The sequence below is a fragment of the Rattus rattus genome, chromosome 6, assembly GCF_011064425.1.
Source record: "Rattus rattus isolate New Zealand chromosome 6, Rrattus_CSIRO_v1, whole genome shotgun sequence".
NCBI classification, from domain to species: domain Eukaryota; kingdom Metazoa; phylum Chordata; class Mammalia; order Rodentia; family Muridae; genus Rattus; species Rattus rattus.
In genome coordinates, this window is record NC_046159.1 from 22,986,253 (window position 1) to 23,093,939 (window position 107,687).

The 107,687-nt window shown below is 50.1% G+C and overlaps 8 protein-coding genes and 1 long non-coding RNA gene across 15 annotated transcripts; 6 read left to right on the forward strand and 3 right to left on the reverse strand.

Moving 5' to 3' along the window:
• The first annotated feature begins 23,242 nt into the window (after nt 1-23,242).
• On the forward strand, nt 23,243-41,620 carry Cd4 (CD4 molecule). The gene is made up of 9 exons (XM_032905682.1): nt 23,243-23,325; nt 23,454-23,618; nt 32,189-32,347; nt 33,450-33,686; nt 35,561-35,896; nt 38,419-38,622; nt 39,160-39,278; nt 39,573-39,640; nt 40,057-41,620. Exons 1-9 carry the CDS (start codon nt 23,271-23,273, stop codon nt 40,085-40,087), a joined length of 1,374 nt encoding a protein of 457 aa, XP_032761573.1. The 5' UTR covers nt 23,243-23,270; the 3' UTR covers nt 40,088-41,620.
• Nucleotides 41,621-42,122: 502 nt separating this feature from the next.
• Nucleotides 42,123-48,266, forward strand: Gpr162 (G protein-coupled receptor 162). 3 transcript variants are annotated; one of them, XM_032905687.1, is made up of 6 exons: nt 42,161-42,585; nt 44,156-45,449; nt 46,013-46,202; nt 46,820-46,977; nt 47,252-47,806; nt 47,843-48,266. In XM_032905687.1, exons 2-5 carry the CDS (start codon nt 44,583-44,585, stop codon nt 47,801-47,803), a joined length of 1,767 nt encoding a protein of 588 aa, XP_032761578.1. In that variant the 5' UTR covers nt 42,161-42,585; nt 44,156-44,582; the 3' UTR covers nt 47,804-47,806; nt 47,843-48,266. The 3 variants fall into 3 exon arrangements, with proteins under 3 accessions (XP_032761577.1, XP_032761578.1, XP_032761576.1); XM_032905686.1 differs by lacking the exon at nt 47,843-48,266 and having other exon boundaries at nt 42,123-42,585; nt 46,013-46,193; nt 46,820-47,279; XM_032905685.1 differs by lacking the exons at nt 42,161-42,585; nt 47,843-48,266 and adding an exon at nt 43,658-43,759 and having other exon boundaries at nt 46,820-47,279.
• A 98-nt stretch (nt 48,267-48,364) lies between these two features.
• P3h3 (prolyl 3-hydroxylase 3) lies at nt 48,365-64,592 on the forward strand. Of its 2 annotated transcripts, none has more exons than XR_004388264.1 (15): nt 48,365-49,261; nt 50,624-50,776; nt 51,424-51,622; nt 51,814-51,945; nt 52,320-52,456; nt 53,767-53,856; nt 54,385-54,437; nt 54,532-54,599; nt 54,790-54,914; nt 59,845-59,946; nt 60,224-60,374; nt 60,575-60,692; nt 60,808-60,883; nt 62,536-62,686; nt 63,759-63,841. XR_004388264.1 is itself a non-coding variant. In XM_032905684.1 (15 exons), exons 1-15 carry the CDS (start codon nt 48,770-48,772, stop codon nt 64,228-64,230), a joined length of 2,208 nt encoding a protein of 735 aa, XP_032761575.1. In that variant the 5' UTR covers nt 48,365-48,769; the 3' UTR covers nt 64,231-64,592. The 2 variants fall into 2 exon arrangements, 1 of the variants encoding a protein (XP_032761575.1); XM_032905684.1 differs by lacking the exon at nt 62,536-62,686 and adding an exon at nt 64,060-64,592 and having other exon boundaries at nt 63,759-63,899.
• Nucleotides 64,593-64,690: 98 nt separating this feature from the next.
• Nucleotides 64,691-71,451, forward strand: Gnb3 (G protein subunit beta 3). The gene is made up of 10 exons (XM_032905688.1): nt 64,691-65,741; nt 65,912-65,998; nt 66,256-66,294; nt 67,742-67,848; nt 67,925-67,988; nt 68,103-68,265; nt 68,371-68,437; nt 68,530-68,731; nt 69,829-70,045; nt 70,920-71,451. Exons 2-10 carry the CDS (start codon nt 65,942-65,944, stop codon nt 71,024-71,026), a joined length of 1,023 nt encoding a protein of 340 aa, XP_032761579.1. The 5' UTR covers nt 64,691-65,741; nt 65,912-65,941; the 3' UTR covers nt 71,027-71,451.
• A 464-nt stretch (nt 71,452-71,915) lies between these two features.
• On the reverse strand, nt 71,916-93,958 carry LOC116903277. The gene is made up of 3 exons (XR_004388265.1): nt 93,895-93,958; nt 79,691-79,695; nt 71,916-71,942 (listed from the first exon to the last, which is right to left on the reverse strand). It is a non-coding gene; the product is annotated as an uncharacterized LOC116903277 (long non-coding RNA).
• On the reverse strand, nt 72,125-75,301 carry Cdca3 (cell division cycle associated 3). Its single transcript, XM_032905696.1, has 6 exons — nt 75,264-75,301; nt 74,880-75,027; nt 74,226-74,352; nt 73,265-73,579; nt 73,039-73,139; nt 72,125-72,711 (listed from the first exon to the last, which is right to left on the reverse strand). Exons 2-6 carry the CDS (start codon nt 74,997-74,999, stop codon nt 72,556-72,558), a joined length of 819 nt encoding a protein of 272 aa, XP_032761587.1. The 5' UTR covers nt 75,000-75,027; nt 75,264-75,301; the 3' UTR covers nt 72,125-72,555.
• Nucleotides 76,075-91,013, forward strand: Usp5 (ubiquitin specific peptidase 5). Of its 2 annotated transcripts, none has more exons than XM_032905694.1 (20): nt 76,075-76,258; nt 78,903-79,028; nt 80,434-80,500; nt 80,626-80,759; nt 80,910-81,055; nt 81,311-81,495; nt 82,065-82,159; nt 83,089-83,282; nt 83,814-83,885; nt 84,178-84,265; nt 84,374-84,499; nt 85,201-85,354; nt 85,623-85,797; nt 86,336-86,424; nt 87,288-87,479; nt 87,942-88,085; nt 88,164-88,309; nt 88,486-88,639; nt 88,894-88,978; nt 90,368-91,013. In XM_032905694.1, exons 1-20 carry the CDS (start codon nt 76,148-76,150, stop codon nt 90,459-90,461), a joined length of 2,577 nt encoding a protein of 858 aa, XP_032761585.1. In that variant the 5' UTR covers nt 76,075-76,147; the 3' UTR covers nt 90,462-91,013. The 2 variants fall into 2 exon arrangements, with proteins under 2 accessions (XP_032761585.1, XP_032761586.1); XM_032905695.1 differs by having other exon boundaries at nt 87,288-87,410.
• Nucleotides 91,730-95,240, forward strand: Tpi1 (triosephosphate isomerase 1). Its single transcript, XM_032905689.1, has 7 exons — nt 91,730-91,970; nt 93,059-93,182; nt 93,286-93,370; nt 93,447-93,579; nt 93,991-94,076; nt 94,338-94,425; nt 94,550-95,240. Exons 1-7 carry the CDS (start codon nt 91,745-91,747, stop codon nt 94,666-94,668), a joined length of 861 nt encoding a protein of 286 aa, XP_032761580.1. The 5' UTR covers nt 91,730-91,744; the 3' UTR covers nt 94,669-95,240.
• A 92-nt stretch (nt 95,241-95,332) lies between these two features.
• Spsb2 (splA/ryanodine receptor domain and SOCS box containing 2) lies at nt 95,333-97,749 on the reverse strand. 3 transcript variants are annotated; one of them, XM_032905692.1, is made up of 3 exons: nt 97,144-97,749; nt 95,952-96,694; nt 95,333-95,683 (listed from the first exon to the last, which is right to left on the reverse strand). In XM_032905692.1, exons 2-3 carry the CDS (start codon nt 96,613-96,615, stop codon nt 95,553-95,555), a joined length of 795 nt encoding a protein of 264 aa, XP_032761583.1. In that variant the 5' UTR covers nt 96,616-96,694; nt 97,144-97,749; the 3' UTR covers nt 95,333-95,552. The 3 variants fall into 3 exon arrangements, with proteins under 3 accessions (XP_032761583.1, XP_032761581.1, XP_032761584.1); XM_032905690.1 differs by lacking the exon at nt 97,144-97,749 and adding an exon at nt 96,889-97,051; XM_032905693.1 differs by lacking the exon at nt 97,144-97,749 and adding an exon at nt 96,967-97,039.
• Nucleotides 97,750-107,687: the final 9,938 nt, after the last annotated feature.

Sequence of the window (107,687 nt, forward strand, 5' to 3'; positions counted from 1 at the left end):
AGAAGAGGGCACCAGATCTCATTACAGATGGTCTCGAACCACCATGTGGTTGCTGGGGATAGAACTCAGGACCTCTGGAAGAGCAGTCAGTGCTCTTAACCGCCGAGCCATCTCTCCAGCCCTCCTTTATCTTTTGACGAACACAAAATTGTTGCCGAAACCTGGGATTGAACCAGAAACCCAGGACATATCCTCTCCTTATCTTTTTATAAGTACATCACCTGGAACGCATGCAGAGATGAGAGAACAAAACCACCAGTTCCACATGCATGCCAGGTACCCATTCATATATACAACACACACACACACACACACACACACAAATAGTATTAAAATAAATAAGTAGAGAGAGATAGGGGCTGAGGACATGGCTCAGCACATGCTTGGTAAGCATGAGGACCTGAGTTCAGATCCCCAGCACCCGTAGACTTCAGAAGACCCTTTAGGACATTATTCTACAGTGTGCTCGTCTCTAATCCTCCTTCCAGTGCTACTGGGTTTCCACCTGTGACAACCCAAGAGCTCCAACCATGACCCTGGACCTCAGAACACCAGAGTGTCTTAAATGGCCGGGTATTCAGGCTTCAGTGACTTCCTCGTCCCTATGGCTCAACACAAAATAGTGGCGTCATTCTCTGTCTGTCCCTAAGTCTCTGTCTCCATGGAGACAAAGACCTTCAACCTCCTGCTTGGCTCAGGCACTGTGTAGGGTGTTTCTTACAGCTATGTGTACTGCCACGAGACCCGCAGGCTCCCTTCCTCTTGGGGTCACTAATCTGCTCTCCTGTGCAGAGCTAAAGCTCCCTGATGAGTAGCAAAGGTTCTGGCTCCACGTTCTTCACAGTGCGAGGTCTCAGGTCCTGGCCCAGACTTGAAGGTGCTTTTGGCTGAGGCCCAGTGTGTCCTGCAGTGACGTCTGCTGAGGCAGCTCCTCAGCAGCCCTGCCTCAGGCCTTCTTTCCACGGCCTCAGTGGAAGCCACCATGTTTTCACAGGGCAGGGGTTTCCTGGAAAGTTCTGTGGGTGGCATTTTTTCCTTTACACTAGATAATAACCCATGCCCTTTGGGTCTGTTAAGAGGAGATATCACAGGCTCACCAGGGCTCCTGCAGGGACTTCCCCATGCTCTTTCATGAAGGGAACAGAGGCAGAGTGGAAGACCACCTCGTTCTTCTGTCTCACATAGAAGGGACGCGAGAGAGGGGCTGGCGGCTTGTGTAGAACAGCGCTGCACAGTTCACACAGAGCCCCGCCCTCTTGCCAGCAGGGTAACTTCTAGCCCTTTCTGTGTCCTTGTAAGGTCTCAGGGAGTTGGATTAATTCACTAGGTGTGCCCCCGAGTGGCTGTTTGTTTCGTTTGTTATGTTATTTTTTTTATTTTTATTTTTTAAAAAAATTTTTTTTTTATGGCATTGGAGTTTGAACCTAGGCTCTCATGGGTGTAGCAAATGTTCTACCACTGGGCTCCTCAGCCTGTCAGCCAGTTTATCTGTATGTAAACCAGTGCTCTGGGCTGGGAGCTTGAAGGGGAAGGGAGCCTGTGAGAAGGTGAGTTGCTCAGGAAACTTTAGGGGTCGGGCGGAGGAAACAAAGAATGTATATTATAGATCTCTGTTACTGCACTTAAAAAAATCACCCCAGAACTGAGTAATCCTCTCCCAGCCAGGAATCAGGCTAGCTGAATAGTTCTGGCGCAGGGTTTGTCATGAGAGGTTGCTCTAAGGTGTGGCCAAAGCTGTGATCAAGGGAAGGCTAGGCCTGGGCTGAGGGATCTGCCTCCAAGCAGGCTCACTCATGTGGCTGAGGGCCAGAGGCCTCCATTCTTCCCCTTTAGTGCCATGGCAGCTGGCTCCTCTGTGGACAGGATGGACCAGACAAAAGCAATCCGGTCTCATCACCTGATCATGAAAGCGATAGGCCACCATTTCTGCCCCGGTCTGATCACACAGGCCACTTGTGACACAGCACAGGAAATGCAAGATAAGGATGTGAACCAAGGAAGCGGGATTGCTGGGACCTCTTATAGCCTGGCTGTCACAAGTTAATGGTGCTTGAATGACAGACAGCCCAAGAGAGAGAGGAGGGGCATCTCTGATCATCTGACATCCTCGGATATCTCACGAAATTGGCAGTTTCCTCCACCATCAACCTTGCGGAAGTGCTGGAGGCTAATCAAGGCCAAGCTTGTCAGGTGGACGGCTATCATGTGAGCCTTCAGACCCTTGGCTACTGCTCCTTCCACATCCGAACTTGTTTACTGGGCTCCCTGGGTTGGAACCTACCTAGAGAATTTTCTGTTCTACATTCCCAACCCAGTCAAGGTGTTGGGGTTCAAATTTGAGCCCCAGCTGTTAGCCCTCTGCAAAGAGAAAAGAACAAAGGGCCTAGATTTCCCTTCCGAGCTCCGCCCTGAGATGGAGTCTTCTTTAAAGGGAGTGGGGTTGGGTTGGGGGCGGGTCCTATCTGTTTCTCTCTGTGGCTGGCAGTTTCTCCAAAGGGTAACAGGTGTCAGATGGCTGAGCCTAGGCTGAACCCTGAAACGTGCTACCTCCATCTTCTCACGGCTGGAGGCAGCCTCTGTAAGTCACAGAAAGAGGTCGAGGGGCTCAGGAAAAGGCGGCCAGGGTGAAGTAGATTGGTCCTCCCAGTTGCAGCTTCCAAGGTGCCGCCAGGATCTGGGCATTTCGCCCCACACCAAGGAGAAGCCTTTGTAACCCGGCCCAGCTACTGACCCAAGCCCACCCCTCAGCTCTCTTGCTGGAGTGTCTGTGCTACAGCAGATGGTTCCAGTAACGAGGTCACCACAGGGCTGCACCTGGTGCTCCACTTCTCTCGTCCTCATCTCTAATACACTGGTCTCTAGTGCTCTTTTGGGAGCTTTTCATAGTGTTGGGGCCCCTGCTTCCTTTCTCCCATTCTCTGCATTTGGTTTCTTCCCTTTCTTCTAGCTAGGAAGCATAGAGTAACTCCAGCCAAGAACTAGGAATCTGCATAAACCAGGCTCTAAGCTCACCGTCAGGGACTGGGGCAGACAGTCTGACTCCAGCTTCCATTGTAAAATGAGGATTGTGAGCTGGCCTTGGTGACTCCTGCCTGCATCCTTCCATCTCGGAGGCTGAGGCCAGAGGAGCTCTACTTCCAGGCCAGGCAAAGCTACTTAGACCCTCTCAATAAAGCCAACAAAAGTGTTACTTCTGTGGTACTAAGGATTGGACCCAGGAGATCTCGCACAGATCCTGAGTTGGATAAATGCTCTTCCACTGTGCTACCCCAGCCATATTTATTTACTCATTTATTTTGAGGCAGAGTCTAACTGTGTAGCACAGGCTGGCCTACAACTCCCATTCCTATAGCCTGAGCCTCCCAAAGACTGGGATTACTGGTGTGAGCACAACATCCAGTTTCTAGTTCTTAGCTGATATGCCAAAACATTAAATGCACTTATTAAACTGGGCGTGGTGGCATAGGCCCTTGATCCCAGAACTTGGGAGGTAGCGTCAGTGGATCTCTGTGAGGGCAAGGCCAGCCCACTTTACAGAGCAAGTTCCAGCGTAGCCAGGGATACACAAAGAAACACTTTCTCAATGAATCAGAAACATACACACACACACACACACACACACACACACACACACACACACACACACACCAACCCCAAATTCAATTATTTGTGAGAGTGTCTCGTCTGTAACGTGTTGGCACATATACACTATGTAATGTTTAAATCAGGGCAAAGGGGGCTCTAGAGTTGGCTAAGGGGTTAAGAGCGCTGGCGCTTTTCCCAGCAGGCCTGGGTTTGATTCCCAGCACTCACAACCGTCTGTGCCTCCAGTGCCAAGGTCCTCTTCTGACCTCTGAGGGTACCGGCATGCACACGTTACACACACATCCGTGCAGGAAAAACCCACACATAAAGCAATAAAAATAATAAATAAATCAAGGCAAACCATTTCTTCGTAGGAGACATCGTGTTTGTTTGTGCCTTTGCTGACGTGAGGTTTTCTATACAGACCAGGCTGGTCTCAGAGTCACAGAGGGATATCCACCTGCCTTGGCTTTCCAGGTTGAGTCTCAGGGTGTCTTACTGAGTCCTAGGCTTGCATCTTGGATTAGGCTAGCCGGCCAGCATCTGAGGGGACCCCCATTTCTGTCTGCCTAGCGCGGGATTAAAAGTGTGTGCTATGACACTAACTTTCATTACATGGGCAAGGGGCCCAAACTCTAATCCCTGTGCTTGTTTGCAAGCTTTTTATTGACTGCACCATCTTTCTAGGCCCCTTCAGCCCTAATTTTTAAAAGAACATTGTTCTGCCCCAGTTTCCTTATCGCTATGCCTGGGGAATGGTGCCCGAGCCCCCCTCTTCTTGCGAGGATTAAATAAAACCATCAATCACACAGCACCCATAGCGAAGCCATCTGCTCACCACAAACCCTCTCTCTCTTCCTTTTTTCTTTTCCTCTCTGGAAATCCCCTCAGGAGGAGCTAGGCGCGTGATGCCCTTGATTTTCAGGTGCCAGTCCGAACAGGCAATCACAGCCACACACACACTCTGGGCCCATAGTCTGCAAACTGGTGAATTGGAAGCTAGAGCCAGATCGCTTTGTTTGAGCTACCCAGTGGCATTGCCAAAACAAACAACAAACAAACAAACAAAAAACAAAAAAACGAAAGACAAACCCCCCCCAAAACAAAAACCGTTTCATTGCCGTCATTAAAACAAAGAGGTATTATATAATCTCTGGTTTTCTATTCTCTCCCAACATTTTGGCAGAGCTGGCAACCCTGGGCTCACATCCCATCATTCTGATACAAGTTCTAGGACTGAGCAGGTCATGGTGCTACAAACCTCTAATCCCAGCTCTTGGAAGACAGAAGGCAGGACGGTGGGAGTGGAAGGCCATCCCTGTCTGTGGAGAGAGAGTTCCGTGCCAGCCCAAGCTGCATGAGACCGTGTCTGAAATAAACAAACTTCTATTACTGGCTCAGCTGGACTTCTAAGGGTGGCCTCTGCTCGTCCTAGGTGATGCGGGTACCCTCTGGCTTTCCTCAATTCCCACCCCTCCCTACGAGGTCACAGCCAGCGAGCTTTCTCACTTCGCTGGGCACACTCCTAAAGGCATTTAGGTCAGAAACCTGCTGCGGTAGGCCAGGCCTTTTCATTCATTCATTCTCAAATAGCTAGGACTAACAATGCCTGCCCCCAACTAACCCCAGGCTGCCTCTGTGTGTGTGTGTGTGTGTGTGTGTGTGTGTGTGTGTGTGTGTGTGTGTGCATAGGAAGTTATGGTGTTTAATGAGACCAGAGAGTTTAGATGGAGAACATGAAAACATACTGGTATTGATGACACAACCACATCAGAGACATTTTCTAAGCTTTCCTAAGTTTAATAACAAGGGTCGGAAGATGGAGAAGACCAACAGGGGAAGCCATTTCAGTAGCGGCTACGTTGCCAAACCAACACCAGCAGCACAAAACCACGCCACAATTCGGAATGTATCTATCAAAAGTTTGACTCAGACAGCAGGTGGCTGAGTTGACAGGAGTTCCTGCATTTTGCTCCCAACTTAATCCAGAAACAAGTCTGTTCTCCTCACCGACTTTTCCATTCCAGAACCTCCTCTGCTTTGAGTCTCTTACCTCTCTTTTCAATGAGAAGCTGATAGTTTCCTTCTTCAACTTTTGTTATAAAATTGTTCTCAAGGCCCAGCACGGTGGTGCACACCTTTTATTCCAGTCCTTTGGAGGCCGGGGCAGGCTGACCTCTGTGAATGTGAGGACAGCAGTTAAAGGTCAGCCACGGAAACAGAGAGACCCTGTCTAAAAACCAAAACAACGGGGTTGGGGATTTAGCTAGGTGGTAGAGCGCTTGCCTGGGAAGAAAAAAAAAAAAAAAAAAAAAACCAAAAAAAAAAAAAACCCAAAACAACAACAGAAAAACAAACAAACGAAGAAACCCACCTGTTCTTGGACATGAAAGAGTAAAGAAGGTGTGTGTGTGTGTGTGTGTGTGTGTGTGTGTGTGTGTGTGTGTGCAGCGTACAGTGACAGACATACATAAATATGTCACAACGAAGCCCCATTATTTTGTATATTAAAACTGGGGTGTTGAGAGGTAGAGGGAGGAAGATAAATATAAAAAGGCTATCCTTGGCTATATAACAAATACATGTGTGTGCATGAGCACAGGTGTGCATGCACACCAAATAGAGAACACCAGGTGTCTACCTCTGTGACATTCTACCTTACTTTTTGAGACAGGTCTCTCAGTGAACCTAAAATGCCATTTTTTAGGTTTCCAGTGAGCTTTAGGGGTCTATCTCTGTCCCCAACACTAGGATTATAGGCACACAGGGTCATGTCCAGCTCTGCAAGTGCTGGTGATTTGCACTCACTCTGAGTCATCATTCTTCTACAGCAAGTGCTGTGAACCATCTCCCAGGTAAAGGTTTTCTTTCTCTTTCTCTTTCCTTTCCTTTCCTTTCTTTCCCTTACCCCCCTTCTCCTCTTCCTCCTCCTCCTCCTCCTCCTCTTCCTCCTTCTCCCTCTCCTCTTCTTCCTCCTCCTCTTCCTTCTCTTCCTCCTCCTCCTTCTCCTCTTCCTTCTCCTCCTCCTCCTTCTTCCTCCTCCTCCTCTTTCTCCTCCTCCTCCTCCTTCTCCTCTTGTTCTCCTCTTCTCCTCTTCTTCCTCCTCCTCCTCTTTCTCCTCAGTATGGTCTTGCCTGTACTCCTAACACTTGGCAGAGACAGGAGGAATTCTATAAACTTGAAGTTATCCTGGTCTGCATAATGGATTACAGGCGGGCAGCACACTGGCTTCTTCTAGAGGGCCCTGGGTTTGATTCCCAGCACTCAAAAGGCAGTCCCAGTTCCAAGGGATCTGATGCCCTTATCTGGCCTCCCAGGGGACTGCATGGACACATACACAAGCAAAAAAACGCCCACACAGATAAATCTTAAGAAAAGTAGACGACAGCAGTTCTAGGTCAGCCACGGAGACAGAGAGAAAAAAACAAACAAAACAAAACAAAAAGCAGAAGTGTGATTGCCACATCTGTAGCTTAGCACTTGGGTGGGGGTGGGGAGGAGAAGGATCAGGAGTCTAAAGCCAGCCTTGATTACAGGAGAGTTTGAGGTCAGTCTGAATTACAGGAGACCGTGTTAAACAAAACAACAAGAAAATGAAAACAATGATTTTTTTTAAGTTTTTGGTTTGTAAGCTCAGTGGCTATATTTTCAAGCACTGTTTGGCTTTCAGCTGAAGGTCTTGGGACTGTCCTGCTCCTTAGCGGAAGTTGGTAATGATTCAATAAATCCTTTTCTTTCTGAACCTCTTGGTCTCAAGAGTTTTGCTTTAAGGTTAAATCAACACATCCTGCCTGCCTGTAATCGCAGCACTTGGGAGGCTGGAGTGAAAGTGTTTAATCGTTTGTCTTGCTTTGCTCTGCAGTAGGGTCTCCTGTTCAGGATGATCTAGAATTTGCTATGTGCGCATAGGGTGACCTTGAACTTGTCACCTTCCTGCTTTTCTTTCTAACTGCTTGGAGACAGGCCAAGCACTGTGCTCCCGAGCCTAGGCTGGTAGAAGGAACTTTGCGGTGAGAAGCCAGTATAGACCATGCTGTGAGACTGTTTAAAAGGTCAAAGGTTTCAGTTCCACATGGCGACAGAACTTAACCCCACGGAGATGTAGATTTTCAAATGTTTTCAGTGTGGGCTGGGATACAGCTCAGTGGTAGAGCTCATCCTTTTCTTCTTTTTTTTTTCTTTTTTTTCGGAGCTAGGGACCGAACCCAGGGCCTTGCGGTTGCTAGGCAAGCGCTCTACCACTGAGCTAAATCTCCAACCCCGGTAGAGCTCATTCTTGGCAAGTGTTAGTTGTTGTGTTCAATCCTCAGGGCCAATAATTAATGTATAACTTTTAAATGGTTTAGGGTTGGGTATGGCCGTGCGTGCCTGTAATCCCAAGCACTTGAGAGGTAGAGGGAGGAAGATAAATATAAAAAGGCTATCCTTGGCTATATAACAAATTCAAGACCAGCCTGGGCTACCTGAGACCCTTTTATTTACAAAAAAGTCATTACCACCACGAGCAAAAAATGTAAATGGCTAAAATGGTAAACTTCATGGTGTGTATATTTTACCACAAGAAGTTTAATATCAATTAATTTTAACATGTAAAAATGTTTTAACATATGGCTGTGTAGGTATAGGCCAGGGGTTAGGAAGCAGGAATTGATAAAACAAACAGCTGGGCAGTGGTGGCGAACACCTTTAGTCGCAGCCCTCCGAAGGCAGAGGCAGGCAGAGCTCTGCATTCCAGCTAGCCTGGTCTACAGAGCAAGAAATTGGTAAAATAAAACAAAACGCTATCCTGGTCAGAGTCTGCAACAACCCTTGTTCCTGTGACCCAGGGTCAACATTCATCTACCCAACACTTGGACACTTGGACTTGATTCTAAGAAAATAGCTCCTAATCCTGGAAAAGGCCTGTTGCTGCAAGGACGAGACCCTGATAAAGGTTTAGACTCCAGCATCAGGGTGACAGCTTAGGCCGGGAAGAGCTTACCTTACAAGTACGCGGACCTGTGGTCAGTTACCAGACCTGAGAGCCTGACTGCTCAGTGTCTTGGATATATATGCTGTTCTTCTTTTGTTTGCTCCAAAAAGCCTGCCTGTTCTTGCTGAATCTCTTTATATATATTTATATATATATATATATATATATATATATATATATATATGTGTGTGTGTGTGTGTGTGTGTGTGTGTGTGTGTGTGTGTGTGCATATATGTGTACTCATCTCTCTCTCTCTCTCTCTATATATATATATATATGTGTGTGTGTGTATATATGTATGTATGTGTGTGTATATATATACATACATGTATGTGTGTATATGTGTATTCATCTCTCTCTCTCTCTCTCTCTCTCTATATATATATATATATATATATATATATATATCCTTGTTATGTAGCTCAGGTTGCCCTAAGCTTGTAGCACAGACATGCGCCACCCTTGAATTTCTCCAAGGACACTGAGAGAGAGAGAGAGAGAGAGAGAGAGAGAGAGAGAGAGAGAGAGAGAGAGAGAGAGACTGTAGTGCATAGTACTACACATATATGTATATATGTAGTACATAGGTACTGGGCGTCTTTGCTGGGATCCTGGGGGCAGAATGTTAAGTAAGGCACTAGCCGGCCACCATTGTGTTTAGGAAGATGGACACCAGGCAATAAATATTTTATTTTGGCTGAAAGATGGCTACAGAGAAGAGGCACAAGGCGTCCCTCATTCCTTACATTAGGGAAGTGTATTTCATCTGGAGTGGTTATAGCCTATGGACAGAGGTCATGAAATAAAAGAGCAAGTTTACCAAGAGTCTAGACCCTGGCACTGGAGTAGCTGGTGCTCCCTCCCACAGAACCACCACTCTCGACCTCTTATGAGGAATAAACTCATCTCGGTCAAGCCAAGCAACTGTTGAATTTTCTTCCATTTACTGCAGCACAGAAGCTCACGATACTGAACACTACACTTGCAGTTGGCATAAGGCTACTTTGTGGTGAGCTCTCCCTCAGCTCTCACGCTTTTCCTCTGTACTGCATGCCATTTGCAGTAAGGTCCTTCTTTATGGATGTGTCACAAGCCAAAGCTTGTGTGGCCTGATCTGCTTTGACATTCACTATCACATATTCACACTCACTGTTACACCCCAGCATTCACACTCACTGTTACACCCCAGCATTCACACTCACTGTTACACCCCAGCATTCACACTCACTGTTACACCCCAGCATTCACACTCACTGTTACACCCCAGCACAGACTGAAGTGGCTTGGGCTGGTGGATGCTTAACACTCTTTGAATATGTGGATAGGTGGATGGATGGATGGATAGATGATTGGATGGATGGATGGATGGATGATGGATGGATGGATAATGGATGGATGATTGGATGGATGGATGGATGGATGGATGGATGATGGGTAGATGGGTGGGTAGGTGGCTGGATGAGTGGGTAGGTGGGTGGATGGATGAATGGATGAATAGATGTACGAATGGGTGGGTGGATGGATGGGTAGGTGGGTGGATGGGTGGATGGGTGTTTAAGTGGATGGTGTTTGGGTGGATGGATGAGTGGGTGGGTGGGTGGGTAGATGAATGGATGGGTGATGGTTTGTATATGCTCAACCCAGGGAGTGGCAGATTAGGTGTAGCCCTGTTGGAGTAGGTGTGGTCTTATTAGAGTAGGTTTGTCACTGTGGATGTGAGCTTTAAGATCCTCATCCTAGCTGCCTAGAAACCAGTATTCTGCTAATAACCTTCAGATGAAGATGTAGAACTCTCAGCTCCTCCTGCACCATGCCTGCCAGGTTGCTGCCATGTTCCCGCCTTGATGGTAATAGACTGAACCTCTGAACCTTTAAGCCGGTCCTAATTAATTGTTGTCCTTATAAGAGTGACCTTGGTTATGATGTCTGATCACAGCAGTAAAACCCTAAGACAGGTAGGTAGATGGGTGGGTGGATGGATGGGTGGGTGGATGGATGGGTGAGTGGATGGGTGAGTGGATGGATGGGGGTGGATGGATGGGTGGGTGGATGAATGGGTGGGTGGATGGATGGGTGGGTGGATGGTGGGTGAGTGGATGAATGGGTGGGTGGATGGATGGATGGGTGGGTGGATGGATGGGTGAGTGGATGGATGGGTGAGTGGATGGATGGATGGGTCTATAGCACAGTCACAAATTCAACAGCCTACCAAAGCCTGTTAGGTAATGCAAATGAAAAAGGAGGGTTGGGTATGTGTTATATTGAAGGGTTTGCATAGCAGTCTGAAGGAAAAGAAAGCCCCAGGCAGGGGAATCAACACCTAGCTGCTTTGAAAGAGCAACTCAGAGGTTTTGTCTGACACGTTCACTTCAATTCATTCACAAAACTGAGTCACTTGGCCAGAGCGACTGCAAAGAAAGCTTGGATATGTGTGTTATATCTGGTTGCTAAAGGCAGGCCTGTAATTCCAGCTACTTGAGAGGAGACAGGAGGACTGTCTGAGCCAGCAGCTGGAGATCAGACTGAGCAATGTTGATAGATCCCATCTCAAAATACATAATCAATACAAATTGAGCTCAGCTAACAATTGTGAGTTCTGGGGCTAGGGAGATGGTGTGCCTTGCATTTGCCTTGCAGGTGTGAGGACTGGAATCTGGATCCCAGAACCCGCGTAAAGCCAGCTAGATGCAGTAGTGAACGTCTATAGCCCCAACGCTCCTGTAGTGAGACGAGAGGGAGAGGCAGAGGCACCTCAGCTAGCTCACGGGCCCAAGATATGTAGGAGAAGACAAAAGACTTTCGTTCACATGAGGAGGAAGGTGGAGACCAACATCACTGTCCTTTGACCTCTACATGCAGTCGTTGGCACACTTGTACCTTTACCTAAACAGAATAACACCTCTCTCTCTCTCTCTCTCTCTCTCTCTCTCTCTCTCTCTCTCTCTCTCTCTCTCTCACACACACACACACACTCTCTCTCTCTCTCTCTCTCACAAATGATAAAAAAAAAAAAGGTGGGGGGTGTCTATTAGTAAGAAGAAAGAGAAACCCAGTTTGAGACATAGCTAAATAAAAAAGACAGCTAGGATGTAAAAAATGAATAAAGTTCCCTAGATTTATGGTTCCCAACGTATAAGTGTGGCCCGTGGACCCCTAGGAGACCCTGAAACCCTAAAGGGCAAGCCAGCTTCATTAAAGCAACAGGACGCCATCTGCCCGCTGCTGCACGGCATCCCAGTGGGGCTGCAAACGCTTCCCGGCTGAAGCCGCTGCCTCAGCACAACGCAAGGGAGCCTCAGGAAAATGCACCTCCGTCCTTCACTGCCAGGCACTTGCGATTTTAAAAACATGCCCATATTTTACTGAACAATGTCTTTGGTGAAACAATAAAATTTAATTTTATTAAAATGCCACCTTTGGGAACACCGTGTTATGAAACAAGAAACTGCAGAGAGCACTTTCAGGGCAGACGAGGTTGCGAAGGTTGCCATGAGTAGAAACACTTATATCTGTCATGGGGGCCACAAGTCGAGCTACGCTTTTAATATCTCTTTTTTTCTTCCTATCAGTTTTATTAATTTATTTATCCTAGCAGCCAGTGCTCTTAACGGCTGAGCTATCTCCCCGGTCCATTATTGTTTAAGGTTAATGTGCACAGTAATGGGTTTCATACATATACGTCATCACAGCGATGGCATTTTCATACCTATAGATTATTAAACTCTGTTCTTATCTTATTCTTCCCGTGTCCTCTATGCCCATCTTGCTGAAGCAGCCACTTTATTCTAGTTGCGTGAGTGCATGCGTGTGTGTGTGTGTGTGTGTGTGTGTGTTTTGTTTTTCGTTTGTTTGTTGTGTATGAGTATTTAGACTCTATATCTGTACATCATGTGATGTGCCTGGTGCCAGAGGAGGCCAGATGATGGGGAGGACCCCCGGCACTGGAGTTACACATGGTTGTGAGCCACCAGGTGGGTATTGGGAATCGAACCTGGATCCTCTGGAAGAGCAGCCAGTGTTCTTTTTTTTTTTGGTTCTTTTTTTCGGAGCTGGGGACCGAACCCAGGGCCTTGCGCTTCCTAGGCAAGCGCTCTACCACTGAGCTAAATCCCCAACCCCGCAGCCAGTGTTCTTAACCACTGAGCCATCTCTTTAGGCCCAGGACCAGCCACTTTTTTAGAGTAGGGGAATGGCCAGAATACCTGTGTACCTTTCAGTGATCACTCTGGCTGCTGTGTGGAACAAGACCTGGAGGAAGGCAGAACACAGAGTGGGTACCATGGGTATCAAGTGGACCCGGCAGGGAGTGACGGTAGACGGAGATCCAAGACTCTGGGTTCACACCAAGACTAAACAATTTTGTCAGATGGGGTGGTGCATGACTTTAATCCCAGCACTCAAGAGACAGAGGCAAGAGGATCTCTCTGACTTTGAGGCCAACCTGGTCTATAAATGGAGTTCCAGAATAGTCTGGGCTTTTGTATAGAGAAACCTTCTCTCAAAACCAAACAGACATAGATTTTATTTTTCCTACCACTGTTCATATATCATTTCTCTAACTTTATAAGAGTTCTCCCTTCCAAGCTCCCTGCCTTTGAGGCTTTGATTTGTCCCAGAGGACATTCCTCCTAGGTTTTATCTATGCTTGAAGTTTTCCAAAGTCAGGTGGTCATGGGGCCACATCTGGGTCAGGATTTGTGTCCAAGAAAGGAACAGCAAACCATCTGGACTCCAACAGGAGAGGGACGTGGGGGTGAGGGACAGGAGCTACCAAACCAGCACAGGATGGCAGCGTCACCCCAGACTGGAATGGTGGTATTGGTGCAGAGTGACCTGAGAGATTTTAAAGACATTTAGAAGAATTTATAAATAGATACATGAGAGGGCCTGGGAGTTGAGGAAGTAAAAGATTGCACTCGATGTATTTGGCTTGGGTAGCTTGCCCTCCTCACTCAGCAGAAAACTTGAGACAAAGGCACGCAGGTGCTAAGTCAGTCCAGATTTGTAAAAATTGTTATGCCTGTGTCTTAGTCACTGTTCTATTACTGTGAAGAAACACATGACCAAGGCGACTCTCATGGAAGAAACCATTTCACTGGGGACTTGCTTACAGTTTCAGATGGGGTCCATTATGGGAAGCATGGTGCTAGCCCAGTAGCAGAGAGAGAGAGAGAGAGAGAGAGAGAGAGAGAGAGAGAGAGAGAGAGAGAGAGAGAGAGAGACTGGGGCTTGTCATGGGCTTTTTTTTTTTTAAAGATTTATTTACTTATTTATTATACAGAAGTACACTGTAGCTGTCTTCAGACACACCAGAAGAGGGTATCAGATCCCATTACAGATGGTTGTGAGCCACCATGTGGTTGCTGGGATTTGAACTCAGGACCTCTGGAAGAGCAGTTAGTGCTCTTAACTACTGAGCCATCTCTCCAGTCCCCCTGACATGGGTTTTTAAAACCTTAAAGCCCTCCCCCAGTGAAATACTTCCTCCAATAAGGCCACACTTCTTAATCCTTCCAATCCTTTCAAATGGTGTTGCTTTCTAGTGACTAAGCATTCAAATAGATGAACCTATTAGGGTTATTCTTAGTCAAATCACCACAGTCTGTTAAACACCCGAGTGGAGATGTCCCGCAGGAAGGTGGGCGTGTACCTGCAGAGTTTAGGTGAGATCTGGGCTAGAGGAGAATATGGGGAATGTTAGCAACAGTATGCTCCCCATTCATTCCCGTCTTCTCAGATGTCCATATTTCGATCCAGGCCTCTCTGCCGCAGCGGGCCAGATACACGGTCTGCTGATCACAGCCCTGCACAGATGTGCTCAGGGGTATGTAATGAGAATCCCTCGGAGGGATCACCACAGCTGCTCTCAAATTGTCACTAAAGGAAGTGTAGCATGTTTGCTTACCTGTCCAAAAATAGTGACCCTACTCTTCCTGTAAGGGGGGGTATGCAGTCTAAATGGCTTCTTCATGCCTTTTCCATAGAGGAGATACACAAGATTCTCAACATGCATGCTTTTAGCATCTTGGCCATATGCTACCCACTTGGTCTTCAGCAATGGCAGAAGGGAAAACCACTATGCCTTTAGCTGTCACAGAGCCATGTTGACCCTTGCTGTTTCCCTCTAGACTCTTTGACATCTCTAAACTGCTGACTTAGTGGATTGGTTGGGCAATGCAATCTAAGTTTTCCATTGATGAAATTTTTTGACAACTTTTTTTTTTTTTCTTTTTTTTTTTTTTTTTTTCCGAGCTGGGGACCCGAACCCAGGGCCTTGCGCCTTCTAGGCAAGCGCTCTACCACTGAGCTAAATCCCCAACCCTTTATTTTCTTTTTGATGTGGCATTACTACATAAACAGCCCAGTCTGGCCTTGAGCTTGTGATTCTTCGGCCTAAATCACCTACGTGCTGGGGTCACAGTTATGTGCCCCTAAGCCTTTCCTCAGGCCAGCCCGACCAGGCTGTGCCAGCCTTTTTACTGCCCCAAACAGCAGTGACATTCCAGACTGCAGCCTGATTCTGCTCACTTATTTCCAATGACTTTGGCATTTTTAATTTGTCAACTTCCCCAACAACTGGGGGTGGAAGGGAGGGACTCCGGAGGGCTGGCTCACGTCCGCCGCCGTGTAGAGGAGCCTCGCCACCAGGCTTCCTGTCTTTTCATTTACGAACATCTGTGAAGACATAGCAAGACTGTCTTCTTCACTAGGCACCTGTCTGCAAGGCCTCGAGCCCTCCTATAGACACACCTGTGCAAGAAGCAGAGCGAAAAAGGAAGGACTGGCCAGAGGTAAGAGGGACGTGTTCAACTTCGTTCTTCCGAGGAGCTGGAAGGGGCAGCCGATGTGCTGGAATGTTCTGGATGCGGTTCTCTGTTCCCAGTTGTGGCCTGGAGTTCTCCCATACTCCTCTTAGAACAGGTCATGGACAGTGACCTCCCACTGGAATCAGGAGGTTCGAAAGGCTTGGCAGTAAGTCATGCTCATCTTTGCCGGCCACTGCCCCCCAAGCATAGTTTAGTGCTCAGAGCAGTAGGTGTCCCCTCGATGCACCCCAGCTAGAATGCAAAGTCAGAGATGTGATGGCTGGGAGCTAGAAAAGGCAGCTGGGACACGGTGGGAAGGGTGAAGCCGGGGAGAGAGAAAATGCAGAAGTATTTAAGCAAAGGACAGAAAGTCAGAAAGAAGGAACAGATATTGAGAATGGAGGAGACACTAAGAAATGAAAAAAGAAACTGTGAACACAAGAAAAACAAATAAAAAGCAGAGTAAAAAGGTGGACTACATGCCATTTAAAAAAAAACAAAAACAAAAACTACTTCACTAAACACCTTCGCCAAGGATCATACACTTAAGAGCAATGCAAGCCACATGGTCCGTTTTTTGGCCTCGCTCAGTTTCTTCTGTGTTCACGTGAGCTGTGAACCTCTTGTTTTCTTCTGTGGACTTTTAGGGTCTTGGTTTGTTGTGTTTTGTTTCTGAGGTCTCACTGTGTTGCCTGGGCTGGTCTCAATATCATGGGCTCAGGTGATCCTTTTACCTCAGCTTCCCTGGTAGCTGGGACGGAGGCACATGCCACTACATCTGGACTGATACTTAGGGTTTTTGAAATGTTCTAATGACCCTGTTTTAGTTACCCTGAGTTAGGAGATGGGGAAGGTAATTTATCAGAAAATGTTAAAACTGACCTCTTATCTATGAATTGCTGTAAAGGAATACTCTCCTCTCTCTCTCTCTCTCTCTCTCTCTCTCTCTCTCTCTCTCTCTTCTCTCTCTCTCTCTTCTCTCTCTCTCTCTCTCTCTCTCTCTCTCTCACACACACACACACACACACACATGTTGTTAGAATAATTAATTCTAAGAGAATTCGTCTTGGCTACAGACCCCAGTGGTCTTGGTACGAAGTGGGCATAAGATAGAATTCTATTTCTCAAGACAGGGTGAGCTGTTCAACTCTGGCCCCCTGACTCCAGACCCTCAGACCTTTCTCCTCTCCCACGGCCACATGGTCTTGAAGTCCTGTTGTGCCCATGGATGATGTCCCTCAGTTCATAGACTTGTTCCCGGAGAGTGGTTTCCTGAGGTTGAGTCTGATTCTTCATAATAGAAAGGTTCCGTCTTGATAATTCAAAAACTCTATTGAGTGGGATAGAGGAATGTCCTGGTCTTGTAGGGAACTTTATTTATTTATTTTATTTATTTAATGTCGTAAGCAAGGCCGGGAGAACCTGATGACAGAGACCAGTGCTGTTTCATGTTCTGACCATTTCTGGTGCTATCTGAGATTCTGAAGGTTGATACAAAATGGCCGCCCCGCTAATGAAAGATCCCCTGAGGAGCCAGATACTCAGAACCAGTTTTCCCTTTCAACCGGAGGCCCTCATAGACGAGGCCTGCCTCTAAGTGCAAAATCTTCCCCCACAATCAACCATACTAGGCAGAGGCTCGAAGTGGCCTTGGGTCTTGCTCTTGACCACAGTGGTGAAGAGGCAGTGGTTGGGAGTTGGGTGGCCATGTCTGGCATGTCTTAGACACGTAGTAAACATTTGTTGGGTTAAATACCTTGGATGGAGATGGGAAATGTTATGATGGAGGGGAGGATGTGTATACGAGCATCTGTAGGGCGTGCATGTTCAGTGCTTTCAGAGACAAGAGCAGCAGGGGGTACAGATCCCCCACCCACTGCCACCCACCCTTTGCGCGTGGGCATCTGAGGCAGAGGAGAGGGTGGCAGAGGTTGCAGCCACTGAACCACAAGGGTCGCTTAGAGGGTCACATCTCTAGGAAGTTTATACAAAGCTAGTCAGCAGAGGAAGGGTGTGTGGTGAGGGGGCACAGCCCACAACTGGGCTAGAGTGGGCTGACTGGGGACCATGAGGAGAAGATAAAAACGCCTTCAGGACCACAGGCTCTCGTTGTGGTGGGGCTGTGCTGGAGCTGTGCCCTCCTCTCCCATCTCTGGGGGCCCTGTGAGGGTGGCAGGAACCCCAAGCATCTTGAAAGGTGTGTGGTATGTATTGTCACTCGGTAACATCCCTTGTGTGGTCTCTCTCTGTGTTCCTTTGGTGTCGTGTTCTCTGCATGCATCTTGCCTTCCACAATCCCTTCATTTCTAGGCCTCTCCCCTGTCATTTCTGACAGGCCCTGTGCTTTTCGTGTGGTAATGGATCCTGTGAAAGGTGGCTATGGCTTTACTGACCTTTTTCTGAGTCTCTTTCTCCTTTGCTCCTGTCTTCCCTCGAGGCCTCTGTGGTTGGTTTTTGCTGTTGTTGTTATTTGTTTTTTGTTGTTGTCTTGTTTTGTTTTGTTTGTCTAGAAAACATGTCCACCTTCTTTGTCCACTGTGTCCCCCGCACCCTCTCTGCAGCCAATCCCTCTCACATCCTCCCCTCGGGTCCAGCCTATATTCTGCAGCTTCCTGTCAGATCAAAGCTCCTGGAAGACTTGCTGCTGGCCTGCCGGAAGCTAGGCAGCTTGTTTACAGGGTAGAAGGAACCAGAGATTTTTATGGTGTCTGAGGAGGGGAAAGAAGAGGAAGAAGAGATAGGGGACACTCCAAGGGGAAGAGAGCAATAAAGGCTGCAGCTCAGAGAAAGGCACCCGAGGAGCTGAAGCATAAGCATGGAGAAACAGATTGAGAAATGCAGACCTGAGACGGGGGAGGGGAACCCTGCTGCCAGTCAGCTTTTGCATCCTTTCCCAGGGGTGCGTACAGGATGCTGCTCTTATGTTCTGTGAGGTACAGCGCCTCTGGGGAGGCTGAGGATGTGGGAATCAAAGGCCAGGTCTCTGGGGTAGCGGCGGAAACCTGAAGCACCAAAGCAGGCTGTGGCTGGAAACCCACAGCCTCCTCCACGGAGCCAGTTCCCAGGGTGCATTGGTGCGGTGCCAGGAGCTGGAGACAGACGCCAGGGTTGTGGAGTGAGGGAGAGAAAGTGTCTACCAACTGGGGAAGAGCCAGGAATGGCCTCATTCCTCCAGCATCTGTACCAGAGCAACCAGAACTTAGACCCCAAGGAGGAAGGGCCCAAAAGAGATTTGGTTTCTTTGTAACTTGTACTCACCGGGACCAGGACTGACACGCCTGTTCACCAAAGTTCTCCATCTAGGGTAGGGACAGTAGGAAGCCTTTTTGGGGCTAGGCTTCAGCTCTTGCCACCCCAAACCCTCTCCTTAAATGCTCTGCAAATCCTAACTCAAGCCAACTGTACCCTAACCTGTGCCGATTTGTAACCCCTCCATGACTACAATGACTAGATTCATCTCCCAAAACCTCTCTTTTGGCCATTTCTCTTTCTAGTTCCTTGTTTTAAACAAAATTTATTCTGTCTGTCTGTCTGTCTGTCTATCTATCTATCTATCTATCTATCTATCTATCTATCTATCTTCTATCATCTATCTGTCTAGACATTTGAAACATCTTTGTGTCTTAGGCTCTGGAAGATTCCTCTTTGAGCCAGTGGAGGAACTGGACAGAGCTATTTCTTAGCTTCCCCCAAGCCATATTGTCAGAACAAATGCCCCACACCTCCTCTGGGTGCTATGTCCCCATCAAGAATTATGTGTTTGGGATCCAAATGGCCCAGTGGATAAAACCGCAGGTGTCATGACCATGACCTGACTTCAAGGGATTGTGTAGAAAGGAAGTAATTACAGTGTAAGGGACAGGGCTAAGGAGACCAACCCGTACGTTGAGGGCCACAGACACTAGCAACAACGGTGAAGTGTTTAAAAAGGCAAAAAAAAAAAAATGTTTCTAGAAGCCAGGCAGAGCCTAAGTTGTGGACAAGGACCAACAGGCAACAGTTATAATGGGGCAGGGCAGAGGGAGGGTGGACATACAGCTCTCGGCATCAAACGCACCCAGAGGGTGGACAGAGAGTAGAGAGACGCTCCAGTCTCTGGCTCAGACACCAGACATTTCTCATTGGCAGCACCAAGTGGTCACTAGAGGACCAGGAAGCCTAAAGGACACAGCCAGTAGCAGCCAACTCCCTTGGTGGAATTTGGTCCTAGAGTAAGTTGCATGGTGGGGGTGTCTTGGCTCCATCCAGGCCAGGCTGGGTGTGAGTATACACTTAGTGCTGGCTTTCCTTCTCAGGGTGCCTCTCTCCCCCTCTCCCTTCTTTCCTTGAAGCTACATTTTTGTAGTACTGAAGATGGAACCCAGGGCATGCAAAGCAAACTCTATACCCCGAGTTACGTCCTCGGTGTTCACTGACCCATTTAGGGAACAGAATTAATGCCCTGCGTATAGAAGGACACCCCAATGAGTTACTTGCCTTTGGCTTAAGTTAAACAGGCACTTTATCCACTTCCACTGGTGCCAGCCTGACACTGTCCTCCCTCTCCTTGTGGAGTTCAGGCTAGGGGAAAGGGAGTCTGTGAATCATCCTCTCTTAAGGTGACAGAGGGGACATGGCCAAGAGAGCGCCAACAGGGAGCTGACTGAGTTCAGAAAGGGCAGATTGCTACAGAGCAACACAGCAAGGGTTAGCCAAGGGGACAGAAAAATCAGGCTTGGGAGAAAGAACAACAAAAAACTCTTCATGAATATCTCGCCTCACCAGCTCTGGACCAGATCCCTGCTGAGACTCACCCATAACAGTCACTTCCCTGAGGCCTGCTTATAGCGTGGCTGCTGGGTTGCAGTATGTGTGTGTGTGTGTGTGTGTGTGTGTGTGCACATGTGTGCCTGCGTGTGCATGTGCAAGTGTGTGTGCATGTGCGTGTGTAAACAACAGGGACTCTACTTATCACCAGAACCAATCTCAACTCTCCTAGCTTGCCTGTTAGAATTTATTGTCAGGCCCCAAATACCTTCCTCTATCAGTTCCCTGTGCTGTGTTTGTTCTTAGCACTTCTGCACATCCCCACACCTCAGCCGGCAGGGGACTGAGGATGGTCCTTCCCCCTCTCCTGTCCACTTGCTAAGGATGGCCTTGAACTCCTGACTTCCTGCCTCTTTCTACCTTCTGTGCAGGGATTATCTATATGCCCCACCACAACTCAAACCGCTACACACCCGGTGCTCCCGAACCCACTTTTAATAATTTTGAAAAAAATGTATATTAAAACATTGCTGGGGTTGGGGATTAAGCTCAGTGGTAGAGCGCTTGCCTAGGAAGCGCAAGGCCCAGGGTTTGGTCCCCAGCTCCGAAAAAAAGAACCAAAAAAAACCCCCCAAAAAACAAAAAACATTGCCACCGTCGCCACAGACACTTAGTGGTAGAGCACTTGTCTAGAGTGTGGGGTCCCGAGTTCCGTCTCAACAAGAAATTTTATCAGAAGTAAATATACCCAGCTGGTGAGATGGCTTAGCTGGTAAAGGTGCGTGCTGCCGAGCCAAACCATCTGACTAGATCCGTGAGCCCCAAAATGGTGGAAGGAGAGGACGGACTCCCACAAGTTGTCTTCTGACCTCCACACAAATGTAACATTTGATAAATGGATAGACAAACAGATGTATAGATACGTAAATGAATACGTAAACAAGGCAGAAAAGTTGAACGAGTAACAAGTCCCCCCCCCACTTCAGTAAGAGACATGTTTTGCTTTCAGTTTGATGATTTTCTCTTTCCTTCTTAAAAACGTTATTTTTAGACAATTTTGTAAACCTGTATAAAGCATTCTGATTACTCCCACCATCTTCTCTTTCTCCCAATTTGTCAACTACCCTCCCCTTCCCAGCAAGCCCTGCTTCCACTTTTACGTCTTGTTTGGTTTTGTTCTTTTGTGACCCATCCAGTTTAACTAGGGCATCATGAGTATGGAGCGATTCACTGCACGGAAAAGACACCAGTGGCTATGCCACTGAAAACCATGACTGTCCCTCTTCCAGCAGATGTCCACTCAGGGAGAGGTGGGGCTGTGGCCTTACGAGCTCCTCACAGTTGTGCCCACTCACAACTGGGTCCAGTGTTGTGCAGGTTCAGAGGTTTAAGGTTGACAGGAACCACAGCTTTCAATTGTGCTCCGTCTCGGTGCTGGCCTGCTTTTGGCAAGCAAGTAAGAGATGTATCAAAACCTGAATAAAGGGCTAGGGGTCCAGGTAGAATGCTTGTCTAGAAGGTGCAAGGGAGTTGCATCTATGCCAGCATGAAATGAATAAACAAGGCAACTGTGCAGCCTTGGTGCAAGGTCCATCTGTAAACCTAACATTAAATATTTGAAAATTACAGTTATCAGGGCCAGGAGTGTGGCTCAGTAATAGAACATGTATCTGGTGTGTGGGACTCTCTAGGTTATAGGTCCATGGCTGGGGAAAAGCAAAGAAACAAAAAAAATTACAATATCAGTAAAGGTGATATGGTTTAGAGGTGAAATAAAGCTATCTGAAAATGGTCTATCAAAGTTTCTGAACCTGGACCTAAACATGTGTGTCTCTGTGTTTGTATGTGTGTATGTGTATGTGTGTTTATGTGTGTGTATGTATGTGTGTATATATGTGCGTGTTTGTGTATGTGTATATCTATGTGTATATGTATGCGTGTCAGTTTGTGTGTGTGTATGTATGTGTGTGTGTTTGTGTGTGTATGTATATGTGTGTATTTGTGTGTATGTATGTTTGTGAGTTTGTGTATGTATGTATATGTGTGTTTGTGTGTGTATGTATGCTTGTGAGTTTGTGTTATATGTGTGTGTTTGTATTTGTATATATATGTATATATGTGTGTATGCATATATATAATTTTTGTTTACATGAAATGTTGTTAGACTATGCTTATACTTTAATTTTTTGTTTATTTATTTTATGTGTAAGGATGTTTTTTCTCCATGTGGGTCTGCACACTATATGCATACCTAGTGCCCTGGGACTTAGTTCCAGACAAGCCGCCATTAAGTGCTAGGAACTGAACCCAGATCCTCTGGAAGAGCAGCCAGTCCTCTTAAGGGCTGAGCCATTGTTCCTGTTCGTGATTATACTTTTAAATCTAAGTCTAACGATAGCTGAAATCTAAACTAAAAAGAGCTGTTTCTCTATACAGAGTCTAATAGTTTCTCTAATGAACCACTTGTCCAAAGCTTCAAATAATTAACAAAGCACCAAACCCATTCATAATATTGACTCTTAAAACTAGATCTGAATGCATGTGCGTATGTATGTTTGAATTAGCATATTTGTGTGTGTGTGTGTGTGTGTGTGTGTGTGTGTGTGTGTGTGTGTGTATCCATGCCAGCTTGCTCCAGGGGTTCCATATTTCTGCCTCCCAAAATGCTGGGATTACAAGTATCTGGCTGGCTTTTCAGTGAAATCTGGAGGACCACACATTTGCATGGTAAACATTTTATCTACTGACCATCTCTCCGGTTCAAAATTAGATATTTCTTTTTATTTATTCTATGTACTTGAGTACACTGTCGCTGTCTTCAGACACACCAGTAGAGGGCATCGGATCCCATTACAGACGGTGGTGACCACCATGCAGTTGCTGGGAATTATGCTGCTGCTACCGCTCAGAATGTTAAAACTGTCTTCGGCTACCAACATCCCAGCCTCAATTTGGCATGGAACTTTCTGGTGCATCGCTGTAGGGCGTCCACTTAAGTGTGTGCAAATGAGGTCCTCTGGGTTGGTTATCAAGGTCCCGAGAAGAGAGAGAGCTCTTGTGTGCCCCAGGTTCAAGAAATACCTGAAGACTAACGATTTCTATCTTCCTCCGCCCTTGCTATTTTTGCAGACTCAGGTCCCCATCCGCTCAAGCAGGCCACCATGTGCCGAGGCTTCTCTTTCAGGCACTTGCTGCCGCTGCTGCTCCTGCAGCTGTGTGAGTTCTCTGACTTGGGGACCAGTGGCAGATGGTGCGGGAGGAGGGGCGAATGGGAAACCGCAAAGGGTGGGCCGCAGAAGGAGACAGCTGTTCACATCTGAAACATGACCTTCTTTTCTGTGCAGCAAAACTCCTAGTTGTCACCCAAGGAAAGACCGTGGTGCTGGGGAAAGAAGGGGGTTCAGCAGAACTGCCCTGTGAAAGTACCTCGAGGAGGAGTGCATCCTTCGCGTGGAAGTCCTCTGACCAAAAGACAATTCTGGGCTATAAGAACAAGTTATTGATTAAAGGTAAGATTCCCTGTCCCCCCAACCCAGGGAGGAAAACAGTGAGTTGAATGAACTTGCAGTCGGAAAACCTGTTCCTAGAAATCCATGATGGCGAGGCTCCTCACAATCTCAGTGGCCCTCTCCCCCGGGATCCCCCCTTTCTAACTGGTGATGACACACGGCTTCCAGAATCTTCATTTTAGTCTTTTAATATTTATGACTTTAATGGACATTGCAAAAATTATCACACAAAGTATATGATTTCAAGAGTGTTATTACTACAGACCGTAAAGATGATATGATACTGTGTTTACTCCTGTTAAAAGCAACAGTTCGTGATATAGAGTGCTTGCCTGGAACATGTAAGGGCTCTGGTTTGATTCCCCAGCAAAAAATCAAACAAATAAACAAAAACAAAACAAAGTCAGGTGGTGGTGGAGCACATCTTTAATCCCAGCACTCAGGAGGCAGAGGCAGGAGGATCTCTGTGAGTTTGAGACCAGCCTATTCTATAGAGTGAGTTCTGTGACAGCCAGAGCTATGCAGAGAAACCTGTCTTAAAAAACAAACAAACAAACAAACAAACAAAAAGCCTACACACACAGACACACACAGACACACAGACACACAGACACACACACACACACACACACACACACACACACCTCACACCACACATGTCCTCTAGTCGTCGCATTAGGAGGCTAAGGCAAAAAGGTGATAAGTTCTAAGGTGGTACATCAAGACTGTCTCACAAATAAATTTACTCTTGAAAACGAACACATTCTAAGATGCTGTGTAAAGTAGAGAGATTTGGTTAAACTATGTGCCATGTCTTTGAATGGTTGAAGTTTGAGAAGCACAGCTCCAGTCCAGCCTCTAGTCTTCCCAGAGGAGCATCTGAGGCCCAACCCCAAGATGTCATGCCTCTTTGGAGGGCCTGGGGTGCTGGCCTCCACTAGAACGCTTTGTTCTAGACAATCAGATCCTGCTTGATATCTAGATATATGTTTTAAATTTTTTAAAGATTTACTTATGAGTATACTGGAGCTGTCTTCAGACACACCAGAAGAGGGCATCGGATTCCTATTACAGATGGTTGTGAGTCACCATGTGGTTGCTGGGATTTGAACTCAGGACCTCTGGAAGAACAATCAATCAAGTGCTCTTAACCACTGAGCCATCTCTCCAGCCAATATATATATATATATATATGAAAGATGAGTCTGTATTCCTATGTGTGTTAATACATATGCTTGGGCTGGTGAGATGGTGAAGCAGATTAAAGGCACCTGCCACCAAGTCCAACAACCTGACTCCTGTTCTAGGACCCATGTGGTCAGGCCCAGCTTGTCCTCTGACCCCCATGTGTGCTCTATGGCATGTGCAAGTGAGAATGCTCACACACTCTCTAAATAAACCAACAAATGTAGTAAAAAAATTTTTTAAGTATATTTATTTACCCAAAATTGGCATGTAGTCCTAGTTCATTTCTTTTCAGTAACTACTTAATTCCTTATTCACCTATACTATGATTTACTTGACTGATCCCATCTTGTTGGGTATTTAGGCTCTTTGCAGTTTTGTAGGAACACCAGAGGATAATTTTGTGTCCTTGAACACATTTTGCAAATACCCTTAAAGTTAAAATGTATTTTATTATTTTACATTATGGGTGTTTTGCCGGCATGCATGTCTGTGCACCATGCTGTGCCTGCTGATTGAGGAGGATGGAAGAGAATGTTGCATCTACTGGAACCAGACCCCCAGAGAGTCTACAGTGAGCCACTGTGCATGCTGGGACTGAGCCTGGGTCTTCAGATACAGAAGTCAAGGCTCCTGTTATGAAATAGAGTAGTGTGAGGGGGTACCATGCCAAGGTATGCCCCTGAGTAACACCATACAACAGGTCTGGTATAAAGGGGGTTTACCGGGGAAGGAGTAGAAGCAGACAAATAGACATGCTGAGAGGCAGACAGACAGGCAGACAGACAGACAGATGGACAGACAGATGGGAACAGAGCCATAGAGCACAGAAGGGTAGACAGAGAAGGGCCAAAAGGGGGACAGAGACTGGTGGAGAACATGAGAAGGAGGTGGGGGCAGGGAGAGAGAGGTGGCTTTTTATAGGCGTTGCCACACCTGGTGGGGGTGGCAGGTGATGACACAAGCCTTTGCTAGGGCAGGGCAGGGAGGGCAGGCCAGCAGAATGCCTGCTTGCTGACACTAACTGAGGCTTCATCTCCCCAGCCCCGAGTAATGTCCTCTAACATGGTGGTTCGAATGAGACCAGGTCTCACTGGGTAGCCCAAGCTACCTTTGAACCTACAGTAATCCATCTGCCTCAGTCTCTCACATGGTGGCATTACAGGCATGAGCCACCATTCCTCATGCTGCTGGGAATAAAAATTACTGTTTTACCTGACATAGCATAATATTTAACAATATTTTAATTATGATTTTTATTTCAAGATAAGGTCTCACCATAAAGCCCAAACAGCCTCCACCTCTTTATGTAGGTTAGGCTGGCCTTGAACTTGTGATGTTCCTGCACAGCCTTCCAAATGCTGAGATTGCAGAAATGTACCACCACACCCAGATAAATATGATTTCTGTAGCTTTGGTTTGCATTTAAAAATCATTCTTTTTAAAATGTTTTTGTCATCATCATCATCATCATATTTAGTATGCGTGTGAATGTATGTGTGTGTGTTTGTGTGTGTTTCTATATGCAGATGTGTGAGAGTCAGTGTGCACGTGTTCATGGTCAGAGGACAGCTTTTGGGATTGAACTCAGGTAGACAGGCTTCTGTGGAAGCACTTTTATTTGCTGAGCCATCACACCAGCCTTGAGGTCATTTCATTATTGTCGCTGTTGTTTTTAAGACAGGGTCTCTCTTCATGGCCCTGGTTATCCTAGTGTTTGCTACTTAGAGCAGGCTATCCTTGAACTCATAAATATCTGCCTGCCTCTGCCCCCAAAACGATCGAAGCCACACCCAGCTAAGACAATGATTTCAAACATAAAGTTTTATAAAGGAAAGGCTGATAAACTATATTTACTTATTCAGACACGGGATCTCCCGTAGCAGGCTGGCCTCAAGTTCAACCGTGTAGCTGAAGATGAACTTGAACTTCTGACCCTTCTGTTTCTCATACCTTCCAAGCACAGGTATTGCAGACATGTATGAACACACTGTCGTCTGTGTGGCCATGCATGTAGTTGAAGATCAAACTCAGGTCCTTGTACAGCATGCTGTGAAAGCACTCTACCAGCTGAGGTACATCTGAAACAGGCTATAGCCTAGGCTGGCCTTGAACTCAGTATGCAGCAGAAAGGAACTAGAACTCCCGATTCTCTTTTGTCTGAGAATTATAAGCATGGTGCGGGGGTGGGGGGTGTCAAAGTTAAGATTTCATGCATTCTAAGCAGACATCCTGTCAACTGAGTGGGCACATTCCTAGTGGGCACACGCTGGATTCTAGAAGACAGTTTACACTAACTCTCGTCGACGTGACTGTGTGCTTCTGCCCCCAGCGTCATGGCCACCATTGAATGTTTTATTTAAACCTGTGTGTGCGTTTGTTTGTGAGTGCAGGAGCAAGCCACATGCCACACAAACATAGAGGTCAGAGGTCATCTCGTGTGTTGGTCCTCACCTTCCACTTTATTTGAGGCAGGGTCTCATGATGTTTGTCACTGTGTATGCCAGGAAAGCTGGCCCATGGCTTTCTACACGTTGTCGTCTCTGCCTCTCTCATGAGTTTGTGGCAAGCAGTTTACCCACTGATCCACCTTCTTAACTTTGCCTCCTCCTCCTCCTCCTCTCCTCCTCCTCTTCCTCCTCCTTCTCCTCCCCTCCTCCTTCTCCTCCCCTCCTCCTCCTCCTCCTCCTCCTTCCCTCCTCCTTCTCTTCCTCTTCCTCTCCTCCTCCTCCTCCTCCTCCTCCTCCACCTCCTCCTCCTCCTCCTCCTCTTCCTCCTTCTCCTCCTCCACCTCCTCCTCCCTCCTCCTCCTTCCTTCTCTTCCTCTTCCTTCTCTTCTTCATTTATGTTAATGTTTTTTAATTTGTATTTATTTCTCTTACCTGTGAGATTAAAGAACTTTCTAAAAATTTCTAATCTTTTTTGTTAATGCTTTTGTTCCATAGAAACAGTTCCCTTTTTTTTAAGATTTATTTTATTATATACATGTGAGTACACTGTCACTGTCTTCAGCCACACCAGAAGAGGGCATCAGATCCCATTACAGATGGTTGTGAGCCACCATGTGGTTGCTGGGAATTGAACTCAGGACCTCTGGAAGAGCAGTCAGTGCTCTTAACCACTGAGCCATCTCTCCAGCCCAACAGTTCCCTTTTTAACTTCCTGATTTTGTGTGTGTGTGTGTTTTTTTTGGGGGGGGGTTTCTTTTTTTTTTTTTTGGAGCTGGCGACCGAACCCAGGGCCTTGCGCTTCCTAGGCAAGCGCTCTACCACTGAGCTAAATCCCCAGCTCTACCACTGAGCTAAATCCCCAACCCCCAGCCAGTGCTCTTAATCCCTAAGCCATCCCTCCAGCCCCATCTCTGCTTTACCTTCGAGGCAGGGTTTCTCACTGAACCTGACGTTCAATGCTTCCGTTAGATGCTCTGCTGAATAGCTCCAGGATCTACCTGTTCCACCGCTTCTGGTGCAGGACACGCGCGTGGGCTTGCGTCTTCACAGTTGGCTTTACATGGCCGTAGGGGATCTGAACTCAGGTCCTCCTGGTTTGGCAGCAGGCTCTTCACCTATTGAGCTGCCATCCCCTCTCACTTCTTGATCTTTAACAATGGCAGCATCACCCTCTTCTTGCCTGGGTGTGTGGAAGTCAGCCCCTTCCCTCTGCTCCAGGCTGCCACCTCTCACCACTCCCCAGCTACAGCCGCCCCTCTCCTTCACTGATTTTTGGTTTCATCCTCTCTGAGGTGCGCCTGTCCCACGGAAGGGCAGCCTGGCTATTCTCTTCCTTGTCTTTCTTCTTGTCTCTCTCTTTCTGTTGCTGAGGTACTGGCTTCCCAAGCGAGGATTGGCACGCGTCATCCTCTGCGTAGGACCAAGCCTAGGAGCTTCCACTGCTCCTTCTGCTGTCTTTGCACCGTGGCCCAGCACCCCAGCTGGAAACCTTCACGCCCTCATGTCTCGCGACAGCTGGCCTTGGGCTGCTTTCTTATGTCATCCCCCTTCCTGAACGACCTTCCCCCGCATCCATTTTTCTGTACTTAAACCTTTTTATTTCTTGAGGCCGGGGAGCCGGCCAGTGTGTGAGAGCTCTTCCAGCATGAAGTCTTCAATTGGAAACTCCATCACCCATGTGAAAATCTGGAATAGTGTGACTTGTGACCCACCTGCTACCCCTGTGTTGTACAGGGCAGATGGGACGATCATGGGGGTTGCTTACCACCATACTAAGTCCAGGGTTAGTGAGAAACCTTGTCTCAGAGAAATAAGGAGAGTGGCATAGCAGAAATATCTGATAATGCTCTCCTTCAGGCACCTACACACTCATGTGCGCGCGCGCGCGCACACACACACACACACACACACACACACACACACACACAAACTTTTTTTTCTTGCCAAGTTAGAAACTGACAGGCAAGTGCTCTACCATAAGGCTCACTTTTTTTTTTTCTTTCTTTTTTCTTTTTTTCGGAGCTGGGGACCGAACCCAGGGCCTTGCCCTTGCTAGGCAAGCGCTCTACCACTGAGCTAAACCCCCAACCCCTATATCTTCCTTCTTAAAGATAGTTTTATTTGTTATTTGGCTGGAGGCACAGCTGAGTGGCTAAGAGCACTTTCTCCTCCTGCAGAGAACCTGGGTTTGGTTCCCAGCACTCGTATAGAGAGGCTCACAACCATCTGTGACACCTGTGCTGGGGGAAATGACACCCTCTTTTGGTTCCCATGGGTATCGGGCACACACATTGTGTATATACATACATGCTGTCAAAACACTCATACATATAAAAGAAAAAAAAATCTTTTTTTTTTTTTAATACAGAATAGTTTATTCAGGGCATGGGGAGGGGAGGGGAACAAATCTTTTAAAAATTGTTATTTATGCTAGGTGGTGGTGGTGCATGCCTTTAACCCAAGCAGTCAGGAAGAGGCCAGCCTCAAACTACAGAGCGAGTTCTAGGACAGTCGAGGATATGCAGTGAAACCCTGTTCAAAAACCATAAAAGAAAAAAAATTACTAATTGTTATCACGACAGTGAGGGTGTGTCAACTTTTTGACTCAGTTCTCTCCTTCCACCTTTGTGTGGGTTGCACTTAGGTTTGCATGGTCAGGTGACAAGCAACTTTACTAAGACATCCTAGCACCCTACCCCCACCCCATCACACTCACTTTTGGTGATGATGGGGGTGGAGACTGAACCCAGGACCGCATGTGTACTAGTCAAGTTCTCTACCACTGAGCTGCATTCTCCATTCAGTCTTCTTTTTTTTTTTTTTTTTTGGTTCTTTTTTTTCGGAGCTGGGGACCGAACCCAGGGCCTTGCGCTTCCTAGGTAAGCGCTCTACCGCTGAGCTAAATCCCCAGCCCCCATTCAGTCTTTTAAGATTTAGCTCAACACCGCTCTCCTCAACCAATTTGTCTCAGGTTTGCCCACTCTCTTAGATACACTACAACCTTTTGAATTTCCTTTTCGAATCACAAGGCATCTTGAACATTTGCGTCATGATTTTCTTCATCAGAAGCCAAGAAAGGCAAGCATGAAGGCTTATTTTAGGAGCGAGGTGATACACTTTGAACAGTTGACTTTGGGACGTTGTGTTATTGGAACACAACGAATTCTTCCTTGGGCTACTGGATATACGAACCTAGAGTCAAACAGAAGGCTGGGCTGTGGACACCCATCTGCAGTGATAATAGAGCTGTTTAGTGGGATTCAGAGTGGATGTAGAACTAGGGAAGGAGAGCAGGAGATAACTTAGGCCAACACTAAACAGTTGTCTGAGATCAGGAAAGAATAGGCAAGGGACCAAAGGCGTAAAACAGGAGAGAAAGAAAGGGTGAGAGTGGGGGAGACCTCACTGGGTAAGGGCATTTGCCACCAAGTTTTGGATTTGATCCCTGGGCCTCACACAGAAGAAGAACACACACACACACACACACACACACACACACACACACACACACAGAGAGAGAGAGAGAGAGAGAGAGAGAGAGAGAGAGAGAGAGAGAGACTCTGAGGAAGTCTGATCAGTTGTGAGAAGAATGTAGAAATGAGTTACGGAGCTGCTACCGAGAGCTAAAGGAGAAATTTCCTCTTGGAATCAATTGACAGGATCCTGAGAACCATCTAGGAGATAGGCCACATGGGACTCCTGGGAGACTTTATAGCCTCTGGACATGACTGTGAGGACTTTTCTTGATTAAATTCTGGTGGAAGAATCTGCCCACTGTGGGAACAAACAGGAAAAACCAAAACCAAAACAAACAAACAAAAACCCAGCTGAGCACAAGGATCAGTCCATCATCCTCTGCCTCCTGCTGGTTCATGGAGCTTTCAACTCTCATTGCCTTGGGTTTGAATCTCGATGGACTGGACCCTTGAACCATGAAGCGCCCTCTCTTAGGTTGCTATGGTCAGGGTGTTTTATCATAGCAATAGGGAAAGAATGTAAGACAGAGCGAGGAGACATGGACAGGGTGTCGTTCAGGCATACATCCTCCTTAATATGTGTGAGGCCTTGAGATCCATCCCCAGCATGAACGAGGTGAGGAAGGGAGGAGGGAGGACTGAAGGATAGAATAGATCCTGCGCCCACACTGCAGGAGACAGCATTGCAGAGTGTACGTCTCAGGCCCGAACTTTAAGCTCCACCTCTTACAGGTGTCAAAATTTAAAGGTAGAAAGGGGGTGTGGCAGGGGCAGGTGAAGCCCCGAGTTTAAGGCCAGCCTGGTCTACAAAGCCAGTTCCAGGACAGCCAGGACAACATAGAGAAACCTGTCCTCCTCCTCCTCCTCCTCCTCCTTCTTCTTCTTTAACGATTTATTTATTTTATGTATATGAGTACACCGTAGCTGTCTACACCAAAAAAGGGCATTGGGTCCCATTACAGATGGTTGTGAGCCACCATGTGGTTGCTGGGAATTGAACTCAGGACCTCTGGAAGAGCAGTCAGTGCTCTTAACCCCTAAGCCATCTCTCCAGCCCAGGTATTTGGTTCTGAAGGCACATTAATAACTCTAATTCATAGGACAAAATACTAAGATGTATGAATTTGAGCAATTGTTTCAACCCTGAGCGGCAGTGTTCATATCTGCACAGTTGGCAAAACAGTCTGTGCGCTGTGGGATTATTGTGAAGATCGCTGGAGATGGGGTGTGCAGTGTTCGGTAGTAAGAGCGGGTGCTCTCCAAGTCAGCATAGTGTCTTATGATATCTTTGGGCCTCTGTTCCCACCATGTGAATAGATATGGTGGGGCTTCTCATCAGTCTGGAGCTCCTGATAGGGAATGACGTAAAGAAGGCAATTCAGACCAGCAGGGTTGTGGGCCCTCATCTTGGCAGGGGTGCCGGGCACCTCAACTTCTTTCGTACGGCTTCTATTCACAGGTTCGCTTGAGCTGTATAGTCGTTTTGATTCCAGAAAAAATGCATGGGAGAGAGGATCATTTCCCCTCATCATCAATAAACTTAGGATGGAGGACTCTCAGACTTATGTCTGCGAGCTGGAGAACAAGAAAGAGGAGGTGGAGTTGTGGGTCTTCAGAGGTGAGTCAGGCGGCCCTGGGATATAGACGCCTCCCCCTCTTCCCTTCCATTCTCACACCAAAACCAGGACCTGAACCGGTGACATTTCAGACCACAGGTGGGTCAGAATGTTCCTCTTGGTTAATGGGTGAGGGACAAAGAAAGAGAAAGAGAGAAGGAAAGAAAAGGGGGAGGAACTGAAGGAAGGAAGGAGACAAAGAGCAAGGGAAGGAGAAAGAAGGGAACCCTCCCTGCCTTGTGCTGGGAGTGGGCAGATGGGAGTTGGGAGGGGAGGGAGGCACTGTTGAAAGATGGGATGATGGAAAGACACTGTTGTTCTTTCTTCCTTAGTCCTTGGGGATGGTGGGTGTGGTGCAGGTGTGTGCGGTGCAGGTGTGTGTGGTGCAGGTGTGTGTGGTGCAGGTGTGTGTGATGCAGGTGTGTGTGGTGCAGGTGTGTGCGGTGCAGGTGTGTGCGGTGCAGGTATGTGTGGTACAGGTGTGTGTGTGTGTGTGTGTGTGTGTGATGCAGGTGTGTGCAGTGCAGGTGTGTGTGGTGCAGGTGTGTGTGTGCGGTGTGTGGTGTGTGTGCTGCAGGTGTGTGTGGTGCAGGTGTGTGTGATGCAGGTGTGTGTGGTGCAGGTGTGTGTGATGCAGGTGTGTGTGGTGCAGGTGTGTGCGGTGCAGGTGTGGTGCAGGTGTGTGTGGTGCAGGTGTGTGTGTGTGTGTGGTGTGTGTGGTGCAGGTGGGTGTGATGCAGGTGTGTGTGGTACAGGTGTGTGTTATGCATGTGTGTGTGATGCAGGTGTGTGTGATGCAGGTGTGTGTGATGCAGGTGTGTGTGATGCAGGTGTGTGCAGTGCAGGTGTGTGTGGTGCAGGTGTGTGTGGTGCAGGTGTGTGTGGTGCAGGTGTGTGTGTGCAGGTGTGTGTGGTGCAGGTGTGTGTGGTGCAGGTGTGTGTGGTGCAGGTGTGTGTGATGCAGGTGTGTGTGGTGCAGGTGTGTGTGTAGGTGTGTGTGGTGCAGGTGTGTGTGGCAGGTGTGCGTGTGTGTGTGTGTGTGTGTGTGTGTGTGTGTGTGTGTGTGTGTGTGTGTGTGATGCAGGTACTCTGCTTTCTCTACAGTGACCTTCAATCCGGGTACCAGACTGTTGCAGGGGCAGAGGCTGACCCTGATCTTGGATAGCAACCCTAAGGTCTCTGACCCCCCGATAGAGTGCAAACACAGAGGCAGTAACATTGTCAAGGACTCCAAAGCTTTCTCCACGCACAGCCTAAGGATTCAGGACAGTGGCATCTGGAACTGCACCGTGACCCTGAACCAGAAGAAGCACTCATTTGACATGAAACTCTCAGTGCTGGGTAAGAGGCTACACTCTCTGCAGCTTCCTCGCTGCTCAGGAATTCCTCAGTCTGCTCTTCTGTTGCTTCCTGGATCTCTTGGAGTGAGTGATGGGATGGCTGCAGACCCTCCTCTAGCTGAGGTCTATCCTGAGGGCCCTCCCCCCTTAGGGAGTGCCAGTACAGCAACCAAAAAGTACATAAGAGGGAAGTGTGGCAAAGTAGGAGGTGAGAGCACAGGAGTCCTAGTGTCCTTGTCCCAGATTTCACTTCTAGTAGTGGACAAGTCCATACGCTCAGGAGTACTGACTTCAGCAAACCAGTCGCTGCATCTCTACATCCTGAGCTAAGCCCTGTGGGAGACTGAAGACCCTGAACACAGACCTTGTGTGTAGTACTGATTCAAGTCCCAACTCTGCCACAGCCACTCACTCCTGCTTTATTATTTTTAATTTTGGAGAGATCATAATATAATTACATCATCTCCTTTTCTTCTCTCTAAACCCTCCCATGTACCCCAGCCAACTCCCTTTCAAATTCATGGCATCTTTTTATTTGTTTCACACACACACACACACACACACACACACACACACACACACACACACACACCACTTGTTCGGTCTGTATAATGTTGCTTGTATGTACATGTTTTTACAGACCTGATCCTTTCTTATTGGATAACCAATTAGTGTGCTTTTCCTGGGAAGATTGTTGTTGTTGTTGTTGTTGTTGTTGTTGTCGTCATTGTTGCCTTGGTCTAAGCTTGAGACCTCCGGAGTTCTGCCCCTCTCCCATTAGCATGTCCATTAGCCGTGTTGGTAATGAGAGTTTATGAGTATAGTTTCTGACATTCGTAGGAGACACAATCTCACAGCAAACTCTTGTTTCTCTGGTCCTTACAATCTTCCCATCTTCCCAGCCATCTTCTGAAACAATTCCTGAGCCTTGGGTGCATGAATTATGTTCCAGATGTATCAGGAGGGATTGGAAATTAAACAGTTCCATCTGTCCCAAAGAGAAGCTTCCTCAATGAGGGGTGAGGACTACGCCTATCTGTGGTATAAGGACAAACGTTTAGAATGTTGTTAGGGTTTATGCTGGTTTAGTGAAGCGATGGTTGTAGGTTGTGATGGTTTGAATAAAAACGGCCCTCATTAGCTCATATATTTGAGTGCCTAGTCACCAGGGAGAGGCACAATTTGAGAAGGATTGGGAGGATTAGGAGGTGTGGCCTTTTAAATGCATGTGTCATTAGGAGTGAGCTTTGGGGTTTCAAAAGCCCACAGCAGGCCCGGTCTGTCTGCCTCTGTGCCTTTGCGACTGGATGTGTCCCTCAGCTGTCGCTCCAGCACTGCCTGTAGGCCACCATGCTTCCCTCCATGATGAGAATGGATGAAACCCCTGAAACTAGAAGACGGGCCCAGTTCATTGCTTTCTTCGATAAGAGTTGCCAAGGACATGGTCTCTTCACAGCAATAGAACAGTGACTGAGACACAGGTTCTCCTCCAATACCCATGACTTCAGCAGCCCTGGGGAGCTGGTTAGCTCCCCACTACCAGGATTCCTCTTCCTGTCAAGTGACAACTATATCTCTTATCCTGTGCTCTCGTACACCTAAGATGGGGATGATGCTGTGACGGCAACTTTCCAGTACCATCGAGAGAATGACAGTGTAGACCAGTGCCTTATTTTAGTGTTGGTTCTTATTTTGTGAAAGATAAGCAAACGTCTAATAGCTTCTGGCCTCCAGGGGTCCTAGGAGGGAGAAATGACCACCTTGGTGGATAGATGGTCCCTGTGTCCCTGTACCAAACGCTTGCCCTGCCATATGCTCCCTCATCTGCCTCTCCCTCTGCACCCAGAGTTATTTCTGCTTATTTCACACCTCCAGGCTTTGCGAGCACATCCATCACGGCCTATAAGAGTGAGGGGGAGTCAGCGGAGTTCTCCTTCCCACTCAGCCTTGGAGAGGAAAGCCTGCAGGGAGAGTTGAGATGGAAGGCAGAGAAGGCTCCTTCCTCCCAGTCCTGGATCACCTTCTCCCTAAAGAACCAAAAGGTGTCTGTGCAGAAGTCTACCAGCAACCCCAAGTTCCAGCTGTCCGAAACGCTCCCACTCACCCTCCAGATACCCCAGGTCTCCCTTCAGTTTGCTGGTTCTGGCAACCTGACCCTGACTCTGGACAGAGGGATACTGTATCAGGAAGTGAACCTGGTGGTGATGAAAGGTAAGGGGGGGCTGAGAAGGGGCCTGTAAAGAAAGGGCAAGCCTGGGTAAAAGGTGAAAGGGCAAGCCTGGGTAAAAGGTGAAAGGGCAAGCCTGGGTAAAAGGTAAAGGGGCAAGCCAGGGTAAAATGTGAAAGGGGTGGTCTAGGGCTCTCCATGACTGGTCAAGTCTGCAAAGGGGACGCTTTGACTCTGATTGTCTCACTAAATAATGAAGGACTCTTTGGATCTTGAGACAGTTTTGTTTTGTTTTTATTTTTATTTTATTTATTTGTTTGTTTGTTTATTTATTTATTTTGTGCTGGGGACAGAAACCAGGGCCTCATTCATGCTGTGCACAAACTCTATTACTGGGCAACACCCAGTCCTGAGCTGGATTTGAATTGAGGCTGGAATCCACAATTCTTCCCCAACATCTATAATCCACCCTGGGACTGGCTCCACAGAGACTAACACACAGGATTTAGTTCTCCCTCTGCCTGACCCTCTGCAACCCTGGCTAAGCCCGTTCGGCACTGTGGACCTTTTTGCTCATTTAAAAAAATTATTAATTCACTTTACATTCTAATATCATCCCCCTCTCTCCTCCCCTCTGAGAAGGGGGAGCCCCTGGGGCTACCCCCACCCACCCATCAGTCACTGCAGGACTGGGCACATCCTCTCCCACTGAGGCCAGACAAGGTGGTCCAGTTAGGGGAACAGGATCCACAGGCAGGCAACAGATTCAGGGGCAGCCCCCACTCCAGTTGTTGGGGGACCCCCATGAAAACCAAGCTGCACATCTGCTATGTATGTGCGGGGGAGAGGGGCCTAGGTCTAGTCCATGCCTTGTCTTTGGTTGGTGGTTCAGTATCTGGGAGCCACCAAGGGTCCGGGTTAGTTGACTCTGTTAGCCTTTCCGTGGACTCTCTGTCTTTTTCAGGTCTCTCAACCCTTCCCCCAACTCTTCCATAAGACTCCGTCTAACGTTTGACCATGGGTCTCTGCATCTGTTTCCATTGGCTGCTGGGCGGAGCCTCTCAGAGGACAGTCATACTAGGCTCCTGTCTGTAAGCACAGCAGAATATTGTTAATTCTGTCAGGGATTGGTTCTTGCCCGTGGGATGGGTCTCGATTTGGCCCAGTCATTAGTTGGCCATTCTCTCTGTTCTTCATCCCTGCATATCTTGTAGACAGGACACATTTCGGGTCAAAAGTTTTGTGGGTGGGCTGCTGCTCTTAGCCCTCCACTAGGAGTCCTGCCTGGCCACAGGAAGTGACTGCTTCAGGGGCCATATCCACCACAGCTAGAAGTTTTAGCTAGAGTTTAGTCTAGCTAGCTTTACCCCCAGAGATACCCTGGACCTCCCCCTGTGCCGGGTCTTAGGCATGCTCTGGAGATAACCCCACCTCCACCTCGCCAACGCCAATTTCTGTTCTCTCTCCCCTGTCACTTTTTAAAAAATATTTATTGGGCTGGACAGATGGCTCAGTGGTTAAGAACACCCGACTGCTCTTCCAGAGGTCCTGAGTTCAATTCCCAGCAACCACATGGTGGCTCACAACCATCTGTAATGAGATCCGATGCCCTCTTCTGGTGTGTCTGAAGACAGCTACAGTGTACTTACATATAATAAATGAATAAATCTTTTTTTTTTTTTTTTTTGGTTCTTTTTTTCGGAGCTGGGGACCAAACCCAGGGCCTTGCGCTTCCTAGGCAAGCGCTCTACCACTGTGCTAAATCCCCAACCCCAAATGAATAAATCTTTAAAAAAATATTGATTTATCTTACATAAGTTATCCTTATTTTCTGTCTGCGTGTGGGTGTCCGAAGCCCTGGAAGTGGAGTTATAGACAGGTGCGAGCTGTCGAGATGGTTGCTGGGAATTGAACCTGGATTCACGGGAAGAGCAGTCAATGCTCTTAAACACTGAGCCATGTCTCTAGCCCCTTAAGATTTTTGTATTTGTGTGTGCGTGCGTGTGTGCATGCATGTGTGTGTGTGTGTGTGTGTGTGCATGCATGTGTGTGTGTGTGTGTGTGTGTGTGTGAATGTATGCCACTCATGCCTATGACTGAGGAGGCCAGAAAAGAGCATCTCACACCTTGCAGCTAGAGTCACAGTTAGAGTTGCTGCTGTGTGGACCTCCGGAACAGCAGCAAACACCGCAAGCTCTGAGCCATCTCTCCGGCCCCATCATCTTTTTAATATGGAACGACATCTTTGCACGTGGTAGTGGTTGTAATATCAACCTCGACGAGTTATTTGTATCTTTAATACAGCATCCTTTCAACTGCATGAATCACAGTGACTAACCCTTCCTACTTAGCACGTGCCTGGCCCCATGCAAACACTTCAGGCTTCCATTCACACATTCGGTACCGTCGGTCTATCCAGGGACACCCTGTGTCTCTGCTATCGCCATGGCTGGCAGAGTAGCCATGGTACCAGGCAAGAAGTAAATCTGGTTCGCTCCTTACAGCTTGTACAGGCTGGGAACCCCGAACAACAGGACCCAGGTCTCTGCCCCTCTTTCCTCTGCAGTGACTCAGCCCGACAGCAACACTTTGACCTGTGGGGTGATGGGACCTACCTCACCCAAGATGAGACTGACCCTGAAGCAGGAGAATCAGGAGGCCAGGGTCTCCAAGCAGGAGAAAGTGATTCAAGTGCAGGACCCTGAAGCAGGGGTGTGGCAATGTCTACTGAGTGAAGGTGAAGAGGTCAAGATGGACTCCAAGATCCAGGGTAAGGATCCAGTTTCTAAGGCCTCACGCTAAGCCTTGGCCTCTTCAACTGTGGAACTTCCCGGGACAAGCTATGCTGACCTAGACTCTCAGCCCCCTAGTTCCTCTGATGTGGAGGCATTTTGTATAGAGGCCTGAAGATAGAAGTGAGGAGGGAGAGAGGCCCTGGGCTCTAGGTTCCCACGTGCATCCTCCAGAGTCCTACTTCCATACAGCTTAGGGATGAGGCCTTCCTGGCTAAGAGCTACCCATCTCCTTGTCTTCCCCTTAAACTTAAACAAACACATAGGGCCTGGTATCAGGCACCTGCTTCTAGTTCTCTAGAGCTCTCTGAGAAAAACAATCCCTTCCTTGGTCTGTACCCCCCAAAACCCTTGGCACTCAGCTCTTTTCTCTGGCCTGGGACCACAGGTAAGTCTGTCCCTAGCCGGAGGCACCGAGTTTCTCTCTTTCTTCACAGTGTCTGGGATGGACACGGGGCTTCCCTCCACCGGACCTAGATCCCCAACCGAAATATCTACCTTCCCTCTTCTCCCAGTTTTATCCAAAGGGTTGAACCAGACAATGTTCCTGGCTGTCGTGCTGGGGAGCGCCTTCAGCTTTCTGGTTTTCACGGGGCTCTGCATCCTATTCTGTGTCAGGTGCCGGCACCAACAGGTGAGTGAACCTTCCATAGTTGCCCACTGAATTCTCAAGCACTGTGAAACCTTGTCCTTGAGGCTGAGCACCCTGAGACCGGCTTCTGGTTTAGCTTTCTCTGCCCACCAAAGCCCGCCTCTGATCCCATCTGAAGGGAGACACCAGAAGGAATAGCTGTCACCTGACAGGACAGGTGGCTTAAGCCATAGTAAATGCTTCTTCTCTGCCAGCTTCCCCCCCTCCCCCCTCCAAGGGGCACCTCCCTCCTGGAGGACTAGGACCCTCACCACTGCTCTTCTTGTCCCTGGGCAGCGCCAGGCAGCACGGATGTCTCAGATCAAGAGGCTTCTCAGTGAGAAGAAGACTTGCCAGTGCTCCCAGTAAGGATCCGGGCTGAGGGGTAGGAGGGGGAGAGAGAGGATGGGAGACCAGTGCTCCCAGTAAGGATCCGGGCTGAGGGGTAGGAGGGGGAGAGAGAGGATGGGAGACCAGTGCTCCCAGTAAGGATCTGGGCTGAGGAATGGGAGGGGGGAAGAGGATGGGAGAAAGGGAAGGCAAGGGTAAGGGAGACAAGAAAACGGAATTGAGAAGGATGAGAGGTGTGAGTAAGGGTGGAGAGAGTGAGAAACAGAACTTGGGAAAGGGCTGGCAGAGGGAGGTGAAGGGGCAGTGGGCCTGAGGTACACAGACTACAGCGATGCCCTGAGGTCCCCCTGTGCTGCAGGAGAAAAGTGGGCAGAACTTTTACGAAGGGATTGGGAGAAGGGATCTGCTCCCTTGTTCTTCTCTCTTCCAGCCGGATGCAGAAAAGCCAAAATCTCATCTGAGGAGGCCTGGGCCCCACCTGCAGCCCCGCCTGTGTCCTGTCGCTGACCCAGGCCTGTGGACCAGATGAATGTAGCCCACACAGTGCCTCTGGCCTCCTGCTTTTCTCTTCCACAACTGGCCACGGTTTCTCTGCCTCTGTTCCCACGCCCGTTGGCTGAGCTTGCGCTCGGCTGTGTTTCAGACACTCAAGCACACCCAGCCAGCTTATTGATCCTCTGTAGCTGCCTTTACGCCAGAGCCCAGCCCTTCTCTGACTAACATCCTGGATCTTCTTTCCAGCTGTCTGCTTGGATCTAAGGGCACCTGACCTGGATGGTAGGACTGGTGTCTGGAAACACACAGCACAGTTCAGGAGAGAGCTCTGGGACCAGGCTGAGTGGGGGCCTCACGCACGTCACACATCCTTTCAGGGGCAGATGCAGTCTGAAGAGGGCCCGCCGGAAGTCAGCCTCGGCTTCCCTGGCTGTCTGCTTCTTGTTTGAGGGGGCAAGACCAGACTCACATTCTGACTAGCTCAACGACACATGTCCAGACCACCTGCACACGGCCACACACCTGTCCATATATCGGAACAGCATATCTTAATTCGTAAGCCAGTTTAACGTCCTGGGTGTTTGACCCTCACAGAAACCTTACATGTGGGTTAGCACGATGGCTCAGTAGTAGAAAGCTCTTGCTGCCAAGTGTGGTGACCTGAGTTCGATTCTTGAGAGCGGAAGTAGAGAATCGACTCTTGAAAGCCGTCCCCATGTGTGTGTGGTGACCCTCATGTGTACACACACACACACACACACACACACACACACACACACACACACGCACGCACGCTGAAACCCTACAAGCTGACAGTGACAGCCAAGATGGCAGAGAGAACCAATCATCCCTAGTAAAATGGAACGTGGGTTGAATGAACAAGTGCTGATGTGGGACCAACCCAGAACTTCTGATCCCTAGAACCTCTGTGTGAGAGACAGGGATGACCGCCACACAGATCTCTGAGCAAGTCCTAGGCACCAAGGACACACAGGAGCATAGCCCAGGCGGAGATCATGAGAGGATGGAGAGCTTGTTTCAAATCCTCCTTGACCACTGCTGTCCGGCCGTTTACCAAAGGACAAAACCCTGCTTCTCTTAGAGTGAGGCTGGGAGAGATACAGAGAGACCCGCCCCTCAGTGTGTGCAGAGCCTGGGAAGTGAGCAGTGCCGGGGTCCTTCATGGAGAGCACTGTGGCAGGTGGTACCTTCCGTCCTTCCCACACATCCGGGGAGGTCAGGGGCCTAAGGACTCGCTCCGCTGGTCTTGATCTGTTCCTCTCAGATTCTCAGCCTCCTCTGCCTCTTTCTGATTTCTGGCTTTAGGATCTCCTGTCCCCCTCCCAACCCCTTTCCCTGTTTTCCTATTTTCTTCCCAGCTGGCCTCTTCTAGAAACATCCCCTCCCCATTTCTCCTCATTGCTCGCTTCTTATTTTTGCCCACTCCCCACTCCTGCTTCCTGAGCTGACAGGAAAATAAAGGCTATAAATAAAATGCACTCTGTGTGTGTGTGTGTGTGAGAGAGAGAGAGAGAGAGAGAGACAGACAGACAGACAGACAGACAGACAGGAGTTGCCAGGCCTGGCTCAGGAAGAAGATGAGTTGCCCAGAGAAGGGAAAATTCCCTGGAGGCTGATCGCCCACCTCCACATCCCCAAAGCATTGTGTGCAACTCTGTAATTAACAGAGAGACTACAAGGTGATGTATGGGAGAGGAAAGAGGACTGAGAAACCGCGTGTGGCAACTGTGTGTCCCCCATCGTCAGTGTACGCTTGCGTTCCAAGAAGAGAAAGGGTGTGTGCAGGTGCACCAGGAGCCCACTTCTCTTTGGATCCAAGCAAGCCCTCCCAACTTCACGAGCGGTCTCAGCTGGCATCGCAAGCCCCCTTAGCTTCTAGTAGGCCTTCAGGCGGGGCTCCTCTGAGCTCTACCCAAGAACAGCTCTCACAAGGATGCACACAGTGACACACGGTGACACACGCTTCCTCCTCCCTGAACAGCTAGCTCCTCAGTCCCTAACAACACCAGCTGCCTCTTCGGGCTCATTCGTGTTGAAAAACCGGGATGGGGTGGGGGCAGGACACCAACCGCTTCACCAATGAAGCCCGCTCCCCGCCGTCCTCCTCGCCCCCTCCCTCTCCGCGCCTTCCTTGCCCCTCCTCCTCTAAGTCACCGCCGTCCAGTTTCCCCGCCCCACCCTTGCCACCCCCGACCCCAAGACTGGCCAACGGCTCCCTAACCCCGGGCTCGCAGGCCGATGACCCTAGGAGACAGGGGCCTCGAGGGGCCTCAAACTAGCGCGCCGCGGGCTGAGCCCGAGAGGCCGGGCTGGGGGGAGGGAGGCCCGGAGGGAGGGAGCGAAGGAAGGAGGAGGGCTGGCGAGCTGGAGCCGGCAGGCGGCGGGAGCCCGGGCGAGCCTCGTCGGGAGTGCGTCTCCTCAGCAGAGCAGTACACAGCCAGAGGTAAGAGGACCCCTGCCCGGTCCCCCGCGTGTCTCCACTCCCCCACCCCACCCGCCCCGCGAGCTGCCTCTGCGCCCCTCCTCCCCAGCCACCTGCTGTTTCTGCCCTGGAGAACACCCTAGGTGACTGGAGGGAGGAGCCGCCTGACCTTATCCCATCAAGGCGAAGGGCGAGGGACCCCTGTCGGCCAGAAAGCCCCCAATCTTCCTCCTCCCCTTCCCTTCGCTCTCTGTCCTTCACCTCCTTCTCTCTGTCCTTCACGTCTTTCTTCTTCCCTCCCTTTCTTACTCTCCCTCTTTTTCTTTCGGAACCACCAACTGGGTCTGGGGGGTGGGATGAGGGTGAGAGGTGGGAAGGGGTCCAAAGGCTGTAAGGGAGGGCAGTGGGGGGCATCCGGACCAATTCCCTACACCTCCTCCTGGCTGTCCATTGCCATGGCAACTAGGATGTACTGGGCTGGAGGGGGGGGAGAGACAATGGGGGTGGACTGGGACCTCTTAGGGGAGAGCTAGGGTCTAAGGTTCTCCGCAGGAAATAGACGGTGGCACAGCTGTGCCCCACTTTCCCCGTCTGCCCCGAAGCCATCATGCCGGTCCTTAGAGCCTCTACTCTGTTCAGTGCTTCACTTGATTTCCTAGTGCTTTCCCCAGGTCTCCCTGTACTGTGTCACTAAGACCAGAACCCTCCTCCTCTCTCCTCCCATCAGAGGGAAACTGAGGCTCTGGGCTAGGGGAAGAGACCCAAGGTCTCCTAGTGAGGTCAGCAAGCCTATTTAAGGTCTGGCTCCCCCCCCCTCCAAGTTCTCTGTTCCCAGGCTCCCCACCTCCACCCTCCTTCCCACCCACCTCCGTCTAACATCTCCGCCTCAGGGGCTTCTGAACCTTCCCTTCTATTTTCAGATACTACCACTTTCTCCCTCTTTCTCTCCTGCTCAAACTCTCCTCCTTCTCTCTAGTTCCCCCTCTTTCCATTTCTGGATGTTTCTGATGTCAGTGGCTTCCCCGCCTTCAGGTTCCCTACCTCCCCCACCCCACCCCCCTTCAGTCCCAGTCTCCTCTCTCCCATTTTCCTTAGGTAGCCGAAGGGGTGAAAACCCAGGCTTAGATAAGTGGGCTGAGCACACAGACTGCAAAGTCTAGGAGAACGGCATGCAGGAGAAGGCTCCTGCTTTAATGTGAGTCCCCAAGAAGGAACACAGCGCATTAGCAACTCAACTCCCATTAGCAACTGAAGAAAGACACAGTGGCGGCGGGCGGCGGGTGGCGGGCGGGCGACAGGGGTGGGTAGTTCCAAGCATGGGCTATTATAAGAAGGAAACTTGGAATACCAAAGCAGGGAGAAAGGGCTAAAAGGAATGGAGACAGGGAGACTTTCCCATGTAGTCTGGAAGTATATGAGGTCTTATCCCTGTGGGTAAGTGGGCATCTGATTTAAGGCAGGGGAATGCTCCGAATGACCCCAGTGACCCTCAGCAATCAGTCATTTCTGTAGTTTCAAGAGAAAGGGGTACACGTGAGCTGTAGTACAGCACAGGCCTAATTTTTGCTCCCTATCTCATCTTCCCTCACAGCTTGTCCAGGTGACTGAGCTCCACCCCTGTGCACCAAGACACCCACCCCCACTGGTCAAGCCTCACTGGACAAAGAGTCCCGGAAGTCCCAGCATGAGATTCAGAGCTCCCCAGCCAGCTTCATAGATGGGGGAGCAGCCTGCTTGCCTCCCCGGTCAATTACAGGGATAATTAAGAAAGAGCCCCACCCAATATGGAGGCTGAGGACTACCACCTCTATTGATTCTCTGCCTTCTGCCCTGCCCTGCCCACCTGACCTTAGCTGGTCAATGCTATGCTGAGAAGGAAGGAAGACTTGGGGTCAGCTTGCCTGGCTACAGGGCAAGGATCGTGGGCATCATGGGGGTTTGCGTGAGCGGGGCTCCAGGGTGAGACCTAGCCCCCGCCCCCAGGAATTCAAGGGGGTGGGGGTGGGGCCAAGGATAGAATGGCTCGGGGTGGGTTGGGGGCAGAAGAGGCCTCCCTACGCTCAAACGCATTGTCCTGGCTGGCCTGCGGGCTGCTGGCCCTGCTGGCCAACGCCTGGATCATCCTCAGCATCTCGGCCAAACAGCAGAAGCACAAGCCGCTGGAGCTGCTGCTCTGCTTCCTGGCGGGCACACATATACTCATGGCCGCTGTGCCCCTTACCACCTTTGCTGTGGTACAGCTCCGGCGCCAGGCCTCCTCTGACTATGACTGGAACGAGAGCATCTGCAAGGTCTTTGTGTCCACCTACTACACGCTGGCCCTGGCCACCTGCTTCACGGTCGCCTCGCTCTCCTACCACCGCATGTGGATGGTGCGCTGGCCCGTTAACTACCGCCTCAGCAACGCCAAGAAGCAGGCACTGCACGCCGTCATGGGCATCTGGATGGTCAGCTTTATCCTGTCCACGCTGCCCTCCATCGGCTGGCACAACAACGGGGAGCGCTACTACGCCCGAGGCTGCCAGTTCATAGTCTCCAAGATTGGCCTGGGCTTTGGTGTCTGCTTCAGCCTCCTGCTCCTTGGGGGCATTGTCATGGGGTTGGTCTGTGTGGCCATCACGTTCTATCAGACACTGTGGGCCCGGCCCCGGAGGGCTCGGCAGGCCCGGAGAGCGGGGGGCAGCGTGGGAGCCAAGGCAGGTGGGCTGGGGGGCTTGGGTACCCGGCCAGCTTTTGAGGTGCCAGCCATCGTGGTGGAGGACACCCGAGGGAAGCGGCGGTCCTCGCTGGATGGCTCTGAATCTGCCAAGACATCCTTGCAGGTCACCAACTTGGTCAGCGCCATCGTCTTTCTCTATGACTCGCTCACGGGGGTGCCCATCTTGGTGAGATTGAGGTCCTTCAACCCGTTTTTCGTAGCCGGGGCCCTTCAGTTCTACCAGCCATGCAGAAGCTCTGTCTCCAGTTGCGGGATCTACCGTCCACTCCCCTCCCTGTTTCATGACATCTGGGCCTTCCCTGTCTCTATCCTCAGTCCTCACCCCCCACCACCACCACTCAATCTCCCAGCCCCACCAACCATTCCTCACTTCCACTTCTATTCTCCACCTCCACCGCCCGCCACTCTTCAACCTGTCACCCGGCTAGCGGCCCTAAGTCTATCTATTCCCCGATTCTCTCTGGAGATCATTCTCTGAGCAGAAACCCCAGGCTCACTGGACCACACTATCCAGGCCCGATTCCTGGGCTTCTCTGTCCGACTTTCTTGATGTCTCACCCCTTCCCGAGCCCCCAATGTCAGGGTTTTGCTTAAAACACTTCTTGCCTTTCCTCATTCGGCCTCTTCACCCACCTCCCTTCCTAATCCCTTGCATTAAGGGTGGGGATCAGGCTTAGGTGAGGCCTGGGGTTCTCACGCCTGACCGGCCATTCCCTATTCCCCGGTCAGGTGGTGAGCTTCTTCTCCTTGAAGTCAGACTCAGCCCCGCCATGGATGGTGCTGGCTGTGCTGTGGTGCTCCATGGCACAGACGTTGCTCCTGCCCTCCTTCATCTGGTCCTGTGAGCGCTACCGTGCAGATGTGCGCACAGTGTGGGAGCAGTGTGTGGCCATCATGTCCGAGGATGACGGTGATGACGGTCAGAGGAGGGATGGGGGCCTTTTCTTTCCTGGACAGCTACCTCTATCTTCTGTCCTTTCTACTGCCCTTCCCCTTGAGGAGATGTGCTGCCCTGGGGTGCCCCCTGCTGGACTAAGCTGGAGCCTACTCCAGCCTCCCTCTAGCCTGATCATGTGCTTGGCCATCGGAGCCTTGCATCCTTCTGCGCCTTTCACCAGGCCTCTGCTCCTCTCTGGAAGCCTACACTGCCCAGCTTGGTCCATGCCAAGCAGAGTCCCAGGGAAGGGGTCCTCAGTCAGTCCTAATGAAAAGAAGGTATGGCATTAAAGGGGAGCTAAGCTTCCTGAAAGAGATTCCCTGCTCTTGGGAAAATTCTTAGAGAACAAGAAAATTGTCTGCCTGTATAAAGGACCATGGATTCAGTGGAGGAAAGAAAGAAAGAAAGAAAGAAAGAAAGAAAGAAAGAAAGAAAGAAAGAAAGAAAGAAAGAAAGAAAGAAAGAAAGCCAGCCAGCCATAGATCCTCCGGGGCTTACAGACTAATGGGAACCAAAGGTTCCTCCCGGACTTTATGAAGGGGATAGGGAGAGGGTGGGTGTTCTCTGCCTGTAACCACATGGTTCCTTCTCTCTCCTAGATGGCGCCTGTGATGACTACACAGATGGCCGAGTGTGCAAAATTCGCTTTGATGCTAATGGAGCCACAGGGTCAGGGAGTCGGGACCCCACCCAGGTGAAACTGCTGCCGGGCCGGCACATGCTCTTCCCGCCCCTTGAGCGAGTACACTATTTACAGGTACGGGACAGAAGGACTCACCGCCATTCTGGTCCCCTGCACCACTACTCTGTGGCTTTGGACTGCAGGGTACCCTAGGGGTCAGGTGAAGGAAAGACAAGAGGAAGAAAGGTTCCCTCAGATCTCTCGGAACCAGGCCTGCCCACTAGAGTAAATGCTTTGGAGAAAAGGAAGAGTGTGAAGCCATCTTGCTGAGTCCCCGCTTTGGTTCCTGTCACCTCTACCTTTGTCTCTGCAGCACCTCCCTCCAGGTCTCACCTGCTCCTCTTCCCAGGTTCCTTTGTCCCGCCGGTTATCCCACGATGAGACCAACATCTTTTCTACTCCCCGGGCACCAGGCTCCTTCCTGCACAAGTGGTCATCGTCTGATGATATCCGGATCCTCCCAGCCCAGAGCAGAGCCCTTGGAGGTCCTCCAGAATACCCGGGACAGAGACTCAGGATGGAGGATGAGGAGGACGAGGAAGAGGCTGAAGGTGGGGGCTTAGCCAGCCTTCGCCAGTTTCTAGAAAGTGGGGTTCTGGGGTCAGGTGGGGGACCCCCACGAGGTCCTGGTTTTTTCCGGGAGGAGATCACCACCTTCATCGATGAGACACCTCTGCCTTCTCCAACTGCATCACCAGGACCCTCTCCTCGTAGGCCTAGGCCGCTGGGCTTTTCACCTCGACGACTCTCCCTTGGGTCTCCTGAGAGCCGAGCTGTTGGACTTCCTTTGGGGTTAAGTGCAGGAAGACGCTGTTCCCTGACAGGGAGTGAAGGGAGTTCAAGGGCTTGGGGAAGACCCTGGGGGCCAGGCAACCCCATCTTCCCCCAGTTGACCCTGTAAGGCCACGTGGGCCTGCTTAACTTAGAGGAGGGAGGGGGGCATGGGTGAGTGAGTTTGCCTCATTCTGGCCCTGAGTCTATGGCAGCTGCCTCCAGGGAGATGGGGGGCTACATCTGGGCTCTAGAGCCCCAGCTCTCTCCCATCCAAGTGACCAGATACCCAACTCACCCGTCTTCACCCTTAGCAAAATGTATTAAAAGGCTGAAGTGTTGCCGTGGAAACCTTGGTGTTCAGCGACTGCGGTGGCAAATGGGTCAGTGGCTTGGGCGAGGGAGAATGGCTCACAGAGGACAAAATGGAGAAAGGGCAGGAGGAAGAGATACAGAAAGAGACAGCCCAACATGCAGGCAGGAGAAATGGGCTTAGGAGAGACTGATCCTGAGGTGGAGCATGGGGCACTTGAGTGTGTTAGTTTGAAGTGGGAAGGATCCTTGTTCAAATTAGTAAAGGCGCTCAATCCTCATCTCCCCTAAATGCGTCCGGGTGCTCACTTTCTGGGTAGAAAAGTTTTGGTGCCAGAATTGGTGTCCCACACCCGGAGTCACCCTCTTCCACGGAGTGTTTCGAAGTTCCTTCTTCATACGGTGGGTTGGCAGAAACGTGGGGAGATGAACGTGTGAGGGGCGTCCAGAATCCTTTTCCAGGACCCCAAGATGGACGGAAACGAAGTTACCTCCACGCCACAGGCTTCCCAGGACCCCTATTTCATCCTTCTTTCTCCATTTTCCTTTTTTACCCACACTAGACCTGTGTCCCTTGGAATTCTTGCTCCGTCTCTCCGTCTCACTTCGGTTTCCCCAGCGACAGGCCTAAACCCAGCAGGTTTCAGCATCACTCATTCCCTCTCTCTCCCTCTCCCTCCTCCTCTCCATCTCTCCTTCCTTCTCCTCCCCCTGCCCCCCCTTCCTCTCCCTCCCTCCGGTCTCCGCATTTCCCTTCGGCGGTGGGCCCGCGGCTCTGGGCACCATGCTCCGGCTCCTGCGGTTGTTGCTTTTGCTGCTGCTGCCTCCCCCGGGGTCCCCCGAGCCTTCCGAGCCCCCAGGTCTGGCCCAGTTGTCGCCCGGGGCGCCTCCTCAGGCCCCGGACTTGCTTTACGCGGACGGCCTGAGAGCCTACTCGGCCGGGGCTTGGGCGCCCGCAGTGGCTCTGCTGCGAGAGGCGCTGCGGAGCCGGGAAGTGCTGGGCCGCGCGCGCCAGGATTGCGGGGCGAGCTGCGCGGCCGAGCCGGGCGCCGCGCTCCCTGCCCAGATCCTCGGAGCCCCGCAGTCTGTCTCGGGGCCCGGGGCCTGGGAACCCCTGCTCCTGCGCTCCACGCTCCGCCGCGCCGAGTGCCTGACACAGTGCGCGGCGCGGAGGCTGGGCCCGGGGGGCGCGGCGCGGTTCCGCGTGGTGAGCGCGCTGCGGGATGCCTTCCGCCGGCGGGAGCCCTACAACTACCTGCAGAGGGCCTACTACCAGGTGCGGGGGCCGGCCAGGGTGCTACCCCAACCAAGCCCAGTGACTGTCTTACTTGGAGCTGACCAGGAGAGGGCGGGATGCTCGCCGCCCGGACTCGGGGTTGGACTCGTGGAGGGCGTATAACGGACTCCTGAGTGGGTACCATCGAAACGGTGGCCAGGACTTGCGATGGCCGCAGAGGGAGGATCAGGAGAGAGCGGGGCAAGGAGGAGAGGAGTCAAAGTGGAATGAAGAGGAGTGGGAGTAGACCGAATATGAGGGAAGGGCTCCGCAGTGTTTTGTTTTGTTTTCTTTTAAGCGGGTCTAGGTGAATGAATGCAGCCTCTTAGATACGAAAAGCAGATGGTGAGGGGCCCCAAACCAGTCATACATACATACATACATACATACATACATACATACATACATACACGCACTCACACGCACGAACGCACACGCACACTCACAAAGACAGAGACAGAGAGAGACAGAGAGACAGAAACAGAGACAGAGAGAGACAGGGACAGAGAGAGAGAGACAGGGACAGAGACAGAGAGAGACAGGGACAGAGACAGAGAGAGAGACAGAAACAGAGACAGAGAGAGACAGGGACAGAGACAGAGAGAGACAGACAGAGACAGAGAAAGTGTGTGTGTTCGTTCAGGCGTGGGAGTTTGAGAAGGAGCTTTCTCTTGGTGCAGAGAAAGGCTGAAGGAGGGGGGCTAGTTTGGAGAAGGAAGTAGAGCAGCTGAGGTCGGAATCCGGGCACTGTGCAGTTTCCAGGATGGTGGCTGATGCCTACGTGGCTGGAGGAGGGAGGGGCGCTAGTGACACACAACTGAGCTCAGGGTCCTAGAGGCCTGCAGATTCTCGTCACTCAAGGTCTCCCCCTCCAACCCACCCCCACCTCATCTACTTGGGCCTCCCATTTCTTGTCTTCAAAACAGAGATCCTAAGGTCCTCAGTCCATGGCCCAACCACTCTGAAGTGTACCAGAGTCCTGGGGATCCCAACATTCTGGCTTCCAAGGGATTTTTGGTGGTTCCCAGTTCTGATTGGCTAGGCTTCCATAACGCTCTGGAAGAAGCTGGTGAAGGAACAGAGGTCTAAAATACCAACCACCCACCACACACACACACACACACACACACACACACACACACACATACATGTACACACATACGTACATGTACACACACACTTATACCACCACCACTACCCCCAACACCCCATGCATACACACATGCACACACCACCACCCCATGCACACACGCACACACACACATGCACACACACACACACCATCACCCCATGCGCATGCGCACACGCACACACATATACCACATATACACACACTCATATCTCATCCCTTTGGATCCTTAGTTGAAGAAGTTGGACCTGGCAGCTTCTGCAGCACACACCTTCTTTGTGGCGAACCCAACGCACTTGCAGATGCGGGAAGACATGGCTAAGTACAGGAGAATGTCTGCAATACGACCCCAGAGTTTCCAGGACCTGGTGACGCCCCAGTATTGGGTGAGATCCTCAGTCTTTGTGTGGTTTGAGCATCAGGAGATCTGCCCCTCAGTGGCCCTGGGTGAAGAGTCTTTCCCTAGCCCTGTGGCCACTGAAGTGTGCTGTTCTAACGTTCTGATTCTGAGGCCACCACACCCATTCTTCCTCTGGGTGTATGAAATAGGATAAGCTTCTGTAGTTTCCATGTAAGCTCAATTCTTTCCTTTTTTTTTTTTTTTAAAGAAAAATGTACTTATTTATTATATATGAGCACACTGTATCTGTCATCAGACACACCAGAAGAGGGCATCAGATCTCATTACAGATGGTTGTGAGCCACCATGTGGTTGTGGGATTTGAACTCAGGACCTCTGGAAGAGAAGTCAGTGCTCTTAACCACTGAGCCATCTCTCCAGTCCTGTCAGCTCATGTCTTTCCCACCTCCATCTTTCTTTTTGAAAGAGGGTCTCATTGTGTAGCCCTGGCTGGCCTGGAACTCACTGTGTAGAGACCAGGTTAGCTTCAAAGTCAATAAGATCTGATTGTCTCTGCCTCCTTTGTGCCAGGTTAAAAGCATATGTCACCATACCCTTTGACCTCCCTGTTTTACTTGATACCTCCCCTCCACCACTAATCTCAGGTGACTAAGTGCTCCAGTTTCCCTACAGGCAGCTTATGACACTGGCCTGGAGCTACTGAAGCAACAGGAAGCAGCTTTGGCTCTACCCAAACTAGAGGAGGCCCTCCAGGGGAGCCTGGCCCAGATGGAGAGCTGTCGTGCTGGCTGTGAGGGACCTGAGGAGCACCAAGGGGCTGAAGAAGAGGAGGAGAAAGGGACCCAGGGGGGCCTGTATGAAGCCATTGCAGGTGAGGGGTTTGGACCGTGTGCTATGTGATAGCACCGATGCTAATACCGGTGCCGATGGCGATGGCGTTGATGCCGATGGCGATGCCGGTGTGGGTGCCGGTGCCGGTGCCGGTGCCGGTGCCGGTGCCGATGCGATGCGTTTGCGGGAGTAAGAACGCCACAGCCTAAGGCTCGTTTGTATTCTCTGCAGGACACTGGATTCGGGTTCTGCAGTGCCGGCAGCACTGTGTAGCAGAGACAGCCACACGTCCTGGTCGCAGCTTCCCTGTCCGGGACTTCCTCCCAAGCCAGCTGAGACGGCTGCACGAGGCCTATGCTCAGGGTCAGCTTGGGAAGGATGGAGCCTGGGAGTGAAGATTCTGAGGCGCATCTATCTCTCCTTTCCGTCTGACTGCATTGCTAGTTTCCCTGTGAGGGCTGATGGGGACCGATTCAGGATGGTGTCTTTTGGCCCCATCGTGCAAAGCTCAGGAGATGGGTTACTGGGCTCCTTCAGCCCTGGTTGCTTCTCCCCTCCCTTTCATTTTCTCCCTGATTCCTCTTCTTTGAACTCTGCCATTGAAGGTATGTTCGAAAGAGGCGCTGGGTGGGCACGTGCTGGGACTTCCTGCAGGTGGCAGTCTTCCCAGGTGACCTCAGCTTTCTCTATTCTGCCTTGTTCGTTTCTCACCCCTTCTCACCTTCCTCCTACTCCAGTGGGGAATGTGTCTCAGGCCGTGGAAAATGTCCTGAGTGTCCTGCTCTTCTATCCAGAGGATGAGGCTGCCAAAAGGGCTCTGAACCAGTACCAAACTCAGCTGGGAGAGCCGAGACCTGACCTGGGACCACGAGAGGTAATCCCTTCCCCCACACTCACTGACAGGTAGGGCCTGGAACAGGTCAAACACCCAAGAGTGGCCCAGATTCTACACTTCATTTGGCTTCTTTGTTTATTTCATTTATTTACGTATCATTATTTGTTTTATTTTATTTGCTTGCATGTATGTGCTCTATATATGTGCTCTCAAAGGTCAGAAGAGGGCACGGAGCCAATGCGGTGGTGCACTCCTTTCATCCCAGCAGTTTGAGAGTTAGAGAGTTCAAGGCCAGCCTGGTCTACAGAGTGAGTTCCAGGATAGCAAAGAGCTACCTATCGAGATCTTGTCTCTCTCTTTTTTTTTTTTTTGAGCTGAGGAAGGAACCCAGGGCCTTGTGCTTGCTAGGCAAGCGCTCTACCACTGAGCTCAATCCCCATCCCCGAGATCTTGCCTTAAAACAACATCAACAGCAACAACAGAAGACGGTGTGACATGGGATGGAATGGAAACTCCTGGAATGGAATTAGGGTGGCTGCGAATCACTACGTGGGTGCTGAGAACTGAACCTGGGCCCTCTGCAAGATAAACAAGTGCTCTTAACCGCTGAAGCATCTGTCTGTCTGTCTGTCCCTTTATTTATTTTTTTTTAAAGATTTATTTATTTATTTATTATATATAAGTACACTGTAGCTGCCTTCAGATACACCAGAAGAGGGCATCAGATCTCATTACAGATGGTTGTGAGCCACCATGTGGTTGCTGGGAATTGAACTCATGACCTCTGGAAGAGCAGTCAGTGCTCTTAACCGCTGAGCCATCTCTCCAGCCCTTTTTTTTTTTTTTTTTTTTTTTTTAGACAAGGTCTCAGTATGTAGCTCTGGCTAGCCTAGCACTCGCAGTATACACACCAGGCTGGCCTGGAACTACAGCGGTCCACCTGCCTCTGCCTCCCGAGGGCTGGGATTTAAAGTGTACAAGACCACACTCAGTTCATTCTGGTTTCTCAAGCATTTTAGTCACTGAAGCAGTACCCAAGGCTAGGTTCTGACTTCTGCCTTAGCTCCCTGCCCCCACATATCAGGCTGTGTTTACTTGGGAGTCTATCCCCAGAAGCATTCCTTAATCTCACGTCTGCCTGTGTGCACAAATGCGTGCACACACACCGCCTCTCGGGTCCTCTCTTACTTTGAACCCAGACACTGAAAATTGAGCCGCTGCAGCATCAGAGTTGGAGAGGGCTCCCAGGAGCATGCAAATGTCCCACACAACCCAGGGCCACCCTCTTTTCCAGCTTCCCCTTCCATCCTCCTTATATCTCCACTCTCCTCTGTCTCTGCCCTGCTCAGGACATCCAGCGTTTCATCCTTCGCTCCCTCGGGGAGAAGAGACAGCTATTTTACGCCATGGAGCATCTGGGCACCAGCTTCAAGGACCCGGTAAACAGTTGTTCTTCTCCCCGGAGGGAGGCACGGTGACGATTGATATCGATATACAACTGCAGCCCTCAACCCTGCAGACTTAAACTGTGGCATCCCAGGTTCCCAAGGACCTCAGCAGTGTGCCCACAGTTAAAATGGCCATGGGAGGGGCTGGAGAGATGGCTCAGTGGTTAAAGAGCACTGGCTGATCTTCCAGAGGACCCGGGTTCGATTCCCAGCACCCACATAGCAGCTTGCAACTGCTATTTGACCTTTCTGGGTGAAGTTCATTAGACCATTATAAACTTTAAACCTCAAATCACACTGCAAGTATAAAGCCTTAGCACCTGGCAAACAGTGTGAAGGACTTCGTTGCTTATTACAGTCTGGTCTAGAACCTCAGCCTCTAGGCTGTTTAGCTAGCTCTGGCGCTGAGCCTAGGCTCTCCCTCCTTTGCCTTCCTCCCTGGAATCGGGTCAGATTCTAAGGTCAGGAATCCCAGGAGCTAGTCATGGAGGGTGAGGGTGCTGTTCTTGACTATCCCAGGATTCTTGGACCCCAGAGGCTTTCGTCCCTAAAGCACTGAGAGAGAAGCTCAGGTAGGGCACACTCTGTGATGGGGGCTGCTTGGCCCAGGCTGGGAAGGCAAAAGGGTGGGTCTGCACGGTCTACTGAGTATCTCTGTCACCCGAGAGAGGATCAAGAGAAGAAGCCCTGGGACAGTGAGCCGCCACAGCAGAAGCCCCCGACTTACTGGAAGGGTGAGTTCCTTAATACATATTGGGGACCGGGGGCTGGGCAGGGGGGGGGACAGGAGCTGAGAGTGGGGGTAGGGAGGTAAAACGGCAAGGTGGGGAAGCTCAGAGGCAGAAGCCTGAGGGCCTGGAATCTGACAGCTACTGCTCTTTAATTGAGCCCCCGTGACATCTGCCCCAATGCTTCCTCTCGCAGATGCCCTTCTCCTGGAGGGTGTGACTCTCACCCAGGATGCCCAGCAGCTGAATGGATCGGAGCGGGCTGTCTTAGATGGGCTGCTAACTCCAGCCGAGTGTGGGCTTCTACTGCAGCTGGCCAAGGTAGGCTGGTGTGTGGTGCAGCCACCTGGTTAGGCTCCCTCAGGCTCAGCTGCCTGCTCCTTGCTCTGGGAGTGTTCACTCAGGGCTCTGTCTGTCACAAGTTTCTCCTTGGCTGCCTGGAGCTCATTCTGTAGACCAGGCTGGCTTCCCCTGGCTTCGAACTCGTAGAGATCCATCCGCCTCTGCCTCCCAAGTGCTAGCATTAAAGGTGTGCGCCACCACCGTCCGGATTCAAGTTTCTCCGAAAGTCTGTGTTTTATCTCAATTGTGGAAAAATTCCTTTTCCTCTTTTTATTTACTTTTCATTTGTTTGCATAAGCATGATGAGTTTATTCATGATACAGTCTTCAAATTAGCTCATTTGAGGCTAACAGCCAGTAAAGTCTTTTAAAAACTACAGTGATGATGAGGCATAGCGGACTTTAGAGACGGTCTGGCTGGGGAGTTGTCCTTTAACATTTTTGCTGTTAGTTCTGGGTGAACCAGGGTGGCCTCTTCCTGTGCTGTTCAGCAGTCCTTCTGCCCTGATCCTGTTCAGATGGTGTCACTCCTGTGTGCAGCGTCTGTGGAAGGAGCTTTAACACATACCCTTTTTTTTTTTGAGAATTGGTCTCACTAGATAGACCAGGCTGGCCTTGGATTCAGAGAGAGCCATCCAGAGGTCTCTGTCTCCCGAGGAGCAAGGAGTGCTGGGACTAACGGCATGCGGCCACCACGCCCAGATCCTCCTCCTCGGGTCTTCATTTGTTGTCTCCTCAAGCATTTTCTCAGAGCAGTAGCTACAGAGGATGAGTTTCTGCTTCAGGTGACCACATTCAGGACAGATGTCTCTATGTTCTTAACTTAATAAGATCCGCAGGGCTTCTTCTCCTACCCCTGCTAACTCCACTCCCGCATCTGTGTTGGAAGCTGCCATCCAAAAGACACTATCTAAAAGGCTGGGGCTTTCTATTCCGTGGGCACCATTTGCTTGCTCTGTGGGTGTGGATGGATTCTGGGCTTGCTAATGCCCACAGAGGACTGCAGCAGCTTCCAGAGCTTCCAGGATGGTCCAGGGTTCCATCAGCAATGCAGATGCCGTGTTCCTCTACTTCCGTGTGTGTGTGTGTGTGTGTGTGTGTGTGTGTGTGTGTGTTTTCTTGGTTTTTGTTTTTGTTTTTGTTTTGTTTTGTTTTTTGTTTTTTGAGACAAGGTCTCTCTATGTAACCTGGTTGTCCGAAATTCACCTTGTAGGCCAGGCTGGCCCTGAATTCACAGAGATCTCCACGCCTCTGCCTCAGAGCACTGAGATCTAAGATGTGGGCCACCACCATCCAGCTCCTTTTTCCTCTTAATTTAGCCGATAGAGATAGGATGGGAGTTCTTATTTGAGACAGGGTTTTGTTGCCCAGGCTGGCCTAACCAATTCAGGATCCTCCTTTCAGCACTCCACCTAACCTAAGGACAGCCTCGTAAGTGCATGGCCCCACACCCGGTCAGGGTGGGTATGCTTTACAAAGATTAGGAAGAAAAGAAGTGTGAGGGTGTGGGTGGGTACACGTGGAAGGCTCCCTGGCTACCAGAGAGATCCGATGGAGTTCAGGATTCTTTTCCCTGGCACTTCATCCTCTCCTGGTTTGGGTTGAATAACCCACGCTTCCGAGTTGAGGCTGCCATCCCATAATGCCTCAGTCCTTACTCCAGACTTGGACCCATTTAGCACATATTCATGGCGTACCTGCTGTGGCCTAGAAATGGCTACATTCCAGTTGGAAGTAGGGAAGCAAAGACTGCCCCTTAGAGTCACGTATACAGAGGGAAACAGACAAGGAGACATAACTGGAGCAGGTGGTGAGTGTGATAAAGAGGTACGCACCATCTAAACAGAAACACTGACAAGCAATGTCTTAGGAGGTTTATCAGGGGGCCGGTGTTCCAGTTCAGTCCCACACCAGTCTTGCTGTGGTTTGCAGTGCCTAAGGGTTAAACTCGGGGTTTGTACACACTAGGCAAGTGCCGTGCCACACCTTCGGCTCCTTACGATGGTCTCCCTCATTTTCAGTTGTCCCAGTTAGTGGGGAGGCCTAGGCAGGAGAACTGTTGGGGCTTAGGAGTTTGAAGCCAGCCTGGGCAACATAAAAGAGACCCCTTCTCAAAGGAGAGAAAGAAAGGAAAGAAGGGAGAAGACAAAGGAAGAAGGAGAGACTGAGAGATGGCTCAGCGGTTAGGAGCACTGAGTGCTCTTCCAGAGGACCAGGGTTTGATTCCTACCACATGGTGGCTCACAACTACCTGTAAATCCAGTTCCAGGCGGTTTGAAACCCAGACCTACATGCAGGCAAAACATTCATACACATAAAAAGAAAATGATAATAAAAACTTTAAAAGGAAGAGAAAGAGGAGGAGGAAGAGGAAAGAGAGGAGGAGGAGGAGGAAAGAGAGGAGGAGGAGGAGGAGGAGGAGGAGGAGGAGAGAACAAGGTGCTTTCCAGGAACTGCAGTAAAACACAGATTGAAAGTGTGGACCAGGCTGAGCAGTGAGCAGTTGAATCTCTGAGGTCTAGGCCAGCTTGGTCTTCCAGGACAGCCAAGGTTACACGGAGAAAGTCTGTCTCAAAAACAAAACAAGGGTTGGGGATTTAGCTCAGTGGTAGAGCGCTTGCCTAGCAAGCAGAAGGCCCTGGGTTCGGTCCCCAGCTCCGAAGGAAAAAACAAAACAAAACAAAACAAAACAAAACAAATAAGAACCCCCCTCCCAAAAGCAACCAAACAAAAAAGTGTGGACCAGACCCAGATCCAGTAGTTCTGTGACTTTGGGCAATTTACTTAAATGTCTGTGAGTTAGTTTCCCATCTGTAAAGGAAGACTGATCATAATGTTTCCAGCATAGTGTTGTCCTGAGGGTTAAATACGTTAGTACATTGGGAAGCCTTTAGGAGAATGAGGAAAACAACTCAGGATGCACAGCTGCTGTTAGTCAGCTGTTATCAAGACGGTACTGGGAAGAGGAGAGAGCCGGGTGATAGCCAATCAGCACAGAGGGCCGTCGGTTTCCTGCTAGGGAGTGTCAGCCTTATTTGTAGATGGTGGACAGTTACTGGTGGATTTAAGCCGTTCATTCTGTAGACTCAGGAGCTCCCTCTAGTGGCAGTCTTTAGAAGGCATGGGCGAAAAGTGTGGCGTATGAGGTTGGATGAAGAGAGGAGAGGGGAACAGATGAGACCTGCAGGAATAAAAGCGAGAGAAGTTAAGGACTAAGTCTGCAGAAGACTGAGAGAGCGACACCAAGGGTAGCCTCAAATATCAGACGTCTTTCGGTTCCTTAACTCAATCTGGCCTCAGGACCTCTGCTGTTTTTTCCTTTTCGCATACCCAAGTGGCATCTCTGCATTATTTGGTTTCAGTTTATACGGCACCTCTTTGCGTGTCTGTGGGCAAACACGTGTAAACCCGTAACCCTATTAGATGGCCTTCATATCACTTATCCCCATATGAGCTGGTTTCCCTATGTATTGATTATCTTAAAACAAATCCTGGGGGGGCTGGAGAGATGGCTCAGTGGTTAAGAACACTGACTGCTCTTCCTGAGGTCCTGAGTTCAAATCCCAGCAACCACATGGTGGCTCACAAGCATCTGTAATGGGATCTGATGCCCTCTTCTGGTGTGTCTGAAGACAGCTACAGTGTATGTACTTATATATAATAAATAAATAAATCTTAAAAAAAAAAAAAAGAATCCTGGGTTGAGGAGGTTGCCTTGTTCGACAGAGGGCTTGCCCAGCTCGAACACAACCCTGGGTTTGATTCCTAGCACCTCATGAACCAGGCATGGTGACACAGATCTGCAACCAGCACTTAGGAAAGCTGAGGCAGGAGAAGCAGGAATTCAAAATCATCCTTGGCGGCTCCGTATCAGCTTTAAGGTCAGCCGGGGCTACCCGAGACACCATCTCAATGTATACAGATGGACAGTTTGGTGTGGTGGGGATTGCTTAGCATGGGTTAGCTCCTAGGTTTGATCCCAGCACTGCAGAGGTGGCAGCTTATGTCTTGGGTGACCAGGTGGACTCTCAGGCTGTTTACTAGGGAGTGACACAGAGCTTCAACAAGCAGGCTATAAAGTGAATGTCTGCAGGGCACGGTTGTTCACTCTTAGATCCCAGCACTTGGGAGGTGAAGGAGGAAGATGGCTGCAAACTCGAGGCTAGTCTGGGCCCCTACTGATTTCCAGGCTAACCTTCGCTACAGAATGGTACCCTGTCTTAAAAAAAAATCTCGGGGCTGGGGATTTAGCTCAGTGGTAGAGCACTTGCCTAGCAAGCGCAAGGCCCTGGGTTCAGTCCCCAGCTCCGGAAAAAAAGAAAAAGAAAAAAAATCTCATAGGAAGACGTGACTCGGGGCAACTCCGGGTAATAAATCATGGGAGGCAGGTGGGTGATAGGGATCTGGCGTTAGAGGCAGTGTGGAGTTATGGAGCCCAGAGGTTCTCCAAAAACTATCAGTGGGACAGGATCAGTGATGTCTCAACGCCTCACGCTTCCTGTCAGAAGTGGCCTGTCAGACCTTGTGTAACGGTCCTGCTTGCAGGACTCCTGTCCTCCCCAGGGAAGGGTGATGCACTTCCTTCCCCACACCCCAGCTCTGTCTCTCCTTCGGTCACTCTTGATCTCTCAAGGTCACTTCTTCCCCGCTGTGGGATACTCTCCAGGATAATGGCCACACGGTCCCTTTGGTAAGCAGCATTTCCCAGCTTTTCTCTGAGAGTGACAGTCTGGACAACCAGGACAATTGCCATTCTCTGGGAGAGAGCCATAGCTCAGGGAAAAGTCACAAGGGGATTCTGGAAGTTTCTATTCAACTCCAGGCACCAGGAAGGCCTGCAGGAGAGCCTGACAGCGTGTGGCAGCGAGGTGTGTCGGGAGTGAGTCCATGTAAACCTCTTCTCTTTTTAGGATGCAGCTGAGGCTGGAGCCAGGTCAGGCTACCGTGGGCGCCGCTCCCCTCATAGTCCTCACGAACGGTTTGAGGGGCTCACGGTGCTCAAGGCTGCTCAGGTAAGAGGAAGCCCCGTGACTGGTCTGGTGCTCAGGGCTTGAGAAGAGACGCCATGACAGGAGGCTGGATACCAAGCCTGGGCTTCTAAGGAGGAATTCTCTGGGGACCTAGATCACATAGTCTGAAACTTGGGGCCCTGGTGTTGTCATGGAGATGCTGGGAGGAGAAGCTTGGGCTACTGGACTGTAGACCCACACAGAAGATTGGTATCAGAGACAGGCAGGGGCTTGTGCTAGGTAGGCCTGCCTTTTTCATGGACTCTCTCCCTGCCTGCAGCTGGCCCGGGCTGGGACGGTGGGCAGGCCAGGCGCTAAGCTGCTTCTGGAGGTGAGTGAGCGAGTACGCACCTTGACCCAGGCCTACTTCTCCCCGGAACGGCCACTGCATCTTTCTTTCACGCACCTGGTGTGTAGAAGTGCCATAGAAGGTAATGACCAGGGTACACCATGGCGCCTGCCCAGTCTCGGTCCCCCATCCTCACTGCAGAAAGTCCCCTACTGGCCTCACTGGGAGCAGGGAGCACCTCTGCTTATTCGTCACTCCAGGAGCTGGCATCTGGGTGGGGTGAGCCCAGGGGGGACCATGGTAGGGACCCTGATTCATTCACCAGATCCATTTGCATCCTAGGTGAGCAAGAACAGCGTATGGACCTGAGTCACCCGGTTCATGCAGACAACTGCTTCCTGGACCCTGACACCGGGGAATGCTGGCGGGAGCCCCCAGCCTACACCTATCGAGACTATAGGTTGGTAGTCAGTTTCTCTGGGGTAGGCACACAAAGGCACAAGGGCTGTCTTGCTGCAGGCTTGGGGGCTGGATGGGGGCCTCACTGCCTCCTCCTGCCTTTTTTTATTTCCCAGTGGACTCCTCTACCTCAATGATGACTTCAAGGGAGGCGACCTGTTCTTCACACAGCCCAACGCCCTCACTGTCACGGTAGGGGGTTGGGGCAGAGGGCCCAGCTGTGGGGACAGGATTCAAAACAGAAGCTCTCCAGAGGCAAATGCAGGGAAATGGCTGGGGCCACCTTAACCCTGTCTCCCCCGCCTCTCTAGTCCTACTGGCCCTATGTTCAAGGCTTTCTGCAGTGGTGGGTTGAGTCCCCATAGGACACAGGACATCGCTAAGTGGTCCCTCACCCTACCTTCATGGTATGCCTTCATCTCCTAAGGATAGTTAAGTGTAGCTGGGTAAAGGATTGTAATTCAAGCTATTGATGGAAGCTAAGGTTGGGGGATCACATGAACTCAGGAGTTCAAGGTCAGCCTGAACAATGTACCAAGACACCTTCTAACAAAACTGTGAGGTAGTTCAGGGGGTAAAAGAGTGTACCCCTAAGCCTGACACCCGGAATTTGATCTCTCTAGAACTGACATGGGAGAAGGAGAGAAGCGGTTTCCATGGTTCTCCTCTGACCTCCACACCATGCTGTAACATTCACCCCCCAAACCCCAACAAAAGTAGTTAAAAACTCAAAACAAAAACAGACAAGGAGGGGTTGGGGATTTAGCTCAGTGGTAGAGCGCTTGCCTAGGAAGCGCAAGGCCCAGGGTTTGGTCCCCAGCTCTGAAAAAAAAGAAAAAAAGAAAAAAAAAGAAAAAAAAAAAAAAAACAGACAAGGAGGGACTGGAGAGATAGTTCAGTGGTTAGGGGCACCAGGCTGCTCTTTCAGAGGACCCGGTTTGGTTCCCAGCATCCACACGGTGGTTCACAACCATCTCTATCTAGTTTCAGGGGATCTAACACCCTCTTCCATCCTCTACAGGACGTCCTCTCAGGAATGCGTGTGGTGCACAGACATACATGGAGACAAAGCATGCACAATAAAATACAGTAATAAAAACCAAGGGAGGGGGGTTGGGGATTTAGCTCAGTGGTAGAGTGCTTGCCTAGCAAACGCAAGGCCCTGGGTTCGGTTCCCAGCTCCGAAAAAAAAGAAAAAAAACAAAAAAACAAAAAAACAAAAAAACAAACCAAGGGAGGGGCTGGAGAGATGGCTCAGTGGTTAAGAGCACTGACTGCTCTTCCAGAAGTCATGAGTTCAAGTCCCAGCAACCACATGGTGGCTCACAACCATCTGTAATGGGATCTGATGCCCTCTTCTGGTGTGTCTGAACAGCTACAGTGTACTTACATATAATAAATATTTAAAACAAAACAAAACAAAAACCAAGGGAGATGAAGCACAACCTAGGGGAGCCCACAGAGCCTTGTGTCCCTACTCTAGGGACCTGAAGATTTAACCTTTCCTCCCCCACAGTGAGGCCCCAGTGGAGCTAGTGGCACAGGCACAGACAGGACCACTGGACTAGAGTTTCTATTGGGGTTCTTAGCATTTCTGAGGCTCATTTCCCTAACGAAGGGTGACAATAATACCCACTATTGTTGACGTTGGTGCTATTGTTGTTGTTGTTTACATCTTGCCACATAGACCAGGTTAATCTTGGATTGACAAGGTAGCTATCACGGCTACTCTTGCATTTACAGCGATCTTCCTCTTGTGGCTTTCTGAGTGCTAAGATTATAGACATGCACCGCCCCGAGTGGCTGGCTAGCCGGTCTCCCCTTCTTTTCGTTTCTGGAGGCAGGGTCTGTGCAGCCGGGCTGGCTGGAACTTACTATGTAGACCAGGATGGTTTTGAGCCACAGAGACCTGCCTTTTTGAACCTCCCAAGTGCTGGGATTAAAGGCGTGTGACCCCATGCCTGGCTTTGTACACACATACTGTGTGGCCTGCAGGTGTGTGAACATACCAGGACATGCACATGTCAAATGCACATGTGGCGATCAGAACACAGCTTCAGATGTCATCCTCTTGCCTCTGCCTCACATCTGGAGTGTTCTGCTTCATCTAGCTTTTATGTGGGTTCTGGGGATCCAAACTCGGGTCCTTATACTTGCACTGCAGGCACTTTACCTACTAAGCCATCCTCCCAGCGCTATGAGAAGTAATTTTTAAAAATATTTATATGTGCATCTGTGTGTGCATGTGTGAGGAGTGGGTGTAGGGGTGAATGCACGGCATCACAGCACGTGTGTAAAGAACAGAGAACAACGGGTAGGAGCTGGTTCTCTCCTTCAACCATGTGGCTTCTAGGGCTTGAACTCAGGTTGTTGGTCTTGGTGGCAAGCGTCTTTACCCCCTGAGCCATCTCTCTGACCCCATAAAAAGTAATTTATATAATATGCTTAAAAGAATGAGCCAGTACTGTATTAATAAGCAGTTGATGAATGTTTAGCATTCTACCATTTATTATTTACTATCGATCCATTCTTTCATCACGGAGACTTCTATTCCAGGACCTAGAAATGGGCGGGGAGAGGGCAGGCTTGGTAGTATATATCTGTAACCCTAGCGTTAGGGAGGTGGGGGCAGGAGTTCCAGGCCAACCTGTGTTACCCAGAGGAATTCTGCCTTCCTCTTCACCCTAAAGCATGAACAGAAAGGAGCAGCCGCCTGCTAGCCTTCTGTGCCCTCATGCACAGTCTCCGGTTTCCTTAGGGTGCAAATGCATCCATCCAAGGTCCTTGTCTCCTCCTATCCCTTCTGGTGCTGCTGTAAGCCCTCAGATTTCTTCTCTCCGGTCTTATGGAGTCATCAGGCAGGAAAGGTCAAGCTCTGGGATGGGGAACGGACGAGAGACCCTCCAAAGGCACTGCCCCTTTGACTTCCATGCCCCTCAGCCTCCGTTTTGCATTTTTCCTTCCTGACTAAGGGCCAACTTCTCATCTGCCCCAAGCTAGTCCGAGTCAGGGAGTGAAGTGTGATAGGGGGACAGGAAGTCTGACGCTGCATTCCTGCACCCCTCAGGCTCAGGTCCGTCCTCGGTGTGGACGCCTCGTGGCCTTCAGCTCTGGGGGTGAGAATCCCCATGGCGTATGGGCTGTGACTCGGGGACGGCGTTGTGCCCTAGCTCTGTGGCACACCTGGGCACCTGAGCACAGGGAGCAGGTAGGGAGGAAGAGGTGAAAGGGGTGGGCAGGTGGGCAAGTGGTCAGAGGGGAAGTTTGTGAGTGGGTGAGGCTCCCTTCCCTATAAAACTCTTGGGTGACTGAGATAGCCCAGGAAAGGTAGATACAGAGGACTGAACCACAGTTCTCTCCATTCCCAGGAGTGGACAGAAGCCAAAGAGCTGTTGCGGGAGGAAGAGGAGGAGGAAGAGGAAAATGAGGAGGAGGAAGAAATCCTGAGTAGAGACCCTTCCCCAGAACCCCCAAGTCACAAGCTTCAGCGGGTCCAAGACAAAGCGGGGAAACCACTCCGGGTCCGAGAGGAACTGTGAACGGCCAGCTTCTTTGGATATGGCCACTCAGCTTGGGAAGGGACCAATGAGAAAGCCCTGATGACATTGGGGACATAGTAGCATGCCGAGTCTACCATCTCGGGGACCTACAAGGGCCACCAAACCCTGGCCTCACAAGCTTGCAACACAGACTCAGCCTAGAGAACGTCAGGCCTTGGGAGCTAGGGCTGGCCCCGACTGGGGGGCCTGCAAACTCCCTAGGACAGGCAAAGATCACTGTGCCTCTCTGAAGGGCATGGCGAGGATTGAGGGCCAAGTGCTTCTCATAAGAAACACACAGAGAGGAGAGACAGTCTCACCTTCTCCCAACCTGTGCAATAAAGGATGTGACTACCCAGCCAGGGCCTGGTCTGCTATATCCCAGCTTTGGCGGCTGCTGGAGGTGGGGTTGGCTAGGACTGGCCTGGGAGGAGACAGGTGGTGTCTGGGGGGCCTCCCAGAGGTGGAGCCATGACAGCCCGTGATTTGTCAGGGAAATCTCAGCCACCTGCTGCTTCATGCAAATAGATCCTGTGCCCCATCCCCACCAACACCGCTGCTCCTTGGGCCTCCCACTCTAAGCCCTATCATCCCTCCCTGAGGAAGGTTCAGGGGGGTGTCTGGTCCTTCTGCCTCCCACCTTCACAGTCCACTAAGACCCCAGGAGTCATGTGAGCAAGCGTGAAGACAGACAGACGCTCAGCTTAGGAGCAGGACACAGAGTTCTGTTCTCTTTCGAAGTCATGTCTTTGCCCACAAGGCAGGGGCCCATGGCCCAGCTTCCCTCTGGATCCCCTGCCAACTCCCCCAACTAGGATCAGGCCTAGGGGCAGCTGGTCAGGGCTTGTCGAGAAAAAGGATTATCCAGCTCAGTCCCTTGTAATCTCAGCTTCTGCCTGTACCCTCTTCCCCCACAGCCCTCGACAAGGAAGCATGGCTTGTGGTGTTGACAACAGGGTCATCTGTCACCCTCCTGTCCTGGCCCCTGGCCCGCTTGCTCTACACGCCCACACTGCCAAGATCATGACCACAAGTTGGGGTTAGGGCCTGGGGGCCGCTGGAGCTGTGGCTGCCCCTGCTCCACTCCCCAAACCCGGCAATAATCCTCACAGCTTTTCTCTGATCCACAGGCTGATGCTCTTATCCCTGTTGGCAGACTGACCGTGGAGGCACCCCCTTATCCCCCCCTTCTTATAGCTGGATAGGGGGGTGCTGCTCTTCTCTGGTTCACAAGCCTGTTCCCCACCCCTCTAGGCAGGCCCAAGTCTCTGGAAGCCACATACCTCCCTCCCTCCCTGGCCTCTCCCCTACCCCTGCCAGCTGATTTCATTTGCCTGGCTGTTGCTGGCCTTACCCTTCCCTGTCAGTCCCCCCCTCCCTCCCAGTCAGGGCCAGGCCAGGCCAGCTCCTCTGGCAGCAGAGGGGGGCAGGTGACAGGCAGGCATCACAGCTGAGACCGTGAGGAGGCGCCTGGGAAGCGGAAACCTGGGAGAAATCCAGCTAGAGCCCAAGTAAGAAGGAGCTGGCCCTCTGGGATTGGGGGCCCACTGGGAGGGTCCAGACAGGGCTGGGATTGATATCCAAGAGGGAGAGCCCCCCCATCACAGGAGTAGGGCAGGATGGGAAGAACAGAAATATGATCTGATGGGGACTCCTAACACCTATTCCACATCCCTGGCAGGAGCCAGGACTACCCCTCGACCTGTGAACCATGGGGGAGATGGAGCAGCTGAAGCAGGAGGCGGAGCAGCTCAAGAAGCAGATTGCTGTAACCCCAGAGCCCTCATCCTAGGGACCCTGGAGAACAGAACTCAGGACACGCAGCAGTGTGGCCTGGGAGGGGTTGGGTTCACTCTGGGGTGACACTTTAGAGTCCTCCGATCTAGCAGGGTTCAGAGACGTTAAATCTGGACCTCCCATTTGAGACCACCTCCCAACTGCAGAGCCCCATGCCCTCCCACATGTGAGGCGCGCGTGCATGCCCCTACCCTCCCATAGCCTCCCTGATGTCTGCTTTCCCCGCAGGATGCCAGGAAAGCCTGTGCGGACATCACTCTGGCTGAGGTGAGACCTGCTCCTCTGAGGCAGGACATGACAGGAGGGGAGGGGACTGAACAAGCGCTTCAGGACCAGCAACGTAAGGGGGCCTGCGCTTTTAGCACATTGTGTCCTTGGAGCGAGGAAAGACATTCATGAATTAATTCAACAAACATCTCCTAAGACCTGCTCTGGGCCAGCCATGATATTGGATACTGGAGACCTCGTCCTGAGCAGTGAGGATGGAGGGGGTGTGTAGGACTCGAATTGACAGTCACTAAGGTGACGTTTCATCCATTTTAAGACACGTGCTTCGTCACAGATTTTTCCAGAATGGAGATGCATCAAACGACGCACAAAACCTCATTAGCCTATTGTTTCTCCCTTGGTGGTTCACAAATTACTACTGTTTCTTAGAATTGATAGCCCATGCTGGGTGCCACAGACTTGTAATCTCGTTACCTGGAAGGCGGAGGCGGGATTGAAAACTCAAGGCATGCCTGGGCTGCAGAGTGGGTTTAAGACCAGACTGTCTCAAAGTAAAAAGGGAAAAACTGAGCTTTGAAAAAAATGTCGAAAAGGAAGACATGAAGGTTGCATGGGGGTCGGAGGTAAAGGGTGGACGTGGGAGGAGCTAGGACGAGTGGGACAGACACGACCAAAATGCCTGTGCAAAATGACCAAACAATTAATAGAAATACTGTGTTAAAGAAGAAAAAAGCAGAAAGGGTCTGGGGATATATTTCAGTGGTAGAATTCTTAGCGTACTGAGGCCCTAGTGCAACCTGCAGTACTGAGGGGAGAAAAGCTAACAGAATCCATTGAATTAAATATGTACAAAGAGTAGACATGAGGAGGGCAATGGGTTAGACGAGAAGCTACTCACTCTACAGTTTTCATGGTAGCTCTGTAAGATAAAAGGCCAGGGAACGGTGTGACGATTTGCTGAAGGGGACAAAGTCGAGCAGATGGAGTCTACGGACTCCCTATGCTTAGCGGCTAGGAGGCTGCTTGTGGCTGTGCGGCGTGGAGGACCAGATTTCAGCAGGTGCAATCCCAGATGATGGCAATGCAGTGGCTGTGTGCCACAGGTGTGTGGGAACAGCCACCTACCAATCTGACACCACCAGTGTGTCCCCAAGTTTATGTTCAGTGACCTCATACTGGCAGCTTGAAATTGATCGGGGTAGAATATCTCCGTACCAGAAATTTCTCCTCTTCTTCTTCCCCCTCCTCCTGCTCCCTCCCCCCTTGGTATGGAGACACCTACTAAACACTCACTATACTGTTTAGCATCTTAGTGGCCATTAAGCTAGCCAAGCACCCGTCTACCATCGGAGGCTCGGTCACGCTAGACCAGGGACCGCTTTCTCTAAGGTCGGGGAATCTGCTCAAGTGTCTGGTCCCCAGCAGAAGCTCATCCGGAGCAGGGCTGTGGCAGACACGTGAAACCCAATAACCCCTTTCTCTGCAGCTTGTGTCTGGCCTGGAGGTGGTGGGACGAGTCCAGATGCGGACACGGAGGACGTTAAGGGGACACCTGGCTAAGATCTATGCCATGCACTGGGCCACTGACTCCAAGTGAGGCTCCAGAGGGACCTAGAGGGGAGGGGGAGGCAGGGAAAGAGGGACGGGTGACACAGGTGCCTTTCTCCAGGCTGCTAGTAAGTGCCTCGCAGGATGGGAAGCTGATCGTGTGGGACACTTACACCACCAATAAGGTACCAGCCCTTCCTACGGACCCTCCACCCTTCCTGGGGATGCCATGCCTAATCTCTGTCCTGTTTGGCTGAAGCACGGGTTCCACCTGCCGCCAAATCTACCCTCCCTTGCAGGTGCATGCTATCCCGCTGCGTTCCTCCTGGGTCATGACCTGTGCCTATGCACCATCAGGGAACTTCGTGGCATGTGGGGGGCTGGATAACATGTGCTCAATCTACAGTCTCAAATCCCGTGAGGGCAATGTCAAGGTCAGCCGGGAACTCTCGGCTCACACAGGTGAGAAATTCTCTTTCCCTGGGTAGGGGGTCAAGGAAGTCCAAGCCCCTGGCCAGTTATGCCCAGGGCCTTGAGCCAGGGTGCTGCCCTTCTAACCACCTCCAGGTTATCTCTCCTGTTGCCGCTTCCTGGATGACAACAACATTGTGACTAGCTCTGGGGACACCACGTGGTAAGGGCTGAATGCCGTGGGTGCTGAGGAAGGTCACCCTGTCCTGGGCAACTGTGACATTGCTCTGTGATGGGCTCCCTCTCTCCTGGCAGTGCCTTGTGGGACATTGAGACAGGGCAGCAGAAGACCGTGTTCGTGGGACACACTGGTGACTGCATGAGCCTGGCTGTGTCCCCAGACTACAAACTCTTCATCTCGGGAGCCTGTGATGCCAGCGCCAAGCTCTGGGATGTGAGGGAAGGGACCTGTCGCCAGACTTTCACTGGCCACGAGTCAGACATCAATGCTATCTGTGTGAGTGCCCTTCAGCTACTACCTCAAACCCCAGTACATGCCTCTGACCCGCTTCCAAAGTGCCTCTGAGCCTTTCCTTATCATTTTTGAAAATAATTTTACCTCGTAGGATAGTTTCAAAACCAGTGACAAGGAATCCCATGTCCGCTTCTCCCAGATCCACCGTTAACATCTTGCCACACTTGCTTTACCGTTGTCTCTAGACACGCGTGTGCACGCACACTCACTCACACTTGGATCCTTCCCTCTGTCCTCTGGGTGGAGCTGGAGCTCCAACACAGAGCTTTCACACGTAAGCAGGCGCCCTACACCGAGCTGCACGCTAGGTCCTCAGTCCTGGGTTCTGAGAGTAGACCGCAGAGATCATGGCTTTGCCCCTTAAACACTTCCTGGAGGACAGAAGAGGGTGTTGGATTCCCTAGAGCCAGAGTCACAGTCAGGAGCTGTCGTGTGGGTGCAGCTGAACTTAGGTTCTCTGCAAGAGCAAGTGTTCTCAGCTGCAGAGCCATTTCCCCAGCCCTAAGTCAAAAAACAAAACAAAACAAAAAACCCTAAAAGAAAGTCTTATTATATATACTCTGGCTGTCCTAGAACTAGCTCTGTAGACCAGGCTGGCCTTGAACTCAGAACTCACCTGCCTCTGCCTTCCAAGTGCTGGTATTAAAGGTGTGCACCACCACTGCCTGGCCACATTACATCTTTTGGATGAGGGTACACTCGTTTTCTAGGATTCCCCTCAAAGTATGCCTGTTATTCTTTATGGTGGCATTCAGGTTATATGCCTGGACCTTGTGTTACTTTACAAACCCTGATGTAGTCATTACGGTAGTAGCAGTAGGAATCTGATCTTTCTGGGAGACCCTGGGAGATCTTGGTTCTCTTGCCTGCCTGCGACATGCCTGCCTATAGTGCTGGACTCATGGGTTGAAGGAGCTTCAAGAACAACTTCAATGTAGCTGGCTGCCTCGCCCTACCAAGAAACAGACCCAGAGGCTGAGAGAAGCGGCTCACACTCCCCCAGTAGGAGCTAGGAAGCAGGCAGGAAGGCAAGGCTGTCCCAGGTCTGAGCCCTGACCACTTCCCAACTGTATCCTCAGTTCTTTCCCAATGGGGAGGCCATCTGCACTGGCTCAGATGATGCCTCCTGCCGCCTCTTTGACCTGAGGGCAGACCAGGAACTGACAGCCTACTCCCACGAGAGCATCATCTGTGGCATCACGTCCGTAGCCTTCTCACTCAGTGGTCGCCTGCTCTTTGCTGGCTATGATGACTTCAACTGCAATGTCTGGGACTCTCTGAAGTGTGAGCGTGTAGGTAAGGGTCTGCCCTAGACTTGCCTGCCCTCCCTCTTTTCCTCTCGGTTCTCTTCATGGTGACCCCCCACCCAACACTGCTGATCCCTAACTGTTGCCTTTGCTTCTGAAACTAAGACCATGTTCCCCAAACAGAAAGCAGCCCTTCCCCTGCCTAGTGCTGTCTGCTCCTTCTGGTCACCCCCAAACCTGTGTACCTTAAGTGTCCAGTACTGCAGTTTCAAGGCCATACACTTAAAGGGACAGCCTAGGGAGGTGTGGATGAGAGTAAGTCAAGATGTAGAGAGCACCAGGATCTTGGGCTAGCCTAGGGGCTTGTCTAGCATTGATCTACTCGAGTGTGGGAAAGGACAGTCTGCCTTCTACCAGGAGAGACCAAGCAAGAGCTGAATGAAAATACCCCCGAGATAGGCCCCAAGGCCTGCTCATTTGCTTACTTTCTGAGGTCCCCTGTACATGTCACTCCCCTGGGCCTTGCCTTTTCTTTTTCTTTTTTTTTTTTTTTTTTTTTTGGAGCTGGGGACCAAACCAGGGCCTTGCAGGTTGCTAGGCAAGCGCTCTACCACTAAGCCAAATCCCCAACCCCTTGCCTTTTCTTTTTTAAACCTAGAAACAAAGGACCCTTTTGGGCCCTTCAAAGTGGCCCTGCCTTCTTCACAGCATCCTGACATTATTAATCAGTTTACCCTTGCCCCACCAGTGACTCAAGTTCTCGATGGAGGATCTGACCGGACAAGAAATCCCTCTCCTCAGGGCTAATCCTCCTCAGTTCCTTAGTCTCCATCAAGGGCAGTCTAGTCCACCAGGGCTTCTGTGCTCACACAGACCTCACACATTGTGGCACGGTAGACTGACTTTTTCTCCCTCCTCCTCAGGCGTTCTTTCTGGCCATGACAACAGAGTCAGTTGCCTGGGGGTCACAGCTGACGGCATGGCTGTGGCCACTGGATCCTGGGACAGCTTCCTCAAGATCTGGAACTGAGGAGGCTGGAGGAAGTGGTGGGAAGCCATGAAGGCTCTCAGCTGACTCCTCCTATGCCCTGTCTCCTTAGGGTCAGTCTTCTATACCCTGGGGCCACTCCCAGTAAACTTCCTTCTAACGGCAGGTGGGATTATGGGAGTGTGCCTTTGGGAGTAGCAGGGACACAAGGGCAAAGAACTGCCCCATTTCCTCCAGGGCCTCTCCTCTCCACAGTCCTCATAGCTTCTCCCTTCATAAACAAGAACAGACCCTCCCCACCCTAGACGACTCCTGGGCTACCAGCAGCCTTTGTCCAGCCTGGGAATGGCCAGAGCGCTCAGCCCATGACTATAGGTGTCACTCCTGGTATCCTGGCTCCCTCCCAGCCACTTTCTTTCTGCCCTTTTGTTCTCTCTTATTACCTAATAAAATGTAGCATCCTGGTATCTTTGTGATGCCTGGCTTCCATGCCCTTCGCGTTCCAAGAAGTCCTAGGTCCCGTTAACGGGCAACAAGCTATTAAAAGTGCTAGGGATAAGGCTAAGTACTAGGTAGATGTGGGCAGGAAGGACGGGGCAGAAGCTGAGGTCTCTTGGAGAGGCCAAATGGTGGGAGGCGTCTAACCAAATGCTACAGACTGCAGTCATAACGTGTGTGTGCCTGGGTAGGAATTGGATACTAATGGCCCTGGAGGCCATTAAAGAGCTTCAAATGGGGCAGTACCGTGATCATTAAGCTAGTCAGAAAAACTGCCCTAACAACAGTTTACGGAGGTGAAGTGAAAAGAGAGACTGGCCCTCTACAGGCCCATCAAAGGATGAGGCAAGTGGTAAGAGATTCAAGGGGAACCAGACTCAGTAACAGAGTACTCACCTAACAGGAGCAAAAACTCTGGGTTCAATTTCCAGCAACACACACACACACACACACACACACACTCACACTCAGGCAAGACAGGGGAGGAGAAGACATTAAAAATATATAATCACCAGGATCTAGTGACAACCTCACAGACATGCCATATTCAATATGATGACCAAAGCTGAGATCTCAGCCTGAGCAGCTGGGTACACTATATTCCCTTATCCATAAGGACAGGGAATAGGCAATGAAAATAGCTTTTAGGGGAAGATCACGAATTTTATTTTAGGGGAACTAACGTTGAGCATTTATGTGGAGAGAAGAACCTGAAAATTACAAGCAGGTAAGCAATAGCTAAACCCAGACAAAAGGGGAAGAGGAGAGGAGGGCCAAGGCCAGAGCCTTGGGGACATCAAAACTTAAGCAACATAAAGGAGGTTCAGAAGTGGCAGGAGAGATACCTATCCAGGTCTCATAGGCTCCCAGAATGCCATCCTACATTCTATACACAGAAGACTCTGCACAGCTTTGTTCTAACGTCTTAAAACATCACGTAAAATCATCTACTTTAATATACAGGAAACACACGAACATAAAAGAATAGTGTCCAAATACCAGAGTTGGCAGCCTGAGTGGAATCAGAAAACAGGACTTTCCTCGGTGCTCTTGGGGAAGAATCCAGCAGAGACCTAGCTCTCCATCAAAGCAAAATGCTGATTCTCCTTGTCATGGTCCTCGTTTTGCTCCCATGCTCCACCTCCAGCTTTCAGAAACCTTCCAGTTCCAAGAATGACTCCTTCCTTTAGGTCCTTAACATTTTCACTTAGGGCAGAAGGCCGCTTACCCTGCAAAAGGCGTTTATATGAGCTGAGAGGCCAGAGGGAGTCTGTCAGGGAGAGGCAAGGAACGGGAAAACCAGCCTCCCACTTTAATGAGGGATACTTTTTTTTAAAAAAAAAGATTGATTTATATATATGAACGCTCTATTTGCATGTATGCCTGCAAGACAAAAGGCATCAGATCCCTTATAGATGGCTGTGAGCCACTATGTGGGTGCTGGGAATTGAACCCCAGTCCTTTGGAAGAGCAGCCAGTGCTCTTAACTGCTGAGCCATTTCTCCAGCCCATAATGATACATACTTGGTGACAATTCTCACCCCCTCTTCCTTTACCTGTCGTAGTGTCAAGGTCCCAGGGGAGTTGTCATCCTGCAGGATGGTGAGAGGGGACCTCCCTAGAACCTTGTTTGTCTTCCGTCTACTGCGCTTAGAACCTATGGGAAGAAAGGTTTTGTTAAAGCAAGGACTCAAAGTTTAGGGCTTACAGTTTGCTCTTCCTCCATTAGCCCAGGATCTGACTGTAGCTTCTCTCCCTCCATCTTGCTCTTCAGTTTTGTACCTGAGGACTGGGGAGTCTCTGGGTCTCTGGAGGGCTTGTCTGAGGTCTGGCCAGAAACCATGGTTTCTGTGAATTGTTTTGCTTCCTCCTTGGCAAACACCTGTTTGGAATTGAGTTCAGTCTGGCTCCAAGGCAGCAACTGGTCCTCAAGGGATACCTGGGGATCCGGATCCGGAGGCAGGTCCAGTTCAGAAGATAAAGGGGTTTCCTGGGGCAGACCAGGCACTGGAGAGGAAATCGATTCGGACACTTCTGTCTCGGACACTTCGGTCTCGAACACTTCGCTCAGCTCTTTCACCAGTGGGCACTGAGAGTCTGAGGAAAGATGGGAGAGAAGCTGTATGTAGCTTCCCAAGGAGGGAAAAAGCGGAGGGAGCATCAGGGCTCCTGGTCAGGGGGAAGGGGGGGACCGGGAGAGTGAACGCAGGCTGGAAAGAAGCGATACAGAGAGGACCCACATAAGCGCTGGGTGGCGTCCCAGCCAGGCTAGGGCCTTGCGTGGTGGTACATGTGTGCAAGTCTAACACTCCCAGTACTAAAGTAGGGTTGCCTCCAGTCCCAGGCCAGCCTGGGCTACAGTGGGAGACCTTGACTTAAAAAGAAAAAAGGAAATGATAGAAACACCAGATTAGTGGATGAAGGAGCCAAACCTGATGGCCTACGTTGGAACCCAAGAAGCTCCATGGTAGAAGGAGAGAACCGATTCCCCATTCCCTGACCTTCACATGTGAACTGTGCCAGGTGTGTGCCCTCCCTCCCCCACACACAAAATCGATGTAAGAAAATGTTTTTAAGTGAGAAAGGTCCAATACAGGAGGATAGAGCCCCTGGCACGCTTAAGACCTTTGGTCCAAACCCCAGAACAACAAAAACCAAACAAACCCAGGAAAACAAAAATGGTCGTGATAGCTCCCTAGAATAGGTGTCAGTTTCACAGGTATCCCCTGAGCCTGTCACTTGCCTGGACCACTGATCTTCATGGGTGTCCGCGCAATGCCAAGAGTAGGAGAGCGGGGATCTGGGTCTTGCGCCTGTTTGAGACTGTTCAGCTGTTCTGCAGGTGGGTTTGGCTGTGGCGAGCTCTCCACCTGTCAATGCCATAGGTTAAGACTAAATCTGGGCCCTCACCTTTATCCTCTCCCCTTATTCCCAGCCAGACCTGTGATTGCCCATGCAGCCTGCCTAATGCAGATTAAAGAATTCAGAAAGTGGCCAGGCATGGTAATGGCACATGCCTTTTATCTCAGTACTTGGGAGACCGAGACAGGAGGATCTCTACAAGTTTGAGGTCAGCCTGGTCTACATAGTGACAGGGCTACACAGTGAGACCCTGTCTCTCAAAAAAAAAAAAAAAAAAAAAGGGCATAAAGTCAGCTAATGAAAAATGAGATCACGAATTCATGAATTTGAAAGGAGGGATATATGGAAGGGTTTGGAGGAAGAGAAAGGCAGAAATGAGGAGATCATATTAGAACCTCAAAAAATAATAAAAGAGAGAGAGATGGAGAAAGTAAGATTCCAGTGGCAGTGGGAATGAGGATTCATGTAAATAAGCTAGGCAGAGGCCCAGGAATCCATACAGCTTCCTTGCATTCCCCACCCCAGCCCAGTATACCTGAATAGGAGTGCGCTGGATGCCAGCACTAGGTGAACGAGGGTCTGCCACCCGAGACACATGCTTGTTGCGTGGCAGAGGCCGTGCTGGAGTGCCTGAGACGCTCTGAGTAGAACCCATCTCCACTAGGGCTGGGGATGGGGCCCGGCTGTGCAGACGCAGAGGAAGGAACGTCCATCAGAAAAGACTCGGGTCTCGGAGCTTACTGCTTCCGTGTCGAACCTCTGACCCCGGACCCACCCGATCTTCCCAGTTTCCAGCAGAGGAACCTCCGGGTCGCTAGCCCAGAGACCTCGGCGGGGATAATAAGTGGAGCTTTTTAATGGAGCGTTCAGGTCTGCGGGAGCCTTCGAATTTAACCACTAATCCACTCACATCACTTACCGGGCCCCAGCTCGACCTCCGGGCAAACACCAGCTCGACAAACAACTCCCAAAGCCCTGAGTTTCAAACTTCCCGCCACGCCCCCTGCCCTCACCCTATTGGCTGAACCGAAGCAAACTCTCATAGGCCAGTTGTGGAAAACGCGCTCTCCAGAGCAGAAAGCCATTGGTCTGAAGGATGTCTATCATGACGTTTGGCCAATGGCTGGGGACTAGCTTGCCCTCCGGTTGGTGTCTCGGTGAGCTGGGGATTTTTGTTTAGTATGGGCCTGACAGCGGTCAACTTGATGGGTGCCACTCAGCTTTTCTGTTTTATTAAACAAAATAGAATGAATTACTACAATGCACAAAACCAGCTGGAGGCGGAGTTACTGTGGTTTGTCTAAAGCGAGACAGCCATCCTTATTGGTTGACGGAGTTACCACACATCTCTCAAAGTCGGCCTCATTACTACTGCTTTTCAAATACCAAGAAGACAAGTGCTTCTCTGCTTTCCGATTGGACAAGTCCTTGGAAAAGATTCAGTAATCAATGGGTTTAGACAACTGACAGTTTCTGCTCTACACGTAAGGCATTCTTCTAGAGTCCTTGAATCACAGCACCTGCAGCTCAGAGCCCTCCTCCCTGGCGCCTCCACAGGAGCACTTGCCCTGGAAGAACAGGATTGGTCCTTTCGACCATCAGTTGTACCGGCAGCGCTTTTTATTGGCATTAAGGGCAGAGGGCGGAGCGCCAGGAGGCAGGCTCAGTCCAACTGCCGATCTCGCGCGTCTTGCATTTAGCGCATGCGCATAGTGAGTCGCGCTCATTGGACGCGGCTGCGGTGTGGGGGGGGTACTAGGTACAGTGGGAGCTGCCGTGTGAGGAGGAGCTGCTGCCGGTGTCATGGCGGAGCTAAGTGAGGAGGCGCTGCTGTCAGTGTTACCGACGATCCGTGTCCCCAAGGCGGGAGACCGGGTCCACAAAGACGAGTGTGCTTTCTCTTTCGACACGCCGGTAAGCCCATTCCCCACGCGCTCGGCGACCACGACTTCCATCGCCCTGGTCATTCGGCCAGGCCTGCAAACCTTGGGCTACCGCCTCCTTGCGATGCACCCTGGGACTTGTAGTTTTCTCCGTATCTTTCGGCTTTTGCTTTTCATTATCTGTAGCTGTAGTATGACTACTACTCCCGGAAGCTACGGCTCTCGCCTTGCCCATACCTGGTCTCGTGAAGCATTATGGACATTGTAGTTGTCGATGTCCCATGTTACCATTCTAAGCTCGAATTGGAATCCGATCGGCGAACTACATCCCCCAAGCGACTCCCGAAAAAAATCCTTAGAGGTGGCCTTGCACGTTGCGCTGGGCTCTCCGGGTTTTGTAGTTTCATGTGGGAGTAGGGGCGACTCCCCACTGTTCTGGGCAAGGGTTGAGGTTGGGAAGGTATGTATCCTGAAGCTTCTAATCTGGAAGAGGATGCCAATGTGTAAAGAAGTCCGATTTAATGAAACATTGAGTTAAATAGCCTCCACTCGTGGTTAATTTGGACAGGGAATGAGGAGGTGGGTCATTGGTCAAGAAGAGGAAAAACACCCAGCGGAGAGCCCTAGTCGTTTTTCCTTTGAAGTGAACTATAGCCGCGACCCATCCCTTTTCACAGGTTGCCGAGACAACCCCTCTTTCAAGTAGTCCTAGAAAGGGTTTCTTTGGAGGATGCTAAGGCCCCTTTCTCATCTTGCTCCCACTCTTGTCTAGTTAGATAAAGCCTCCACCCACACCGAGCTTCACGTTTTACAGGCTCCACCTTGTGCCTCCCTTCCTGCTGTTCTGCCTTCCTGTGTCATCTTCAGCTGGAGACAAGCCTCCAGGCCCGAACTGAAAGGGCTGCAGTTTGGTTGGGATCCGCCCCCTATCGCCCCTCCCCTCTAGCGGTTGTTGGGCCCTGCCCAGAGCGTTCAGCCAGACCAGCTCATGGCCTGAAAACTGCAAGTCAGACTGGAAAGGCTTCATTAATGCATCCCCAGTGCTGAGTATAGCAGCATGATGTGATGCCCACTTCAGGACCAGTCCTGTGATTTGTGGTTTGTTCGGTTTGCTGGGCTTCGATCAAAGCCCCAGATAATAATGCTCTGCTTCTCTGAAGTAAAGGAGGATTGCTGGTCAGGGTTTTCTGTCTGCTCTGAAGCTAGCACCTTTTATTTTCCTCTGAAGAGTTACTTGAGTGTGCCCACCTTCTTCCCAGGAGGGAAGACAAAACACTTGTTGTTGTCTCTTCTTACTTCTCTATGTGACTGAAAAATAATGTTTCATTTGTTTGTTTTGGAATTTTTTCCAACGCCTTTCCTTTTTCATCCTGAGCCTACTTGATGTAGTAACAAACTGAAGCTCGTCAGATCATCTTCTGATTCTTTTTATGGAAAAAAGAGAGTGTAACTAAGCTTTGTTGCGAGAAATGCGTTATTAATGAACACTGCAGTCTACACTAGTCTAGGGAGTGATGTAGTGCAATTTACTGGTCCACTAACTGCCTTAGATACTGTCCTGTTGTTACTATCACAGTGGAGAAAATTTCAAGGCCTCTAAGACTTACATTCCAGGAAGAGGATGCCTATTGCTCAAAGCCTTGGATCTGAGATAAGATTCTTCTCCAGCTCCCTCTCTCGCTTTCTCTAGCACTCTTACAACAGCACCCACACTTAAAAAACGCACTGGAAGACTGGTTTAGTTTTACAGGAGCCTGTCCTTCCCTCCTCAGCCTGATTCAGGATGGGTACTAATCTTCTCTGTTCTTCTTGAATTTTATGTTGTTGGCTCTCTCAGCAAGTTGCAAGATTGTTCATAAAGGATATCTCAAAGGGGTGTGGTGGCAACAAACCTGTGATCCCAGCCAGGCCACGGAGGCTGAAACAGAACAAAAGTTTAGGTCATCCTGGGCTACATAGTGAGTTCCAGGCCAGCCCAAGTTACAGGAGAAGATCCTTTCTCAAAAGTAAACAAATGAAAGTAAATAAAAAGGGATAGCTTTTCGATTGCAGGTTGATTTGAGTGGGGCTCTTATAGGGGAGAGGGATCAGGCAGGCGGTGGCTCGTGGCTGTAAAATGATGGACTCCATGGCCTAAACTAGCTTCAGGTTTAGCTGAGAGCCCCAAACAAGGTATTTTCCCCTAAAGCCAGGGTTTTCCTCTGGTAGAGAGTGTGACAAAGGAGAGGTGTGGCCACTGTCCTGCTTGTTGCCATCTCTGCCCCTGTGATCTGGGAGGTTTTCTGAGTTACAGACATTAGGTAGGGTTTGTCTGACTGGTGACCGTTTGCAAGTGTGGGTCTTTTCTCTCCCACCTCTTCTAAATGTAATAGCTGATAGTGGGAACACCTTTCCTTTCTGGATCTCCTGAGCCAATGAAGAGGGGAAGGAGGTCAACCTCCACTCAGAATGGGTATGTGAGGGGTGTTGCTCAGCTGCTTCCTGAGCTTGGTGGCTGTTTCAAATTCTGGATAGGGAAGACCTTCAGCCATATAATTCCGTGTCCCCGAAAGCTACGTAAGTTGCTAAGAGCTGCCAGTGTTAGGAAACAAATGCTTTCTGACTCTTGATCCTTGGTTTCCCCACATGTACAAGCTCACCCTTCTTGTGTTCCCCTCTTTGCTTGTGCTCTGCAGGAATCTGAGGGTGGCCTTTATATCTGCATGAACACATTCCTGGGATTTGGGAAACAGTATGTGGAGAGACATTTCAACAAGACAGGCCAGCGTGTCTACCTGCACCTTCGGAGGACCCGGCGACCGGTAGGCATAGTGGCTAGGGTGTGGGCTGGGAACACCCAGACTCATTCCACTAGGTGTCTGTTTTGAGTTAGGGTTCTCTTAGTTAGGGTTATTGCTGTGGTGAAACACCATGACCAAAAACAAGTTGGGAGAATGGGCTGACACTGTATTTGGTTTACACTTCTACACCATAATCCATCATTGAAGGAACTTAGGACAGGAACTCAAGGAGGGCAGGAACCTGGAGGCAAGAGCTGAAGCAGAGGCCATGGAGGGGTTCTGCTTACTGGCTGGCTCAACCTTACAGAACCAAGGACTACCAGCCTAGGGATGGCACTCACATTAGGCTGGGCCCTTCCACACCAGGCATTAAGAAAATGCCCTACAGCCGTGATTCTAATGATGTGACCACAACAGTTCTCATGTAGTGATGACCCCTGTCTTAGTTAGGGTCTTATTGCTGTGAACAGACACCAGGGCTAATGTAAGTTTTATAAAGGACAACATTTAATTGGGGCTCGCTTACAGGTTCAGAGGTTCAGTCCATTATCAGTAAGGCAGGAGCATGGCAGCATTCAGGCAGGCATGGTGCAGGAGGAGCTGAGTTCTACATCTTCAGCCTCAGGCAGCTAGGAGGAGGGTCTCCAAGCCCACCCCCACAGTGACACTTCCTCCAACAAGACCACACCTTCTAGTAGTACCACACCCTGGGCCAAGCATATGCAAATCATCACAACCCCCAACCATAAAATTATTACTTTTTAAAGATTTATTTATTTATTATATATAAGTATACTGTTGCTGTCTTCAGACACACCAGAAGAGGGCATCAGATCCCATTACAGATGGTTGTGGGCCACCATGTGGTTGCTGGGATTTGAACTCAGAGCCTCTGGAAGAGCAGTCAGTGCTCTTAACCACTGAGCCATCTCTCCAGCCCCCATAAAATTATTTTTGTTACTACTTGATAAGTATAATTTTGCTACTGATATGAATTGTAATGCAAATATCCGATAGGTGATCCCTGTGGGGATACAAAGCACGGGCTGAGAACTGCTGCCCTACAGGCTTGCTACAGCTGGAACTTATGGAGTTGTTCAGCTGAGGCTCCCTCCTCCCTGCTAACGCTAGCTGTGTTAAGTTGACATAAAACTAGCCAGCAGCCCTCTAACTCTGTATTGTCCTTTGCTTTCCTGTCACACTCTCATTTGTGTCACTGAAATCTGTTGATCAGCCTCCTTGCGTTGTGCAGTTCACCAGCTTTTCCCCTCACCTCCCTTTTTCCTTCTGTCCCTGAGGCTTATTGCTGGTCCTGACCCTTTACTGAGTAGCCTGGAACTCTTAGAGCTCCTGCTTCTGTCTCCCAAATGCTAGGACAAAGTCGTGTGCCATCATGCCCGGCCCTCTGAACCTCTTTTCATTTCAGAAAGAAGAGGACTCCAGCGCAGGCACTGGAGACCCACCTCGGAAGAAGCCCACCCGGCTGGCCATTGGTGAGCTATCTGCCGGGACAGCCCTGAGCCTGATCGGTGGCCTCAGAACTCCAGGGGGACAAACTGGAGAGACGATGACAAATGGTAGCTGCCCTACTTTCTTCCTTATTCTCTGCCCTACCCAGGTGTTGAAGGTGGGTTTGACCTCACCGAGGACAAGTTTGAATATGATGAGGACGTGAAGATTGTCATTTTGCCAGATTACCTGGAGATCGCTCGGGATGGGTTGGGGGGGCTTCCCGACATTGTCAGAGATCGGGTATGCATATCTTACCACCCTTCTAGAGATTCTAGGGCAGGAGGGGCTGCTGTAGTCGTGGCTTGGACAGTACTAACAGAACAGGAGACACGGGTGACAAGGGTGAGTGGGGCAGAGGCGGGGTCCTGGCTGACCTTTCAGTTCTCGTAGGTGACCAGTGCAGTGGAAGCCCTACTTTCGGCCGATTCAGCCTCTCGGAAGCAGGAGGTACAGGCTTGGGATGGGGAAGTCCGTCAGGTGTCTAAGCATGCCTTCAACCTCAAGCAGCTGGACAACCCTGCTCGGATCCCTCCCTGGTGAGACCTGGCTCCTCTTGTCATGGGGTACCATCACTAAAGGGGGGGTAAAGAGGCCATCTCTGTCTGGGAGCTGGTAAGAGAGGGGGTAGGGAGCAAGCCCAGAAGGAAGATATGGGGGAGATGAACAGTGTAGGGGACGCAGAAGAGAGAAGATGGGCTGTTGGACTGACAGGGGCCTGGAGACTCCCCTCTCGTTGCCACTCCCATAGACCCCAACCCACAATTGAGCTAATTTTCTTCTCCCTGGGCTAGTGGCTGGAAGTGCTCCAAGTGTGACATGAGAGAGAACCTGTGGCTCAACCTGACAGATGGCTCCATCCTCTGTGGCCGACGCTACTTTGATGGCAGTGGGGGCAACAACCATGCTGTGGAGCACTACAGGGAGACTGGCTACCCCTTAGCTGTTAAGCTGGGCACCATCACACCCGATGGAGCTGGTACTCTCCTGCCCCTCCCCATTACTGTGTTCCAGTTACTCATTTCATAGGACACAAATAACCTAGATGCGTTCCCGATATAACGAAAGACTTTCACAGATCCTAGCCATCATTATGTGCTGCGACTGTCTTTCCAGACCCATCCTGCTGGCTAGCTAATGGTGCAGGGGTACAATCAGAACCAGAATTGAACTGGGTGTGTGTGGGATTGCACTAGTGCACATCTGCTATCCCAGAACTTAGGAGTGGAGGCAGGGGGATCGAAAGGTGAAGGTTTTCTTCAACTATATAACGAATTTGAGGTCAGCCTGGACTATGTGAGACCTATCACCAGAAACCAAGAGGAAAAGAATAAACCCCTGCATATACACCCAACACATACATGTGTTAAAAAAGAAACTCACAATTCCTTATCCTGTTTGACCCTGTTTCCTCTGACAATCAGTTCAAGTGAGCCAGGAGGCTGATCCTGCTGGCCGTCTCTCTGTCCTCTGGGCAGGAGGTAGAGTTCGTAGATAGGCCAGTACAAGCTATCTGTCCCCTGCCACACTGTCTGCCTTTTCCTCTAGATGTGTACTCTTACGACGAGGATGACATGGTCCTGGACCCTAGCCTGGCAGAGCACCTGTCTCACTTTGGCATCGACATGCTGAAGATGCAGAAGGTGAGGGAGGACCTCGCCCCACACTAGCTTCAGATTCTCATTCCTGCCTCTGCGGCTGTTCTGGGCCTGAAGCTGAGGTAACCCAGGCCCCAAGGTATATGAATTTCTCTTTAAGAGATTGCTATAGTCATTTAGTCATTCAGTGAATACTACCAGATATTGGTTCTATGCCGATCACCATGTAAATAAAATAGGCATGGTCATCCGGGCAGTGTTGTACACACCTTTAATCCTAGCACTTGGGAGGCAGAAGCAGGAGGATCTTTAAGTTCAAGACCAGCTTGGGGGTTGGGGATTTAGCTCAGTGGTAGAGTGCTTGCCTAGCAAGCACAAGGCCCTGGGTTCGGTCCCCAGCTCTGGAAAAAAAAAAAGAAAAAGAAAATCTACCCTCAAGACCAGCTTGGTCTACAGAGAGAGTTCCAGGACAGCCAGGCTACACAGAGAAACCCTGTCTCAGGAGGAAAAAAAGATAGGTACAGTTCTGGCTTTCATAGGCTTAGTGTAGGATATGGCAGGTCCTAGTCATGTTCCCAAATAAATGACTTATTTGTAAACTACTGACAAGTAGTATGAGAGGGGATGAAAGTATGGGACTACCGTAGTGTACAGCAGAGGCCCTGGCCTGCCTAGGGGACCAGGGATGCTTCTCTGATGAGTGTTCTTCAGTAATAATCTAAAGGTGAGTAGAATGACTTCAACGTGGGAAAGGACATTCTGGGTAGGAGGAGCTTGGTCATTTGCCTGCTAATTCAAGCAGAGTCTTGGATTAGGATGACTCCCAGTTCAGAGCTTAGAGACTACATGATATTTAATATGCCCAGACCCCTAATTCCATAAATCCTGGGCGGGCTATATCTGGTCTTGCCCTAGGCTCTGGGAAACTTCAGGATATAGCCTCTTGCCCAGTCTTAAGTCCCCCTTTCCTGCAGACGGACAAGACAATGACTGAGCTGGAGATAGACATGAACCAGCGGATTGGTGAGTGGGAGCTGATCCAGGAGTCAGGCGTGCCACTCAAGCCTCTCTTCGGGCCTGGGTACACGGGCATCCGGAACCTGGGTAACAGCTGCTACCTCAACTCCGTGGTCCAGGTGCTCTTCAGCATCCCTGACTTTCAGAGGAAGTGAGTGGTCCCTTGTCTTTCCTACTGACCTGTGCGGTGTACCTGTGCAACCCAAGTAGGGTTTAGTTTAGCACACTTTTGCCATGAGAATGGAGGAGAATGGAGGAGAGGGCTGAGAATTGTTAGTTGGCTGAGACCAAATACTTTCTAACATGGTGGCTCCTCTTTTGATTGGCAGTCTTTGTATACTGTCCTTCAGCTGTCCTCGGTGTCTGTGCCTGCTCTCATCCTTAGAATAGCACTGTTCTTCCACGGCAGGCGCGCTAGGAAGGAAGCGTTCTAGAGCTGCCCTAGCACACCCTTCCCTGTAATAGAGCCAAGAAGAGCAGAAGAGGACGAGTTGTGTTGGTTCTGACCCTGGGCTGCCTTCCCGTGTTCTTGCCTCTGGCTGGGCACACCGCATGCTGTCTTCAGTTGAGAAGGGAGGTAGACAGGTGGCTCCAGAGATGTGTGCTCTAGGGGAAGTGTGCTCATGTGGTTGGTAGATGGTTTATCCTTCTGTTCTCCTGCTACTCTTCTTTTGCCTCTTAGGTATGTGGATAAATTGGAGAAGATCTTCCAGAATGCCCCAACGGACCCTACCCAAGACTTCAGCACCCAGGTGTACGTAGTCCACAAAGGCTGTTGAGAGCCTCACAGCTTTCTACCCTTCTACACCCTGATCTCCTCAGGCGGGCATGAGTAGAGACCCTGAACAGTTAGAAGCTGCGGACTGCCTCTTATGCTGACTTCCTGTGCAGCCTAAAGTGTTTCCATCTCTACAAAGCCACACACAGATTTTTAAGAGTTGTCTAAGTTGGGTCATGAGCAAGATTGAAAGAAAGAGAAAAAGATGCATGCAGCTTCCAGAATCATCAGTTGACTAGCTAAACAGTTTTCTTGGGTATTACCACAGGGCGAAGCTGGGGCACGGCCTTCTCTCTGGAGAATATTCTAAGCCAGCACTGGAGTCAGGTGATGGGGAGCAGGTACCAGAACAAAAGGTGAGTCTAGGGATCTATCCTTTTCAGACTGTAGAATTATACAGAGAAACTAAGATCTAGGAGGTATCTGAATGGTGCCTACTGAATCTCTGTCCTGGCTCTGCCTAGGAAGTTCAAGATGGCATTGCCCCTCGGATGTTCAAGGCCCTTATTGGCAAGGGCCACCCTGAGTTCTCCACTAACCGGCAGCAGGATGCTCAGGAATTCTTCCTACATCTTATCAACATGGTGGAGGTAAGGATGGGGCAGTGTCAGGAAGCCACTCCCGTTTGCATCCACTTGTTTCTTCTCCCCACACTCAGCCCTGTAATTTAGAGTGTGTTTTCACTCAGCCTGTTGTGTGCACAGTAGTTGCACTCAAAAGAAATAATCAAGACAAGGGATAATCTTTACCTGTGATTCCTACTTGTAGGAAACCCAATTAAGGTTATAACAGCAGAAATATTAAGAGGGCTGAGAGGTAGGGCACAGAGGTAGAGCACTTGGCCAGCAAGCATGAGTCTCTGGGTTCATCCCAACAGGAGGGTACTTAGCACTTCTGTAGAAAGATACAGGTAGGGGCTGGAGAGACGGGTCAGCAGTTAAGAGCACTGGCTATTCTTCCAGAGGTCCCAGGAACCTCATGGTGGCTCACAACCATCTGTAATAGGATCTGATGCCCTCTTCTGGCAGATGGATGCATGTGCATATGCAGCACAGCACTCATACTTTAAGTAAATAAAATTTAGGAAAAAGAAAGAAAAAGATACAGTGGCCAGAAGTGAGGTCTGAGGGTGGTTAATTAGGGAAGGCTTCTACTTGGTCTTACATCCCTGTCTTCCTGAGTGGCATCTCCCAATCCACTGCCATCCCCTGCTGATTCCCTAATAAAAATTTTTGAGCCTCAATTTGTTCCCTGGCTGCCCAGACCTTCCTATCCTGCCTGTTTCCCATAGAGGAATTGCCGGAGTTCTGAAAATCCAAATGAAGTGTTCCGCTTCTTGGTGGAAGAGAAGATCAAGTGCCTGGCCACAGAGAAGGTTAAGTACACTCAGCGAGTTGACTACATCATGCAGTTGCCTGTGCCCATGGATGCAGCCCTTAACAAAGGTAGCTCGCTCTGCTCACTCAACAAGGCCTTGGTGTGAGTGGAAGCCCAGATCTGAAGCCGGACCACAGTGGGGCTGGAGTTAATCCCTCCTGTAGCTTGTTAGCACTGGGACAGGAGGCAAGGTACACGAGACACACATGTCACATGGACTTTGCGGGGGTTGGAGGGGTAGGGAAATGGGAATAGCTTAGGGCGCAAGGCCAGCCGGCGAAGTTGAGCAGAGAACAAGGGACGTCCCCTAAGACTACACCGCCTGTTTTTCTCCAGAGGAGCTTCTAGAGTATGAAGAGAAGAAGCGGCAAGCGGAAGAGGAGAAAGTAGCACTGCCAGAGCTGGTTCGGGCCCAGGTGCCCTTCAGCTCCTGCCTGGAAGCCTATGGGGCCCCCGAGCAGGTGGATGACTTCTGGAGTACAGCTCTACAGGCGAAGTCGGTTGCTGTCAAGTATGTCCTTTGGCCTGGGTTTCAGCTGCTGTCTTGGTGGGGTAATCACCAAAGACATTCTGCCTCTTGACTGTTTGCTCATCCTTTTGGTAGAGATCTCAAGATTATCAAGCCCTGGGCCTCAGGGCTGGGTTTGTCCCTGAGGGTACCAGGAGGCTGTGGTGGGGCAGATGGGAAATGATTCCATCTCTTACCTTATCCTCTCCCGACACTCTTATAGTACAAGCTCTTTTTTCCAGTATGGCCAGCCTCTACGTCATGCTATAGCCCAGGCACTTAGTGTCACCTGAAGGCAAATCTGGCTTCTAGAAAACAGTAGGCCTCTGGCATGGTTTTGAGACCTAAAGAGGTGCTTCAGTTTTAGGGAGCAAGTCCTCAGCACAATGCCGCTCCGGCCAATCAAATCTTTGCTTCTGCAGCTCCTTGTTGTACCCCCTGATCTCTACCCAGGCAAGAGGAGAAGGGAATATCTCAGAGACACCAAGACCAGTGTAGAGAAAGGAGAGCTCTGGGGTGCCAGCACATTTTCTCTCTCCAGGACTACACGGTTTGCCTCCTTCCCTGACTACCTGGTCATCCAGATCAAGAAGTTCACCTTTGGCTTAGACTGGGTGCCCAAGAAGCTGGGTATGCTGTTCGGGATGAGGGTGGTGATATAGAAAGTCCTAGAAAGGGGCTGGAGAGATGGCTTAGCAGTTAAGAGCACTGACCCGCGCTCTTACAGAGGTCCTGAGTTCAATTCCCAGCACCCACAAGGTGGCTCAAAACCATTGGTAATGGGGAATCCAATGCCCCTAGACAGGGTACTCATATAAATCTTTAAAAAAAAAAAGTCTTAGTAAAAGATAGTTTTAACATGTATCAACTAGTGTTCCTCAGATTTTTCTCTGAAAAGGGAAGCATTTTGTATATGTTTCAAAATGTATCTAGTTTGAAAAGATACTGATTAAAACTTCTTTGAGTTTTTCCTAGTTTTGAGACAGAGTCTCACTGTGTAGCCCTGGCTGGCCTGGAAGTCGCAGTGTAAATCGGGTTGGCCTCATACAGAGGCCTCGCTTGCCTCTGCCTCTCAAGTGCTGGGATCGAAGGCATGTGCCACGATACCTGGCTAAAACTATCTTGATAGTCATGACTGATTATATTGTTACAATTTTTCTAGTTGATGACAGTGCTTTTAATTGGGTTAATCTTGAAGCAGGTCTTACAGGTCCCTGGCTCTAACCTGGCACTCTTGATTTGTCTTGGTTTTGTCAAGGAGGAAACTGAGCCCTTGAGAAGTATAAGGCACTCTGACCGTAGGGGCCCCTTGCCTGTCTATCACTCGTGGTAGATAATAGGTCCCCTGACTCCTGCCCTTGCGCAGGTTTCCCATGGTTGGAACTATTCAGAGCAGATCTAAAGCATGCCACAGGAGCTTGACGGTCTACTGTGCTTTTGCAGGTTAGCATCAGGAAGCTGCCGAAGTGACCTTTTCACCGTTCCAATTGCAGATGTGTCCATTGAGATGCCAGAGGAGCTAGATATTTCCCAGCTGAGGGGCACAGGGCTACAGCCCGGAGAGGAGGAGCTGCCTGACATTGCCCCACCCCTGGTCACTCCGGATGAGCCCAAAGGTAGCCTTGGTTTCTATGGCAACGAAGACGAAGACTCCTTCTGCTCCCCTCACTTCTCCTCTCCGACATGTTAGTGATTCTTCTTCCTGCCTGTCTCTCTCCCTTGCTGATGGGGGAGGGCTTCTCTGTATTCCTTCCTTCCCTTCCTTTGTTTCTCCTGTCCTCCCTTCCAAACTCCCTGTGTACCCTTGTTGGATGTGAAGACTGGCTGAAACACTCCCATCTGCATTCTTAATGTGGATGTCGGTAGCACGGGCTAATGGCCTCTGTATCTTTGTTACTTCCTTGGTTTGGGTGGGGCAGGGGAAGGGGAATGAGCTCCACAAATGGCAGAAAACTGATCAACTTTGGGATACCAGGCTCACAGTTTGCTTGTGGCTATTTTAGTTGTGGTATGAAATGCTTGTCTAGGAAAGAGAAAAGCACATGTGGGGTGATTGGGAGAAGGCTAGAGGCTTGGCATGGGGTTGGAGGAGGTGAAGAAACCAATGGAAACAGTAGCAGGAAGTCATCGCTCCAATTCTACCACAGCGCCCATGCTGGACGAGTCCGTCGTCATACAGTTGGTGGAGATGGGCTTCCCTATGGACGCCTGCCGGAAAGCCGTGTACTATACAGGGAACAGTGGTGCTGAAGCAGCCATGAACTGGGTCATGTCACACATGGATGACCCAGGTAGGCACAGGCAGGGGGGAGCGGGGTGGGGCGGGACCTCTACACATCCCCAAACACTCATCCCTTCCTCATCCCCAGATTTTGCCAATCCCCTCATCCTGCCTGGCTCCAGTGGGCCTGGCTCCACAAGTGCAGCAGCCGATCCCCCACCAGAGGACTGCGTGGCCACCATTGTCTCCATGGGCTTCTCACGGGACCAGGCCCTGAAAGCTCTACGGGCCACGGTATGTGCTGCCCCATGGGACGGAGCCACAAGTGGGACAGGGTGGGAGTAAGGTTACATGAACGCCTTTTGGTTAACGGTACCAAACCCAGTACAGTATGGCTGAAGCTGGCAGCTCTTGATGTGTGCGTGCCTGACTGACTCCTGAGGAAAAGTAACACTTCCCTCCTCTCCAAGAACAATAGCTTAGAGCGGGCTGTGGACTGGATCTTCAGTCACATTGATGACCTAGATGCAGAAGCTGCTATGGACATCTCAGAGGGACGCTCAGCTGCCGACTCCATCTCTGAGTCTGTACCAGTGGGACCTAAAGTCCGGGATGGTCCTGGAAGTGAGTGTCACCAAGACTCATGGTGGACCTGGGGCTGTCTCCTGTCAGCCCCTTGTTCTAGTCTGTGCGTTTCTCAGGCTGAGGGCTCAGGAGCTCTGTCTCTCTGATGGGTCTCGTGAGGGTGGAATTCAAGGAGCTGAGGCACCCTTTGCTCACGTTCCCCGAAACTCTAGTTTTGAGTTTGAGCTGTTAAATACGGTTGGTCACCCAGGAGTCTGTTTTCTCCCCTGCGTTGTCTCTCTCTTCTTCTCCAGAGTATCAGCTCTTTGCCTTCATTAGTCACATGGGCACGTCTACTATGTGTGGTCACTATGTCTGCCATATCAAGAAGGAAGGCAGGTAAGGGCGGGGCTAGCCGTGTGCTCCGTAAGTGAAGCGGAGCTGCTGGGAATTGGGAGGGCAACCTGGAAGCCCCTGCAATGTTCGTGGGAGAAGTCAGATTTAAAAAAAGTCTCCTCACAGGGACAGACAACCTGCATCCCAGGGCCAAATCTGTCTGCTTCTGTAGACCAAGTGTTACTGTCCACAGTCGTCCACTCGTTTATGGATTGCCTGTGGCAGCAGTGAAGTTAAATAATCAGGCAAAGACTAATTACCCAATGAAACGGCGGTCAGTGACTGTTCTAGGGCTTCAGTAAAGACCAGGGAGCCAGTAGTCGAAGCTCATCTTTGGCTACATGGGGAATGAGTTTTAAGTGATCCCGTGCTCTGTGAAACCCTGACTCCAAAGGGACTGGGCTGGGCTATAGAGATATTTATTGGCTGAGAATACTTGCCACTCTTTGCAGAAGACCTAGGTTCCGTTTCCAGTACCCACATGAAGGCTGACGACCATCCATAACTACTTCAGGGGTCTGGCACCTTCTGGCCTTTATGGGAACCTATGGGTGTGCGCGTGTGTGTACACGCACACACACACTTTAAAAACAAATCCTGTTTAAAATAAGGATAGAAGATAGTGGTCTCTCCGGCTGCCCCGGCTTCACAGGAATGAATGGAAGATGAGTGAGTGTAAAATGCAGTCTAGGCTGACAAGACTCCAGTGAGGCAAGGCACCTGCTGCCAGTCCTGACAGCCTGAGTTGGATTCCCAGAACCAGAAAACTTCCCTGTGATCTCTGCACACACCGTGGTTCAAGTGGTTATTAGTGCAAAATAATTAAAAATTTTGAAAATACATGCTGGACATGGTGGCACACAACTTTAATCCCGGCATGGGGGAAGCAGTGGCGGGTGGATATACGAGCTTGAGGTTAGCTGGGTCTACAGAGGGAGCCAGGACTACACAGAGAAACCCTGTCCTCAAAAACAAAAAATAGGGGGTTGGGGATTTAGCTCAGTGGTAGAGCGCTTGCCTAGGAGGCGCAAGGCCCTGGGTTCAGTTCCCAGCTCCGGAAAAAAAAAATAATAAAATAAAAATAAACAAAATATAACCTGGCTGGATGTAGTCATACACACATGTAATCCCCACGTTGGGCAGGCAGAAGTAGCCAGATCTCTGAGTGTGTGGCCAGCCTGGATTACATAGGGTTCCAGGCCACCCAGTCTCTAGATGAGCATCTGAGTACATCAGATGGGGAAATGAGATTTGGAAGCCCCAGTTAGACTGCTAGCTGCATGGTGGACTGGGGATCCTTCCCAGGAGCTCCCCAAGGCCACGACTGAGATGGGTGTGACGCGGTGTGGAGCCCACTCTGTCATCCTTCTCTGCCCTTTCCTCATTTCCCAGATGGGTGATCTACAATGACCAGAAAGTGTGTGCCTCGGAAAAGCCGCCCAAGGACCTGGGCTACATCTACTTCTACCAGAGAGTGCTCAGCTAAGAGCCTGCCCTCAACCTCACCACTTCAGGCAGGGCAGACCATCTGGCATGAGGGATGGACGGGCTGAGGGACGGACTTCATCCCCCTGCTCTGTACCCTTTTTCTTTTTGTCCCCAGCAGCAGGAGAGAGCTGGAGGCCATAGGAGAATGGCCAAAGAGGAGGGGTGGTCATTAGACTTGGGGACAGAGCAGGGATGGGACAGGAAGGGGCCAACTGCCTGTCCACCATGGGACCTTGTTGCTTCCTTCCCTGCCCCTTGAATCCACAGTGCTCTGCTTCTCTGTGATGGCCCAGCCCCTGCCGTGGGGAGGGGTCTTACCTGTGTGTGCGTGGATGTGGCTTTATGCATCTCTCCAGGGGAGGGAGCGACTGTGCCTCCCCTCCCCTTCTGTGTTTGCTCCCGTGTGGTGAGGCAAAGGAGGCTATGAGGGAAATAGGACTCTCCCCACACCCTTTGCCCTTCTGCCTCAGCCTCCCTTCTGTCTTTACGGTCCTCTGGAAAATGCCAAAATACATGATGTGATTAAAGTACGATGACTGACTGCTTTTCAGTTTTTTGGGGGAGACTTACTTGTTTTGGGGAGGATCTCTGGAAGGGGCGGGTTCGGAGAGGCCCAACTGGGGTCCTTTGCCCTGCCAGGCAATTCCCGTCTCTAGTTCTAGAAATGCTCAGAAAACTGAGTTGGGGGATGGGAAATAAAGTGAAAATGCAGAAGAGTGCCCCCACCCCCGACCATGCACTTGATCTAGCCCCATTGTTTCTGGGCAAGTGGAGCAGGGGTGGGCAGTCCCTACTGTTACCAGCTGGATATACGGGCCGCAGCCTCACTCCCCTCCCCCACACACTAGTATCCCACTCGGCTCCATTTGGCCAAGGCTTGACAAGAGCTGCAAGGACCCCATAATCACCAGCCACGTTTGTGAAACACTTGGGCCCCTTCTTTGTGATTGCCGGAAGGGCTCCTCAAATGGCTTTGTTCTGTGCTGTGAGATAATGGGGCGCTTTCGGAGTTGGAAAGGTGCCCTCAAACCCAGGGTCCAAGGCCCTGTTGCTGCCAGCTCCACGGGAAATGCCCTTTGGCTTTCTGAAATCGCAAAAAGTTTGTTTCCCTGAGCGCGAGGCTCGACATCTCAACTGTCGAACCACCAAGGTGGGACGTTTGAGCCCCCGGAAACCCCTAGAACATTGCTACAAGAAAGGAGAAACGTCAGAATATAGAAACACCGGGAGGTGGAGAGGCGGACCGAGGGGAAGGCGGAGCAGCAAGGGGCCGGTCTAACCATGGAGGAGGGCGGGGAAAAGGAGGAGTTCTGCTTCACAGCGATCTATATAAGTGGCCGGTGGCCGGATCCGTGCGTTTGTTCTGACCTTCAGAGAGTTGATCCTTGTGCAATGGCGCCTTCCAGGAAGTTCTTCGTCGGGGGCAACTGGAAGATGAACGGGAGGAAGAAATGCCTGGGAGAACTCATCTGCACTCTGAACGCAGCCAAGCTGCCGGCAGACACCGGTGAGCTCCGTTTAGAAGAGGCGGCGGGGCGTGGGGGTGAGGGTCGGGCGTGGCACCACCTGCTCAGTGTCTGAGTGGACCTAGATGGTGGCCTAGGGACAAGGGTCATTTGATGTCCGGGCAGCACAGAGATTCGCTGAGGAGAAAAGACATTTAAATGCTGCCCTGGGCCTGTGGGGCCCAAAAGGGGTTCTTGGGGTGGGGGCAGGGTATAAAGAAGGTTGCCCTTGGGAGTAGACGGGAGCTGCACCAGCTAGGGTTTAGGGTCAAGAAGAAGAACCAGTGTCCGGTTGGATAATCAAGGGAAATGGCACGTGTCCCCCAGATTGTGAGGGAGGAAGCTGAGCTTGCGCGGGCTCTCAGCTACCTGCCCCCTCGGCCTCTGGCTCCGTGCGTCTCTGCACGTAGCCCGAAACTCCTCCCCGCGGCGCCGCATGCTTCGGCCTCTGAGCTGGGGGCTTTCACATCCCTACCCTCCACAGCATGGGCCACTCCTGCCTTCCACCTTGGGCACTGAGTAGATGCCATACATGCTGAGCCGTTAGGGAATGAAAAAAAAAAAATCCTTACAGCTCTTCTCAGACTGGGAAATGGGAAAACACTAGGTCTCTGCGGACTAGTCAATTCCCTGCTGCTCAGGACACCACCCTCCATCCTTCTACCTACCTAAATCAGAGAACCTTGAGAATGACCTAAGTGTATCTGATCATTTATTTCCCAAATACAAACTCCCTCGGTTGACCTCTTCTCCTTATGCTAAAAATCCTTACCGGGATAGATATGTGGGGATGGGCTATTTTAGAAAGGGGGTTACCCCTGGAGAATGCTGAGTCTGAGAGATGCCCATTCCCAGAATAGCCTGAGGAAATTAGAGCCACAGCTGTTAAAAGAGCAGAGGGCAGAGTAAGGGCCGTGGCCTATCAGAGGCGTTAGGAAGGCTCTGGTATTGGTAACAGGCCCAGCCTGGGCTGTGTAGTGGATAAAGGTCAACTTTCTGGACTGAAAAAAACCAAGGAAAGTAGAACCAGGGAAGTGAATGCGGGACTGTGAGCCTGACGACTGAGGGCTTTCTCTGATCTCATTCTCAGAGGTGGTTTGTGCACCGCCAACCGCCTACATCGACTTCGTCAGGCAGAAGCTGGATCCCAAAATTGCTGTGGCTGCACAGAACTGCTACAAAGTGCCCAATGGGGCCTTCACTGGGGAAATCAGGTGAGAAGGGGCAGAGAGGGATGTAGAGGGAAAAACCTTCCTTGCAGGCTTCTTGCTGAACCTCGGAGTTTATCTGGTTTGTTTGTTTGTTTGTTTGTTTTAGTCCTGGCATGATCAAAGACTTAGGAGCTACCTGGGTGGTGCTGGGACACTCTGAAAGAAGACACATCTTTGGGGAATCAGACGAGGTCAGTAAACAGGAGGGGAGACGGGGTTTACTTTAATCCTAGGAAGGTATCTTACCTAGTATTTGTTCTTCAACAGTTGATTGGGCAGAAAGTGAACCATGCCCAATCCGAGGGACTCGGAGTGATCGCCTGCATTGGGGAGAAGTTAGACGAAAGGGAAGCTGGCATCACTGAGAAGGTTGTTTTTGAGCAAACCAAGGCCATCGCAGGTATCTCTGAAGATATGGATCACTGAGTCTAGCTAAGGCCACAGAGACGGGGTGGGGCGGTCAAAAGCCCCGCAGGCTGCCCCCGGGGAAAGAGGGTGGGTGACCTGCATGGTTCTTGTCACTTCTGTTCCTACAGAAGGCTCAAACCCCGCCTTTGAAAGCCACCTGGGGCTGGTGAAATGGCTCTGTGGGTGAGCCTGAGGACCTACCTGACTTTGATTCTTCCAAAGCTATGTGGCAGGAGAGAACCAGCTTCTGCAAGTCGTCCTCTGGTCTCATATGTGTACCATGGCTTGTGTATACACACACACAGACAACTTGGTTTTTAAAAAGGGAGGGAGAGCTTGGCAGGTCAGCTCCCTCCTGTTTACTCTGCCCTCTGCCCTCTGCCCTCTGCCCTCTGCCCTGCAGATAATGTGAAGGACTGGTGCAAGGTGGTCCTGGCCTATGAACCGGTATGGGCCATTGGGACTGGCAAGACTGCAACCCCTCAACAGGTAACTCCCCAGGGGCCCTACTTTAGCCTATCACTTTAATAGACAGTTATGGAGCCCATTCAAAGGGCCAAGCCCCTTTAGAGTCAGGGAGCCCCAGACTCACCAAAGCGAGTGACTTTGCCAAAGGCATTCATTCTGAGCCTGGGGGGACGGGAGCCTTGCTCATCCCGACCTTTCTGGAAACCGAACTCTATATAAGAACCAGTGGTTTTTACTCCTTGTGGCAGGAAGGATCTTTCTTACTCTACCTCCTCCTTCTAGGCCCAGGAAGTACACGAGAAGCTCCGGGGATGGCTGAAATGCAACATCTGTGAGGGGGTGGCTCAATGCACTCGGATCATTTATGGAGGTGAGTGGCTTTGTCTCCCCCCAAGGTGGAAACGAGCTAATACGGGCTGAAGCTGCCTTGCACAGAGAGGTGGGGCTTAAGTGTTCTAACCGTAGCCCTGACCATCCTCTTGCTCCTGTTACAGGTTCTGTGACTGGAGCGAATTGCAAAGAGCTGGCATGCCAGCCTGATGTGGATGGCTTCCTCGTGGGCGGTGCATCTCTCAAGCCTGAATTCGTGGACATCATCAATGCCAAACAATGATCACTGCTCATCCCCCTACCTTCCTGCGTAGCCTGGACCAGGTTGCCCAGAAGTTTAGTAACTGCTCCCGCCAGTCACATGCTTCTGATAACATCATCAACTCCATCTTGTGACCTAATCCATACTGTACCTTCCTGAGCCTCTTACCTCCCCATAATAGTTGGGACCAGGCCAATCCCTTTACCACTTACAATGGGTAAAATCAAATATGTCACCAAGATGGCTTCCTGAGGAGGGGAAGGAGTAGAACTGGCTGTCCCTTTGGGCCCTAATGGGTGAAAACGGCCTTCCATTGGTTTGGGATGGAAACTCACAGCTGGACCACAGGAAGTAGGCTTCTTGTCACTTTGGCCTGTCACTTAGATGGCCTTGGCTCTAGCTTCACTCCCAAGCCCTACTGGATGTGTGATGCAGAGATTCAGAGTCTTCGGGTCTGAATTTCAGTGTACTTTAAGGCCAAGATCCTCTTAACTCTTAGAGGCCTGGGATATCCCCTCCCCCGCAGTGCCGAAGCCCTTGTATTGTGTTTGTGAACCATCCTACGTATAAGGGAAATAAACACCTGGGCCTAAGCATATGGTTTGTCATAATTTAAGACAGTGAGGGGGCTTTAGCCTCAGGGTGGGGGCAAGTGGAATGTAAAAAGAACCAATAATGAAACACGTTCTGTGACAATATATCTCTTTTTTTTTTTTTTACTTCAAAAACCTTTTGTCCAAGGCTGCCATAGCCTATAGTATCATTTCTATGTCTTGTTCCTGTGAAAAGGGGTAGTGAAGGGGTCCAGCCTCCTTCCCTCAGCTCCAGCTTTTAAGTTGTCTAGGCCAGCAGCGCGCCTCCACCTGTCCCCACGGTAGGGTGCCAGCACACCCTGTGCCACAGGGTCATTTGTAGAGTAGATAGCGTTTCATGGCAGGGGGCAATGGCAGACTGGATATTTGACCCAGCCGGGTGTCCCCCAGAGCATGGCGCACACACAGGCGGCTCAGGTGCAGAAGGGATTGTGGTTCCTCCGCTGAGAGAGAGAAGGAAGACAGGGTAAGCAAGCAACTCCCGCCAGACATCCTCAAACTGCGCAGGTTCCCTTCTTCCTCTCTCCACCTCCACCCTAGCTAAGGGAGACCCAAAAGCTCTGAATTTCTGGAAGTGAAGCTAGAGCCAAGGCCACCTAAGTGACATGAAGCCCATTTCCTGTGGTCCGACCATGAGTTTCCACCCCAACCCATTGCCAAAAGTGGTATCCTCCCTGCCCCCCCCCCCCCCACACCTAGTCCAGATCTCACCTCTTCTTTCGCCCAGGTAGCGGATGCGGACCTGGCACTGTCCCCAAACAGCACTTACAGAGGGATAAAGGGTCCTCCCCTTCAGTCCACGGAAGGCTGGTCCCAGGTACGTGCCCCCAATAGAGTAGCCCAGAGTTCCCTCCTCCATGTCCAGAACCACCAACAGTCTCTCTGGCACCACTAGCTGCTCACCCTGAGGTCCGGCTGGGTACTGGGGGGCCTCAAGGCCCTTACTCTGATGATACAATTTTCCCCTCCCAATATCCCAGCCCCAGGACTCGCTGTTGCTGCCCAAAAGCGCCGCATAGTGGTCAGCCTGCAGCGGGGCGAGGGCGGTGGCCACGCCCACCACGGCGTGTGTTCCCCTTTGCTCCAGGGGCCAGCTGATCTCCCAGGCATGCAGGCCTCTCGAATAGCCCCTCTTCCCCCGGACTCCATCAGTGCTCTGGGCCACAGGGCGCCGCTCAAAGCACAGTCCCCCTTCCTTGACATCGATGTTCTCGGAGCAATCCTTGGGGTTCCAGCCGTGGTGTCGTTGGGCCCCTAGGTCAGGAGGGGGTGCGGACAGGAGCTCCTCCAAGCCCTCGGGAGGAGATAAGTCAGAGTACAGAGCGTGCGAGCTAGGGGTGCTGCTGCTGCCCCTTGCCAGGGCCGTCTGGCCCATGAGGTGAGCAGCTGAAGAACTTCTCAAAACAGGCTTGTTGGGGCGTCTGTCTTTTGAAAGTTGAGCTCCGGATCGTCCCCTGGAGTGGCGTGGAGAAAGAAAGGACTGTTAGGCGTAGCATCTTTCCCTGAGGCTCCCATCCGTTCACCCGTGTATGCGAACCAGCCTCGTCTTCCCTTGGTCCCCCAACCCGCCCAGGCCCATCACTTTCACCCCATCTGCGTCGCGCCTTTCCCCCCAAGTTTTTCACGACTTTTCTCCCTCAGACCTTACCGTGGACCGTCCCCTTGAGGTCTCTAAGGCCCGGCCCCTATCCCGCACCTCACTGGGCTCCCCCTACCCCTCAGAGACCTCAGTGGAAGCACAGATAGGGAAGGGTGGAAGCGCCCCTGACCAGCAACCGCTTCCGGCTCCAGCGGGGCCGCAGGACGCCCGCCTGCGCTCCGCCCCTGGGCTCTGGAGACGATTAACCCTATCGTCACCTCCCGGACCACGCCCGCCACATCATTTCCCGTCCTGGGAACCCACCGTCTGCAAAGAATTCAGGCAAGGAGTGTGTGATGACTTCAAATGTGGACAAGCGCTCATGCTTTGTGGGGCACACTCTGGGTGGGTAATCTCTTGTCCCTCCCAGGACTCCCAGCAGTTTATTTTTCCGAAGCCACCTGACAGCTGCGTGCCCCGCCCTCCCCCCATCCCAGCCTAGAATTAACCCTTTGATGACGTCACCGCCTTGGATTCTGCGTGTGTGGAGCCTTCTCCACTGGAGACCTTTGCGCTGCCTGAGCAAGTCGATCCTGAGATTAGGAAAAGGCCTTCACACCCTTCCTGACCTACTGCTCCCGTTCAGGAGAACATAGGGATTGAGATTGTTCCCTGCCTGTCTCCCTATGTGGCTGAAGGGGTAACCATTCATCCTCCTGCTTCAGCCTCCTGAGTAATGGGACTACTAGGGGCACGTTGTCTAGAGGATGTGTGCTTTGAGGGTTAGTTCTGAGTGAAGTTAGACTACTATCTGCGTTATCATGGAGAGATTGTCATTGAAGTTTGACCTCCTTGGATGTCTACTGATAACAGTTTAAAAATCACATAATGCTACCAGTAAGTTAAACTGTGTGTGTGTGTGTGTGTGTGTGTGTGTGTGTGTGTGTGTGAGAGTGTGTGTGTGAGAGAGAGAGAGAGAGAGAGAGAGAGAGAGAGAGGTGGGGAGAGCAGAGAGGGCCTAGAACTCCCTCTGTAGACTAGGTTGAACTCACACTGATCAGCCTGCCTCTGCCTCCTGAGTGTTGGCATTAAAGGTGTGTACCCTGTGCCCAGCCTAATTTTAACGTTGTTGCTGTAGTTATTGTTGTTTGGATGGGTTTCAAATGGTCTCTTGTAGCCCATCCTAGGACAGAAATGGCTCTGTAGGCAAGAGCTGGCCTTGAATTCCTGTTCCTCTTAGCTCTACTTTCAAATGCTAGGATTATAAAGATATGAGTCACACCCAGCTAATTTTAACTTTTTAAAATCCTGATGCGAGCCTGCTGCAAGGGCTCGGCAGTAAGAGCACTGGCTGCTCTTGTGGAGGCCCCAGTTCAGGTTCTCTCAGCCACATGGAAGCTCGAAGACGTCCGTGAGTTCCAGTCCCGGGGGTGTTAACGATTTCTTCCGAACTCCACACGAATGTGATGGCATGGATACACTGTGCGTGTCTAGTCTTGCGTCAACTTGACCCACAAACTAGAGTTCTTAGAGCCGCCTGAAAGGAAGGAAGGAACCTTAATTGAGAAAATGCCACCATAAGGTCTGGCTGTAAGGCATTTTCTTGGTGGGGGGTGGGGGTAGCTCATTGTGGGTGGTGCCATCTCTGGGCAGGTGGTCCTGAGTTCTATAAGAAAGCAGGCCGACCCTGGGTTCGGTCCCCAGCTCCGAAGAAAAGAAAAGCAGGCTGAGCGAGCCATGGTTGTAACTATCAGCCTTAGTTCAGTAAGCCAGCTTTTCTTCCTGATTTTTTATTTCCCCTTTTGGTTGGTTTTCAAGATAGGATTTCTCTGTGTAGCCCTGGCTGTCCTGAAACTTGCTCTGTAGACCAGGCTGGCCTCGAACTCAGAGATCCGCATCCACTTCCTCCTTCCTCTGCCTTCCAAGTGCTGGACCCAGCTTCCACCAGATTATTTGCTTGGGTGACAAATGGAGTGGTCGGACTGCCTCCAGATGGGTCGGTCCTGTTGTAGGGAGACAAGGAACCTTAGAGTGATACAATCTAACTGAAAAACAAAACAAAAAAACAAAGCACATCTAGCCTTCTAAGCCACACAGAGAAAGCATGCACCGGGCTCAGTGGAACACAGTTCAGTTTCCAGGTAGCCACACTCTGCCCTATTTAACCAGGCCTTTGTTGAGTTCACGTCTGTTATAAAACGAAACCTTTTATTCTCAGAATAGATTTTCCCCGTTTTTACAGACTTATACGGAAGATTCCTTTAGCTTCAGCCTTGCAGAAACTAAAGCGCTAGTAAAATGGGGTGGTGTGGAGGGAGACTCAACACCTGCTGAGAGAATTTTTTTTTTCTTTTTCTTTTTTTTCGAAGCTGGGGACCGAACCCAGGGCCTTGCGCTTGCTAGGCAAGCGCTCTACCACTGAGCTAAATCCCCAACCCTGAGAGAATTCTTTATGGGACAGAGAAGCGTCACCAGTGACATTTCAGCAATAGGGTTGCCTAAACAAGGCCGGAAGAATGACAACACCAAGGCCCCGCCCCTAGATGAAGAGCTGAGAGATGGCTGCTGAGGGAGAATCTGCATTCCTCAGGGATGAGCTCTCTTACTTGGGCTCCCCAACCCCAAGTGGTCAGTCCTAAGAACATATACATTGGAGCCACACTGAATGAACTCTGCATGTTACATTTATACGTTTATATAATAACAATTGAGAACAAGTAGTATTACGTAATATGTAAAGCAACCCAGAAAGGATCAAATCCAAAAAGGAAGCTTATTTTCCAAACTCACCAATAAGGAGGAAATGGCAACTGGGCTGAGGTTGAGAAACCTGGATTACTGGTCGCCCGTAGGCCCCGCCCCCACACCCTTGCTGCTAGTCCCGTAACCAAGGCAACGACACTGGCAGGCTGGGGATGGGGAAGCTGACTCATGCAGTCTGACGGTCACGCGTGGGCCCAGAGTGTGCGCTGCAGCAGCCTGGAGGTCTCGCACGCCCCACTGCGACTATGTGTGTGCTGAATCCTCATCCTAGTGGTTCGCCACTGCGGGCCTTCCCCTTGCAGCTTGTGCTTCGGGCGTTAACACTAAGGTCTGGAATGTTCCACCAGAGGAAACCTGGATCTAAAACTGGGATAGGGGGAGGTGGGGTGGGGCCTGAAAGCCTATGGTTAAGGGGCAGCTCTAGGTCGAGCTAAGGAAGGTCTTTTGGAGAAAAGCTGACCAAGGAAAGCCAGAGGGGTAAGAAAGAGTAACAATAAGCCTGGTGTGGTGACACGCGCCTGTAATTTTAGCTATTTAGATGGCCAGGAGGATGATGGGGAGCTTGAAGACAGCCCAGGCTATATACTAAGACCCTAGCTAAAAACAAAAGAGAATCCTACTGAAGAGATTTTATTTACTGCAAGCCAGAGAAAGCTTGGATGTAGGGAGAACGGAATCTGGACCCAGAATGGTAGAAGGGAGGGGGAGTTAGGAGAACCACTTAGCTGGGACTTGACTTACCCCAGTTTGTTTTTAAGACTCCGTTGTGGTTGCCCTGATAAAATGTTCCCTAGCTCTTCCTCTGCGGATCTTGAATTAAGGACTTTCCCCAGGCAATGTTTTGTTGTTATTGTTGTTTTTGTTTTGTTTTTGCACCGAGGTCTGAAGTAGGAAACAGCTCAGTTTGTGTTACTAAACCTGCCACTGTGGGGGGGGTGGGGAGGAGTAGGGGGGTGGCAGGGGAGGGGGGGCACACGACTCAGGAAAAGGTCCAGAGACGCCACCTTCCTTGAGAATTTATAGTCAGTTAATGCTGGGGAAGGACAAAGGTTTCTTCTGTCATGTAGACACTGGTAAACTGCAAATGCCCCTTTAAATAATTTCTCATGCTTACTCCTATGAAGTAATTGTAAGAAAACTCATTAGATCAACAACCACCCAAATTCTGAAGGATAAAGGAACACAGCCGTTACAATAGCCACGCCCTCTTAAGCTCCGCCACCTCCACCAAGATTAGTCACCAAAAATCTTAATTTACCTAATAAAATACTTTGTAATAACTTTGCACTGGAGAGTCAGAGGCAAGGAGACCAAGATCCAATACAGCCTGAGGTCTCGGTCTCGACACAGTAATTGACCGAAAGCCTCATTTTTTTTCTTCTGTCCTTGGCAGTCTTTGCAGCCTGTTTCCTTCTGATGAATCCTGGTGGGGCGAGGGTATTTTCCAGGCATGCTGTTGCGTCGTGACTGTCGTGAACATCCGTCAGTGATTCTCCAAAAAGACAGAAAGCATTTTGTTAGTAAGAGCAAATCCAAATGGAAGGGAGGCTTTTTCAAGGATTACTCTTTAAAAGCATGTTGTAAAGATGGCTCAGTGGCTAAGAGCACTGGCTGCTCTTCCAGAGAATCAGGGTTTGGTTCCCAGCTTCCATATGGCAGCTCAGAGCCATCTGTAACACCAGTCCCAGGGAATCTAATGCCTTCCTCTGGCCTCAAGGGGCACTAGGCACATGTATAGTACACAGACATAAATGCAGGCAAAACACTCATAGTGGGTTTTGCTTTTGTTTTTACTTTTTTCATATTTATTGTCTATACAGCATCCTGCCTGCATGTATGCTTGCAGGCCAGCAGAGGGCACCAGATCTCATTGTGGATGGTTATGAACCACCATGTGATGGCTGGGAATTGAACTCAGAACCTCTGGAAGAGCAGGCAGTGTGACAGTGCTCTTAACCTCTGAGTCATTTCTCCTGCCCCAACTCATACACGTTTGAAAAAGTAAACAATATTTTAACCACATTAAAAAGCCCACTGTGGTGCAGATTTGTCTCCCAGAAGAATAGAAGGTAAGTCTGGCCTACAGCTGGCAATCTAGTGAGACCCTGTCTCAAAACAAGAGCAAAGAGAAGTGTTGTGGTATTCACATTTAATTCTAGGACTCAGGAGACAGAGGAAAGTAGATATCTGTGCATTTGAGACTAGCCTGGACAATATAGCAAATTCCAGGACAGCCAAGACTATACAGTGAAACCCTGGGAAGGGAGAGACAGAGAGACAGACAGAGCTCACACACATGTAGCTCACTGGTAGAGCATACTCGCCTAGTATGTTCAAGGCTCAAATTCAGTCTCTAGTTGTCATGTGACAGACTTTTCCTGGGAAGACGCAACACACGTATCTACTCACCCCAGTTAGGGAACCCACAACAGACCAAAGTATAAATACCATCAAAGTTCAATTTAGTGAACCAATGAGTTTTATTGTAGTTATTTAAGAGGAGTATGGGTGAGGGGATACTTACAGGAAGAGAAATGACTCAAAGACAACTATATCACCAAAGTCTACCCCAGTATGGATGACAGCTCACAAAAGCTGGGAAACCTGAGCACACTGGACAGCCTGCCGACCGTTCATTCTGTTGGTAAGTGTTCTTTCCAGGTACCTTAGTTGGTCTAAAACTCTTCAGGCGGCCCTCTGTCTCAGAATCTTTTTTTTTTTTTTTTTTTGGTTTTTTTTTTTTGGGGCTTGGGGTCGAACCCAGGGCCTTTCGCTTCCCAGGGAAGCGCTCTAACCACTGAGCTAAACCCTAACCCCTCAGAATCTTCTTTTTACCTCACCTTTATCTTTACTGTCATCTGAAAGTAACACTTAGCTTTTACAGTTTACTCTAGCAGGCCTAGTGAATCTGGTCAGTTTTAGGGACTTCCTGAAGCTATTTAGAGTTGTTTACATTCTTGCCCAATGAGTTTCCTTGCTAAATGAAATGTTTCAATCTCATAAGAAACTGTTACAAAACACTCCTCAAAAAGAAAAAAGTGTAGTGTCAGGATATTTGAAGTTTCTAGTTAGGGTGTGGCTTAGCCCTCAGCACACACCTTTAATCCTTCAGGCTGGAATACAGACACACCCTTAGCACATACCTGCCTAAAACCACTAAAAATGTTTGTAGGGAGATGATGGAATATCAGAGTAATTTAAGGAAGAATCGAAACAAAGACACCATACATTACTTGCAGGGGAGTAATACAGGCCTTTAATCCCAGCACTTGAGTGCCAGAGGTGGGTAAATCTTAGCGTTGGAGGCCGGGCTGGTCAGAAAAAGTTCTAGCATGACCAGGGCTACACAGAGAAACATTGTCTCAAAAAAATAAATAGGGTGTGTGTGAGGAAGGGCAGAGGCTAGCAGGGCTCGTTTTGTGGGAGTGGCTGAGAGATTGTTCCACAATTAAGAGAGCTTGTTTCATAATCATGAGGACTAGAGTTCAGATCCCATGTGTTGTTCTGGAACTCAGGTCCAACATAGAATGAATGTTTTCTTTGATCATTAACTTGTCCCAAGCCTTTTTTTATTGCTTGCACAATCAAACTCTTGTAATGAATGAAAGCTCACTGTACTCCTTCCCAAACCTATGCAGCCCTTGCCACTCTGTGAGGAAGGAGCACACTCTGTTCTTGATTCTGACTTTAAGCTAACTTTAAACTATCAATACCCTAACTTTCCAAAATTATTTAAATCAAAGTAACATCCTAAAACTCCTTAAATCGAATCAAGAATTCCATAAAATCACTAATTCATCTAAACAGCATTATCTCTTAAGAGTTCATCTTGTGGGGTTGGGGATTTGGCTCAGTGGTAGAGCGCTTGCCTAGGGAAGCTCAAGGCCCTGGGTTGGTCCCCAGCTCCAAAAAAAAAAAAAAAAAAAAAAAAAAAAAAAAAGAGTTCATCTTGTTGGGGTTGGGGATTTAGCTCAGTGGTAGAGCGCTTGCCTAGCAAGTGCAAGGCCCTGGGTTCGGTTCCCAGCTCCAAAAAAAAGAAAAAAGAAGAAGAAGAAAAAAAAGAGTTCATCTTGTTGATCTGCAGAAAACTTATGCAACAGAGTGGCCTATCACCCAGGAAGTAATTACACCAGGATGTAGGCAGAGAGGGCCTCCCCATGCCCTATCACAGCATGCTAGATATATAAGGAATATAGCAATGACAAACATAGAAGGCACATCAATAGGACTTCAGAAGCAATCCTGGGATGAAGCCCCTGAGACTCTGTACACCCATCACAGCTGACAAAATAGTGGGCCATTTCCAGGAAGCTCTCTTGTCCATGGCTGCTCCTGCACGGCATCTGCTGCTTCTTTCTCTTCTATCTCATGTTGGGGGAGAAGCAGGAAAGGGATAAAAGGACAAAAGGGAGGATAATGGGATGAAAGGGGAGGGGAGAGTGAATGATTGTACCTATTTTTAGAATAGAATGCAACAAGTCTCAAATTGGTATGGATTTTTGTATATGAATAGAAATGTAAGATTATTTTTGTTACAGCATATTGTGTATGTGCTTCAAATCTTGTTTAAGGTCCTGTACTTATGTAATTCATTTACAAATATAATGTACAGTTCTAGTCCAATACTATTGTAAACTCTTTAGGATAATGGAGAAATACAAGTTAGTAGTCAAGCAGACAAATTACCAAATTTATAACCATGCCAGGTATAAGTTTAGTTAACTGCAGAAATAAGCTTTAGTTAGCCTCCTGTAGATGTTTTCAAAGTTAAGGGGATAGTAAGTAGCTAGAAACAAGCAATGTGGGGCTGGAGAGATGGCTCAGATTTTAAGAGCACTGGCTGTTCTTCCAGAGGTCCTGAGTTCAATTCCAGCACTCATATGGTGCTACCATCTATCTATACTGTGATCTGATGCCCTCTGCTGGCATGTAGGCATATATGCAAGCAAAGTGCTATCTATATAAATTAGAAATGAGCAATGTTAGCTTGTTTATCTGTATTTTAGATAGATAGGTGGTCCTCAAAATACGTCAAGACCTGAAGAATATGGCATTTGAGGTGTAATAAAAGGGGGCTGGAAAGATGGCTCAGTGGTTAAGAGCACCCGACTACTCTTACAGAGATCCCGAGTTCAATTCCCAGCAACCACATGGTGGCTCACAACCATCTGTAAAGAGATCCGATGCCCTCTTCTGGTGTATCTGAACACAGCTACAGTGTACTTACATATAATAAATGAATAAAAAAAAAAAAAAAAAAAAGAGCACTGACTGCTCCCTAGAGGTCCTGAGTTCAAACCCCAGCAACCACATGGTGGCTCACAACCATTTGTAATGGGATCTGACGCCCTCTACTGGTGTGTGTGAAGACAGTGACAGTGTACTCATATACATATCATAAAAAGACACATGCTCGGGGTTGGGGATTTAGCTCAGTGATAGAGCGCTTGCCTAGGAAGCGCAAGGCCCTGGGTTCGATCCCCAGCTCTGAAAAAAAGAACCAGAAAAAAGAAAAAGAAAAAAAAAAAAAAGACACGTGCTCCACTATGTTCAGCCTCATTTACAATAGCCAGAAGCTGTAAAGAATCCAGATGCCCTTCAACAGAGGAATGGATACAGAAATGTGGTACATCTACACAATGGAGTACTACTCAGCTATCAAAAACAATGAAATCATAGACAAATGGATGGAACTAGAAAATATCATCCTGAGTGAGGTAACCCAATCACACACACACACACACACACACACACACAAAACCCCCCAAAAACACACATGGTATTCACTCACTGATAAGTGAATATTAACCCCAAAGCTCAAATTACCCAAGGTACAATCCACAGACCACATGAAGCTCAAGAAGAAGGATGACCAAAGTGTGGATGCTTCATTTTTTTTTCATAGAGGGAACAAAAATATTCACAGGAGGAGATATGGAGACAAAGTTTGGAGTAGAGACTGAAGGAAAGGCCATCCAGAGCCTGCCCTACCTGGGGATCCAGCCTATATATGTACAGCCACTAAACCCAGACAATATTGCTGATGTCAGTAAGTGCATGTTGACAGGAGTCTGATATAGCTGTCTCCTGAGAGGCTCTGCCAGAGCCTCACAAATACAGAGGGGAATGCTTGCAGCCAACCATTGAACTGAGAACAGGGTCCCCATTGGAGGAGTTAGAGAAAGGATTGAAGGAGCTGAAGGGGTTAGCAACCCCATAAGAACAACAATGACAACCAACCAGAGCTCCCAGGAACTAAACCACTACCCAAAGACTACACATGGACTGACCCATGGCTCCAGCTGCATATGTAGCAGAGGATGGCCTTGTTGGGCACCAATGGGAGGAGACGCCCTTGGTCCTGCCAAGGTTGGACCCCTCAGAGTGGGAGAATGTCAGGGCAGGGAGGTGGGAAGGAGTGGGTGGTTGGGTGAGGGAACACTCACATAGGAGAAGGGGAGGGGAGATGGGATGGGGCTTTTTTTTTTTTTTTTTTTTCGAGCTGGGGACTGAAACCAGGGCCTTGCGCTTGCTAGGCAAGTGCTCTACCGCTGAGCTAAATCCCCAACCCCGGGGCTTTTTTTTTTTTTAATATAAATTTATTTAATGTATATGAGTACTCTGTCACTGTCTTCAGACACACCAGAAGAGGGAATCAGATCCCATTACAGATAGTTGTGAGCCACCATGTGGTTGCTGGGAATTGAGCTCAGGACCTCTGGAAGAGCAGTCAGCGCTCTTTTTTTTTTTTTTTTTAATTTTGTAATTATATTTATGTACAGAAAGCTTAAGTGTACATTTAACCCAGCTTAGTGGCGAGTTCTTTAGCCTTTGCCTTTTCCAGCTTGGCAATGCGAGCCACAGACTTAGGACCCAGGACGTTGCCTCCTCAGTGGCGGCAGATCTCATCATATCTGTCATTATGATTGGTCCTAATAGCTCCCACTAGCTTAGCCAGAGCACCCTTGTCTTCTGAGTTAACCTCTGTGAAGGCAACAGTGGTGCATGTCTTCCTGTGGACCAGGCGCACCAGCCTGGCCTTTCCCTTGATGATGCAGTGGGGCAACCCCATCTTTTGACAAAGGGCAGGCAGGAAAACCACCAGCTCAATGGGGTCTACATCATGGGCAGTCACCACCAGCTGAGCCTTCTTGTTCTCCACCGAGGTGGTGACTGTATTGACCCCTGCTCGGAGGACAGTGGTCTCTTAGTTGTGACGTCCCCTTTGCCAGCAGCTTTCTTCTCAGCTCGGGCCAGCAGCCTCTGCTTCTTCTCCTGCTTTGTCTCTGGCTTCTACTTGTGGGCCGCTTAAGCAGCTGAGTCGCTGTTTGCCTGTCCAGGACCTGGGTGAACTGGTTAATGGCAGGAGGTACTTTGAGTCGCTTATAGAGGATGGCTCTTTGCTGCTGCAGCCTGATGTAGCAGGGCCATTTGATGAAGCGCGTGAGATCTCTTTTGGGCTGGATGTCCTGCCCAGTGTCGAAGTCCTTAGGCCTTTTCTCAAACAAAGGATTGATCACCTTTTTGGCCTCTTGTTTCTTGACCACGGCAGGGGCCGGGGCCACCTTCTTCCCCTTGGCCTTCTTTCCTTTGAGCATCTTGCTCGGCTGGAGGAGAGAGCGAGCGGTGGGTTCTTAACCACTGAGCCGTCTCTCCAGCCCCGGGGCTTTAAGGACAGGATAACATAAATGAAAATTTAAAAATATCCAATATCTGAGGTCCACATCAAAAAAAAATCCAATAAAAAATGAAAAAGAATAAATCTTTTTTTTTTAAAGTGACAAATACAGGACTGGAAAGATGGTTCAGCTGTTAGAAATAGTGGCTGCTCTTCCAGAGGAACAGATTCAATTCCCAGCACCCACATCAGGAGGATCACAGCTGTCTGTAAGTCTAGGTTCAGGGAATTCTGGTCTCTGGCTGTTCTGTATGCATGCGACGCACAGATATACATGCAGCCAAAACACCTGTCCACATTAAAAACTAGTAACAAAAAGAAGGGGGAAAACACATACTCACAGTTTTTGTTGTTTAAGACCAAAAACTCTGTGGCTGGTCAAAATTAGAGGGTCTTCTGTGGATCAATGACGTATTGACAGGTACAT

Excerpts from the sequence above, each read along its gene's own strand:
- Cd4 (XM_032905682.1), top strand. The coding sequence starts at position 23,271 with ATGTGCCGAGGCTTCTCTTTCAGGCACTTGCTGCCGCTGCTGCTCCTG. Across the intron at positions 39,279-39,572 it reads TCAGGTGCCGGCACCAACAG|CGCCAGGCAGCACGGATGTC; the intron begins GTGAGTGAACCT and ends GTCCCTGGGCAG. Across the intron at positions 39,641-40,056 it reads AAGACTTGCCAGTGCTCCCA|CCGGATGCAGAAAAGCCAAA; the intron begins GTAAGGATCCGG and ends TCTCTCTTCCAG.
- Gpr162 (XM_032905687.1), top strand. The coding sequence starts at position 44,583 with ATGGCTCGGGGTGGGTTGGGGGCAGAAGAGGCCTCCCTACGCTCAAAC. Across the intron at positions 45,450-46,012 it reads TCACGGGGGTGCCCATCTTG|GTGGTGAGCTTCTTCTCCTT; the intron begins GTGAGATTGAGG and ends TTCCCCGGTCAG. Across the intron at positions 46,203-46,819 it reads CGAGGATGACGGTGATGACG|ATGGCGCCTGTGATGACTAC; the intron begins GTCAGAGGAGGG and ends TCTCTCTCCTAG.
- P3h3 (XM_032905684.1), top strand. The coding sequence starts at position 48,770 with ATGCTCCGGCTCCTGCGGTTGTTGCTTTTGCTGCTGCTGCCTCCCCCG. Across the intron at positions 51,623-51,813 it reads CCTGTATGAAGCCATTGCAG|GACACTGGATTCGGGTTCTG; the intron begins GTGAGGGGTTTG and ends TATTCTCTGCAG. Across the intron at positions 60,375-60,574 it reads GTGTAGAAGTGCCATAGAAG|GTGAGCAAGAACAGCGTATG; the intron begins GTAATGACCAGG and ends TTTGCATCCTAG.
- Gnb3 (XM_032905688.1), top strand. The coding sequence starts at position 65,942 with ATGGGGGAGATGGAGCAGCTGAAGCAGGAGGCGGAGCAGCTCAAGAAG. Across the intron at positions 67,989-68,102 it reads ACACTTACACCACCAATAAG|GTGCATGCTATCCCGCTGCG; the intron begins GTACCAGCCCTT and ends CCTCCCTTGCAG. Across the intron at positions 70,046-70,919 it reads TCTGAAGTGTGAGCGTGTAG|GCGTTCTTTCTGGCCATGAC; the intron begins GTAAGGGTCTGC and ends CCTCCTCCTCAG.
- Cdca3 (XM_032905696.1), bottom strand. The coding sequence starts at position 74,999 with ATGGGTTCTACTCAGAGCGTCTCAGGCACTCCAGCACGGCCTCTGCCA. Across the intron at positions 73,580-74,225 it reads CATGAAGATCAGTGGTCCAG|ACTCTCAGTGCCCACTGGTG; the intron begins GCAAGTGACAGG and ends ATCTTTCCTCAG. Across the intron at positions 73,140-73,264 it reads AGAGACTCCCCAGTCCTCAG|GTTCTAAGCGCAGTAGACGG; the intron begins GTACAAAACTGA and ends TTCTTCCCATAG.
- Usp5 (XM_032905694.1), top strand. The coding sequence starts at position 76,148 with ATGGCGGAGCTAAGTGAGGAGGCGCTGCTGTCAGTGTTACCGACGATC. Across the intron at positions 81,056-81,310 it reads CCTGCTCGGATCCCTCCCTG|TGGCTGGAAGTGCTCCAAGT; the intron begins GTGAGACCTGGC and ends TCCCTGGGCTAG. Across the intron at positions 88,086-88,163 it reads GTCACACATGGATGACCCAG|ATTTTGCCAATCCCCTCATC; the intron begins GTAGGCACAGGC and ends CCTCATCCCCAG.
- Tpi1 (XM_032905689.1), top strand. The coding sequence starts at position 91,745 with ATGGAGGAGGGCGGGGAAAAGGAGGAGTTCTGCTTCACAGCGATCTAT. Across the intron at positions 94,077-94,337 it reads AGACTGCAACCCCTCAACAG|GCCCAGGAAGTACACGAGAA; the intron begins GTAACTCCCCAG and ends TCCTCCTTCTAG. Across the intron at positions 94,426-94,549 it reads CACTCGGATCATTTATGGAG|GTTCTGTGACTGGAGCGAAT; the intron begins GTGAGTGGCTTT and ends CTCCTGTTACAG.
- Spsb2 (XM_032905692.1), bottom strand. The coding sequence starts at position 96,615 with ATGGGCCAGACGGCCCTGGCAAGGGGCAGCAGCAGCACCCCTAGCTCG. Across the intron at positions 95,684-95,951 it reads CTACCTGGGCGAAAGAAGAG|CGGAGGAACCACAATCCCTT; the intron begins GTGAGATCTGGA and ends TCTCTCTCTCAG.